The sequence below is a fragment of the Tenrec ecaudatus genome, chromosome 16, assembly GCF_050624435.1.
Source record: "Tenrec ecaudatus isolate mTenEca1 chromosome 16, mTenEca1.hap1, whole genome shotgun sequence".
Classification (NCBI taxonomy): domain Eukaryota; kingdom Metazoa; phylum Chordata; class Mammalia; order Afrosoricida; family Tenrecidae; genus Tenrec; species Tenrec ecaudatus.
Window position 1 is genome coordinate 21,355,269 of NC_134545.1, and position 143,512 is coordinate 21,498,780.

At 50.5% G+C, this 143,512-nt stretch overlaps 2 protein-coding genes and 1 gene segment (V, D, J or C); all 3 read right to left on the minus strand.

Moving 5' to 3' along the window:
* Positions 1 to 5,270: 5,270 nt before the first annotated feature.
* On the minus strand, positions 5,271 to 14,092 carry LOC142429652 (immunoglobulin lambda constant 6-like). The segment is given in 3 exon segments: positions 5,271 to 5,590; positions 7,797 to 7,836; positions 13,820 to 14,092. Coding segments are annotated over 3 exon segments (633 nt in total).
* A 4,529-nt stretch (positions 14,093 to 18,621) lies between these two features.
* LOC142429653 (immunoglobulin lambda-1 light chain-like) lies at positions 18,622 to 27,470 on the minus strand. Its single transcript, XM_075534674.1, has 3 exons — positions 27,182 to 27,470; positions 20,332 to 20,382; positions 18,622 to 18,941 (listed from the first exon to the last, which is right to left on the minus strand). The coding sequence occupies exons 1-3, from the start codon at positions 27,468 to 27,470 to the stop codon at positions 18,622 to 18,624; spliced, it is 660 nt and encodes a 219-aa protein (XP_075390789.1).
* Positions 27,471 to 32,110: 4,640 nt separating this feature from the next.
* Positions 32,111 to 66,624, minus strand: LOC142429654 (immunoglobulin lambda-1 light chain-like). The gene is made up of 4 exons (XM_075534675.1): positions 66,579 to 66,624; positions 66,052 to 66,341; positions 33,832 to 33,877; positions 32,111 to 32,487 (listed from the first exon to the last, which is right to left on the minus strand). Exons 1-4 carry the CDS (start codon positions 66,622 to 66,624, stop codon positions 32,111 to 32,113), a joined length of 759 nt encoding a protein of 252 aa, XP_075390790.1.
* Positions 66,625 to 143,512: the final 76,888 nt, after the last annotated feature.

The window sequence follows — 143,512 nt, forward strand, 5'->3', positions numbered from 1 at the left end:
CACATCCATCATCGCACTCAGCAGTGATGGGCAGGGGACTACTTGTTCATAGGGCCTTCCTGGGATGGATGAGCCCTGGAGGGGCTTGTCATCTTGCATCTTGCTTTCCTATGGCAGGTGGCTTAGGAAGGGGAATATGTCCTTGGATTGTGGGTGTGGGGGTGTGGGTGGGTTGTTCATTACCCGGATGAGAGCAGTCCCTTTCTCTACCAGCCTGGTTATAAGGGAAGCGCTGGTGATAAACACCTAGAGGCACTAGAGGAGGGGTTTTTGAAGGGCTGGGAAGAAGTAGGAATTCCTCAGACCTGTGTCTGCATCAATGTCTAACTCAGATACACACAAAACACAGAAATGGTAAAAAAGCATGAATCTGCTCAAAACATGGGGGAATCAAGGAAAGAAGGTTAGAGGAAGAGACTCACCCACGATGGTATCACCTTGGTTCCTGTGCCAAACACCCAACACTGTGGGAGAGGCTCTTACAAAAACCCTCCCTGTGATGCCTCAGTTTCCCCCTCCCCCAGAGCCTCCTAATTCCACCCCCTTTATTGCCCAGTCCAACTACAGCTGTGAGGGGACAGGTCATGAAGAGGGAGACATCAGGGCTAGTAAATAGAGGGGCTGAGACACAGAACCACCATGTCATCAAGCCCCATGGCCCAGCTAACTCCCCTGTCCTCTCTCCTGCTGCCTCTGTAGCACCAGGAGGATGATTGCAACAAGGAAGCTGCCTTCTGAGGGCAGTGGATCCTTGCTTGCCCTGGGTTTGTAGCCCCATCTCCCGGGTTCCTACCCCAGCCCTGGTCCTCTTACTCTCATCCTGAGACATGGGCATTCTGCATCCCTCCAGAATCTACCTCTCAGCAGTCTCTGTTGCTGTTCCACGTGAGGGCAGAGACCCAAGCAATCTCACTGAGTCAAGGGGACCCCAGGAGCCAAGGGAGGAGCGTTGAAATGGCATCAGTGGTCCTCTTGCCAACCAGGGCATGTGCGGTCAGAGGTGAAGGGTTTATGGTGCCCAGTGAGTCAAGGGAGGAGAAGTGACCAAAGTCCCGTTTGCCTGCTCGCAGGGGAACCAACAGACCACAAGGTGACATGACACCCAGGGTCACCCCCCCGTAACCAGAAGCAGCCAGAGCATAAAATAGCATGGGATGTTTGGAAGTAGGAGCAAAGGAGACTCACCTGTGACGATCACTTTGGTTCCTTTTCCGAAGATGTAGCACTGTGACACAAGCTTATACCCAAACCCTGCCCCTCACACTTCTCCTGTCTCCACCCCCACCCTGTCCCCCAACCATCTGCAGCTGTGATGGGGAAGCCTTGGCCCCTCTCACTGGGGGGCATCTGCTCAGTGATCAGAGCACACATCCATCATCGCACTCAGCTGAGATGGGCAGGGGACTACTTGTTCACAGGGCCTTCCTGGGATGGATGAGCCCTGGAGGGGCTTGTCATCTTGATCTGGCTTCCCTATGGTAGGTGGCTTAGGAAGGGGAATAAGTTCTTGAAGTGGGGGGGGGGTGTTGGGTGGGTTGTACATTACCCGGATGAGAGCAGTCCCAAGCCTGGAACAGGTGTCTCCATCTATGAAGGTGACACACCTGTAGGTATTGACGCAACATGAGGTGGGTTTCGACTGTGTTCACTGAGGCATCTGGTCTACCTAGGGAGGGGAAGACTGTCTTGGAGTTCACTGGCCATGGGAAACATCCATCAATCTCCATCTCACTTTGTCTTTATCTGGGAGTCATCAGCTCTGCAGTCCTTGTGGTCAATGACCTCCTATGTCCTCCTGGGAGATGTGGAATTTCCCTGCCCCTTGTGGTGAAAACAAGTTCCCATTGCTAGGTGCGTGTGGACATTGGAATTCTCACAGAGGGATTGTATTATCTCCAATTGTGCCCTTCCAACTCTCCCTCACTCTGCGTGGAATCCCAGTGCCGTGGAAGATCCGTGGGTACCAGTGTTGAGGGCGGCAGGCAACCTGATACGTGCGCAACATGTTGTCAGTGTAGCAAACCGGAGCCACTGAGATCTAACAGGTTTGAAAAGTGTTCCGCAAAGCCACCCTGTGTCAAGCAAGATGCTTATAAATCATATTAAATGCAACTGATGCCAAATAAATCAAAGGAGACCAAGAGTCAACTCCAGAGTGGATGCTCCAAAAAGGACGCGAGTGGATCATTGCATTTCGTTAGTGTGAGTTCATTGGGCTTTACATTTTGGATATCAAAATGCAGCCAGCTAGCAATGCACTTTTGAATGCCCTTCGGTTGTTTCTTCCACCCCGTATCCTGGTGGTTCGTCCCATTGCTGTGTCCCTGCATCTTCCGTTCCCCCACTTAACCCCCGGTCACCTGATGAGCCAGTCAACAATGCTTGTCTAAAGAGTTAAAGGAGGAGTGGAGAAAGGATAACTTTAGACCAAATGCTGCAGGAGCTGCTGGCCAATCACATGACAACCAACACCTGCCCCAACCCCTCGCCCCAAAGCACACAACACAGGAATGTGTGTATCACACAAACCTTGCACTTCTCTTTACAAAGGTTCCTCCACCTGGGTCGTGGACCTCGATGGTGCAGAGTCCTTCTAGATTAACACCTGAGAATCTGGGTGCCAGTCTATTTGAGAACAAGTGTGATGAATAAATGCACAAAGGGGTACGTCTGATTCCTTTATCATTGAAAATATACTGAGAATTGTTACTATCAAACTAACGTCAAAGTAATTGCTGTGATAGGGAACACATCTTCTCAAACACACATTTCTGATGAAAGATGTGCATGTGAAGCGAAGGAAAACGTGCTTCAACCCCCATATGAAGGAAGCCAACAGTGTAAGAAGCCTGGGTCCTTAACCGAACAGACACCTCGCCAACAGGAGGCGCAGGTGGAAAGTCAGCATGTGGAGGATGCGCACCCCCGGCCATCATTACGGAATTACAATGTCAAAATCGGGCACACTACAAAGCACGTATTACAGTGGATAAGGTCTACAAGAGTGACATCATATACCGGTGCAGCAAATGAAGCAACAGGAATGCTCATTCCCCACAGAGGGGAATAAACATGATACAAGCCCTTTAGATCCAGGATGGCCTTTCCTGCCAAGCGAAACATGGGTTTCTTGCATGATCCAACATTAGCACTCCCAAAGGTTGACCCAAATGATTGGAAAACCCATGGTCACACAACCCTGCACGCTTGTGACAGGTTTATCCCCAAAGGGCTAAGTCTAGAAGAAATCAAGATGTCATCACCATAGGTGAATGGATAAACCAGCTCTCGTGTGAATGGGTTGCTGTGCATTCCTAGCAAAGATTGTTGGAATCCTGAAAGAGACATGATGAGGAAGGACTTGGAGACCATTATGCTGAGTGAAGCCTGTCCATCCCAGTGGACCAATATTGCATGAGTCCACTACTCGCAGAAGGAAAACAACTAAACAAATCCTAGAGTCTAGTTGGAGGCAATAGGCCATCCCCTTACTGAAGGGCCACTGGGAAGCAATGAGTCAGTTAGATTGCATTATAGCACCAATGAATATTACTCTCCTCTAGTTGTTTAGTGCTTCCTGCTGCCCTCTCTAACGACCCCACTTCTACCTTACAAGTCTGGCCAGACCGGAGCCTGTACAGTGGTACAGAGAAGAGCCCAAACCCAGGGATTCCTGGACAGAGAAACCTCCCATATTCATGGAACACTCTGAATGAAATAGAAACATGAAATCAGGCCATCTTGAACAGCAATTACCGTGGGCGAAGGAGGAAGTGTTATTGCTTGGAGAACCTTGAGGATATTTTCATGGTGGTGGCATGACTAGGAAAAGGATACTACTAATGCATGTACACAGAAGCGTATAATCACAGCACTGGATCACACGTGTGCTAGCACTCGGATCGGAGAAAGTTTTGTTTTGTTAATTTGGCCACCAGCATAAACATGATCCCCTGGGTAACAACACTTTCAAGGAAGAAGAAACAATTTTGGGATTGATTGTGGTGACAGTTGTGGAATGGATGGGCATTTTTGAATGGTGGAATTGCATTCTACATGGAAGACGTGTCAATAAAACAATTTAAATGCCCAGCTGGGTTGTATGCACACAATGAATTATAATTTGAGGATTCAAAATAATGGAGTTAAAACTCACAGTGGTACACAGACACACACAAACTTCCATACATACACGCTGAGAGAAAGAATCCCATGTGAAGCCGGTCAATCACTATATATTTCCAACTGTAAGACTCTCTGGAAAAGACGAAATTATTGAGACCATGATGTAGCTGTGTGGTCAAGAGTAGTCCTGGAGAATTCTACAGCAGTGAACGTGTCATGGTGGAGACCTCAGCTCTGTGCTGAGCTGAACTGGTCCTCCACACACCACAAGTTTCAAGCACAGTGGAAACGTGTGTACATCAACCTCACTCTGGCGTCATGTATTTACTGTGCCTGGAAATTCTACGCCTTGCAGAGCATTTGTGGTTCTGTGTAAGGTGGGAGAGTGCATCACCATGATATGCACCGACGTGTGCACCTGTTTCTCTCTTGTAGGTGTTGTCAATGTCTTCATTTAGTTCATATACACCGAGCGCACTCAAGCACACACACAGAAATGGCATGTTCATATATGTGCATCCATCATGGTGAAGGAATACCACACACCTCTCCCAGGTTCATGTGCTTTTGTCTTGGATCTATGACAGGCCCAAGAGAGTGAACCACAGGCTCAGACTATGGTGTTGGCTCAAGAGATCTTTTCCTCCCACGGTGTGTTCCCTGTGTGCACAGCACCCATGGCTTCCTCCTCCTCACTCCCTGAAGTAATTTTCAGAGTCCCCCAATTACTGTCGGCTTCCTCAGTTGATGGCATTCCTGAGTGGACAGGGACTGCTGGTCAGCTCACATAAGTTGTGACAATCTCAGATGTTATGGATCCCCTAGTACATGAAGCATATTCTACGTTCTTGGGTATTGGGGGGGAGATATCACATAGCACTGTCTTCTATCAAGAAACTTCCTCAGAGGCCCTCCCCAGAGATACGCTGAGACACAGATGTGCATTGTATATGTCAGATGATAAACATAAGATCTTTATTGTGCAGAAAAAGACATGGAGTGGGTAGAGGGACACAACTGAGTCTGAACTGGTGCCAGACAAGGACTTGAAGGATACAGCGGAGATTTTGGGAAGGGGTATGTGGTTGGGAGAACTCCAACACATGCAGGTGTTGGGGACTCTACTGGGTGGGGACAAGTGTGTCCTAAGCACACTCTGCGGGAGCCACCTTCTTCTCGTAGGTCTTCTCCTGGTGCGTGACCTGGCAGGTGTACAGCTCATGAGATCTCCACTGGAAGGGCGTGAGGGTCAGGTAGCTGCTGACGGCATACTTGTTGTTGCTCTGCTTGGAGGGCTTGGTGGTCTCCACGCCCTGGGCGATGGGTTGGCCATCCTCCTTCCAGGTGACACTCACGTCACTGGGGTAGAAGTCATTGATGAAACACACCAGCGTGGCCTTGTTGGCTTGGAGCTCCTCAGCGGATGGCGGGAACAGAGACATCCTGGGGGCGGCCGTGGGCCCACCTGCACAGGGTGATGGTTTGGTGGTTGTGAGATCCCGGTCCACAGTAGGTGTGGGCCAGGATCTCCGTGGGAGTGCTCTGGTGGTTTCTTGAGTTATGAGGCCAGGCCACAGGTTGGCCAGGTAACCCCATGCAGCATTTTGAAACCACCTGCTGCTCTACGGGAGAAAGAGGGGACTTTCAACCCATCTGCCCTGTCCTCAGAGTCACTGTGAGTCAGAACGTTCTGTAGGCAGAGAGGATTTTTGCGTTTTTCTTTTGAAATCTCTTGGTGGGTCAAGTCAATTCTCCCACACCAGGTCAGAGAAGAGCCTGGGAGCTTGTTACTTGAACAGAGCCCGAGGGTGAATCAGTGATGTTTTTCCAAGAACTGCCATTCCTCCCTGCAGCCCTGAACCTGGACCCTGTCTTATCTCTTGCACCCAAGCTTGTCCTTGCTCTTTGCCCTGCCTCCTCCTGACATCCTGCCAGGCTCTGTCCTGAGCATGTGATCAGAGCTCTCTGCCTCTGCTGTTGGGTCCACTGAGGGACATTCCTGATGTGACACAGGTTCCCAGGGATACCTGGGGTGTGTCCTGGGGATCAACATCCCTTAACCGTCTTTCCTGAATGGTGTCTCATCAAAGAAAGAATTTGAAGTTTGAAGAAATCTGTGTGGGTGGGATCTCCCTTATCCGCATCCATTTGAAAAGACTGCTGGTCCTATTTGAAGGTTTCATCCCCAAACCTCTGTCAACAAGGACCTCAGGGACTCCTGTGTGTGTGCATGGTGGTGGAGGAGGCTCCATAGGGAAACCTGGGTCCACAGTGTCCTCCTAACTTGTACTAAGGGTTTATCTGTCCTCCCTCCTTCCTGGGTGTTGAAGTCATAGATGGTCAACATTCCATACAGGGCAGCCCCTTGATGGTGGGGAGAGCTCCACAAGGTCACCCTCTTGGATCTGGGCCCAGCACTCCTGTCTCGGGAAGCCCTGTCCAGAGTCTCCCTCTATGGTCCCCGTCTCCCACCTGAGAGCGGCGGGTTCTCTAGAGTCTCCTCAGTGGTCACCCTGAGAGGGGATCTTAGGGCTTTCCCATAGACCAGGGAGGCTGATGGAATATTGTGGAATAGGGGGTAGGATGGGACAGATGCCGTCTGAGGGCCCAGCATGGCCTGTGGGGGGAAGGGGGATTTGTAAGCTCATCCTGTTCACCCTCCAGCAGCCTGGTCACAAGGGAAGCCCTGGTAAGGACCAGTTAGAGGCACAAGGAGGGGTGTTTGACGGGCAGGGAAGAGGCCAGGATTTGCAGAGACCAGTACCCGAGTCAATGTCTAACTCAGAGAAAAAACACAGAAATGGCAACACAGCACGAATTTGCTCAAAACATGGGGAAACAAGTAAAGCGGAGTAGAGGAAGAGACTCACCTACGATGATCAACCTGGTTCCTGAGCCGAACACCCAACACTGTGGTACAGGCTCTTACAAAAACCCTCCCTGCGATGCCCCAGTGTACGCCCGCCCCTTACTTCCCAGCCCACCACAGCTGTGAGGGGACAGGTCATCCAGAAGGAGACATCCCTGAAGAACAGCATCAGGATTCCTAAATAGAGGGTCTGAGACACAGAGCCACCATGTCAACAAGGCACTTGGGCCCAGCTCCCTCCCCTCTCCTGGCTCCTCCTGCCTTTGTAGTACCAGATGGCTGATCACAACTGTGAAGCAGTCCTCTGAGGGCAGTGGGTCTTTCCATGCCCTGGATCTGTAGCCCCATCTCCCCCAGTTCCTAGCCCAGCCTTGTTTCTCTTATTCTCATTGTGAGATAGGAGAATTCTGCATCACTACATGGTCTACCTCTGCTGTCTCTGCCCCCTCTTCCACATAAAGTAGGAGAGCCAAGAAATCTCAGATTTTGGGGGACCCTCCGCAGCTAAGGGAAGAGCATTGAGCAGAGTAATCTTAGGATCCCAACTACCCAGTGGACAGAGAGGCAGCAGGGGTCATGTGGCTTTCCCTGACCTGTGGGGTCAGAGGTGAGGCCTTATGGTCACCTGTCAGAGGAAGCGGAGAGTGAGCACAGGGAGAGGAGACAATTGTCCTCTGTGCCTGCTTCTAGGGGACCAGGAGACCACAGTCAGACACAACCTAGGCCCGTAGCACCACCACCAACACCACGCAGAGCAGAAAAGAGCATTGGATATTTGGAAGGAGGAGGAAAAGAGACTCACCTGTGACGGTCACCTGGGTTCCTCGTCCAAAGATGTACCACTGTGACACAAGCTCATACCAAAACACTGCCTCTCACATTTCTCCTGTCTCTGCCCCCACTCTGTTCCCCAACCACCTGCAGCTGTGATGGGGAATCCTTGGCCCCTGTCACTGGGGGCACCTGCTCAGTGGTCAGAACACACATCCATCATCGCACTCAGCTGTGATGTGCAGGGGACTATTTATTCATAGTGCATTGCTGGGTAGGATGAGCCCTGGAGCGGCTTCATATCTTGTATCTGGTTACCCTGTGGTGGGGGCTCAGAAAGGTGAATGAGTCCTTGGAGTGTGTGTTGGGTGTTGGGTGGGTTGTTCATTACCCGGATGAGAGCCTGGAGCAGTTGTCTATCTCAGTGAAGGTGACACACCTGTAGGCATTGATGCAACATGAAGTGGGATTCGACTGTGTTCACAGAGGCATCTGGTCTACCCAGTGAGGGGAAGACTACCTTGGGGTGTTCTGGCCATGGGAAACATGCCTCAATCTCCTTCTCCCTTTGTCCGTATCTGGGGGTTGGTCATCGGGTGCGTGTTAATGCTGTCACGGACACCCTAACTCCTCCTGGGAGACCTGTGTAGGTGACAATGTGTCCACACTGTTAGGTGCGTCTGGAAATTTGAAATCCGAAGAGATTTCTCTAATGGATCTCCACTATGCTCTTCCAACTCTCCCTCGCTCTACGTGGACTCCCAATGTGGTGGACAATCGGTGTGTTCCCGTGGAAAAGCAGGAAAGACACAAGCTCGGTGTGCAATATGTTGCCATTGTAGCACAAAGGAACTTAATATGATCTTAATAAGTTTGGAAAGTGATCCCGAAAGCCACCCTATGTCAGGAAAGATGCCTAGAAATCATGCAGAATATAACCGAAGGTAAATCAATCAAAGGAGGCCTGGAGTGAGCTCCAGAGTGGATGCTCACACGTGAGCGAGGGGATCATTGTACTCCTTTATTGTGAGTTCCTTGGGCTTTACATTTTGGACATCAAAATGCAGCCATCAGGGAAACACTTTTCCATGCCCTTCCGTTGTTTCTTCCACCCCGGACACTGATGGTTCCTCCCATTGTTGTGTACCTGCATCTTCTTTCCACCCAACTAAACTCTGGTCACCTGTAGACTCAGTCAACAGATCTCCGACAAGAGAATCAAAGCATTTGTGGAGAAATGATAACTTTAGACAAAATCCTGCAGGAGCTACTGGCCTATCACATGACAACAAATACCCAACAGACACACAGAATTCACACAACACAGGAATGTATGTACTGTACAGACCTTGCACCCATTTTTACAAAAGTGAGCTCCAACTGGATCGTTGAATTCCACGGTGCAGTCACCTTCTGATGAACAAGAGAGAATGTCGGGGATGGAGCCTTGGAGAACATGTTTGATGACTAAATGCACAAAAGTTAAGTTTGATGCCTTTGACATAGGAAAGTGTGCTTTGTAATATTACTAATAAACCAATCACCACATAATTTATATAATAGGGAATGTCATTTTTGCAAAACCCATGATAAATTATGTGTACGTCCCGATAAAGAAACATACTTCAAACCCCATATTAAGGAAACCAGCAGTGCAAGAAGCCTGGATCCAGAACTGGATGGACACCTCCCCGTGAAGAGATGCAGGTGGAAAGTTGGCATTGGATTGTGCTGACTCTCCCCCGTCGCAGGGAATTCAATATCAAAACTGGGCCTACTACAAAGCACCTATTACAATGAATTAGATCCACAAGAGGGACCTCACATACTGGTGAACACTATGGAGCAACAGGAATGTGCATTCCCCAGAGAGGGGAATACAAATGACACAAGCCCTTTGGAAGCCAGGATGGCCTATCCTACAAAGCTGAACAGAGGTTTCCTGTACGATCCAACATTAGCACTCCCAAAGGTTGACCCAAATGATTGGAAAACATACAGTCACACAACGCTGCACACTTGTCGCCGCTTTATCTCCAAAGGGCTAAATCTAGAAGAAATCAAGATGTCCTATCCTAGGTGAATGGATAAACCAGCTCTTGTGTGAATGGAAGACTGAGCATGCCTAAGAAACATTGTTGGAATCATGAAAGAGACATGACCTGGAAGGACCTGGACACCATTCTGCTGAGTGAAGTCTGTGCATAACAAACGGACCAATATTGCATGAGTCCAGTACTACCAAGAGAAAAACCAACTAAACAAATCTTAGACACGAGTTGTAGGCAATTGGACATGCCCTTACAAAGGGTCCCAAGGAAGAGATGAGTCTGTCAGAGTGCAGTAGAGCACCGACAACACATTACTTTCTTCTAATTCTTTAATTCTCCCTCCTCCACACTCTCATGACCACAGTTCTCCCTTACAAATCCCACTAGAATAGAGTATGTGCACTAGTACAGAGAAGAGCTTGAAACACAGGGAATCCCAGACAGATAAGTCCCTCAGGACCAATAATGAGAGTAGCCATACCAGGAGGGGAAAGAGAAGGTGGGGGGAGAAAGAAGGAACTGATCACAATGATCAGCAAATACCCCCCACTCAAGGGAAGGACAGTAGAAAAGTGGGTGAAGGGAGACTTTGGTCAGTGTAAGATAGAGAAAAAAATGATAAATTCTCAAGTGTTCATGAATTTGTGAGGGGAAATGGGCTGATACTAATGAATCAAGGAGTAAGCAAATGTTTTGAGAACTGTGAGGGCAATAAATAAAGATACAAGTGTGTTTGACACAATGGAAGAAAATAAAATAAATAATTACTAATAACCACATTAAAAAATAAATGCAAATGACGTTGGCATCATAGGTACAAATGTGCTTTATCCAATGTGTGTATGGATTGTGATAAGAGCTGTAAAAGCCTCCCCAAATGATTAAAAATGAGAGAAAAAGCAATGAAATCAGTCTTAGAGACACGTTCTCTACGCAAAGGGTAAAAAGGCTACTTACTTGTCAGGAACCGTACATCACCCCCGTATCTGCAGTTCATAAGACCATCTCCAAAGAGGAGCTCTCGCTTTATGGCTCAGTGTGCACCCCAGGAAAGGGGATCAGCACCACCATTGATTTAACACCTTCACGCTCGCCGTGATTCATATGACAAATTTTAGTCTGATAGGCAGTGATCTGCCCTTGTAAGAAATGATACAGGTCATGTCCCCTAGCCCCAACCTGCATTATCGGTATCACAATTGTTCAGCCCAGTAAGAAATCCCTCTGTTGAAATCCATAACTCATGGGTTGCAGCTTGCAGGTGGACCGTGGTTGCATAACTCCCCCTTACACAGCACCTTAAATTCCCTGTCACTGGATAAGTTATTGATGTTATCAATGCCTTCACCATATATCCCTGACTGATGGTTGACAATGCTTTCCTGTTCATCCCTTTGGTTTTTGTATTTCTGTTTCTGCTTTCTTTAAATGTCGTTGTTCTTGGTTTTTATTTTTGCCATAAGAGACTGTCAACCCATGGACAAGCAGATGGATTCTGGGTTCCCTCATAATTGTAGGCCCAATCCAAGAAGAGTAAGTTGTTTTCACATGGCCCTGGTGTATACTCACCTTCATGAAGAGGTCACTGAAGATGAGGGTGCCACAGCAAAGTGAGGTGGAGAAAGCAGATGGTGCCCGGCTATCATTTGGAATCGTGTCAGTGGTCTTAAAGACTTGTACCCCAACAAGCAGCCCTCTGAGTGAGGCACCCACTAAGTCCACATCAAAGTAGGGCACCAACTGTGTGCTCCAATGACGTTGACGGCTACATGCAGATATCATGAAAGGACATGAATCAGAGTTTACACTGTGGACACCCAGTGTGTAGAAGGCTAGGGCGGACACTGGGAGCTCCAAATCCATCTGTAGAGCCTCTTAGTCATATCGTCTCTCATAGATTCCATTTAGCCCCAGGTGAGGGACTTGAACAGCTCTTCTTTCAGACGGAGTTGATTGTCAACTCCATTGTGGTGCATTGAACAGTGTTCAGTAGCTCTCCCTTTGACCCAGCCCTGATCATCTCTAGGCTCAGGGTAATCTGTTTCACAGCAGAAATTTGAAGTCTGCAATTTACAATATTGGCGGCGGCCTTTTCTTTCTCATGCTTTATTTGTATCTTTATCATTAGACTACTAATATTTCCTTTGTGACCTCTTTTATGATTTCTGTCGGCTTTCCAACATTGTGAAACACGCTAGTGGACACACAGGGATCATCACTGATGCACTTGTGAATTGGGGTTATAGCATGAAGTGGGGGGTAGGAGAGGGAGGGTATTTGCGGAGCACCCAATGAAGGCAGGGGGTGGTGGTGGAGGGAGCGTCAGAACTGATTGCGATGATGGATGTACGACTCTTTTGTGAAAGCGATTTAACTATAGAAGTGTATGACCTGTGAACACATCACCAAGAAAACTATGAATAAAATAGTAACATGACATCAGACCATCTTGAACAGTAATTACCCTGGGTGAAGAAGGAAGTGTTATTGCTTGGAGGGCCTTGAGCTTGTTTTCCTGGTGGTCACTTAATTACGAACAGGATATTACTAATGGCAGGTCACAGAAGTGTACAATCACAGCACTGAATTCTACGTGTGCTAGCACTTGGATTGCAGAAGGTTTTGTTTCGTTAATTTGACACCACCAGCATAAACATGATCCCCTAGGTAAGAACACTTTCAAGGAAGAAGAAACAACTTGGGGATTGATTATGGTGACAGTTGTGGAATGGATGGGCATTTTTGAATCACGGAATTGCATTCTACGTGGAAGACGTGTCAGTAAAACTGTTAAAAAGCCGAGCTTGGTTGTATGCACACAGTGCACTATAAGTCATGGATTAACAAGAACTGAGTCAAAAGCTCACACCGGTACACACACAAACACACACAAACTTCCATACACACATGCTGAGAGAAAGAAGCCCGGGTGAAGCTGGTCAATCACTATATATTTCCAACTGTAAGATTCTCTGGAAAAGACAAAACTATTGAGACCATGAAGTAGCTGAATGGTCAACAGGCAATCCTGGAGAATCCTCGCAGTGAACGTACCATGGTGGAGACCTCAGCCCTGTGCTGAGCTGACCTGGTCCTCCACAAACCACAAGTTTCAAGCACAGAGGAAACGTGTGTGGGTCAGCCTCACTCTGGTGTCATGTAATTAATATGCCTGTAAGTTCTATGCCTTGCAGAGAATTTTTGGGTCTGGGTAAGGTGGGAGAGTGGGCCACCCTGATATGCACCAAGGTATGCACCTGTTACTCTCCCGAAGATGTTGTCAATGTCTTCATTTAGTTCATACCCACTGTGCGCACGTAAGCATATACACACAAGTGGCATGTTCATACATGTGCATCCATCATGGTGAAGGAATACCACACACCTCTCCCAGGTTCATGTGCCGTTGCCTGGGATCTATGACAGGACCAAGATAGTGAACCACAAGCTCAGACTCTGGTGTTGGCTCAAGAGACTCTTTCCTCCCACGGTCTGTCTTCTGTGTGCCAGGACCCATGGCTTCGTCCTCCTCACTCCCTGATGTAATTTTCACAGTCCCCCACGAACTGTCAGCTTCCTCAGTTGATGGCATTCCTGAGTGGACAGGGGCTGCTGCTCAGCTAACATTAGTAGGGACAATCTCGGATGTCATGGATCCCCCAGTACATGAGGCATATTCTACTATCTTGGGCATGGGGGAAAACCATACGACACTGTCTTCTACCAAGAAACTTCCTCAGAGCCCCTCCCTAGAGATACGCAGAGACACAGATGTGCATTGTATACGTCAGATGATAAACATAAGGTCTTTATTGTGTGGAAAAAGACATGGGGTGGGGCTAGGAACACAGCCGAGTCTGAACTGGTGCCAGACAAGGGCTTGAAGGATACAGTGGAGATTTGGGAAAGGGGTATGTGGTTGGGAGAATTCCAACCTCGGCAGCTCTTGGGGACCCTACTGGGTGGGGGCAAGTGTGTCCTAAGCACACTCTGCGGGGGCCACCTTCTTCTCGTAGGTCTTCTCCTGGTGCGTGACCTGGCAGGTGTATATCTGGCGAGATCTCCACTGGGTGGGCGTGAGGGTCAGGTAGCTGCTGACGGCATACTTGTTGTTGCTCTGCTTGGAGGGCTGGGTGGTCTCCACTCCCTGGGCGATGGGTTGTCCATCTCCCTTCCAGGTGACAATCACGTCACTGGGGTAGAAGTCATTGATGAAACACACCAGCGTGGCCTTGTTGGCTTGGAGCTCCTCAGCGGATGGCGGGAACAGAGACATCCTGGGGGCGGATGTGGGCCCACCTGCACAGGGTGATGGTTCGGTGGTCGTGAGATCCCGGTCCACAGGAGGTGTGGACCAGGATCTCCGTGGGAGTGCTCTGGTGGTTTCTTGAGTTATGAGGCCAGGCCACGGGTTGGCCAGGTAACCCCAGGCAGCATTTTGAAACCACCTGCTGCTCTACGGGAGAAAGAGGGGGCTTTCAACCCTTCTGCCCTGTCCTCAGAGTCACTGTGAGTCAGAACGTTCTGTAGGCAGAGAGGATTTTTGCGTTTTTCTTTCGAAATCTCTTGGTGTGTCAAGTCAATTCTCCCACCCCCAGGTCAGAGAAGGGCCTGGGAGCTTGTTACTTGAACAGAGCCCGAGGGTGAATCAGTGATGTTTTTCCAAGAACTGCCATTCCTCCCTGCAGCCCTGAACCTGGACCCTGTCTTATCTCTTGCACCCAAGCTTGTCCTTGCCCGTTGCTCCTTGCCCTGCCCCCTCCTGACATCCTGCCAGGCTCTGTCCTGAGCATGTGATCAGAGCTCTCTGCCTCTGCTGTTGGGTCCACTGAGGGACATTCCTGATGTGACACAGGTTCCCAGGGACTCTTGAGACGCTTCCTGCGGTCAGCATCCCTCAACTCTCTTTTCTGAATGGAGTCTCATCATAGACAATATTTGAAGTTTGAAGAAATCTGTCTGGGTGGGTTCTCCCTTGTCGGCCTCTATTTGAGAGGACTATTGGTCCTTTTTCACGGTTTCCTCCCCTAAGATCTGTCACGGATGACCTCAGGGACTCCTGTGTGGAGTGTGAGCTTCTTCGGGGACACTGGGTGCACAGTCTCCGCATAGCCTGTTCTACGGGGTTGGAGCTGTCTCATCTGTCCTCCCTCCTTCCTGGGTGTTGAAGTCATAGATGCTGAATGTTCTGTACAGGGAAGCCCCTTGATGGTGGGGAGAGTTCCACCCTGGTCACCCTGTTCAGATAAGGACCCCAACTTTCCTGACCTAGGCAAACTCAGTCCAGGGTCTCTCCTCTACGTTCCCCTTCTCCCAAATGAGAGCACAGGGTTCTCTAGAGGCTCCTAGTGCTGACCCTGAGAGGGGATCTTAGGGCTTCCCATAGACCAGGGAGGCTGATGGGATACTGGGGGTGTGGGGAGGATGGGACAGATGACATCTGAGGGCCCAGCATGGCCTGTAGGGAGAAGGGGGAGTTCTAAGCTCACCCTGTTCATCCTCCAGCAGCCTGGTCACAAGGGAAGCCCTGGTAAGGACCAGCTAGAGGCACAAGGAGGGGTGTATGAAGGGCAGGGAAGTGGCCAGGCTTTGGTATGACCAGTGTCTGGGTCAATGTCTAATCCAGATACAGAGAACACACAGAAATGGCAAAACAGCATGAATTTTCTCAAAACATGGGGGAAACAAGTAAAGCAGGTTAGAGGAAGAGACTCACCTAGGACGGTCAACTTGGTTCCTGTGCCGAAAACCCAACACTGTGGTTCAGGCTCCTACAAAAACCCTCCCTGTGATGCCTCAGTGACCACTCCACCCCCTTACCACCCAGCCCCACTACAGCTGTGAGGAGCGAGGTCTTCAAGAAGGAAACATGCCTGAAGAACAGCTTCAAGATTAGTAAATAGAGGGTCTAAGACACAGAGCCACCATGTAAACAAGGCACATGTGCCCAGCTCCCTCCCCTGTCCTGGCTCCTGCTGCCTCTGTAGTACCTAGATGGCTGATCACAACAAGGAAGCAGCCCTCTGATGGCAGTGGATCCTTCCTTGCCCTGGCTTTTTAGTCCCATCTTCCAAGGTTGCTACATTCAGCCTTGTTTCTCTTATTCTCATCCTGAGATATGGGAAATCTGCATCCCTCCAGAGTCTACCTCCCTACTAAATCCACATCGAAGAAGGACACCAAGCTGTGTGGTACAACCAGGTTGACAACAACATCCAGATATCACGAAAGGACATGGAGCCAAGTTTATCTTGTGAACACGCAGTTAGTAGAAGGCTAGTGTGGACATTCGGAGTCTCAAATCCATCTGTAGAGCCTCCAGTCATCTTAAGCCTCTGGCAGATTCCTTTCAGCCTCAGGCGAGGGACTTGAACAGCCTTACTCTCAGACAGAGATGATTGTCAACTCCAATGTGGTTGATTGAACCCTGTTCAGCAGATCTCCTTCTGACCCAGCCCTGATCATCTCTAGGCTCAGGGTACTTGTTTAATGGCAGAAATTTGAACCCTGGCTTTTACAATATTGGCGGCGGCCTTTTCTTTCTCATGCTTTATTTGTATCTTTATTAATATTATTATTTCTTTGTGACCTTTTGTATGATTTCTGTCGACTTTCCAACATTCTGAAGCACACTAGTGGACACACAGGGATCATCACTGATGCACTTGTGAATTGGGGTTATAGCAGGAAGTGGGGGGTAGGAGAGGGAGGGTATTTGCAGAGCATCCAATGAAGGCAGGGGGTGGTGGTGGAGGGAGCATCAGAACTGATTGCGATGATGGCTGTACAACTCTGTTTTCACAGCGATTTAAGTATAGAAGTGTATGACCTGTGAACACACGATCAAGAAAACTATGAATAAAATAGAAACATGAAATCAGGCCATCTTGAACAATACTTACCATGGGCGAAGGAGGAAGTGTTATTGCTTGGAGGGTCTTGAGGTTTTATTTTCATGGTGGTGGCATGACTAGGAAAAGGATATTACCAATGGTTGATCACAGAAGCGTATAATCACAGCACTGAATTACACGTGTGCTAGCACTTAGATTGGAGAAAGTTTTGTTTTGTTATTTTGTCCACCAGTATAAACAAGATTCCCTGACACAGGGAATCCAGGGCGGATGATGCCTTCAGGACCAGGGGTGTGAGGGGCGATGCTGGGAGAGTGGAGGGTGAGTGGGTTGGAAAGGGAGGACTGATTACAAGGATCACATGTGACCTCCTCCCTGGGAGACAGACAGCAGAGAAGGGGGGGAAGTGAGACTCTGGATAGGGCAAGATATGACAAAATAACAATTTTTAAATTATCAAAGGCTCATGAGGGAGGGGTGAGTGGGGAGGGAGGGAATAAAAAAGAGGACCTGATGCAAAGGGCTTAAGTGGAGAGCAAATGCTTTGAAAATGATTAGGGCAAAGAATGTACGGGTGTGCTTTACACAATTGATGTATGTATGGATGGTGATAAGAGTTGTATGAGCCCCTTATAAAATGTAAAAAAAAAAAAGATTCCCTAGGTAACAACACTTTGAAGCAAGAAGAAACAATTTTGGGATTGATTGTGGTGACAGTTGTGCAATGGATGGGCATTTTTGAATTGTGGAACTGCATTCTCCGTGGAAGACGTGTCAATAAAACAATTAAAATGCCCAGCTTGGTTGTATGGACACAGTGCACTATAAGTCGTGGATTAACAAGAATTGAGTCAAAATCTCACACTGGTACACACACAAACACAGAGAAGCTTCAATACACACATGCTGAGAGAAAGAAGCCCGTGTGAAGCAGGTCAATCACTATATATTTCCAATTGTAAGACTCTCTGGAAAAGACAAAATTATTGAGCCCATGAAGTAGCTGAGTGGTCAAGAGTAGTCCTGGAGAATTCTATAGCAGTGAACGTGTCATGGTGGAGACCTCAGCCCTGTGCTGAGCTGACCTGGTCCTCCACACACCACAAGGTTCATCCATGGAAGACATGTGTGTGACTCAGCCTCATTCTGGTACCATGTAATAACTGTGCCCAGAAATTCTATACCTTGCAGAGCATTTGTGGGTCTGTGTAAGGTGGGAGAGTGGGTCACCCTGATGTGCACCAAGGTATGCACCTGTTTCTCTCCTGAAGGTGTTGTCAATGTCTTCATTTAGTTCATACACACCGTGCGCACTCAAGCACACACACACAAATGGCATGTTCATATAAGGATTACCACACACCTCTCCCAGGTTCATTTGCTGTTGCCTTGGATCTATGACAGGACCAAGATAGTGAACCACAGGCTTCGACTCTGGTGTTGGCTCAAGAGATGCTTTCCTCCCACGGCCTGTCCTCTGTGTGCCCAGGACCCATGACTTCCTCCTCCTCACTCCCGGATGTAATTTTCAGAGTCCCCCATGAACTGTCGGCTCCCTCAGTTGATGGCATTCCTGAGTGGACAGGGACTGCTGCTCAGCTAACATCAGTAGGGACAATCTCGGATGTCATGGATCCCCCAGTCCATGAAGTGTATCCTACCTTCGTGAGTATTGGTGGGAAGCTTAGGGCACTGTCTTGTACCAAGAAACTTCCTCAGAGGCCCTCCCCAGAGACATGCTGAGACACAGATGTGCAATGTACATATCAGATGATAAACATAAGATCTTTATTGTGCAGAAAAAGACATGGGATGGGGCTGAAGGATCCACCAAGTTTGAACTGGTCCCAGACAAGAGCTTGAAAGATACAGTGGAGATTAGGGTGTGGGGTTGGGAGAATTCCAACCCAGGCAGGTGTTGGGGACTCTACCGGGTGGGGGCAAGTGTGTCCTAAGCACACTCTGTGGGGGCCACCTTCTTCTCATAGGTCTTCTCCTGGTGCGTGACCTGGCAGGTGTAGATCTGGCGAGATTTCCACTGGGCGGGCGTGAGGGTCAGGTAGCTGCTGACAGCATACTTGTTGTTGCTCTGCTTGGAGGGCTGGGTGGTCTCCACGCCCTGAGCTATGGGTTGTCCATCTCCCTTCCAGGTGACACTCACGTCACGTGGGTAGAAGTCATTGATGAAACACACCAGCGTGGCCTTGTTGGCTTGGAGCTCCTCAGCGGATGGCGGGAACAGAGACATCCTGGGGGCGGATGTGGGCCCACCTGCACAGGGTGATGGTTCGGTGGTCGTGAGATCCCGGTCCACAGGAGGTGTGGACCGGGATCTCCGTGGGAGTGTTCTGGTGGTTTCTTGAGTTATGAGGCCAGGCCATGGGTTGGCCACTTAAACACAGGCAGCATTTTGAAACCACCTGCTGCTCTATGGGAGAAAGAGGGGGCTTTCGACCCTTCTGCCCTGTCCTCAGAGTTACTGTGCATCAGAACATTCCGTAGGCAGGGAGGAGTTTTGTGTTTTTCTTTTGAAATCTCTTTGTGGGCAAAGTTAAGTCTCACAGACCCAGGTCAGAGCAGGGCCTGGGAGCATGTTACTTGAGAAGCCCGAGGGTCAATTAGTGAAGTTGTTCCAAGAACTGCCATTCTTCCCTGCTTCCCGGAACCTGGACACTCTTCTATCTCTTTGACCCAAGTTTGCCTTTGCTCCTTGCCCTGCCTCTCTCTGACATCCTGCCAGGCTCTGTACTGAGCACGTGATAAGAGCTTTCTGCTCTGCTGTGGGGTGCACTTTGGGCCATTGTTGACCTGACACAGGGTCCCTGGGACTCCTGGGGTGTGTCCTGAGGGTCAACACCCCTTATCTCTCTTTTCCGCTTGGTGTGTCGTCAAAGAAAGCGTTACAAGTTTGAAAAATTCTGTCTCATTGGGTCTCCCTTATCTGCATGCATTTGAAAGGAATATTTGTGTTATCTGACAGTTTCATTCCCAAAGTTCTGTCTCTGATGACCTCAGGGACTCCTGTCTGGAGGGTGTGCCTCTTAGGGAAACCTGGGCTCACAATCTCCTCACAGCCTGTCCTAATGACTGTCAGCTGGTCTTGGCTTAGAGCCATCTCATCTGCCCTCCCTCCTTCCTGGGTGTTGAAGTCATAGATGGTCAACATTCCATACAGGGCAGCCCCTTGATGGTGGGGAGAGATCCACCCGGTCACCTTGTTGGATCTGGCCCCATCACTCCTGTCTTGGGAAGCCCTGTCCAGAGTCTCCCTCTATGGTCCCCGTCTCCCACCTGACAGCAGCAGGTTCACTAGAGGCTCCTAGTGCTCCCCCTGAGAGGGGATCTTAGGGCTTCCCCATAGACCAGGGAGGCTGATGGAATATTGGGGGGTTGGATGGGACAGATGCCATCTGAGGGCCCTGCATGGCCTGTAGAGAAAAGGGGGAGGGCTAAGCTCAATCAGTTTATCCTCCACCAGCCTGGTCACAAGGGAAGCCCTGGTAAGGACCAGCTAGAGGCACAAGAAGGGGTGTATGAAGGGCAGGGAAGAGGCCAGGGTTTGCTGAAACCAGTGTCCGAGAACACACAGAAATGGCAAAACAGCACGAATTTTCTCAAAACATGGGGAATCAAGTAAAGAGGGTTAGAGGAAGAGACTTACCCACGACGATCACCTTGGTTCCTAGGCCGAACACATACACTGTGGCACAGGCTCTTACAAAAACCCTCCTTCTGATGCCCCAGTGTCCGCCCCCTTACTGCCCAGCCCCACTACAGCTGTGAGGGGACAGGTCATCAAGAAGGAGACATCCCTGGAGAACAGCATCAGGATTAGGAAATAGAGGGTCTGAGACACAGAACCACCATGTCAACAAGGCACATGGGCCCAGCTCCCTCCCCTGTCTTCGCTCCTGCTGCCTCTGTAGTACCAGATGGCTGATCACAACATGGAAGCAGTCCTCTGAGGGCAGTGGATCTTTCCATGCCCTGGATCTGTAGCACCATCTCCCACTGTTCCTAGCCCCAGCCTTGTTCCTCTTATTCTTAACCTGTTATATGAGAATTCTCCATCCCTGCAGAGTCTCCCTCTCTGCAGTTTTTGCTTCCTCTTCCCTTTGTAGTCAGAGAACCCAGAAATCTCACTGAGTTAGTGGGACCCCGAGGAGCCAGGGGAGGAACATTGAGAAGAGTAAGTTCAGGACCCCAATTGCCCACGCGACAGAGAAGGCAGCAGGGGTCATCTGGCTATTCACGGCCTGTGGGGTCACAGATGAAGGGTTTATGGTGACCATTGGGGGTAAGAAAGTGTGAGCAAAGGGAGGAGAAGAGACCAAAGTCCCCTCTGCCTGCTCTTCGGGGAACCAACAGACCACAGGTTGCACAAGACACAAAGTCAAACCACCACCACCACCAAAAGCAGACAGAGTAGAAAAGAGGATTGGATGTTTGGAAGTAGGAGCAAAAGAGACTCACCTCTGACGATCACTTGGGTTCCTCCTCCGAAGATGTAACACTGTGATACAAGCTTATACCCAAACCCTCCCTCTCCTACTTCTTCTATCCCTGCCCCCACCCTGTCCCACAACCATCTGCAGCTGTGATGGGGAAGCCTTGGCCCCTGTCACTGGGGGGCACCTGCTCAGTGATCAGAACACACATCCATCATCGCACTTAGTAGAGATGGGCAGGGGACCACTTGTTCATAGTGCATTGCTGGGTAGGATGAGGCCTGGAGAGGTGTGACATCTTGGATCTGGTTTCTCTACGGCAGGGGCCTTAGGAAGGTGAATGGGTCCTTGGAGTGGGGGCAGGGGGCGGTGTTGGGTGGGTTGTTCATTACCCGGATGAGTGCAGCTCCATAGCCTGGAGCAGGTGTCTCTGTCTATGAAGGTGACACACCTATAGGCATTGATGGAACATGAGGTGTGATTCCACTGTGTTCACAGAAGGCATCTGGTCTACTGAGTGAGGGGCAGACTACCTTGGGGTGCCCTGGCCATGGGAAACATCCTTCAATCTCCCTCTCACTTGTCTTTATCTGGGGGTCATTTCAGGTCCGTGTTCCTTGTGATCACTGACACTCTAACTTCCTGGGAGACCTGGAATATCCCATGCCCCTTGTAGGTGAAACCATGTCCACACTGCTAGGTGGGTCTGGAGATTTGAATTCTGAAGAGATGCCCCACTGGCACTCTGATTGTGCTATCTCTCTACATGGCATCCCAACGTGGTGGCCAATTGGTGTGCTCCCATGGTGAAGCCGAAAAGACACAAGATGGGCGTGCATTGTGTCATCACTGTACCAATCAGGAATCCACTGAAATCTTAATAGGATTGAAAAGAGATCTCCAAAGCCACCTCATGTCAGGAAAGATGCTTATAAATATTATAAAATATAACTGATGCAAAATACGTCAATGGAGACCAAGAGTGAGCTACAGAATAGTAGCTGCCAAAGGCAGCCAATGGAGCATTGTATTTATTTATTTTGAGTTCATTGGGCATTTACAATTTGGACATGAATTTCAGCCAACAGGTCCCTACACTTCAATGCCCTTTTGTTATTTCTCCCTCCCCTCCCATGATGGTTGATCATCCTGTTATGTACCCTAATCTTCCTTTTGCCTAGCTAAATGCCTGTCACCTGTCTAGTCAGTCAACAGATTTTTGACAAAAGAATAAAAGGATTAATGGAGAAATGATAACTTAGGCAAAATACTGCGGAGCTACGGCGCAATCACATGAAAATAAATAACCAACATGTGCATGTGCCCAGGTGCGCTCTCACGTGCACGCACACACACACAACACAGAAATGTTTGTAAACACAGACCTTGCGCTTTTTTTTTTTTTACCAGAAATTAGCTCAAAGTGGATCATTGACCTCTGTGGAGTATACACCTTGTAGATTTTCGAAAGAGAAATTAGGTGATGGTGCATTTCTGAACACGTTGAATGAATAAATGTCAAAAGGGTAAGTTTGAGTTCTCTGGCATGAAAATGTGAAGTTTGAAATGTTACTCCTAAATTCATGGAGCCTAAGTTATAGAATAGGCAATAACGACTTTCCAAAACCTATTTCTGACAAATTATGTGTAAATCCAGATACAGAAAGCACCCTTCAAACATAATATTGAAAGCAATAGTCTAACCAAACTGTATCAAGAATGGAACAGACACCTCACCAAAGAAAAGACACAGATGGGAAGTAGGCATGTGGAAGATACTTGCCCTCATATGCCATTAGCGAATTAAAAATGAAAACAATACCATATTCAACATACCTATTAAAATCCATAAAACCGACAAGAGTGACCACATGCTGGTGGGGAATGTGGAGCAACAGGAATGCCCATTCCCGACAGATGGGAGTTCAAAATGGTACACACACTTTGGAAGCCAGGATGGCATTTCCTACAAAGCTAAACATAGGTTTACTGTAGGATCCAGCATTAGCACTCTCAAATGTTCACCCACATGTTTGCCACACAGAAATAGGCCCGCTTGACATAGCTTTACCTCTAAAGGGCTAAATATGGAAGAACCAAATGTCACATCCATAGGTGCATGGATAAACAAGCCTCTGTGTGAACAGATGACTGAGCATGCCTAAAAAACATTGTTGAATGCATGAAACAGACACAACATGGAAGGACCTGGAAGCCATTATACTGAGTGAAGCTTGTCTATCACAAATGGACATCGTGTGAGTCCACCACACTAAGGAGAAATGCCAATTAAACAAATCTTAGAGACTAATTCCCTATCAAAAGGGGAGAAAGACTATCTATTGGTCATCACCCCCTCGCTATGTGCCCTTCATAAAAATCACCTCCCAATAGGAGACCTCACACTGGGTGGGGTCACTCTTTCAAGAAGTGGGAAAAGGTAGAAGACCATCCCCTTGATGCTGTACAACTTCAAGAGAAGGCTGTGATGAATCGCCAGGCCCTCTACAGGAATGAGAGGAGAACCTGACTGGAAAGTCAAGCTGAAACCATCGTAGGGGAGCATGTAGATTTCAGAAAAGGCACTAATATTTCTGTTAGTGGGCAAGGTGGGTTAATGGCGAGTAGCAACTTCCCATCGGAAAGGCATGCTGAAAAACAATTGCAAGGGTAGAACAAACCCAATCTAATGTTCCTGGGTAGGTACTTTGTGTTTAACTTAGATGTCTGACGGAATGAATTGGGCCCTACATCAAAACTTACCCATAACCTTGGACTTAGGACTGAAGCCCTCTAATGAGAAAGGAAGCAAAGAAGGACGATTCCCAGACTGACGGGTGGTCACTGGACCTTGGTTGGGACCCCAGTCTTAGTGGGTGTCCAGTGATAGGGGATTCAGAGACACCATGTATTCAGTACCCCAATGCTCCCCTTGATTAATATGACAAGTTTTAATTTGATAGGCAAGAATCTGCACTCGTAAGAAATGAAACAGGTAATGTCCCCAAGCACTAAGCCACATTCTGAGGGTAACAACTGCTCAATTAAGAAATCAGTCTTTAAAAAAAAAAAAAAAGAAATCAGCCTTTACAAACCAATGGCTCATGGCTTGCAGCTTGCAGTTGGACTGTGGTTGCACAAACTACCCATATCAACAGTCTATGTCATTGGATAAATTAATGATGCTATCAATGTAATCACCTTATATCCCAGGGCGGGGATTGACAAGGTTTTTCCTTTTTGTTCCTTTGTGGTTTTTTTTTGCTTACTGCCTCCTTTTTTTTTGGTTTTTTAATGTTGCTGTTCTTGGTGGGTTGTGCTTTTGCCATAAGAGACTGTCCAAGTAAATCAGAGCTGTTCTTAACCCATGAAAAAGCAGATGGATTCTGGGCTCCCACATACTTCTAACCCAAATCCAAGAACAGTTCAGTTCTTATGACATGGCCCTGCTGGATACTCACCTTCATGAAGGTGAAGACAGGGGTGCTAGAGCAAAGAGTGGCGAAGAAAGCAGATGGTGCCTGGCTATCAATAGTATAGCATCTGGGGTCTTAAAAGCTTTGTGTACAAACAAGCAGCCATCTAAGTGAGGCATCCACTAAGTGCACACCAAAGAAGCACACCACCTGTGTGATTCCAAGATGACTATAGCAACATCCAAATATGGTGAAAGGAAAGTACCAGAGCTTAAACTGTGAACACCCAATTTCTAGAGGTCATTGGAGGATAGTGGAGTCCAAAATCCATCCGCAAAATATATACTCAGAATAAACTCCTGTCAGATCCTCTTAATCCACATGCAAAGGATTTGAACAGCCTTACGATCAGTCAACTCCATTATGGTGGATTGACCCGTGGTCAGTAGACCTCTCCTTTGACCCAACTTGAATTGGCCCTAGGCCATAAAACTTCTCTCTTGCTATATGACAGAAATTGATACCCTGGCTTTTAAAACATAGACCTTTTCTTTCTCATGCGTTATTTGTATTGTTATCTTTATATTATTATTTTCTTCTTGTCATCTGTTTCCGGTTTCTGTTGGCTTTCCAAGTTTGTGAAGCACAGAAGGAGTGGATGCACAGGATAAGTAACTGATGCAATAGTTCCCAGGGATGTAGGAGGTGTTGGGGCTGGGGCTGGGAGGGATTTATGGAGCACACAATGAAGGTGGGAGGGTGGAGGGAGCATTAGAACTGATTGTGATGATGTATATACAATTCTATTTTTGAAAATCACTTTATTAGGAGCTCATACAACTCTTATCACAACATACAGACATCAGTTGTGTAAAGCACATTTGTACATTCATTGACCTCATCATTCTCAAAACATTTGCTTTCCACCTAAGCCCCTGGCATCAGCTCCTCATTTTTCCCCCTCCATAATGTATATACAATTCTTTCAAAAATCTATTTATCTATGGAAGTGTACGACATGTGAACACTTTATCAAGAAAATGATGACTAAAATAAAGATAATAAAATAGAGTGATCTTGACCAAAAGTTACCATGGGTGAAGGAGGAAGAGTTATTGCTTTGAGGGCATTGAGTTGAGTTTATTTTAATGGTGGTGGAATAGTTTGGAAAAAGCTATTAATAATGCTTGTACAACATGAAGACTATAACCACTGGCACCCAATAATACATATAGACATTGTTGAATCAGAGAATGGTTTGCTTTGTATTTTTGGCCACCACCATTAAAAAGATGATTCCGTGAGTAATGATGAGTACAAGGGAGATGAAAATGTTCTGGACTTGATTATGGTGAGAATTGGTATAAATCTGCTGGATATGATTGAATCAGTGAATCATATGACATGTGGAAGACGTGACAGTAAAGCGGTTTTTTAAAAAAACAGCTCTGTTGTGTGCATTCATGGATTACAAAGAATCGAAGCAACAACACACACTGTTACACACACAAACACACTCAAACTTCCATGTATATAGCTGAGAGAAAGAAGCCTATGTGATGTAGGTCAATACTACATGCTTCCAAATGTAAGACCTTCCGGAAAAGACAAAACTATTAAGACCTTGAACTAGACGAGTGGTCAGCAGGCAGTCATGGGAAGGGATACTGAATCAGTGGAGTCAAGGGCCTTTCTATAGCCACGAACCTACCATGGTGGAGACCTCAGCTCTGTGCTGAGCTGACCTGGCCCTCCATACCCCACACCCTTTATCCACAGAGGACATGAGTGTGCATCAACCACACTCTGTGGTCATGTAAATGCTGTGCCCAGAAATTCTTTGCCTTACAGAGCATTTGTGGGTCTCTGTAGGTGGGAGAGTGGGTCACCATGATTTGGGACCTGCGGGCACCACAGTATAAACCTGTTTCTCTATTGTAGGTCTTGTCAAAATCTTCATTTAGTCCATACACATTGTGAACATTTAATCATACAAGCATATGTGACATTTTCATATATGTGCAATGCTCTTGGTGATGGAAAACCATGCACCATTGCTAGGTTCATGTGATATTGCCTTGGATCTATGCAGGACTAAGATATTGAATCTCATGCTCTGACTCTGGTCTTGACTCAGGAGACTCCCTCCTCCTATGGTCTTTTCCCTGTGCACTCAGGGCCCATGGCTTCCTCTGCCTTTCCCCCTGAAGTCCCCCCACTAATTGTCAGTTGCCTCAGTCCATGGCATTCCTGAGTGGACAAGGATTGCTTCTTAGGAACATTAGTAGTGACAATCTCTGATGTCATGTGTTCCCAGCACATGAAGTTTAGTCTACCTTCTTGGGTACTGGGGTGGGGAGAATCACATGGATACTGCCTTCTACCAAGGAACTTCCTCAGAGACCCTCCCCAGAGACACACTGAGACACAGATGTGCAATGTACACATCAGATGATAAACATAAGATCTTTATTGTGCAGAAAAAGACAAGGGTTGGGGCTGAGTGATTCACCCAAGTTTGAACTGGTGTCAGACAGGAGCTTGAAAGATGCAGTGGAGATTTGGGAAAGGGGTGTGTGGCTTGGAGAATTCCAACCTGTGCGGGTGTTGGGGATTCTACTGGGTGGGAGGAAATGTGTCTAAGCACAGTCTGCTCGGGCCACCTTCTTCTCATAGGTCTTCCCCTGGTGGGTGGCCTGGCAGGTGTATTCGGAGTGAGATCTCCACTGGTCGGCCGTGGGGGTCAGGCAGCTGCTAAATGCATACTTGTTGTTGCTCTGCTTGGAGGGCTGGGTGGCCTCCATGCCCTGGGCAATGGGTTGGCTTTCTTCCTTCCAGGTGACTGTCAAGTCACTGGGATATAAGTCATTGATGAAACACACCAGCGTGGCCTTGTTGGCTTGGAGCTCCTCAGAGGATGGCAGGAACAGAGACATCCTTGGGGCAGCCATTCGTCCCACCTGCCCAGGGCGATGGTTAGATGATCATGAGAACTGGATCCACAGGTTGTGGGGGAGGCTGATCGCCTTTGGGAGTGCTGGTGGTTTTGTGAGATATGAGGCCAAGCCACGAGTTGGCCAGGTAAGCACAGGGCAGCATTTTGAAACCACCAGCTGCTCTTTTGGAGAAAGAGGCACCTTTCAACAGTTCTGCCCTGTCCTAAGAGGGCAGAATGTTCTTTAGGCAATGAGGTTTTAAAATTTGTTTTTAATTTCTTGGTGGGCAAAATAAGTTTTTCAAGACCCAGGTTCAGAGCAGGGTTCATGAACTTACTTGAAGAGCCTGAGGGTAAATTAGTGATGTTGTTCTAAGAACTGCCACTTGTCCCCGAGCCCCTGAACCTGGACTCTCTTCTATCTCTTCCACCCAAGCTTGCCCTTGCTCCTTGCCCTGCCTCCTCCTGACATCCTGCCAGGCTCTGTCCTGAGCATGTGATGAGAGCTCTCTGTCTTTGTTGTCTGGTCCACTCAGGGGCATTTCTGACCTGACACAGGTTCCCAGGGACTCCTGCGGTGAGTCCTGAGGGTCAACATCCCTCAAGTCTCTTTTCTGAAGGGTGTCTCCTCAAAGAAAGAGTTTGATGCTTGAAAAAGTCTGTCTACCTGGGGTCTCCAGTATCTGCAAGCATTTCAGAAGAACTGCTGGTCCTCTTTGATGGTTTTATCCCCAAAGTTCTGTCACTGATGATCTCGGGGACTCCTGTGTTGAGGTGTGCCCCATATAGAAACCTGGGCCCACAGTCTCCTCACAGCCTGTCTTAATGTCTGTCAGCTAGTCTGGGCTTAGAGCTGTCTCATCTGACCTCACCTCTTCCTGGGGGTGGGGTGGGGTCATAGATGCTAAAAGGTTTATACAGGGCAGCCACTGGATGGTGAGGAGTCCTACTGTGCTAGGTTCTGAACCCCAGCTCTCCTGGTCTAGGCAAACTCAGTCCAGAGTCTCTCCTCTACAGTTCCTGTCTCCCACCTTAGAGCGGTGGGTTCTCTAGAGTCTCCTCAGTGCTCACCTTGAGAGGGGATCTCAGGGCTTCCCCATAGACCAGGGAGCCTGATGCTCTATTGGGGGTAGGGGTAGGATGGGACAGATGACATCTGAAGGCCCAGCATGGCCTGTAGAGAGAAGGGTGAGGGCTAAGCTCATCCTGTTCACCCTCCACCAGTCAGGTCTCAAGTGAAGTGCTGGTGAGAACCAGCTAGAGGCACAAGGAGGGGTGTTTGAAGGACAGGGAAGAGGCCAAGGTTTGCAGAGAACAGTGCGAGCCAATGTCTAACTCAGATAGAGACAAAACCCAGAAATGACAACACAGCACGAATTTGCTCAAAACGTGGGGGAATCAAGTAAAGAGGGTTAGAGGAAGAGACTCACCCAGGACGGTCAACTTGGTTCCTCCGATGAACAGCCAACAATGTGGCACAGGGTCTTATAAAAACCCTCCGTGTGATGCCTCGGTGCCCCCTTTCCACAAACAGCCCAGCCCACCTGCAGCTGTGATGTTATGGGTCAATAAGGAGGAGCAGTCCCTCGAGACCACATTGTGGTTGGTAAAGTGGAGGGTCGGAGACCCAGAGCCACCATCTCAACAAGGTGGACGGGCACCGTGGCTGCCCACAGCAGATTCAGACCTATCTCTTGTGAGGATGGCAAGGGCTGGGAGGATTCTCCTGTGTGCTGCAGGACGTCTCTGTGGGCTGGAGAGACAGGAAGGCTCCTACGAAGAACACCTGGCTGTGTTTCCAGAGGTGACTGGATGAAGGTACATGGGCTAGGGCAGAGTGCCTCTCTGTTTAGTTGAAGAAATGCTGTGCCCTGATGAGACACAGCATGTGGGTAGAGGGATAATCCCAATAATGTCAGTACGGGCAGGTTGCCCTGGGCTGCACTGGCCACTGGAAGCTTCCGACTATCCAAACCGATTGGGGCTTATCAGTGATAGTTCTGTTGGCGTGTCTCCTCGCTGGGGTAGGGGTGCAGCTGGCCAGGTGTGCTGTTGGAGATCGCACCCTCGCTCCTTCAGGGAGACCTGGGCATATTTCTTTTCACTATACAGGCTCTGGAATGTTTTCATTTCTGGGTTGATATGACACTATCTTGCTCAAAGAGAGATGGGAGCTAGACCCTGATTATGACCTCCACACACCACCCCAGTACGTGCTCTTTGAACAGTGAGGGGAAGTTGTTGGCTCCAGGACCGAAGCAGCCAAGGTCTGAGATGAGTCTGGAGCATCTCATCTTGTCACCCTACGGAGTAGAAAATCACCGAGTTCTTCTGGAGCTTCAGGAGGTCTCAGGAGGACCCAGGAGACATACGAAGAGGCTCCCAGTCTCCAAATGGGAGGGATTCACGTCATTATTAAACTACAACTTTAGGCTAATAAGGAGCCTTGGTGGTGCGGCGGGGTAAGTGTTGGGTTGCTAACTGAAAGGTTGGGGGTTCAAACCCACCAGCTGCTCTGCAGGAGAAAGACGAGGCTGTCCGCTCCCTCAAAGATGGACAGTACTGGTCATCCTGTGGGGGCAGCTCTACCCTGTCCCCTGTTGTTGCGTTGTCAAGCTGGTTCCAACTTATAGCAACAGAACTAAAACCACCCGGTCCTGCTCCATCCTCACAATTGTTCTTATGCTTGAGCCCGGTGTTTGTAGCCACTGTGTCAAATCATCTTGTAGAGCGTCTTCTTGTTTTGCTGTCCCTCTGCTTTACCAAGCTTGATGTCCTTCTGCAGGGACTGGTCTCTCTGGACAACATATGCGAAGCATGCCAGGCAAAGTCTCACCATCTTTGCCTCTCAGGAGCACTCCGGCTGCACTTCTTTCCAGGTAGATTTATTTGTTCTTTTGGCAATCCTCAGTAGTTTCAATATTCCTCACCAGGACCATTGTTGAAATGCATGGACTCTTTTTCGATCGTCTTTATTGAACGTTTAATTTTCACAAGCATAGGAGGCGATTGAAACTACCATGGCTTGGGTCAGGCGCACCTTAGTCCTCAAAATCACATCCTGGAGGGATCCTATGGATCAGAATTTTCTTGACAGCAATGGGTTCATCCAGGTAGGTCAATGAGATAGAGTAGGATGTTTAGAAACGATCCTTGTGCTGGTACGCGTTGCTGAGGTGGTGCTAATGCACAGAGACCTTGTGTACAACTTAACGAAACCCTGCTTGGTCCTGTGCCATCCTCACAATGGGTACCTTTGAGCGCCTTGTGGAAGTTCAGAGAGAGAGCCACACAAATAAAGGAAACTATTCTTTGACAAAGGGGTAAGTGAATTCCATGGAGAAAAGGAGGGCTGCAATAACTGGCCATTCACCCACGCACACCCACCCCCACACACACCCACCCCCCTGAACACAGATCTTAGACACTGAACCAAAAGCAACTCAAACGGTGCCCCACCGGTTAGGTTAGATGAAATCCTATAGACGATATAGGCGATGGTGTAGGGGACGATACAGGTGACGATATAGGTGATGTGGGGGCGATACAGGCGATGATGTAGGGGACGGTATAGGGGACAATTTAGGGGACGATATAGGTGATGCGGCATTTGAGAGGGAGTTTGTGAGGCAATGCCCAAAGCATGGTCATAAACCGGATAACTGTACTTCACGGAAGTGATTCATTTCTACTCTACCAAAGATATGCTGGCGAATGAGAACGGAAACCAGACAACAATCCATAGACCAGGATGAAAGCTTTGCACAGCACATACCTGAGAAATGACTCGTCTCCAAGACATACAGAGACCTTTTAAAACTCAACGAGAAGTAACCAAATGACCGTATTGAAACAACATGCAAGAGATCACTAGTAGAGGAGGTATTTCAGCACAGGAGACGATGGACAGCAAGGTGGCCTACGGAAGGATGCTCAAGAAATCATTTCTGAATTGCAAATCAAAACAACCTTCTTGTACCACGCACGACACAAGGATTACAGTTTCTCTATTGCAGGACTTGTGTGCCTTTACTTAGCTCTGTACTTTCTGAGACTATTGAGAGATTAGTGCGTACTCTCAACTCCAGCTCTTTCCAACATTCCCAGGTGGTGGGGCGCCCACGGCTGTCTTTAGGTCAATGGTGCCCATCCGGGTCTCTTGATGAAACCAATACATAGAATCACCTCTTGTGCTCAGAGCCCAGGCTCCAGGGACTTCTCCCTTTCCTGACCTGAGGCCAGCCCACTTCCGGGGAATGGAACTTCCCCATCTCTCCCCGACAGGGACCCTCGGGGTCTGCCCCATCAGCTGACCTTTGCCTCAGTCCATTTCTTCCTGGATGAACATGGATGGTATTTTAGGGTGGCACCATCGCTAATCAGAGACCATCGCTAATCGCGCTCAACTTCCCCATCTGGTGGGGGAGAACACGGGGTATAGGGCTGCTACTGAGGGACTCCTTGCGGGGACACCCTACCCAGAGATGCAACTAGACACCGACTGGCATGGACATGCCAAATGGTAAATGTCAGATCTTTATTTTAGAGGGATTCCTTTAGGTCTGAGCAGAAGGGGCGGGGCCGCTCAGGGATACAGTGGAGAGTTTGGGGAAGGGGGTGTGTGGTTGAGGGAATCCCTCTTCAGAGGCCAGTCCCTTTGGGCCCTCCTGGGTGGGTGGGTGCGGGGGATATGAGGCCCGAAGTACACTGTGCGGGGGCCACCTTCTTCTCATAGGTCTTCCCCTGGTGCGTGACCTGGCAGGTGTACATCTGGCGAGATTTCCACTGGGCGGGCGTGAGGGTCAGGTAGCTGCTGACGGCATACTTGTTGTTGCTCTGCTTGGAGGGCGGGGTGGTCTCCACGCCCTGGGTGATGGGTTGGCCATCCTCCTTCCAGGCGACTGTCACCTCAGGTGGGTAGAAGTCATGGATGAGACAAACCAGCGTGGCCTTGTTGGTTTGGAGCTCCTCAGAGGATGGCGGGAAGAGAGTCACCCTAGGGACCGCCGTGGGCTGACCTGGTGTACAGAGGCAGCGATGTGAGGCTCAGGTATGATTCTGAGTTTGGGGGTGCACCCGCCACCGCCCCCCCCCATGCTCACAGTGGCACTATGCTCATTTCTCCCATTTCGCTCCCTCCAAGAACCCCTTCTAGTCTAGAAGCCCCCTCTAAGTCCTCTTCCCCCAGGTGTCTGTTGAGGTGCATTTCTCTATTGGCCTGTTTTCCAAGTAATCAGGGAAGCTGTACCCTTCCGTCTGGAGTCTGAGTTTGGGATCTGGTCGCCCTCCTGTACCTTAAGCTCCAGTCCCGGGCCAGGGGACTGCAGCAGCGGCACTGCCCTTTCTACACCTTCCTTGAAAATGGTTGCCTTCCTCGCTGCATTTTTGAGGTGCCCTGCAAAGTAGGCTAGTGGGACCTCTTGAGGGTGTGTGCAGAAACCTCAAGTCTCCATCTGGCGTTTGAGAGGGCTTATGTCTCCCAGGAGGGCTAAGCTCAGCCCCAACCAGGTGGTATACCCAACTATCATGGGGAACAGAGTGAGAGAGTCTAGGCCACCCCCTGCCCACAAAGGGCTCCTCTAGGCTTTGCCCACCCCTCCTCCCCCCACTGGCCTGACCACAGGACCCTTCGCTTGACACCATTTTCAACTTAACCATTTCGTTCCAACTAAACACAAACACCATACCTGAGAAGCCTCTGAAAAAGCCCCGATTTACTAGAGAGCGAGAAATTCATTGGGATCCTCCCTTCTCCCTCTGCCAATTCATTCCAAGGTAGGGACAAACCCACCGTGCAGGAGAGAGCTGGACTCAGGGGCCAAGGGGTTCTAGCACAGGATGACTCTCTGCCAAGCAGCACCCATGATTCTGAGCTACCAGTCCCCATGGACCAGCCAAGGCCCCGAAAGCTTCAGCCTAGAAGGAAGGGGGCCAGTGTCCTTACCCTCTGTCTGCCTCTTCTTGGGCTGACCTCTGGCAGGCCCCAGCTCCCTGTGAGCCTCCTTCCCCCTCAACCCAGATCCAAAGGCTCATCAGAATTGTCTACATGTCACCAAGGGCCTGGCCGGACCAGCCTCAGGTTCCCACGCAGGAGTGGGACAGGAATGCCCATTCCTGGGGCCATGCTGCCCAGCCCAGGCTCTGGGGTGTCCCTGGCTGCCAGACTCTGCAGGAGCTTCTCCTGCTATCAAGGAACCTACTGGAAACCCCGAGAGCAACCCAAACCCCCAGGTTCCCCACAGAAAAGTGAAGGTCAAGGCCCTTAAGGATGGAGAGAGTAGGGCCAAAAATGACCTTGAGAGCAAAAACCTGACTTTCTGGAGAGGGTAGGAGAGGTGGGAAAGGTTGTGAGAATCGCTTACCTTTGACAATGATCTTGGTCCCGCTGCCGAAAACATACCATGGTGACTGAGACTCAGACCAAAAGCTGGGGGGCCAGCATCTGGGGCCTGCCCTCCCGGGGTGGGGCCAGAGTGGGAACCTGCTGAGTATGATGGGTGCAGGCTGCAGGTGGGGCCAGGTGAGGACAAGCCCTCCCCCGACCGTCTGTCCATTCATGATCTTTCCCCCAGCCCAATCTCTGTCCCTTGTGGGTGGTGTCTCTCCCAGTCACCATCACATTTTAGTGTGGATAATGACACGCCACACACCTGATGGGCTGTTTCCCTCAGGTGGCAGCAGGCCGGAGAGTTAGGTCTGAGTTGGCTTGGTCCTACGCCTCTCTTGGCCTCATGTAATGATCAATGAGTCCTTCTCCCCCTGCAAGCTTCCATACCCCAGCCAGGTTGGCTTCCTCTCTGGCCTTGTGGACACCGAATTGTTCCTGAATCATGGAATCCTCATGTGCAGACCCCTCTGCTATTGTCCACTTCAAGACTCAGCTCCATCTCACTTTCCGTCTGTCCATCCGCACATCCACCCATCTAACAATAACTTCTTCTTTTGAAATCATTTTATTGGGGGCTCTTACAACTCTTGTTACAATCCATACACCAATTGTACCCGACATATTCGTGCGTAGATTCCATCGTTCTTTTCTAGACAGTTACTTTCCATTGAGCCCTTGGGATCAGCTCCTTTTTTTCTCTCCCTCCTCCCATCCCCCAACCCTCATGGTCCCTTGATAGATTGTAGATGGTTAATTATTTTCAAATCTCACATGGACCATGGTCTCCCTTCCTCTCTGGTTTCTGCTGTTCTTCCCCCTGGATGAGGGTGTGTGGTCATGTGCCATTTATTGTGATCAGTGAGCACCCATCTATTCCAGGCCCTACTTCACGTGGTGGGGCATGATGGGGCTCCTCCTAACTCTCTCCTCCATTTCCCCCCCTGAAACCTCTTAAGTCAAGTCCGATGAGGCCCTCTTCATGTCCAGCTGAGGCTCCTCCCCGTCCCTGTGTCTCTGACTTTCTGTAGGATGCACCACTGCAGGGAGTCGCTCATTCCACAGCCTCTTCTCCTTGATATCTGAGACCCCCAACTCCTTCTATGTTGACTTCCCTTTCTCTCATCCCATTCTGACCTTTATGCCACCACCATAGACCCTGCTCTCTTGTACCTTTTCTGTCCTCTAAGTATCTGACTTATACCACACAGTGTTAGGAGTTTCCAAGGTGTACTGAGTCCTTAATTCCAACCTGCCCTCCCTATTTGGCTCTGTATGGACGCATCTCTGGTCGACAGCCCCACTGCATTCCAGACCCAACGGGCCCAAACTAAGCTCATCACGTTTCCCTGTCAACTTGGCCTCCACCCCACCATTTGTGTCTTCATGCCACTCCGATTCTGGCGTCATCCTAGAATGCTTCGCCTTCCTCGGGTCACCTTCTGTGGCCTGGACATTCTACTAGAGCACAAAAGACCATAAAATGACTAGAAAGAGAAACACAAATTACATCCCAAGAGTTCATGACATCAACAGCTCTCGCCATTTGCAATCAGATTTCCATCTCCCACTGGAGTTGACGGGCTCAACCATTACGGAGATCACAAAGCTAGTGCAGGATCAGGTGATGCTTTGCTCTGTTACACATAAGCTCACTGGCAGTTGGAATGGAGTCAACATCAGCTAACAACACCACTAACAGCTGCCCCCAAATATAAACAACACTCCAAACGGTGGCTCAGTAGTAGATTTTCCACGTGGGAGATTATCGGTTGGATCCCAGCCAATTCGCCTCAGCCCATCCTCATCTGTCAGTGGAGACTTGCTCGTTGTTTTGATGCTAATCAGGTTCCCATGGAGCTTTAAGACTAAGATGGACTAAGAGGAAAAGCCTGGCAATCTCCTTCCGAAAATCAGCCATTGAAAACCCCATCACCAGCTGATCCTAGGATGATGCTACCATGAGTTGGGGGTTGACTTGATACCATGAGTTGGGAGCTAACAACAGCTCATTCCCATCGGAAGATGACCCATCACATTGAGACCAGCGCTTTCCACAGGACCGTTTGCCCATGCTTGTATTTATGATCAAAGAAGCCCTCATCAAGCAGTGGGTTAAGTATTGGGCTGCTAACCAGAAAGGCAGCAGTCTGAACCTGGCAGTTCTTCCAACGGAGCAAGATAAGACGGTTTGCTTCCATAAAGATGAGCCGCCTTGGTAGCCCTGTGGGCTTTCTCTTGGTTGTACCTTGTGGGATTTCTCTTTGTTGTACCTTGTGGGCTTTCTCTTTGTTGTAGGAAACAATTAGCTTGCGGTGGGCTTGTTGCTTTGGGCATTTATAACACACACATAGGAATTTTGAAACAATATTTAACATGGCTCAACACACTTCTGTATTAAAGGAAGCAAACATCCAGGTATTAAGAAGCTAAAAGTTGAAGGCAATTTCCTTCATAGACGGGGCTTTCTATTCTGGTGAAGAGTTACAGTTTGGGAAACTCACAGGCAGCCGTTCGACCCTGTCCTCTTGGGGTCGCTGTGAGTTGGCGTCAACTCAAAGGCAACCAGTTTGGTTTGGGTTGCTTTTCCTTCATGCAATATGCCCCAGAAACTTACATCAAGCCTTATGTTTAAAAGTCGCACATATAAGGGTCAGAAACACGGCAGAGCTACCCACTCTCCTTTTTAATATGCAACATACGCTGGATATTCTAGTTAGTGAGGTGTGATGAAGAGAAGCAGTTGGGGAAAAAGAGAGAATACTGCTCTTGGTAGATGAAGTGGGAGGGAGCTACCTAAAGAGAGCGACCAAAGAACTATAAGAATTAAAACAAGAATTCAATAACGTGACTAGATACAAAAGCAATATATTCCTTCTGTACTGGTAGCAATCATTTGGAACATGATATTGGGGGTATCCACAACTCACATAAAATTATGTTAAAAAAACTTTAGGAATAATGTAATACCGTGAAAAAGGTGAAGATTTACAATAATAGGCAGTAACCGGACTAATTTGAGGGAGTGGAGGAGTATCGATGTTCCTGGATAGGAATGCTGAGCACAGTAGAGATGTCAGTTCTTGGAGAATTAACTTACCTACCCCGTGCCATCACAAATGCAACACCAAAAATTATCTTTGTAAATGAGTGATGTAAACAAAGTCCAGCAATAATAATAATAACAATAATAATAACAAAATAATAACAGCATGGAATAAACCAGACTACTTTGAAAAAGAGTAATAATCATGTTTTTTTCCGTGCTGACCAGGTGTGAAAACATGCTCCGAAGCTAAAGTAATTAAAACAAGGTGGAACTGACACAGAAATGAATACGGGTATATCAATAGACTCGCAGAGAGGATGAACAATAACTTAGTGTTTTTTTAAAGCTGTATCTATATGCAACAAATGTGCACTTGGGAAATAAATGAAGTTAGACCTTTACCTACACAAAAACAAACTTCAGGAGGATTTTAAAAACAACAACAAATGTAACAGAAAGAAAAACGGTTTCATAATACTGACACAAAGCAAACCATGGGCTTCAATCACCATAAAGAATACATGACACCCAATCTAACACACAGAAATTAAAATAACCCTACGGCAATAGATCCTACAAATAGAAGACATAAAACAGACCAGGGTAAAATATCCACAATGTATTCAATTGCCACGAGCTTAATATCCAAAGTGATTAAAGATTCCTAGAAATCCATTCCAATATACAAGCAACTGAACAGAAAATAGGCAAACTGATGACCAGCCAATTCACGGAAGAAGTAGAATTAGCCAATAAAAATATAAAAGGCAACTAAGACTCACCGAGGATCAGACACTACACGCTGAAGTAACACACATTCTATTTTTGGATCATCAAACGGGCAAAATAAAACCAGGTCAACAAAATCACATTTTTGGTAAGGACGTAGGGGACGCACACTCTTGTTGACTGTAGTGCGTGTGGATTGAAACAGAGTTTTGGACAGGACTCACCTGTGGTACTTTCAAAAGCACACCCCTTTTCACCCAACGAGTCCACGTTTGGGTATCCCTTCTAAGCAATTCATAAGAGCACCCTGCACACCTTCCCCGGACAGAGGGGTTTGCATTGCCGCATCATTCTTTAACTGATATTTTAAAAGTGGAAACGACCCAAGTGTCCATTAACAGGGAAACAGTTAAATCAACCGTGGGCCAGCTGAACTTTGAACTCTTAAAAAGCCATCATGGGAACATGGTAGACTCATATGGATTGACATAGAAAGCATTAATGAAATATTGTTTAAAAAGCTCATTGCGGGGGACTGCATAGAGTAAATTTAAAAAAATTTCAAGTAGTTCAGCACTAGCTGCATGTTGTGTGCATGTATGTTCAGGGACACGCACACACACACACACACACACACACACAGAGTAAAAGGCCTGGCAATATATAGACCAGCTGCCAACAGTCACCAACCCTGAGAAGATTTGACTCAAATGCAAAACTCACGGCCATTGAGTTCATGCTGACTCATAGTGACTCTATAGGACAGGGTACAGCTGCCGCTGCGGTTTCCAAGATTGTAACTTTTTACCGGAGTAGAAAATCTCCTCTTTCTTCCATGGGATGGCTGGTGGTTTTGAACTGCTGACCTGTAGGTTTACCAGCCAACGTGAAACTGCTACACCACCAAAGATCTATGTCCGGATGTTCCCAGTGTCTATTTCCAAGACTGAAAAAGTCTCTTACAAGACCAAACAGAACATACATTCTTGTGGCTATTTTGAAACAGCTAGAAAATTGTATTATCAAGTCCAAATTAAAGTCAGGGAGGATCTCACCAGCCCAAGACACGCCGTTCAGTATTTCCTGACAGGCTTTGAAATATAGCTTTCAGACAAATTTTGGAAGCATCTACAGATTCAATATGGCATCCACTTAAAAAATAGACCTCCTCACAACTATTGTCATTTAAAACGAATTACATCATTAAATGAGGTAGTTGGGACCTTGTAAACTATTAAAATATTAAAAAATAATACTAAATTGCAAAAATAAATTAAAAAATAAATTATTTCTGTCTTTTGAGATGCTTCAGAATCATATGTTTGAAAAGAGGAGGGGGCTGCTGAGGGATCATAGCTGGGGGTGGGGAACATGGTCTCCCCGATGGCCCTGCCTGGGTGCTCTGGTTGGGAGGGTGTGCCCACTAGAAAGCCCTTGCTGAAGCTCTGGCCAGGAGACTCCCAATGGTCAACCAAGTGTAAGCTACCTGTCAATGAGTACCAAAACCCAGCAATCCAGATCAATATTTCAAAACCAAACCTTGCAAGAAATAAATCAGCACGGAACAAAATAGAAACCTTTCAAAAGGAAGACAGGGTCCACTCTCCCTTCCTCCCTGTTTCCCCTTTCCTCCCACCCCTTCCTTGCTGGTCCACCTCCTCAGCTGCCCTCCACTTGGACCCTTTCTCACCCCTTCTCCCCCACGTATGAACAGCCCTTACCTGTTCCACGTGCTCCACAGGTAGGATCGGTCGCTTCCCTTCGGAGGTCTGGGGCTGGGAGCCCCCTTTTGTGAGGTCCCAGTCCGGTGCTGGAGGCTGAGGGTGCCCAGGTCCAGCAGCAGCAGCAGAAGCAGCAGCAGTGGCCAGCACCACCGGCACTCTCTCGGGCTTGGCCAGGGCCTCATCCAGCCTCGTAGTCAGAGGTCCCAGGGGTCAACCTGTTGTACAGATTCTGGCCGGAATGCCAGCGATGCCCCGTACCCTGGCCTGTAGGTAGGCCTTGGTGACAGATCTCTGTCCCCAGGAACTGGTGTCTTCTGGGGCCCATGGCCATTGCCCTGGGGTCTCTCCCAGAGGGATAGCTACCAACTGTTCCATTGTGGTTGGAACCTAGGGCTCAACTGCCTTTCCCTGGTCCTCCTGCCTCCAGCTTCTGGGTCCCTGGAGGACACACCTGCTCCCATCCTCAACCCCCAAGGGTGTCCCAGCTCTTTGGAGCATGCACCGGGTCCCTAGAGGGGCTGTGGAGAGCAGCTGGATGCTGGGCAGAAAAGGGGCGGGATGGGGGGGTGGCACAGCCTGAATTCAGTGGGGGTGGGTTGCAACTGAGGGACTCTGTTCTGACCAGGAAGCCCCCCTATGCTCAACAGGCCTGGCTGGTTGGCCAAGCCTACTGGTTCCCCTCCGATCTGCTTCTCCACCAGGCCAGGCTTCCCGAGAGTGATTGGATGGATTCCTTCATCCCAAGAGTCCTGGAAAGATGATAAAATTTGGCCTTATCGTCAAAAGGATCAGGTATCAGGCATCATCAGAACAAAAATTCTTACCATAGTGAATGAGCAGGGAGTGCGGAGTGGAGACCCAAAGTCCATTTGTAGGCCACTGGAGATCCCCTGGCAGAGGGGTTTCGGGGAGGAGATGAGCCAGACAGGGTGTGACGTAGCAACGATGAAAAACACAACTTTTCTCTAGTTCCTAAATGCTTCCTCCCCGCCCTCCCCCACTATCATGATCTGAATTCTCCCTTGCAAGTCTGGCTTGACCAGCGGATGTACACTGGTACAGATAGTAACTAGAAACACAGGGACTCTAGGACAGATGATCCCCTCAGGACCAGTGGTATGAGTGGCGATATTGGGAGGGTAGAGGGAGGGTGGGTTGGAAAGGGGAAACCTATTACAAGGATCTACATGTGACCTCCTCCCTGGGGGACAGACAATAGAAAAAAAAGTGGGTGAAGGGAGACGTCAGATAGGGCAATATATGACAAAATAATAATTTATAAATTATCAAGGGTACACGAGGGAGGGGGTAGCGGGAAAGGAGGGGAAAAAATAAGGAGCTGATGTCAGGGGCTTAAGTGGAGAGCAAATGTTTTGAGAATGATGAGGGCAATGAATGTACAAATGTGCCTTACATAATTGATGTATGTATGGATTGTGATAAGAGTTGTATGAACTCCTAATAATAATAAAAAAATTAACTTTGAAAAAAATTTGGCCTTGTCTGGACCTCTACTTCCTCATCTATCAAATAGGCAGGTGGTTCCTCGGTGTTAAGGAAATGGGGACTCATGGAAATCAGTGTTTCTGATGCTGTTGACTTGGGCCCAACTCATGACCCACAGTGCACAATGGGATCGGACCGTTTCAACCGTGAGATGTTCATGGACTGGGTTTTAGAAGTCAGTCACTAGATGCCTTTCTTCCCAATCCATTGGTGACTGGAAGCCCCCCTGAAACCTGTTCAGCATCACAGTGGCACACGATAGAGGAGTGCTGGGTGCACATGAGGTGCCCAAACCCAAACCCACTGCCTTGGAGTGAAATCTGACTCATAGCAACCCTGCCTAGAGTTTCTGAGGCTGTAAGTTTGTACAGAAGCATACAGCCTTGACTTTTGCCCACAGAGCAGCTCATGGGTTTGAACTTTGCAGTTAGCTGCCCAATGTGTAACACTGTGGTTGATAAGGGTACATGAGGGACATTGCCTGAGAATCGAACCTGGGTCTCCTTGCATGGAAGACAAGAAATCTGTTACTGGACCATCACCCTCCTTAAGCATCACAGCTACTGGGCTCCCTTTCTGTCCTCCTAGTACTCCAGGCATCAGAACCTTGGTCTGTCCTTGGTCTGTCCAGCCTCTTCTACAGGTGGGGCAATGGTGAAGGTGGATGCAGGGCTTCAGAGTGCATGGGAAGAAGGATGGTGCAAGCTGAGGAGGACATAGGAGCCAGCTCATTCCTGCAGTTCTAGCCCTCTGCACTGGAGATTGCACTTAGTTCCAGGGAGTTTTCCTCATGCTGGATTTGGTCCCTGGCAGGTGGTGGTGGAAGGAACCCTGGTGGAGCTATAGGTTAGGCTTTCAGTTGCTAACCACCAATGAAGGCTGAGCATGATAGTGGGACAAGAGGAAAGTCAAAGGAGATAGAGGAAAGAGCTAGGAGGCAAAGGGCATTTATAGAGGTCTAAATCCAGGCATGTTCACATGTAAATATATTTATAGATGAGGATAGGGAAATAGTTCTATGTGCTTATATTTATAGGTTTAGTATTAAGGTAGCAGATGGACATTGGGCCTCCATTCAAGTACTCCCTCAATGCAGGAACATTTTGTTCTCTTAACTTGGCATTCCATGATGCTCACCTTCCCGACATGATTGTTGAAGACAAACGTGTGCATAAGCAAATGTGGTGAAGAAAGCTGATGGTGCCCAGATATAAAAAGATATAGCATCTGGGGTCTTAAAGGCTTGAAGGTAAACAAGTGGCCATCTAGCTGAGACGCAATAAAGCCCACATGGAAGAAGCACACCAGCCTGTGTGATCACGAGGTGTCGAAGGGATCAGGTATCAAAGAACTAAAAGTCATATCATTGTGAATGATGGGGAGTGTGGAGTGGGGACCCAAAGCCCATCTGTAGGCAACTGGACATCCCCTTACGGAAGGGTCGTGGGGAGAAAATGAGCCAGTCAAGGTGCAGTGTAGCAACGATGAAACATACAACTTTCCTCTAGTTCTTAAATGCTTCCGTCCTCCCACTATCATGATCCCAATTCTATCTTACAAATCCAGCTAGACCAGAGGATGTGCACTGGTACAGATAGGAACTGGAAACACAGGGAATCCAGGACAGATGATCCCTCCAGGACCAGTGGTGTGAGTGGCGATACTGGGAGGGTGGGGTGGAAAGGGGGAACCGATTACAAAGATCTACATAAAACCGCCTCCCTGGGGGATGGGCAACAGAAAAGTGGGTGAAGGGAGACGTCAGACAGTGTAAGATATGACAAAAATAATAATTTATAAATTATCAAGGGTTCGTGAGTGAGGGGGTCGTGGAAGGGGAGGGGAAAAATGAGGAGCTGATACCAAGGGCTCAAGCAGAAAGCAAATGTGTTGAGAATGATAATGGCAACGAATATACACATGTGCTTGACACAATGGATGGATGTATGGATTGTGATAAGAGAGAGTTGTAAGAGGCCCCAATAAAATTATTTTTAAAAAGAAAAAAAAGTTGTTGACCACAACGTCAGCAGTTCAAACCCACCACCCAAGCTGACACATGTCTACCCTCGAACCCCACCACTTGTCTGCCAGTTTGAGTTGCTCTGACGCTGGAAGCTGTGCCACCGGGATCTCCAGTGCCAGCAGCCTCCCCCGACGTGTTCTGTGTCCAGACAAGGCCGAGCAGACAATGCAGAATGACTGTGTCTTGCAGACTTTAGACTTGCTGTCAGGAGAAACCAGACCCCAGAGAAGGACATCGTACTTGGTAAAGTAGAGAGATAGTGAGAAAGAGAAAGGCCCTCCAGGAGACAGATCGCCGCCATGGCTGCCAACATGAGCTCCAGCATAGGAACAGTGGTGAGGGTGGTGTGGGGCTGGCCAGGGCTCTGCTGTTCAGTTGTGCATCAGGAAGATTTGGGTCAGAACTGATTGGATGGCACCTTATAACAACAGCAACCCTCTAACCAGGAGTTTCCCCTCTGTGGTCATTGCGGATCTGGTGCCAACTTGAGACTATTAAGAGTGGAATTTTAGCTTGTCAATCAGGTCGCTGCCTGATGACCTCATTTGGAGGCATTACGGAGATAAGTGGCTCTATGGAGGCGGGGCACACTCTGTTCTTCATATTCCCGATGACAAGACACATGGAGCTACACTATAGAGCCCTGGAGCTGGAGGAGCCACGTGAAGATCCACGCCAGTGCTGAGATGCTTCCACTGCCACTGGATTCACAAGACTTTCCACCCACTGGCTTCTGATCTTCCTGCATTCGGTATCATTGCATGTTTCTTGTGAGTCTGAAGAGGACTTTATAGATTGGTATCAGACATATGGGCTAATATTGGACTTATGGACTTGATCTGGACTGGGTTGGGATGTTTTCTCAATATTCAATTGCTCTTGTATATAAAGCTTTTTCTTATACACATATCAGTGTCTATGAATTTGTTTCTCTGGTCAACTTGGATGAACAAACCCTCCCACCCTGGTACCTATTAAAAGAATCCTATTTCCTTGATTTTTTACAATAGAAGTCTCACACAATATTTGTCCTTTGGTGACCGGTTAATTTCACTCAACATTATGTCTTTGTGGCCCACTCACATGACTAGGTGTTTTGCAGACTCATTATTCTGCAGCGTTGCGCGCTATCCCATTGTGTGTATGTACCAATGTTTATTTACCCATTCTCCCACGGATGAACATTTAGGCAGTTCTCCTTCTTTTGCTGTTGTGGATATTGCTGTGATGAGCATACCCAAAACCCAAACTCACTGCTATTGAGTCGATGCCAGCTCCCGGCAACCCTATTGGGCCTCCTGTGAGTTTCCAAGACTGTAACTCTTTAGGGAGTAGAAAGCCCCTTCTTTCTCCTGAGCAGTGGCTGGTGGTTTTGAACTGCTGACCCTGTGGATTGTAGCCTGACTTGTAACCACTACACCACCAGGGCTCCTTGGTTTGAGCATGGATGTGCATCTATCTATTCCTGTCTCAGCTCTTATTTCTCTAGGATACATACTGAATGGAGGGCTTGCTGGGTTGCATGATATTTCCAACTTTTTATTTTTGCTTCACAGACGGTGATAACACAATTTTAAAAACACAGCGTGGAACACATCGAAGTAAGTTTTCTGTGCCTTATTTCTCACTCTTAAAAATATACCCTGGAAAATGTTCATGACACTGTGTGAATGTACCCTAAAGTTCTAAACCAATGCCCTTTAGTGAAAAATGAGGTGCTCCCCCCGCCCTGCCCCTTACACACACACCCAGGCATTTGCTGTTGCAAACAATTTCAAGGTGAACTTCCTGGGATGCACATATTAAAAAAATCATTTTATTAGGGGCTCGCAAAACTCTTATCACAATCCATACATACATCAATTGTGTAAGGCATATTTGTACATTCATTTCCCTCATCATTCTCAAAACATTTGCTCTCCACTTAAACCCCTGGCATCAGCTCCTCACTTTTCCCCTCCCTCCTTACTCCATCCTTCCCTCATGAACCCTTGATAATTTATAAATTATTATTTTGTTTTATCTTGTACTGTCTGATGTCTCCCTTCACCCATTTATTTGTTGTTCACCCCCCCCCCCCCCACCCAGGAGGCGGTTATATGTAGATCCTTGTAATCGGTTCCCCCTTTCCACCCCACCCTCCCCTCCACCCTCCTGGTATCACCACTCTCACCACTGGTCCTGAAGGGATCATCCGCCCTGGATTCCCTGTGTTTCCAGTTCCTATCTGTACCAGTGTACATCCTCTAGTCTAGCCAGATTTGTAAGGTAGAATTGGGATCATGATAGTGGGAGGAAGGAAGCATTTAAGAAGTAGAGGAAAGTTGTATGTTTCATTGTTGCTACACTGTACCCTGACTGGCTTATCTCCCTGTGACCCTTCTGTAAGGGGATGTCCAATTGCATACAGATCCACTTTGGGTCCCCACTTCACACTCCCCCCATTCACAATGATATGATTTTTGTTCTTTGATGCCTGATAACTGATTCCGTTGGCACCTCGTGACCATACAGGCTGGTGTGCTTCTTCCATGTAGGCTTTGTTGCTTCTGAGCTAGATGGCCGCTTGTTTATCTTCAAGTCTTCAAGACCCCAGACACTATACCTTTTGATAGCCAGGCACCATCAGCTTTCTTCACCACATTTGCTTATGCACCCACTTTGTCTTCAGTGATCGTGTCGAGAAGGTGAGCATCACAGAATGCTGGATTGTTAGAACAAAGTGTTCTTGTGTTGAGGGAGTACTTGAGTTGAAGCCCAATGTTCATCTGTAACCTTAATTCTTAACATACAGATAAGAGTACATAGTTCTATTCCCTTCTCCTTATATATTTACATATGTACATGCCTGTATTTAGACCTCTATAAATGTCCTTTGCCTTCTAGCTCTTTCCTCTATTTCCTTTGACTTCCTTCTTGTCCCACCATCATGTTCAGCCTTCATTACGGTTTCAGTAATTCCTCTCGGTTAGGTATATACATCTTTAAGTACAGACTTGAGGTCACTTGTAGGCCAAATCATTTTATTTTTTGTAATTTTAAAATTGTGCTGCAGGTGAAAGTTTATAGCACAAGTTTGTTTCCTGTTTGCTAGATGTTTCCATCCTGGGCTCCCCATTTCCCTTCAGGAATTTTCTATCCCTTCCTGTCTCCTCATATTTGCTTTTGGGCAGATGCTGTTGTTTTGGTCTCAAACAACTGATTCTGAGGAAAACGGTCATTTTATGGGCCTGCCTATTGGTTGGCTGAGAGGGCATTCTCAAGGATGGCTGCAGTTCCAGGTCAGAATGGGGTCTGAGGGCCATAGTGTCAGGGGCTCCTCCAGTCTCTGTCAGACTGGTAAGTTGGGTCTCTTTGGGGGATTGCATTTTTTGGTTGTTGTTGTGTCATTTTCTTCTGTGCTGCCCAGGAACCTCAGTTGGAGTCCCAGTTAGAGCAGTTGGCAGTAGTCATCAGGTCCCATCTAAGTCTTCTGATCTCAGTGTTGTGTAGATGGTGGCTCACATGACCCTTGAGTCCCTTGCACTAATTGCTGCTCCCTCGAATCTCTGGATTTCTCTACACTTTTTGGTTCTGTAGATGTAGAGACCAAACTGCATCTTAGATGGGTGCTCGCAAGCTTTTAAGACACCAGACACCATGGTCCCTAGGAGGATACAGAGCATTGCTTTGACCAACTATGTTGTGCCAATCAACATAGATGCCCCCTGAGTTGATGGTCCTCTGCCCTTAAGCCTCGGAACTTAGCCCCTTGGGGTGTTTAGCTATGTCTAAGAAGTTGCCACCGCAGTGCCCCACGTGTGATCTATTGTCTGTCAAGGAATATACATGTAGGACTTACAGTTATGCATGTAGAACCATCTCTACTGACATCTATACCTGCCAAGAGGTGTGCTTCCTTACACCCCACCACACCTCTTTAGTATACCTATCTACTATGCATCCATGGATACAGCTGTGCTAGGATGATCCATGCGCCAGTAATGGCTGCAGTTGTAGTTGCCTTTATTCTTGAGCTCCTCAGGGTCTTCCTCTGCCATGGTCATGTTGAACCAACTCCCCCACAATGCAATTCTTTTCTTTTTGCATTACCCAAGGAGGATTAGCATTATTCGGGGAAGAAGCCTGGTACTCTGGCTGCAGCCACTGCTGTGAGGAACAAACTCTCCTTTGTCTCTGACCCAGGACTCTTTATCCCCCCTAAAATAATTTCATTGGGAGCTAATACAGATATCATATCGTTCCCTAGTTCAATCACATCAAGCAGTATGGTACAATTGTTATCACAACCAATTTCAAAACATTCTCTTCCTCCTTGAACTCCTTGATATCAACCCCCTTTTACGCCCCTCCCCTCCACTAGACCTCCGCCAGAAATCTTATTCTACTTGCTGTCTCTATAGGTTCATCAAAAACTGGGTTGCATATATCACGAAACCGAAAAATAAACCAGGGGTTACCTGGCCCCCACCCCCAAAATAAACCAGAAAAAGCTCCACTGGGTGGAGTTTTAGTATTGCACTTTTATTAGGGTAAAAAATTTGAAATACAGGGGCCGGCCCCAATCCCAACTACGTGGACAACTTCCCTTTCCTCTAGAAGAATTCACTTCAGAGGACAGCACTGAAGCTGCAGCTCAGGGAGAGGGACATGTCTGAGCAGAGAGAGTGGAGCACATCCTGGCCCACCAAGCCTTGAGGATGATGTTCTCACTCAGAGCGGCCAATGCACAGAGAAGACCACATGGTCCGCCCCACTATGAGACACAACATTCCCCACTGACCCATATCGCTACAGGGGACAGACAACACTGGAGACACAGTGTGGGAATTGTGCCCAATTTGATCCCACCACATTGAGGCAAAACACTAAGGGCGTGCAACAGAACAGTAGGGGGAACAGGGCAAGGAAGTCCCCAGGGAATACCAAAAATAGACTTTGGGGCAAGGGCTTGGCACCCCATCAGGCTCAACCAGAAAATATTCCTAAAGGCCAACAAACAGTCCTTGAACTAACTACAGACTTTTCTTTTTTGTTGTTGTTGGGTTTTTTTTTTGTCATTGGCATTTGGTTGTTGTTGTTGATGATGATGTTTTGTTTTCTTTTGTTGCTTTGTTTTGCTTTATCTTGTTTTTGTGCATGTTATTATCTCTGCAGGTCTGTCTAAATAAGATAGACTCGATGAACCATCTGGAGGAGAAAACAATGGACCGAGGGTTCTGGGGGAACTTGGGAGGTGGGGGGAAAGGAAGTGGTGTTAACAAACCCAGGAACAAGAGAACAACAAATGATCCAAATTGGTGGTGAGACGGGTGTAGGAGGCCTGGTAGGGTGTGATCAAGAGTAATGTAACCGAGAGGAATTACTGAAACCCAAATGAAGGCTGAGCATGATAGTGGGACAAGAGGAAAGTAAAAGGAAATAGAGGAAAGAACTAGGTGGCAAAGAACATTTTTTAATTTTTTAAAAATGTTTTATTAGGGGCTCATAAAATTCTTATCACAATCCATACATACATCAATTGTGTAAAGCACATCTGTACATTCATTGCCCTCATCATTTTCAAAGCATTTGCTCTACACTTAAACCCTTTGCATCAGGTCCTCTTTCCCCCCCTCTCTCCTTTCTCCCCTCCTCCCTCATGAGCCCTTGATAATTTATAAATCATTATTTTGTCACATCTTGCCCTGTCCGATGTCTCTCTTCACCCTCTTTTCTGTTGTCCATCCCCCAGGGTGGAGGTCACATGTAGATCCTTATAATCAGTTCCCTCTTTCCAACCCCCTCTCACTCTACCCTCACAGTATCACCACTCACACCCCTGGTCCTGAAGGTATCATCCGCCCTGGATTCCCTGTGCCTCCAGCTCCCATCTGCACCAGTGTACATGTTCTGGTCTAGCCAGACTTGCAAGGTAGAATTCGGATCATGATAGTGGGGGAGTGAGGGTGGAGGAAGCATTTAGGAACTGGAGGAAAGCTGTATTCTTCATCGGTGCTACATAGCACCCTGACTGACTCATCTCCTCCCATAGACCCCTCTGCAAGGGGATCTCCTGTGGGTGACAAATGAGCTCTGGGTCTTCACTCTGCACTTCCCCCTTCATTCACTGTGGTAAGATTTTTTTTTTCTGATGATGAGCAGGGCCATGATGAAAGCACTAATTAAATTGGAGCTAGGATTTAGTGTGACCCCCAAACCCATTCTTGGATTTATGTTTTTTAAAATTGTTTTTAATCTGCCTTTGGCTTCTTTTAGAGACCTCTTTGTTAATTTATGGTAAAGAGTCTTATCGATTATCTCCCTGGAGCATAAAGATCTCCAATTAATATTGTCATGGATTAGCCTCTAGTTTTAATTTCTTTAAATTCTAATAAATCATTTTATTGGTGGCTCTTACAACTCTTTTAACAATTCATACAACAATTGTGTTGAGCACATTTGTACATATGCTGCCATCATCATTTCCAACACATCTTTCTACTTGAGCCCTTGGTACCAGCTCCTCTTTCCCTCCCTTCTCCCCCCACCCTCCCATCCTTGTGAACCATTAATGATTTATAAATTATTTAAATTTTCATTTTCATATTTTATACCATAACCTGTCTCCCTTCACTCATGTTTCTGTTGTGTGTCCTCTTGGGCAGGGGTGGGGGGTGGTAGGTCAGTCATTGCTTTTAGTTCCCCCTTTCTCTTCCTTCTTTCCCCTACCCTCATGGTATCACTACTCTCATTATTGGTCCTGAGAGGTTTATCTGTCCTGGACTCTGTGTGTTGAGAGCTCTTATCTGTACTAGTGTACATGCTCTGGTCCAACCAGATTTGTAAGATAGGACTGGGGTCAAGATAGTGGGGGTGGGGTGGCAGGGTGAAGCATTAAAGAACTAGAGGAATGTTGTGTGTTTCATAGGTGCTATACTGCATCCAGCTGGCTTGTCCCTTCCTTGTGACCCTTTTGTGAGGGGATGTCCGATTGTTTACAGGTAGGCTTTGGGTCTCCATTCTGGTCCCCCTCGTTCTCATCAATATGATTAATTGTTTGGAGTCTTCTAATGCCTGATACCTGATCCCGTCAACACCTTGTGATCACACAGGCTGGTGTGCTTCTTCCATGTGGGCTTTGTTGTTTTCCTGCTAGATGGCTGCTTGCTTAATGTCAAGTCTTTAAGACCCCAGATGCTATATCTTCTAATAGCCGGGCACCATCAGCTTTCTTCACCACATTAGCTTATGTTGGAAAGGTGAGCATCACAGAATGCCAGGCTATTAGAACAAAGTGTTCTTACATTGAGGGAGGACTTGAGTAGAGACCCAGTGTTCTTCCATGACCTTAATACTTAACCTATAAATATATGTACATAGACCTATATCCCTATCATTATATATAAATATATTTACATATGGACGTGCCTACATTTATACCTCTATAAATATCTTTTCCCTCCTAGTTATTTTTTTTTCAGGATTGGAGGAAGATTTATTAAGGCAGCACTTAATATGCAGCTGACACCTTGGTTACAGAAACTGAGTAGGACTTGAAACACTTCCTGATGGAGATCAAGGATTGCAGCCTTCAGAAGGGATTACAACGCAATATAAAGAAGACCAAACTCCTCACACTTGGACTAAGAGGCAACGTCGCCATAAACGGAGAAAAGATTGCCGTTGTCAAGGATTTTGTCTTGCTTGGATCCCTCCTAGTTCTTTCCTCTATTTCTTCTTTCCTTTCTTTCTGTTGGTACTAATTTTTTTTAAATATGTTTATTGGGGGAATCTTACATCTCTTATCACAATCCAAACATTCCTCTAATGTGTCAAGCACATTTGCACATGCCGCCATCATCATTTTCAAAGCATTCTCTTCCCACTTGAGCCCCTGATACCAGCTCCCCATTTCTTCCCCCTCCATATCTTACATCTTCCTCCATCTCCCCTCACCCACTTTTCCATTATGCATCCCCCCTGGGAGGGAGTTCTAGTTGATCCTTGTGATCGAGTCTCTCTCCCCCTCTTCTAATCCTCTTGGTATCTCTATTCACCTTGTTGGTCCTGAGGGGTTTATCTATCCTGGATTCCCTGTGTCGCAGGCTCTTACCTGTAGCAGTGTGCATGCTCTGGTCTAATCTGATTTGTAAGGTAGAATTGAGGTCATGGTAGTAGGGTGAAGGAAGCACCAAAGAGCTGGAGGAAAGTTGTGTGTTTCATGGATGCTATACTGCACCCTGACTGGCTCATCTCGTCCCTGTGACCCCTCTGTGAGGGGATGTCCAATTGTCTACAGATGGGCATTGAGTCTCCAATCCATGCCCCCATCCAATTCACCTTGAATATGGTTTTATTCTGGGTCTTAGATGCCTGATACCTGATCCCATCGACACCTTGTGATCACACAGGCTGGTGTGCTTCTTCCATGTGGGCTTTGTTGCTTCTCAGCTAGATGGCCACTTGTTTATCTTCAAGCCTTTATGGCCCAGATGCTATAGCTTTGGCTAACCGGGAACCATCAGTTTTCTTCACTCCATTTGCTTATGCACCCACTTTGTCTTCAGCGATGTTGGTACTAATTTTTTTAAACAATGTTGGGAGAGGGCTATTGGGCAAATGTGGGTGAAGTCCACATTGCAATACTTGAATTATTCCCTTGTACAGAAAAATATTTTCATGGCTGGATGGTATTTAAACAAACAATGGGAGTTGGGTACCAGGGAAAATTTAAATAATATTTACCGAGAATGTCAGTCACCGACTTACTGGAATAATATATATTTTAACACAGCACACAGGGCATTGAAATAGTAAGTCAATGATTGTCTTCCCACCGACAGTTCAGTACTCTTGGTATAGCTGTCTTCTGCTTCTTTAAAAACCATGAATCTTCAGTCTGAAGTTCTCAGGGTACAAGTGTGTTTGAGGTAGATTCCGGTTCACCTAGTGGAGGTTCCGAATTGGATTCAATGCTCCCTGTTCTATGGCATCCCCAGGATGTGCCCAGGAACTTGGGCCAATGTAGCTCATTTGGTGCATATTACCAGGGGTACTCCCCCTTCCCTTAGAGTCCTTAAAATTAGATTGAGTCATTGCCCCCCAACTTAGGGGTCAGTTTTCCCTGTTTTCCTATCAATAGTCCTCCACTTGTGTTCTCTGAGACTTGGCTTTTTCCTTTCCCTGTCCCCACTTCTCTTTATCACCAGTATCCCTCATCTGTTGGCAGAGATGTCTCCCTGTGCGGTGGACCTCGTCACAACTTTGCCTGGCAGCCACTCACCACACCACATCCCCCCACCTCCCCCCTGGACGATGCGATCCCAGCTGACGTGAGGACCGCTCTGCAAGAGTGACCTTCAAGGTGCACACCTTCAGAGGATGGTGTTTGGTTCACTGGCACCAGTCAGGTCCTCCACCAGGCTGCCTGGCCACCCTGGCCAGCTGATTAGATGCCCTGCAAGCCTGAGCTTGTGTCCTTCTGACCCAGGACTCTCATGTCTTCTGCCAGCATCCATGAACCTGTGGCCGGCTACCTTATTAGCTTGCACATAGGATAAAGACCCAGACTTTTCACAGTTCTTGACCGTGATGATAAAAAGGAAGAGGGGGAGGAGGAGGAGGGAGAGGAGGCATAGGTGAGGAAGGCAATGGCATTGATGATGAGGATGACATCTTGATGGTTTGACTCCACTCCTTAGATCACCTTCCCGGGAAATACAGCTGCATAAATATTTACCTACTCTCAATGGCTTGCACAACTCCTGAGTGTTGGCCTGGTGCCGAGAGGCCGTATTACACAGATGCCTGACCTTGGAGGCCTGACAGTGAATGGGAGAGAGACAAGTGGTTGAACAGAAATGGGGTGTGGGAGCCCACACAGTCATCCCACCACGGGGACTTTTGGTTCAGTCCAGCTTCTTCCAGTGGGAGGCTTGGTCCACACCTGCCTCACACTTCAGAGGTTGGGGGAGAGTTCATGGGTGTGTGTGTGTGTTCCAGGTGGAAGGTGGAACCACCCTATGCTTCAGTATGTGCAACCCTCAGCCCACTGACCCGGACTCAGAAGCTGGGGTTCCCCCAAAGACAGTCCCAGGCCATGGGGAGAAGAAGGGGCTGTCCCGGAACTCACCAGCAGCCAGCTGATTCCCCTCCCCTTCCCCCGCTTCCCAACCCGGTGCACCTGGTGTGGTCTCTGTGCAGATGCCACCGCAGAGCATCACTGACCACATCCTTCCGATGGGCTGCGGTCGGAAATCTGGGTCTGGCCGGAGGTTAGGGCCTCAAGGGCTGGCTCATCCCATCTGGTGTACCCACACTCAGACCCAACCAGACCAAGTCGCTCACCACCACCCTTCCTGAGATGTACCCTGGCTGCTTTTAGACTAGACTGGGAGTTTGAGTCCAGCCACCCATTTTGCAGACTCCCTGTTTGGGGAACTGCATCTCAGAGCTCTCTGTCTTAGAGCAGAGGGTTGTGTCCCTGTCCAGTTTGGCCCCTGACCCCTGTGTCAGACTTCCACCTTAGGTCGCCTGAGTCCCCTTCGCCCACATGGCCCTTTCCTGCCTCTGGCCCCGAGGTCCTGCTGGCAGCCACCTTCAACTTCTTTCTCCCAGACCCAGGTCTCAAAACCTTTTCTCCCCACCATCCCCAAACTCAAGCTGGCAAGTCCATCTTGTGTACTGGGACCTGAGAGGTTGGAGCCGGAGGAGATAGCGTCTTGTTAGGGAATATGCCACATATTCCTGGAATTGTTTGGAGTCCAGGTTTGGCTCCATGTGTCTTGATCTCCTCCTTGGAAGCTTGGAAGGGTCCTAGAAATGGACCTTGTCCTGGCGCATCTCCTAGGGATGCTGTGGTAGTTACATAATCTGTTGTTATTTTGAGACTTACGAGTGAAGGGGTGGAGTTTAGCCTGACAATCAGGTCACAGCTTGAGGACCTCATTTGGAGGCACAGAGGAGATAAATAGCTCGCTGGAGGGGAGATACAGATTCGCTTCCTGGGAGACACTGCAGCTGACAAGACACATGGAACTACACTAGTGCCCTGAGCTAAAGGAGCCACGTGGAGACCCCTGCCAGCGCTGAGATGCTTATACCGCCACTGGATCCACAAGACTTCCCACCCACCAGCTTGTGATCTTCCTGCATTCGACATTATTGCATGGCTGCATGAGTTCAAAGAGGAATTTATGGACTAATATCGGACATAGGGGCTAATATCGGACTTATGGACTTGATCTGGACTGGGCTGGGATGTGTTCTCAATATTCAATTGGTCTTGTATAGAAAGCTTTTTCTTATACACGTATGCGTGTCTATGAATTTGTTTCTCTAGTCTATCAGCCTTACACAAATGCTGAGGTTCAGCCCTTTCCCCCCAGTGATCTTCTAGAAAATGAGGAGATGGGCGGGGGGGGGGACAGGGAGGGAGGGAAAAAAAAGAGGACCTGATGCAAAGGGCTTAAGTGGAGAGCAAATGCTTTGAAAATGATTAGGGCAAAGAATGTACAGATGTGCTTTATACAATTGATGTATGTATATGTATGGATTGTGATAAGAGTTGCATGAGCCCCTAATACAATGTTTTAAAAAAGAAAAGAAAATGAGGAGATGGAGCAGACTCAAAGAGCCGGCAGGCCCTGCTAACCCTTTCTACTAACGGGGAAGCTGGAGCACCAAGAGGGAGCCTTTTAGGGTTTGGTTTGGTTTTTGCCCAACATACGTAGAAAGAGCTGGTGGGCAGTTGATTCCATGGATTGGATTGTTTTCTCCCGAAAGTCTGCGCCAACGTGGCTGGGCCATGATTCTCGGAGATTTGGCAGTTTGCTACGATGTTATTATCCTCCTTTCGTGATGAGTGAGAAGCTCAGGCCTCTTTCGAGTGAGGCGCGCTTATGTTATGTGAACGGGGATGAGGTTACTTTCACGCAGGTGGATGAAGTAACACCCGGACTCGGTGAACCCACAGCGTCCACCTCGATGGGAAGTGGGCCACAGCCTGGTGGAGAGTCCAGCATGGGAGCTTCGAGTGCCATGCGAGCAGCAGAGTCTGGTGGCTGACCTCAGTGTCCACCTCACACACCCTCTGGAAGTCTGGTGCCTTCCCATTGGGTTTTCAGAAAACCTCCTGGAGATGACAAACGAAGGGTTGGTTCTCTCTCTGACATCAGTGCAGCCCACCCCCCTCCTCCGAGGGGTCCACACCTGGTCCCTTCTATCACCTGGCTTAGCCACATTCCTAACCCCTCATGTTCCTGCAGATGGTTCACATTCAGGTCCACCTTCACCAATGGAGTTAACACAATCTCTCCCTTCCACTGACATGCTCAGTCCTGCAAAGCTTGTTGGACCTCGGGACTGAGATAAACAGAGCTGGGTTAACAGAACTTCATTGTCTAGGGAAAGGTTCTGATATCATTCCTCACATGGGCAGATAATTGCCTCTCAGAATAAAACCTGTCATACTAATGCAAGGGGGCATTGAGGTACAACTGTATGGTGATTCTGGGTCCCCTTCCTTTGGACAATAAGCCCGGGGTCCACCCGAAGTTCAAACACCACCATTTCCACATATTGGGGTGCCATTCTTTGTTCTATTTCACATCAGGGTATTTCAGTCTCAAGTCCAAGGGCACAGGGGTTTGATGGAGGGTGCGTTCAATCAGTTGCACGTCCACATGGAGCAAGACTCAGAGCTCAACTGAGGGACCAGCATCTTCCCCAGACTTTCTCTCCCGCTCGTGAGGAGCCAGACCCTGCAGACCCAGCTTGTCTCCATCAGGTGTAGGGTATCCAGTCACCGGAGCTCTGTCACACACAACTGATGTTCAATCAAGTCACTATTTTCACTGCGTGTGGCTGCCATTCCTCTCTTTGTGTCTGGGAAACAGCCTCGGCCAGCGTGTGCATATACAGGCTGCCCCTGGTCTCCTATCCTGTACACGTGGAAATGAAACATCCAATCTCTGGAATCCACTGGTCTCTACAACCTGACAAGCGCGACTGGGTCCCACTGTCCCGCTTGTGCCCACCCTGCAGCAGCAGGACTAGACAGCTGAATCACACGGTGCCACTCTGTCCGTCCCAGTGTGCTCTGCTGGAGGGGCAGGCTGGCAGGTTTCTGTGTCACTTCCCCGTGTGCCTGTGTCACTGTGACCAGCACCACTGTCCCACACCTGACAGTAGTAGTCAGCCTCGTCATCAGCCTGGGTCCTGCTGATGGTCAGAGTGGCTGTGTTTCCAGAGTTGGACCCAGAGAATCGGTCCGGGATGCCTGAGGGTCGGTTGCTATCATCATAGATGACCAGCTTGGGAGCCTGGCCCGAGATCTGCTGGTACCAGTGCACACTTTTATCCTCAATGTTGTTTCCCCTGCAGGGGATGCTGGCCGTCTGTCCCAGAGTCACTGACACTGAGGGCGACTGATTCAGCTCATAGGAGACCGCGAAGCCTGCAGGAGACAGAAGGACAGATGAGCTTGTAGCTGAGGGGAATTGCAGCTACACCCCCATTTTCTCAGCTGCCCTCAGTTCCAGGTATCTCTGAACCCCAGAGACCCTCCAGCAACCCTCACCACAGGGTCTGAGGTCTTGGACAGAGTAGAGAACTCTCAAAAAAAAAAAATACAGCCTTGTGCACTGGGCCGGGCCAGAACTTCCAGGATCTCAGTCTTCAGAGCACAGCAGCTGCCTGAGGCTGCTCCCTGCTGAGCTCAGAGTCGCTCCAGACAACTAAAATGAGATAGAGGGGCATTTGGGCAGCACCTGTGCAGTGAGCGAGGAGGGTGAGGAAGAGGGGGCTCCAGTTCATGGTGGTGCTGCTCAGAGTCCTGCTCCCGAAGACGGTGCTGGGCCTGGTATCTAGGGCCTCTGTCACCCGGTGTTGAAGAGGCTCTGGGTATGCAAATCAGCAGAGCAGGCTGCCCTGGGGGAGGAATCCGTGTGTTTCCAGAGAACGAAGCCCACACCCTCAGCTCCGGGGCCTCCTTGCCCCAGTCCCACACCCCCAGGGCTACCCTCTGCACGCCCACAATACATTCTGTCTTCACACACTGAGGACTGAAGGGCCCAGAGACAACATCTGTTCTTACGCTGCAGGGCCTAGTCATCCGTGTCCACAGATCCTATGGGAGAGGGTCCAGAGACACCCAATGCATGTCAGAGATATCTCCCACCCAGGGCTCTGCCTCTGCCTGTCCTGGCTCCACAGGGACCAGAGCAGTCCTGTCCATGAGCATTTGTGGAGTGCCAGGTGCTGCTTCCTGTCCAGCTTTCCCTTTGGAAGCTTTCCATCTGACACCCTTTGTGACCTCAAAGGGCCCATGGCCTTCCTCCCTCACCTGTCCCACAGGTGGTGCTGTGAACCTTTTCCTCCCCAATGTTGTTTCACCCGCAGGGGATGCTGGCCGTCTGTGCAGGGTCCCTCCCAGGTCACACCCTGAGTCAGAGTTCCATGGGCACTGGGGAATGTGGAAGGGGCTGTCCTGGTGTCAGAGTTTGGGTTATGTGGTTGGCTGCTAACTAAAAGGAAGCAATTAGAAGCCACCAGCTACTCGTCATGAGGAAGACATGGCTTTCTACATGTGTAAGGACTTAAAGTTTGAGAAACTAACCCGGGCAGTTAACTCTACTCTTTCCAATGGGGACCCTGAAGAAGATGAAAATAGGGCTCCTCCCCCTGGAGCGAGATTATTTGCGAGTAGGGTACAGGCATTGGAGAATTTTCCAGAGACTTTTAGGAACAGCCATGTGGAGGGACAAGCAGGTATTCAGAGCACTAAGGTGGGAACGGATGTGCGATCCTGGTGAGATCTGGGACCAGGGGCAGAGTTTGCCTGACCGGGCTGGGCTGAGAGAAGAAAGTACATGCTCGGACCTGGGGTCCGAGAGAGGATGGTGTCTGGCAAGGAGGGTGTTGCAGAAAAGTGCCCTTTCTGCCAGGTCTGAGGTCACAGGGAGCACTCTGGGTGCATGGTGGGATCCCTGGAGTGATTGATGGCTTGCTTCCAGGGCTCACTGTTAGTGTCTGCTTGCTGACTCTCTCCTGCCCTCTGGTGGCTCCTCCCCTGTGGTGCTGGAGCTTCGAGGGGCCTTTGGTTCAAATGCCAAAGAGAAGCCCCTTGGGATCCTGGACAAGCCCAATGAAGGGGTGGTGTTCCTGTCTGGGGATAACCTGTCAGCAGGACAAGGTCCCTACCCACTGGGGTTTTGAGTATTTCTGGTGGGGACCATGTAGTGGGTTCACCAGTTTGCAGACCCAGAAGCCATGGCCATCCCCTCCTACCTGTGGGTCATCGCCTTTGTTGACTTCAGACTCAGACCTGGCCTTCTCCCAGGGTCCTGACCCCCCAGAACTGACCTCGAGCCCTTGGTGGGAGCATGGGTCAGTTGGCTGCGGGCCTACGGTTCTTCTTAGAAGTAGAGCCCTCGTCTGCGCGTCCTGGCAGCAGCATCACGTTATCACCATGCGTGGTGCCCGCAATTGCCTTTAGGAACGACCATCCCCTTTGCTAGTCCAGTGACCCTGGTTGCGTAGTGGCTAAAGCCCTCCGTGAGTGAGCCAAAGGTGAGTGGTTTGATCCCACCAGCTTCGCCTTGGGGGGAAGACGAGGCTGTTTGCTCCCGTGAAGACCGGCAGATTTGGACACCCCATGGGGACAGTTCTACTGACTTGCTGTACTTGGAATTTAATGTGACAACGTTGGGTTTGGATTGTCTTCGTGTGCTTGCCAGCCAGCTGGAATGAGCAGTCAGGCACCTCTTTAGTTTTCGGGAGCTCGGGTGCATCTGCAGGGTGTTTTCCAAAAATGGTGAGCAAGAGGAAGATGCGTGGGGAGACCAGCGCATGGGAATCCCTGGAGGTCCCACTGTCTGAGGATTTGTTCTGGGAGAATAAGGTAATGCTGCTACTTCTTCACCGTGTATCTGATCACCCTTGTCCACAGTCCACAGCCCAGAGGCTGCCACGCCATCTCCTCCTTTATCTTGAAAACTCACCAAGTCGGACACCAGGTTCTCTGAAGGACACAGACAGTGTGACACACAACATCAAAGTGCACCTCATGTAGGGAAGCCAAAGGCGGCATGAGATGTGAACCTCCTTCAAAGTCTCGAACATTCCTCGCCCTCGTGAGCCTCGCTGTCCTCAGGTGCATCCAGGTGGGGGTGTGGTGCGCAGTTGAGATGCAATAGGTGAACAGGCCTGACCTGTGTCTTCAGCATTCCATGGCACCAGCAGACTTTGTGCCCTTCCTAAGTCCAAGCATCTTCCCAAAGTAACTTAGTGCTTTACCCGTGGATGGCCTCATTCTGGAATCTTCCACAGCGGAATGTCCTTGCCAGCGGAACCTGGTTCTGCTACACACAATGAACGGGCCTCAAATGGATCCCACCAACCCCTCTGTCTTTTGGGGAGCCGTTTCCCCCCATGCTGAGCTCCAAGGGGTCCTGTGTATGAAATGCGGAACTGGGAGAAGTCACACTGAATTGGGGAGGTCTGCATCTCAGGAGGCTCCCGAGGCCCACTTGGTGGTCTCTGATCAAAGCAGGACCCACAAATAGGTAGCAAGGAAGGGGCAATACTTCACTCACACAGAGACGAGACGGCGCACGGCCAGCCTCTCTGGAAGGCAGGGGTTCCCCATGGGGAGCAGATGGCTTCCTGTAGCGGACACAGGGGGCGTGTTCTGCACACGCTCCCCTCTGTGAGAGAGGAAGACATGCTTCTGTCCTCACCAGGGCCTGGGAGAACAGTGGGCTTGACCCCCTGCCACGTGACCCCACACAGAAGCAGAACAAGAAGCCTCATTAGGCATAGAACAGAGAAGGAATCTGCCCACCGAGATGGGGCAGGGGGTGTGCACGGGCTGTCCATGACTTGGAATCAACCCAAAGCACTTGACACCAACCTCCGTCAGGGAGTGTCCTGGCCTCCTGGTTCTTTATTGGAGGTCATGCTCAGGAGATTGAGGGTCTGTGGTCGGCCATATTCTGCCCTCATTTCAAAATCCAGCAACTGGACTGGATATTCAAGTGCACTTGGTGAGCACATGGCCATGGACCTGCCCAGGGGTCATGGTGAGTAAGCATTCCCGCTCGTGGGCTGAGTCGAGTCACGTGTATAGCTTCATTTTTTAAAAATGTTCTAGTTCCAGTTGTGGTTTTTTATGCAATTATTCACTTTGAATGGATTTTTATTGAGACACGGGGCTGGGGGCTTACATTACAGACTGTATACCCTCACGTTGATGGAGAGAGAGATGAGAGACGGAGAGAGCAAGGAAGCCCAGTGAGCCTGGCCCCGCAGCCCTGGCAATAGGCATCTTTGTGGGGAGGATGTGCCAACACTTGCCCATCCGGGACCTGCTCCTCATACCTGCAGTTGGGAAGGTGGAAAGACAGACGGAATCCGCCCTGGGCCTTGCTGGAGAGCTCAGCCCAAGGCAGCGATCAGATCAAATCACACGACCTGAGCTGGCCCCTTGGGGTGTGGGTCATCTCCTGGGGCACCAAGAGGAGAGGGAGGCCAGGAGGCCTTCCCCAGGTTCCACCCAGGCAGGAGCCGTGCTCACTCCACAACTGCGACACCAGGAAGGGCCCAGGGCTGGGAGGAACCTTTTTAAAAAAATCATTTAAAAAATTCATTATTTATTTATTTATTCGTTTGTTCATTTATTTATTTTTCTGGTGTCCATGTTTTTTTGGATTTATTTACTTTATTAGGGGCTCATACAACTCTTTTCACAATCCGCACATACATCATCCATGTGTCAAGCACATTCGTACATATGTTGCCATCATCATTCTCAAACACCTGCTTTCTACTTGAGACCTTGGTATCAGCTCCTCATTTTCCCCTCCCTCCCCACTCCCTCTTCCCTCCTCTCTCCTCCCCATGAACCCTTGATAATTTATAAATAATTATTATTTTATCACATCTTACACTAAAAATCATTTTATTGTACAACTCTTATCACAATCCATCCATGCATCCATGTGTCGAGCACATTTGTACATTTGCTGCCTTCATCATTCTCAAAACATTTGCTTTCTACTTGAGTCCTTGGTATCAGCTCCTCATTCTTCCCCTCCCTCCCAGCCACTCCCACCCTTCCTCATGAACCCCTGATAATTTATAAATTATTATTATTTTGTCACATCTTACACTGCCCAATGTTTTTTTTTTTGGAGGAGTCTTTTGATACACAGCCGAACAGCAGTCCCCTTAGCTCAATCCAGGCTGTCCAGTCCTCAGAGGGCTAAAAGGAGGCCCTTAGAAGACAGTGGGTTTGCTCAAAGTCTCCTGACTGGGGAGGAGGGTCAACAACGTTGGTCAAGGTTCCAGGAGGGAATGCTCATCATCAGCCAGCAGGGCAGCCTGGCCTGGCTTTTGGCGCCTACCAGTAAGCATATTTATTGCCAACATTCTTTCCAGAGCAGGTGGTTGGTTAGTCTGGGGGGGGGGGTCCCAGGACCACCAATGCTGATGATGATGGTTGAGTCCGCTCCTAGGAGACCACGAAACCTGCAAGAGAAGAGTGTTCCAGGCTGAGGGGCTCCTTCCCAGGAAGTCACCTGGAGGCCGTGTCTTGACTGAGCTCCGGATAAGGGGCAGGCCATCACAGGGGTCCTCAGGAGGCAGTTTACTATTTGAGAGAATCCAGCAGAGACGATAAAGGCCTTCCCTTTTGTGCATACCCTGAGCATCCCCCCACCCACCAGTACCCCCAGTTCTCCTCCTTGGCTCAAGGAGGCCCTGGCACACCCTCAGGTCAAGCACAGAGGGGACTGTAGTCATCACCACTCTCCCAGCCTTCATCCTGACCTCTGACCTCTGGTCCCCCATGGAGGGTTCGCTCTTCCTGCGAACAAGTGTACGTTCAGGAAGGGACCCTAACAGTGAATCATAATGCTCCCCACAGAGGTGCCTTCAATGGTTTCGTCTGGATGAAAGAGCACCCCAAAGAGCTGTTTGTGGATCCTTCCTTGACATGAAGAGCGACACAATTATTGCAATGAATTGGAGACAGGAGGAACTGGGTGGTGCCCGACTGCCACTCCGAACTGCTCTGAAGAGGATCCCATTCGGATCCGAAACACAGAATGGGGCAAACCATCAGAAGAGACCAGACCATTTACTTATCTATTTTAATGAAAAGATCATTTTATTGGGGGCTCCTACAGCTCTTAGAACAACCCAGCCATCAATTGTATTAGGCACATGTGTACATATGTTTCCATCAGCATTTTCTAAACATTGACTTTCTGTTTGAGCCCTTGGGATCAGCTTCTCTTCCCCTCTCCCTCTCCCTCCTCCTGCCCTTGTGAACCTTGGATAAATTATGATTATTTTCATATCTTATACAGACCACTGCTTTCTTTCGCCCACGTTTCTGTTCAGACTTACTTTGAATAGAGAGTTGTGGGAGCCCCCCCCACCCCAGGCCGAGACCCTTATCCTTCAAATCTGTAACTGAGCTCACCTCTGTGCTAGAATAATCGACCATTTAAGGGACAAAGGGGGGCGTTTCCCACAGAGCCAGGTTCATTTGGAGAGAAGAAATCACAGGGAGGAGACAGGCCAAATGAGGCTCCATGGTGGGACTGTAATCGGTGCATGGACACAAGATGTGTGTGAACTGTTGAATGTCAGATGGAGGATCTGCTCTGTAAACCTCCACCTCGTTCACAACAAGATGTCAGCCAACAAAAACAACAGAGTGACAGTTCACCACTGTATGGGGCTTTTGTATTTCACGAGGAAGGAGGTTGCACAATCAACACTGATATTGATGTTGGTAGGTGCCACTGAGCCTATTCCGACTGAGAGCAACCCAATGTACAACAGAATGAAACACTGCCTGGTACTGCTCCATCTCACAAAAGTTATTCTGTGTGAGTCCATTATTGCAGTCACTATGTCTATCTATCGTGTTGAAGGACTGCCTCTTGCTTTACTGCTCCTCTACTGTATCAAGCACGACATCCTTCTCTAGGGACTGGTCTCTCCTGAAAACATGTCCAAAGTGCTTCTGAAGACTCTGATATTACAAGACCTTATTCATGAGAACAAGTACATATGCTTATATCTCTGTGTTAGTCTGGGTTGACTAGAGAAACAAATTCATAGCTACTCATATGTGAATAAGAAAGAGTTTTCTATAAAAGAGCAATTGTATATTGAGAAACCATCCCAGCCCAGTCTACATCAAGTCCATAAGTCTGATATTGCTCCGTATGTCAATAGTAGTCCATAAATTCCTCTTTAGACTCATGCAACCATGCAATGATGCAGAATGCAGGAAGATCACAGGCCAGTGAGTGGAAAGTCTTGTGGATCCAGTGGTGGTGGAAACATCTCAGCACTGGCGTGGGTCTCCATGTGGCTCCTCCAGCTCCAGGGCTCTGGTTGTATCAGTGTAGCAACATGTTTTATCAGCAGGAAGATGAAGCAGAGAGAGTGTGTGTGTATCTGACCTCCGGTGAGCTATTTATCTCTGTGGTGCCTCCAAATGAGGTCATCAAGCTGCGACCTGATTGACAGGCTAGACTCCACCCCTTCACAAGTTGACAGGAGAGTATGTAACTGCCAGAATCTGTAAACCCAAATCCAGTGGGGAATTGAGGCAGAACCCCGCCTTTTTGTAGCTGTTAGCAGCAACAAGGCACGGCTATGTGAAATAGAGCTATTTAGTGAGTATGGCAATTTAACATGTCCATCTTGTGTCTGCTCACATTTTACTAATAATCTTGATAAAGCTAAAGAATGGGAGGGGCAAACCTTAGAACTGTATACTAGCAGCAAGTAAGCACAATTTACACCTTAAATGCTTATACTGTCTTGGAGACAGACAACTTGAGAATGAATAAAAAATTCGGAAGTCTAGGAACATATTCAGCCAACCACAGCTGCCTTTGAATCTACTTTAACCCTCCGTGATCTCACATATTTCAATGGATCCTGCGACCTTGCAGAAAATTCTGAGGGTGGATTCTCATTCTCCAGGGTGGATGCAGACTGCTGGGCTTTTAAGGCCTCATTGTTCATGGCACCCACAAAACCAACCGGCCAACACAACGCATGTCCCCTGCTGTTTAGATGGCTCTGGCTCATGGTGAGCCTACTGAAACGAGCGTAAAGGCTGCTTAGTGAGGGTTGGTGAGACTGTCACGCTTCACGGGAACGGAACCTGGTCATGCTTCTCAAGGTGGCGTCCCTGACCTGCAGTTACAAAGTCAATGCTTAACCAAGGGCATCCCGAGGACTCCTTTGCACCTCTCAGAGAAATGGGCTCACAGAGCTGATAAAACAGACATCAGGGTCGTGGGATGGGGACAGCACCGAAGGGGAAGGGTGAAGTTCCCCAAAGTTAGAAAGGAATTTAAAGACGATGACGGCAACGCACGATGATCTTGATCCTCACAGAGCCTGTGTCTGAGTGATGCGGATGGAGGCCTGGACATGGCTATTTGTCCTCCTAGGAAGGGACAAGACAACAGGGTGCATACCACTTCCACCTTATTGTCCAGGGGCGGTGGGGAGCAAAGGAGTGAGACCCGGACCTTGTCTTCAGCCTCAAGCCCTCCATCACCTACTCCAGGAGACACTTGTCCCTCGAGCAAAGGTGCCCAGACTTTTGCTTGGGTGGAGTGGATGGGGGCGGGGGTGAGGGTTCCAGCCCCCCAGGTTGAATCCCAGAGATCTGGTTTCCTAGCTGGAATTGAACTTGGTAAAGAACTCGGTGGAGGATGGCTGCGTGTCTCTAGAAATCACCCCCTGGTGCTGAGATGGGTGTCCTCAGAACCGGCATCTCATTCTGACCAGGGATTGTCTAGGTGTGGCTGGGGGTCCACACCCAAGAGAACCTCCCTCTGAAGTGCCCCCAGGCTGAGGGGCATCAATCTGGGTTGATTCTATGTATAGAAGTGGTTCTCAACCTTCCTGGTGCTGCAACCCTTTCATACAGCTCCCCATGTGGTGGTGATGCCCCAACCATATAATGATTGTCTTTGTGACTGCATCACTGTCATTTTGCTACTGTGATGAATCGGACGACCCCTGTGAAAGGGTTGTTCGACCCCCAAAGGGGTCGCGACCCGCAGGTTGAGAACCACTGATATAGAGGGACACAGAGAGGGAAGGGGTCTCTGTCTGAGCCTCTACCTGCAGACCTTCCGTGTCCCCTCAGAAAGAGGTAAAGGTCCCTGCCCTTTACCCTGTAGCTCCACAGCTTGTCCTGAAGGAGGGGAGACCAGACATCCATTTCCTACTGGTGCTGATGACCCAAGGGGAGCTTGGTGACAGTGACCCCGTGCCCGGCCCCGCCTCCCTCTCCAACAGATAGGAGGACCTATATCCATAGACTGCCTATGGTGCAGCAAGAAGACTTGTATCATCACCAATAATGGAAGAGTAATCACATGCTCCCCTTTTTTGCTCTACCTATGGAAAGACCAGTTATGTCACTGAAGGACGAGCCATGTGGGCAAACAGCTTGCTTCTCCGATCCAAGTGTACTGTGAACACGTGCTTTTACGAGCTTCCCTCTTGGTGCCCAGCACTGTGTGGTTCTCTGGGGCCCATTTCTGGACATTTCTTTCATGGGAAGTCCTGCCTCATGGAAACCCAGGCAACCCCGGCCCTAGAAACACCCCCACACCTCTCTAATAGCCCACAGTGGCTGGTGGCCTCTCCCTCAGTCCTCACACACGTGGATCTCTGGGTTTCCAGGCACCTGGTGGCTCACTGGATTAAGTCGTGGGCCGCTAATGGCAAAATCAGCAGTAGACACCCACCAGTCACTTCCAGGCTCAGCTGGGCAGTCTGCTTTCTTGAAGGTGGGCAGCCTTGGGGCAGAGGGGGAAGGGCTGTTCTAGGCCGCAGGTTCATGGTGAGTGGAACCCACTAGAAGGCAGACCGTGTGGCCGAGCTTGGGGGGCTTTGGGGAGCAGATGGTGAGACTCAGGACGCCGGCTCGCTCTGCTTGGAGAGAGGTGACACTGGTGATGCAGGAAGGAGTTGGCTTCAGTTAAAGGTGTAAAGACGGATGTGGGACTATGAAGCTCCCCATGATCTGATTCTGTGCAGCTCAGTGTGAGCTGGATGGGAGCCAGGAGCACAGGCTGTGGGGCAGGTTTCTGTCTGACTTCCCCATGCGCCTGTGTCACTGTGCCCAACGTTACTGTCCCACACCTGACAGTAGTAGTCAGCCTCATCGTTGACCTGGGTCCTGCTGATGGTCAGGGTGGCCGTGTTTCCTGAGTTGGAGCCAGAGAATCGGTCCGGGATGCCCGAGGGTCGTTTGCTATCTTCATAGATGACCAGCTTGGGTGCCTGGCCTGAGTTCTGCTGGTACCAGTACACATCTTTCCTCCCAATGTTGTTTCCCCTGCAGGCGATGTTGACCGTCTCTCCCAGGCTCACGGACACTGAGGGCGACTGATTCAGCTCATAGGAGGCCACAGAGCCTGCCGGAAAGAGAAGTCAATGTGAGGTGGTCCCCGAGGGCCCCCATTATAGGACCCCTCCTCCCCCAGATCATCCACAATGGGGCACTCTCTAAAACCTGAGACTTCCTGGGCTGGCTGAGGGAGAGACCAGAGGCAAGGCCAGGCCCCTCTTCTGGGCAGGGCCAGTGCCTCCAGGGTCTCAGACCAGGCCTGTCCCAGATCCAGGGTCTGAGAGGGGACGTCGTGGGGCAGCACCTGTGCAGTGAGCAAGGAGGGTGAGGAAGAGGGGGCTCCAGTTCATGGTGGTGCTGCTCAGAGTCCTGCTCCTGGAGACGGTTCTGGGTCTGGTGTCTAGGACCTCTGTCACCTGGTGTTGAAGAGGCCCTGGGTATGCAAATCAGCAGAACAGGCTGCCTTGGGGGAGGAAGCTGTGTGTGTCCAGAGAAGGGTGAAGTCTCGGGACACAGAGATGGGGGCAGCCTGTGAGTGCTGCAGTCTCCCCACACACTGTGTCCCCGGCTGCAGAGCGGCCATGTCTGTGATGTCCACCACTCTCTCCTTTCCTTGACTCTTAGTACCTGATGCCCGGATGTGATGGCAGGGTCCCTCCTAGACCACAGCCCGAGCTGAGGCTCCCAGATGCCCAGGGAGAGTGTAGAGACCATCAGGAGGTACTCCACCTCTGGCCTGGCCTCTGCCCTCCTGGGCAGGGGACAGGTTCTTTCCCCTCCTGACCTGGGGCCATCTTCAGCAGCAGGGACACAGGAGGAATGAAAGGCAGCGTGTCGTAAGAGAGAATGGGAGCAGCTGGCAGACCTGAGCCTCCCACGATTCCTACTGTTATGAGGGTGCCTGCGGGTGCTGGGCACACCGCTGAGGATCCGGAACATCATGAGACCTTTATCAGAAGCTGCACTGGGCCCTACGTAGGACCAGAAAGCATGGTCTATGTCTCTGGTGTTCAGATTGCTGTTGTCCTCACCCGCGGACAGGGTTGTGTGCGGAGACTCCAGAGGCCTGGGGAGCAGCCAGGAGACTCCCAGCAGGTGCTGAGAGCATGTGGGATGGCAGTGGGTGGTGTCATCTATGGAGACGTGCATTTGGGGACATGACAGAGGTTGTCTGAATGACTGGTCTGGGTGAGAGCAGAGAGGCCACGCTGGGACCTGTGGGCAGAGACAGGGCCAGCACCCCTGAGATCTGCTCTCAGGAGACAGTGGGGGAGGGGCTCAGAGGGAGCCCTAGACCAGGCTCCTTTCCCCTGGGTCTGTGGTCACAGTGAGCTCCCTCCTGCACCTTGGCACCCTGGGAAGATTCTCAAGTTCAATGTCCCAGTGTCTGTTGGCTTCTCTTGCCCTCTGGTGGCTGCCGTGCTCAGATGCTGGTCCCTAGAAGTGGCTTTCATTCAGAAGCGGATCAGAACTCCTTCTGGGACCCCAGTACCAGGGCTGTGTGTCCAGGGAAGGGATTTCTCTTACAGTCTGAGGACGAGCTGTCCACTGGCCACGTCCTCACCCACGGGAGTGTCGTGGACACACTCAGTTTTGGACCCAGTGGACATTGTTACGCCTTCCTCCCTGTGTCTCATATCACATGGTCACTTCAAAGCCAGACTCAGGCTTCTTCCCCTTGGCTCCCGACAACCAGACTGGATCTTGGGTTCAGGGATGGGCATTGACATGTGAGGCCAGGGGACTGATGTCCTTCTTAGGGGCTGATCCTAGACGCTTGAGACATGGCTGCAGTGCCAGGTTCTCACATGAGTGAAGCCCCCTCCTCAGGACACGACCTCCCGATGCTAACCATGCTCCTTCTCCATCGTCCCCGGGGGACCTTGATCTCAGGAGTGTTTCTCTGTGCCCTCTGAGTCCTCAGGAGATGTCTTGGCTGCTCTCAACACTCAAGCAGCTCTGGTGTCCCCGTGGCTGAAGCGCTCCCTGTGGAATGGAAAGGCTGGTGGTTTGACCCCACCAGCTGCTCCTTGGGGGAAAGACGTGGCCCTTGGATGCTGTGTTGACTGACCGCCTTGGAAACCGCGTGCAGTAGTTCTCCTCTGTCCCATGTGCTGCTGTCCTGGAGAGTCAGGAATGAGGTACAGGCACTCTCAAGGGCAGGGCAGAGCCTCCAGGACCTCAGTCCCCTGAGCACAGCTGCTGCCTGCAGGACCATCCTGCTGAGCTCAGAGTCAGACCAGGCCTGTCCCAGGTGTGTACATGGAGAGGGGACATTCAGCAGCACCTGCACAGAGAGTGAGGAGCGTGAGGAAGAGGGGGCTACGTTCATGGTGGTGCCACTCAGCGTCCTGCTTGCTGACAAGTCGTTGGTCCTGGTGTCCCTGGGTCTCTGTCACCACTTGCTCAAGAGGCTCTGGGTATGCAAATCAGTCAGGTCACAGCTGCCCTGGAGGAAGCTGTGTGTCTCCAGAGGAGACTCAGCCCCAGGGATGCAGGGCACGTGCCCCTGCACCCACACTATGCTAGAGTCAGGCTCTGCAGCAGCACCAGGTCCCCAGGGCTGACATCTTCATGTCCATGAGTCCTAGTCTTGATCCTGTGTGTCCTGATACCCCTAGAACCCACCAGTGGCACCGTTCTCATTGTACAGGGCCTGGCGGTCTGTGTCCCCTGGTTATTCCTGAGAATTGTCTTGAAAGACCAAGAATCACAGTGGGATACTCAGATTGTCCTGCACCCCAGACTCCTCCCCTACTCACCCTGCCTCTCTGGGGACGCTTACTCACAGGGCAGGGTCAGCGTGGTCCTGTCCATGCACGTCTGGGAGCAGTCAGACGCTGAATCTTGCCCCAGTCCCAACTCCCAGGCTTGTCTCTGTCCTCTGTCTCCTCTCTGTCCAGCCTGATGTGAACTCAGAGAAGCTGTGCTGAGCACGTGGACAGCGAGTGTGCATTCCAGAAGGGTTTCTGCCCTGATCACAGTGCCCGCACTGGGGTCTCCGTGAGTCCTGCATTGTCCACTGCTCTGACTTTGATGGAGTGGAGGAAACACTAAGCAGTCAATCTAGTGGTTGATGATTCACCTGTATGTGAATGATGGTATTTAAATAGGAAGGGGCTTTCTTGGTTGAATGCATCTCAACGATATTAGAAAACGTTTCTTCACCAGGACAATAAATATGTTCACATCTGTCAAACCAAAAGGCAGAGGAGAATTCAGGCAGAAATCTGTGTTCTTGAAGCTGTGAGTCTCAGCATCTCTGTTGCTCCACGCAGCTGTGACATTCAGTGAGTCTTGATGAGCTATTAGTTCTCAGGTTAGAGTGATGTGATCATGTTTTACTAAAAATCCACACAGTGAAACTAAATGGGGGAGAAATCCCTTGTCATTTTCTGGTCCCAGTAAATAAACACTTTGATGCATTTAAATGTGCATACACGTTGTCATCAGGGAATAGGAGAACAAGACAGTGAATGGAGACGATGAAGTGTAGAATGCATCTAAGCAACAGCTGTTGCCTTCCAGCTGTTCTGGCGCCCAACAACTCCTATGCTTCAGAGCCCTCTTCTCTTCAGAGCTTCCAGTGGATGGCACCGTCCAAGGTGGGTTCCAGGAGTCAGTTCTTCTGAAGGGGCATTGGCCTGATTCAGTGTGGATTCAATTGACCCTATGCTGTGGGCCTCAGTGCTGAGCCACCCAAGAGACAAGGCATCAAGCTGAATACAGACCCTCTGCTCTTCCCTGTGTATGACTCAGAGAGAGCCCAGGAGAGAGCACTGAACTGCTCCTCAGAGTTTCTGGGATGGCCCTGTTTCCGTGAACACGCGGCCTCTTCTTTGAATTTCCCTTGTACTCAGCAGCCCTGTGCTTAACCAACTGCACCACCTGGGTTTCTGCCAGGGCCCTGATCTTCGGTTATATTTCCCTTCATCAAGCCTTATCATACCTACATCCTCCTTTCCACTGATTTTGGATTACTTGTTCCCTTGTTCCTGGGTTTGTTAATATCACTTCCTCTTTCATGACTCCCACTCTGCCATGTCCTCCCGGAACTGTCTTCCCCTTGTTCTCTCTTCTGGGTTGTTTGTCCTGCCTATCCCATCCAGGGACACATGCAATGACAACAATATGCACAAATACAAGTCCGAGCCCAACAAAGCAGCGATGGAAAATAAAACAATCACTGCAAAAACAAGAACAGCCAAAGGCAACGAAAAAAAAGAATTTAAAAAAAGCCTGTAAATAGTTCAAAGTCTATTTGATGTCCCTTACAAGTGTTTTCTAGTCACGTCTGCTGGGGCGTCACGTGCCAGCTCCACAGTCTATTTTTGGGGTTCCGTGGGCACTTCACTGCTCTGCTCCCCTTGCTGCTCTGTTGCACTCCACCAGTGTCTCGCTTCATTGTACAGGAGTCAGTGAAAGAACGATTCCTTTTGTGTGTCTCCAGTATTGGTGGGCCCATGATTTTTAAAAAATTTTTTAAAACATTTTATTAGGGGCTCATACAACTCTTATCACAATCCATGCATATACCTACATCAATTGTATAAAGCACATCCATACATTCTTTGCCCTAATCACTATCAAAGCATTTGCTCTCCATTTAAGCCTTCTGCATCAGGTCCTCTTTTTCCCCCCGTCCCTCCCCTCTCCCCCCTCCCTCATGTGCCCTTGGTGATTTATACATCATTATTTTGTCATATCTTGCCATATCCGGAGTCTCCCTCCCCCCCCCTTCTCTGCCGTCCCTCTCCCAGTGAGGAGGTCACATGTGGATCCTTGTAATCAGTTCCTGTTTTCCAACCCACTCGCCCTCCACTCTCCCAGCATCGCCCCTCACACCCTTGGTCCTGAAGGTATCATCCACCCTGGATTCCCTGTGCCTCCAGTCCTCATATGTACCAGTGTACAACCTCTGCCCTATCCAGCCCTGCAAGGTAGAATTCGGATCATGGTAGTTGGGGGGAGGAAGCGTCCAGGATCTGGGGGAAAGCTGTGTTCTTCATCGGTACTACCTCGCACCCTAATTAACCCATCTCCTCTCCTAAACCCCTCTGTCGGGGATCTCCAGTGGTTGACACTTGAGCCTCGGGTCTCCACTCTGCACTTCCCCTTTCATTCACTATGGTATACACACACACACACACATATGTATATATTCTTTTTTTTGCATGATGCCTTATACCTGGTCCCTTTGGCACCTCGTGATCGCACCGGCTGGTGTGCTTCTTTCATGTGGCCTTTATTGCTTCTGAGCTAGATGGATGCTTGTTCACCTTCAAGCCTTTAAGACCCCAGACACTATCTCTTTCGATAGCCGGGCACCATCTGCTTTCTTCACCACATTTACTTGTTCACCCACTTTGGCTTCCGCAGTTGTGTCGGGAGAGTGAGCATCATAGAGTGCCAATTTAATAAAAGAAAGTATTCATGCATTGAGGGAGTGCCTAAGTAGAGGCCCAAGGTCCGTCCGCCACCTTAATACTAAACCTATAAATGTAGACACTTAGATCTATTTCCCCATCCTCATATATATATATTTGCATGTACATGTCTTTGTCTAGACTTCCATAAATGCCCCTTGACTCCCAGCTCCTTCCTCCATCTCCCTTGACTTTCCTCCTGCCCTACTACCATGCTCCGTCCCCACCTGGGCTACAGCTATACCTCTTCTCTACACAACCTTACCCTTGATCATTCCCCACCAGGCCTGCCACTCCCCCCTCACTACCATTTTGGGTCCCATGTTGTTCCTTTGCCCCTGTGTTTCTTAACACCACTTTCTTACCCCCCTCGCCCTCCCCCACCCCAAGTCCCAATGGAACTGTCGGTTCCATTGTTTTTCCTCCAGATAGTTCATCCAGCCTGTCCTATTCAGACAGACCTGTGGAGACACTAACATGCACGAAAACAAGACAGAAGAAAACAAAGCAACAGTATGCAACCAGACAACAAAACCACAAAAACAAACCACTGAAAAAGAACAAAACAAAACACTTCACAAAAGAAAAGCTTGTAGTTCGTTCAAGGATCGTTTGCTGGCCCTTAGGAGCGTTTTCCAGTCCAGTCTGTTGGGGCACCATGCCCTGGCCCCGAAGTCCACTTTCAGTGTTCCCAGGGGACCTTGCCACTCCATTCCCTTGCTGTTCCGCTGCACTCCCCCAGTGCTTTGCCTCGGTGTGGTGGGATCAGGTCAGGTGCAATTCCCACACTGTCTCCGATGCTGTCCCCTGTATCGCCCTTAGTCACTGAGGGGCATCATTTCTCATAGTAGGGCCAGCCATGTTGTTCTCTCTATGGACTGGCTGCTCTACTCAGGAACATCATCCTCATGGCCTGGTGGGCCATGCTGTGCTCCACTCTCTCCTCCTTCCCCTTCATCTGCTCCCGTGTGCTCTGATCAGATGTCCATCTCCTGGAGATGCAGAATCAATGTCATCCTTTGAAACAAATTCTTTTCGGGGGAGGGGCAGGAATCCACTTAATTTTTGGTGCTGGGGCCAGCCTCCCAGACCTCTCCACTGGTTCCCTACTCCACGCCGGGATATTGCATTCACACCTTGGGGCACTGGGTTGAAGTCTGGTCCCACTTTCCCTGTGGAGATATAAACAATACCCTCCCCTTGGGTGGATTAATGCCCCATGCCCCCACTACCCCTTTCTTCCTTGTATTCATCCTTTTGTTTTCCTTTCCCCACCTCCTCCACCATTGGGACCATGACTTCTAAGAACCGTGTTGGACCCTGTTCCACAAAGTCACTGTGAGTCAGCATCAACTTGATGGCACTGGGTTTGGGGAGGTTGTTAAGGAACCACGTCTTGAAGATGTGGAACCCCCATCGAACATTGATCCGGGAGGGGAGAATATTGACCATGTATAGCAATGCATCCTTGTCCCCCTGGGTGGTGGAGGGAGATGTGCAACACTGTCTCATTCTTGTAGAGTCTGGGCAGTCAAGGAGACTGAGGGCCATGCCTGCAGCCTCCAGGTTCCCCTGCCCCTCTCTGCATGGCCTCGTGTTAGGGTCCAAGACTTCCTGCCCTTGACCCAGCGAGGTCTGCGTTTCCAGCCCCACAGGCCTGAGTGTCTGAGGGAGCATTCCTCAGCTGCCTTTCCAGGGTTCATAAAGGACCTGAGAGTCTTTGTTTGTTTCTAGGAATAATCCTGTGAGGCACAGATGGGGTCTTCAGAGCTGGCCTGTCTCAGAGATGAGCCCTGCTGTAGCCGGGATGGGTTTGCAACTTAAGTTCCATACGCATGTGATTTTCGCACTGAAGAACCCACCAGGCTAAAGGGGTCTGTTTCAAGGTAGCTGAGTTCCAGTGTCCAGGCATTCACTGTCCCCTTATAAGGAGGTCTCTATCTGTTCAAGTGCAGGGTCACACCCTGTCCTGAAGGAGAGGAGTCCAGGCCATGTTCTGTAGGGAGGACACCCAAGGGGACTTGACGTCAACGCTGCCCCTGCAGTCGTGGTGAGTCCCATGGGATGGAGACTGAGGGCAGTGTCTTATGTCATGAAGACAATGAAGAACCTGAACATGAGCTGTGGACCGTTTCCTTTAGCTGCAGGACACTGATGAGCTGGACAACCGTTTCTCCATCCAAGCAAAGAACTCACTTCTCTGATCCAAGTTCATCATGGAAACATCCTGTTGGACGCTCTCCTCTGTTCCTTCAATTCTGAGTCCTTTCCTCCAAGATGTGTCCCATTTCCAGGTGATCCCTTCCTTGGAAGTCTAGCCTCCCACAGTCCACGCTGACGCTGGCCTCTGCCCAAACACCTGTAACCCTGTGAGACCTCACTGACGTCTGTCTTGGCGCTCCCTTCCTTCTTAATACACGGAACCTGGGGAGAAGCCCTGAGGATCGAGGGCCTTAAAGGTTTGTCTGCTAACTGCCATGTCAGCGTTCAACCCCACCAGCCATGCTCAGGAACACGTACTTGCTGTCTCCTTCTCTGAAGAGCGACAGGTTTGGAGGTCTGAGGGGCCACTCCACTGTCCCCACAGGCTGGATATGAGTCCGCATGGACTAGAGGGTCAGATGTTGGGGAGTGTGTGAAGGTCTGTAATGAGCAGGGGATCTGCTGCAGGTACAGTGGGATGTGCTGGGGTCTGCAGGTGCAGGACGACGTTGGCTGCAGTGAACGCATAGGGACTGAGGCAGGACTCGAACGTTCCCCTGCCTGCTGGGAGTCTGTGCTGCCAGTGTGAGCTGGATGGGAGCCAGGAGACCAGGCTGTGGGGCAGGTTTTTGTCTGACTTCCCCATGTGCCCGTGTCACTGTGACCAACACCACTGTTTATTACATGACAGTAGTAGTCAGCCTCATCGTCGGCCTGGGTCCTGCTGATGGTCAGGGTGGCCGTGTTTCCCGAGTTGGAGCCAGAGAATCGGTCCAGGATGCCCGAGGGTCGGTTGCTATTTCTATAGATGACCAGCTTGGGTGCCTGGCCAGAGGTCCGCTGGTACCAGTGCACACGGTTCCACCCAATGTTGTTTCCCCTGCAGGGGATGTTGACCGTCTCTCCCAGGCTCACGGACACTGTGGGCGACTGATACAGCTCATAGGACGCCACAGAGCCTGCATGAGAAAGAAGTCAATGTGAGGCAGTTCCCAAAGACATCCCTCCCAAGACCCCTCCTCCCCCAGATCATCTGCAATGTGGGCACTCTAAATCCTGAGACTTCCTGGGTTGGCTGAGGGAGAGACCAGAGGCAAGGCCAGGCCCCTCTCCTGGGCAGGGCTGGTGCCTCCAGGGTCTCAGACCAGGCCTGTCCCAGATCCAGGGTCTGAGAGGGGACGTTGTGGGGCAGCACCTGCGCAGTGAGCGAGGAGGGTGAGGAAGAGGGGGCTCCAGTTCATGGTGGTGGTGCTCAGAGTCCTGCTCCCAGAGACGGTGCTGGGCTTGGTGTCTAGGGCCTCTGTCTAGGGCCTCTGTCACCCTGTGTTGAAGAGGCCCTGGGTATGCAAATCAGCAGAACAGGCTGCCCTGGGGGAGGAAGCTGTGTGTGTCCAGAGAAGGGTGAAGTCTCGGGACACACAGATGGGGGCAGCCTGTGAGTGCTGCGGTCTCCCCACACACTGTGTCCCTGGCTGCAGAGTGGCCATGTCTGTGACGTCCACCACTCTCTCCTTTCCTTTACTCTTAGTGCCTGATGCCCGGATGTGATGGCAGGGTCCATCCTGGACTGCAGTCCTTAACTCAGACTCCCAGACGCCCAAGGGGAGTGTAGACACCATCAGGAGTTTCTCCACCTCTGCCCAGGCCTCTGCCCTCCTGGGCAGGGGACAGGTTCTTTTCCATTGTGACCTGTGACCATCTTCAGCAGCAGGGACACAGGAGCAGTGTAAGGCAGCGTGTCGTAGGAGAGAATGGGAGCAGCCCCCAGACCTGAGCCTCCCATGATTCCTACTGTCATGAGGGTGCCTTCGGGTGCCAGGCACACCGCCGAGGGTCCGGAACATCATGAGACCTTTATTCAGAGCTGCCCTGGGCCCTACATAGGATCAGAAAGCATGGTCTGTGTCTCTGGTGTTCACAGAGCTGTCGTCCTCGACCAGGGACAGGATTGTGTGGGGAGACTCCAGAGGCCTGGGCAACAGCCACGAGACTCCCAGCAGGTGCTGAGAGCACGCGGAGTGGCAGTGGGTTGTGTCATCTATGGAGACGTGCATTTGGGGACATGACAGAGGCTGTCTGAATGACCGGGCTGGGTGAGAGGAGAATGGCCATGCTGGGACCTGTGGGCAGATACAGGGCCAGCTCCCCTGAGAGCTGCTCCCAGGAGACAGTGGGCGAGGGGCTCATAGGGAGCCCTAGACCAGGCTCCTTTCCCCTGGGTCTGAGGTCACAGTGAGCCCCCTCCTGCACATTGGCACCCTGGGAAGATTCTCAAGTTCAATGTCCCATTTTCTGTGGCTTATCCTGCCCTCTGTTGGCTGCCGGGCTAGGATGTTGGGCCCTAGATGTGGCTTTCATGCAGAAGCAGATCAGAACCCCTTCTGGGACCTCAGTACCCTGGCTGTATGTCCAGGGAAGGTATTGCTCTTACAGTCTGGGGACGAGCTGTCCACAGGCCACATCCTCACCCATGGGAGTGTCGTGGACACACTTGGTTTTGGACGCAGTGGACATTGTTGCACCTTCTTCCTGTGTCTCACATGATGTGGTCACTTCAAAGCTTGACTCAGGCTTCTTCCCCCTGCTCCCGACAGCCAGCCTGGATCTTGGGCTCAAGGCTACACATGGACATGTGAGGTCAGGAGGCTGATGTCCTTCTTAGGGACTGATCCTCAGCGCTTGAGACATGGCTGCAGTGCCCGGTTCTCACATGGGTGTAGGCCCCTCCTCAGGACACGACCTCCCAATGCTAACCATGCTCCTTCTCCATCGTCCCCCGGGGACCTTGATCTCAGGAGTGTCTCTCTGTGCCCTCCGAGTCCTCAGGAGACGGCCTGGCTGCTCTCACCGGTCAAGCAGCTCTGGTGGCCCCGTGGCTGAAGCGCTCTCTGGGGAATGGAAAGGTTTGTGGTTTGACCCCACCAGCTGCTCCTTGGCAGAAAGATGTGGCCCTTGGATCCTGTGTAGACTGACCGCCTTGGAAACCGCGTGGGGCAGTTCTCCTCCGGCCCTTGTGCTGCTGTCCTGGAGAGTCCGGTGCATGGTGGGGAGCTTGGTTGAGGTTGGTTTCGTCATGAAATGTAAGTGACGGGAAGTGTGTCATCCGTTAGTGCGCTGGAACTTTTGCTGCAAGTTGGGGCATTTTCCAAATGACACATGAGGAAGAGGACCTGGGTGTCCGGTTGCTTAGAGGAGACCCCTCCTGAGGCACTGTGCTTTTGAGTCAGCTCCTAGGAGTTATGCAGCCTGGGGAGACGGAGAGAGCAGACACTGTGAGACCCAGAGCTCCTCCCCAAGGTTCCTCACTGAAGTCATGATTGGGCTGGGCTCAGGGTGAGTGGAGGGCTGGTGGGGGTGAACCTGAGGGCGGTGGCGGGAGGCAATACCTGTGCAAGAGTTCAGGGGAGAGACCAGGGCTCCTCGCGATGATGGAGAAGTGCCAGTCTTCCTTCATCTTCCCTGTTGGGCAGAGCCTCAGGCCCCTGGTGTCCCGGTGCGGTAGTTACATAATCTGGTATCAATTTGAGGAATGAGCATGTAGTGGTGGAGTCTAGCCTCTCAATCCTGAGAGAGCCAATGAGACCTCTGTGTCGGCATGGCCTTCTTTTGAGAATTGTGGAAACTGTCGTATATTTTCCTGCTTGGAGGCCGGAGACACAAACTCTCTTTCTCTCTCACTCCTGACAGACATCTCTGAGGGGAAGCCCCATGGACCACCCCTGATGCAGCCAGAGCCCTGGGAGCTGGAGAAGCCATGTGGAGACGCCTGCCAGCACGAGCTGCTTACAATCCCTCTAGATTTAAAGATTTCCCACCCACTGGCCTGCGATTGTCCTGAATTCAGCATCATTGCGTGTGTTTCATGAGTCTGAAGAGGACTTTATGGATTGGTGTCAGACATCTGGGCTAATAGCAGACTTAAGGACTTGATCTGGACAGGGCTGGGATGTTTCCTCAATATTCAACTGCTCTTGTATAGAAACCTTTTTCTTATGCACATATGAGTTTCCAGGGATTTATAGCTCTAGTCTACCCTGGCTAACACACCCGGGGAGGGAGCAGAGCACTTGCAATGGACCTGCTATCACCGGGGGCTCCGTAGATCCTGGAGATATGAGAGAAGGCTGTTCTCATCATCAACACCGACAAGGGGGCCCTCTCTTTGAGGGCACACCCTAATTCCTCAATTCCCCCCACCAAGAACTCCAGGAGACCCTGTCACCCCTTGTGGTCCTGAATCAGTGTCTTCTGATTCTCATGACCCTCTCAACCTTCATTCTGATCTCTGCCCATCATGCTCTGCTTTGCAGCCACCCATGACGGGTATGCTCTGTCTGATCACAACTGTCCATTCTTGAAAGGACCCTGCTGGCCAACCCCAGTGTCCCCACAGAAATCCCTCAGTGTCAGGATGTCGGGTGCTTTGTCTTCAGCTGCACTGAGAGAAGCCTGGATCGGTCTGCTTCCTGGTGGGAATTCCTTAGACGATAAATGATCTGAGCGTCTTGAGTGTCTCTAGAGAGGACACCACGAGGCACAGGTGGCGGACTTCAGAGGCGGCCTGTCTCTGAGGTTCAAGATCCTCCTCTAGGACTGATGCGTGTGAGACTCTATGTCTACAGCCATGAGGCTGTCCCTGTGAAGACCCTGTCCCCTTGTAGTCTGAGGACAGACCTTCTGGCCATCTTCATGAATATGGTAAGGTCAGGGATCCTAATGGAGGTGCCCTGTCCAGCCCCCACTGTCCACTTTTAATAAGGAATCTGTGCCATTCACACTGCAGTGTCACTTGTTTTGAAGGTGCCGAGTCCAGCCTCCCTGTCCTGGACCACTGACCCTCACAGGGACTTTATGACAACCCTGTCCCCTATGTGTGCGTTGACTTCCATACAATGAACAGTAGGAGATGACTCATTTCACAAGGACCCATGTAAAATAGAACCCCAAATTTTGGAGAATTTCTTTTCCTGCTGAAACCTGATGAGCAGACCCTACGTGGTCTGTTCCAGGCAGAGAGGTCATGTCACAGGTTCAAGTTTACCAATGAGTATTCCTCTTAGACCGTTCTCCATGTGTCTTCAATGCTGTGTCATTTTCTGAGAGGTGCCCCCCTTTTCTAGATGATTCCATCCTGAAACACCAGCCTCCTCCAGCCCCATGCAGACCCTGGTCCACCCCAGAGACCCTCCCGCCTCTGAGCTCCAGGAAATCGGTACACCTTTGGACCCCCCTCATGGCACCAGAAGGTCCCATGGGCCACTTGCGGGAGACAGTCAGGAATAAGGGACAGGCCACTCTCAAGGGCAGGGCGGAGTCTCCAGGATCTCAGCCCTCTGAGCACAGCTGCTGCCTGCAGGAGCTGCTCAGCTCAGAGTCAACCAGGCCTGTCCCAGGTGTGCACACGGAGAGGCGGCATTCAGCAGCACCTGCACAGAGAGTGAGGAGGGTCAGGAAGAGGGGGCTCCAGTTCATGGTGGTGCCACTCAGAGTCCTGCTTGCAGACATGTCGCTGGTCCTGCTGTCCCTGGGCCTCTGTCACCACTTGCTCAAGAGGCTCTGGGTATGCAAATCAGCCAGGTCACAGCTGCCCTGGAGGAAGCTGTGTGTCTCCAGAGGAGACTCAGCCCCAGGGATGCAGGGCACGTGCCCCTGCACCCACACTCCCCTGGAGTCAGGCTCTGCAGCAGCACCAGGTCCCCAGGGCTGACATCTCCATGTCCATGAGTCCTAGTCTTGAACCTGTGGACCTGATACCCCAAGAACCCACCAGTGGCGCCGTTCTCATTGTACAGGGCCTGGGGGTCTGTGTCCCCTGGTTGGTTGAGGGATTTGTCCTGGAGCGACCCAAGGACCACAGCACAGTGGGACCCTCAGATTGTCTTGCACCCCAGACTCTCCCTACTCACCCTGCCTCTCTGGGAGACCCTTCCTCACAGGGCAGGATCAGCATGGTCCTGTCCATGCACGTCATGGAGCAGTCAGACGCTGAATCTTGTCCCACTTCCCAGGCTTCTCTCTGTCCTCTGTGTCCCCTCTGTACAGCCTGATGTGAACCCTGAGAAGCTGTGCTTAGCGTGTGGACAGTGAGTGTGCATTACAGAAGGGTCTCTGCCCTGATCACAGTGTCCAAACCGGGGTTTCCTTGAGTTCTGTGTTGTCCACTGCTCTGACTTTGATGGAATAGGGGAAACACTAAGCATTCAATCTCGTGGTTGATGATTCACCTATGTCTGAGTGATGGTATTTAAGTAGCAAGGAGCTTACCTGATTGAATGCATCTCAACGATATTAGAAAATGTCTCTTCACCAGAACAATAAACATGTTGAAGCTGTGAGTCTCAGCATCTGTGCTCCTGCGCGCAGCTGTGACACTCAGTGTGTCTTGATGAACTATTAGTTCTCAGGTTAGAGTGATATGATCTTGTTTTACTAAAAATCCACAGAGTGTAACTAAATGGGAGAGAAATCCCTTGTCATTTTCTGGTCCCAGGAAATAAACACCGAGATGCATTTAAATGTACACACACGTTGTCATCAGGGAATATGAGAACAAGACAGTGAATGGAGACGATGAAATGTAGAATGCATCGAACCAACAGCTGTTTTCTTCCAGCTGTTCTGGCGCCCAGCAACTCCTGTGCTTCAGAGTCCTCTTCTCTTCAGAGCTTCCAGTGGACAGCACCTTCCAAGATGGGGTCCAGGAGTCAGTTCTTCTGAAGGGGCCCCGGCCTGATTCAGTGTGGACTCAAATGACCCTATGCTGTGGGCTTCAATGCTGAGCCACCCATGAGACAAGGCAGCAAGCTGAATACAAAGCCCCGGCTCTTCCCTGTGTATGACTCAGAGAGAGCCCAGGATAGATCACTGAGCTGCTCCTCAGAGTTTCTGGGATGGTCCTGTTTCTGTGAATACCCAGCCTCTTCTTTCTCGCTCTGAGTACAGATTTGAACCATTGCCCTTGAACTCAGCAGCCCAGTGCTTAACCAATTGTGCCACCAGAGAACCTGCTCAGGCCGTGATCTTCATCACTTAGTCTTGTAATTGACAAGATCAACGTCTGTGGAACCAAACCCTGAGGGAGATATTCCTGCTCAGACCAGACAATGCACCGAGAGGACCATAGGCCAGGCCTCACTATGACACACAATGTCCTTCACTGACCCATACCTCTGTAGGGACAACACTGGAAACACAGGGTGGAAATTGTGCCCATTCTGACCCCATCACACTGGGCGAAACATGAAAGGCAGGCAACAGAGCAGCAAGGCGAGCAGAGCAATGAATTGCCAGGGTAACATCATAAATAGACTTTGGGGCCAGGTCATGGCACCCAACCTGACCTGAGTGAGATAAGCTTCTAAAAATTAAAAATACAGACCTGGAACTATTTAAAGGCTTCTCCCTTTTTTTCATTGACTTTCTTTTTGTTGTTGTTGGTTTTGTCTTCCTTTGTTGTTTAATTTGGCTCTGCCTTTTTATCCCCTATTATTAATGTCTGCACGTCTATCTAGATAAGATAGGCAGAATGAACAATTTTGAGAGGAAAACAATGGGACCGCAGGTTAGGGAGGGAAATGGAAAAGGGGATATGGGAGAAAGGAAGGGGGGGGGGTGTCCGTGTCAACCAATCCAGGGACAAGGGAACAACAAGTGACCAAAAAATGATGGAGAGCAGGGTGTAGGAGGCCTAGTGGGGCTTAACCCAGGGCAATGTAAAAGCAGGGGATTACTAAAACCCGAATGAAGGCTGAACATGATAGTGGGACAAAAGGACAGTCAAAGGAAATAGAGGAAAGAACTAGGAGGCAAAGGATATTTCTAGAGGTCTAAATACAGAAATTTTCATATGTAAATATATTTTATATAACTATAGGGAAATAGATCCATGGACTTATATTTATATGTTGAATATTAAGAAGCAGATGGCATTGGTGCTCTACTTCCTCAATGCAAGAACACTTTGTCCTAATAATCCAACATTCTGTGTTGATCCCTTCCCAACAGGATCGCTGAAGACAAATGGGTGCATAAGCAAATGTGGTGAAGAAAGTTGATGGTGCCTGGCTTTCACAAAGTATAGCATCTGGGGTCTTAAAGGCTTCAAGATAAACAAGCAGCCATCTAGCTGAGAGGCAACAAAGCCCACGTGGAAGAAACACATCAGCCTGTATGTTTGTGATGTGTTGATGGGAGCAGGTGTCAGACATTAAACATCCAGAACAAAAAACAAACCAATGTTAATGGGTGGGGGAATCAACGATTGGAGACCCAAAGCCCATCTGTAGACCATTGGAAATCCCTTTTCAGAAGGGCCACAATGAGAAGACGAGCGATCCAGGACACAGTATAACACTGATGAAACACATAGCTTTCCTCTAGTCCTTTAAAGGTTCCTGCCTCCACCATTATGACCCCTATTCTGCCTTACATATCCGGGTAGACAAGAGCATGTACACGGGTACAAATAAGAGCTGGAAACACAGGGAATCCAGGACCTATAAACCCCTCAGGACCCATATTGAGAGTAGCTATAGCAGGAAGGGCAGGGGAAGGTGGGAGGAGAAAGGGGATATCAATCATAAGGATCAATATATAAACCCCTCCCAGGGAGATGAACAACAGAAACGTGGGTGAAGGGAGACAGTTGATGTAAGATTTGAAAATAATAATTTATAAATTATCCAGGTTTCATGAGAGAGGAACGGTGGGGGAGGGAGGGAAAAATGAGGAGCTCATATCAAGAACTTAAGTAGAAAGAAAATGTTGATGGCAGGAAATGTTCAAATGTGCTTGACATAATGGTTGGATGTATGGATTGTGATCAGAGCTGTAAGAAACCCCGATAAAAGTACATTATATATATATATATATATATATATATATATATATATATATATATATATATATATATATATATATATATACCCTGGTGGATGTGAAATGAGAACTGTCTGGAAAGAGAGGTGCACAGTTTCCAACTGGGGTACAATGATTTTTCAAAAAAATCACCTTATTGGGAGCTCATACAACTCTTTTCACAATCCATACATACATACATCGTCTCAAGCACATTTTTGCATGTGTTGTCATCATCGTTTTCAAAGCATTTTCTTTCTACTTCAGCCCTTGGCATCAGCTCCTCCTTTATCCCCTCCCCCCTTATGAACCCCTGATAATTTATAAATTATTATTATTTTGTCATGTGTTGTGCTGCCTGATGTCTCTCTTTACCCCTTGTCTCTTGTCCATCCTCTTGGAGGGGTTATAGGTAGGTCAGTGTGATCGGTTCCTACATTCTCCCCCTACATTCCTGTTCCCCTACTGGTAAGGCTACTCTCAATATTGGTCCCGAGGAGTTTATCTGTCCTGTATTCCCTGTGTTTCCAGCTCTTGTCTGTACCCATGTACATGCTGTGATATAGCCAGATTTTTAAGGTAGAATTAAGGTCATGCTATTGTGGGGAAGAATTAAATCTAGAAGAAAGCTGTATGCTTCATTGGTGCTGTATGTACCATGGCTGGCCTGTCCCCTTCCCATGACACTTCTGTTAGGGGATGTCCAGTTGCTTACAGATTGGCTTTGGGCCTCCGCTCTGTGCTCCCCACCTCATTCACATTATGCCTTTTGTGCTCTGGGTCTTTGATGCCTGATACCTGATTCCACGGACACCTCATGATCACACAGGGCAGTGTGCTTCATCCATGTGGGCTTTGGTGCTTCTGAGCTAGATGGCTGCTAGTTGATCTTCAAGCCTTTAAGACCCCAGACTCTATATCTTTTGATAGCCTGGCATCATCAGCTTTCTTCACCACATTTACTTATGCATCTGCGTTGTCTTCAGCGATCGTGTCCTGAAGGTGAACATCTCACAGTGCTGGATTTTTAGACCAAAGTGTTATTGTGTTGAGGGAGTGCTTGAATAGAGGCCCAATGTCCATCGGCTTCCTTAACACTAAAGCTATAAATATTTGTGCACAGATGTATTTCCCTCTGATCATATATAAGTGTATTTGTATATGTGCATCCTTGTATTTAGATCTCTATAAATGCCCTTTGCCTCTTAGTTCTTCCTCTATTTCCCTTAACTTTCCTCTTGTCCCACTAACATGTTCAGCCTTCATTTGGGTTTCAGTAATTCCTCTCGGTTACATTGCCCTTGATCAAGCCTTATCTGACCTACTACACCCACCTTGCCACTGATTTCGGATCACTTGTTCTTCCCTTGTCCCTGGGTTTGTTAGCACCACTTCCTTTCCCCCGATTCGCACTCTCCCATGTCCTCCTGGAACTGCGGACCCGTTGGTCTCTCTTCTGGCTTGTTTATCCTACCTCTCCCATCCAGGTAGACATACAATGACAACAATATGCACAAATACATGACAGAGCACAACAAAGCAACAATAGGACATAAAACAATTGCTACAAAAACAACAGCAGCAAAATGCAACGACAAAAAAATAAAAGCCTATGAACGGTTCAAGGTCTATTTGTTGTTCTTTACAAGTGTTTTCCAGTCGAGTCTGATGGGGTGCCATGCCTTGACCCCATCGTCTATTTTTGGTGTTCCCTGGGGACTTGACTGCTCTACTCCCCTTGCTGCTCTGTTGCACACCCCAGTGTCTCATCTCATTGTACAGGGCTTATTGCAAGAACAATTCCCACCTTGAACTCCAGTGTTCGGGGGACCTTGAATTTTTAGAACCGTGTGGGACCCTGTACCACAGGGTCACTAGGACTCAGCATCCACTTGATGGCACTGGGTTTGGGGCTGTGTTGGCACTACGTCTTGAAGACGTGGATTGGCCACGAAACATTGATCAGGGTAGGGGAGAACATTGACCATGCATGGCAATGCTTCCTTGTCCCCCTGGGAGGTGAAAGGTGGGAGGGTCTAACACTGTCTCATTCTTGTAGAGGCTGGGCAGCCAAGGAGTCTGAGGGCCATGCTTGCATCCTCCAGGTTTTCCCCTGCTCTCTCTGCAGGGCCTTGTCTTAGGGTCCAAGACCTCCTGCCCTTGACCCAGTGGCATCTCGTGCTCCAGCTCCACAGGCCTGAGTGTCTGAGGTAGCATTGCTCAGCTGCCTTTCCAGAATTGATAAAGGATCTGAGAGTCTTTGGGTGTTTCTAGAAATAATCCTGTGAGGCACAGATGGGAGACTTCAGAGATGACCATGTCTTAGAGAAAGGCCCTGCTATAGCTTGGCTGAGTTACACACTTGAGTTCTACATGCTTGTGGTTTACTGACTGAAGGAACCCCCCAGACTGAAGAGGCCCGTTCCAGCCGAGGTCCAATGTCCAATGATCAGACCTTCCTTGTCCCCTTATAAGGAGGTCTCTGCCTGCCAAATTCAGGGTCACAGATTGTCCTGAAGGAGAGGAGTGCAGGCCATGCCCTGCAGTGCGGGCACCCAAGGGGACTTGACGTCAAGGTTGGCCCTGAAGGCACGGCGATGCCCATAGAATGGAGACTGAGGGCAGTGACATCTCATGAAGACCAGGAACAAGCTGACCCTGAGCTGTAGAACCTTCCCTTCAGGTGCAGGAGACTGAATAGCCGGCCAACCGTTTCCTCATCCAAGCAGAGAACTGGCTTCTCTGATCCAAGTTCACCAGGGAGACATCGTGTTGGATTCTCCCCTCTGGTCCTTCAGCTCTGAGTCCTTTCCTCCAAGATGTTTTCCATTACCAGCTGTTTCCTTCCTTGGAAGACCAGCCTCCTCCAGCCCACACTGACGCTGACCTCTGGCGAACCCCCTGCCACCCTTTGAGACCTCACTGATGCCTATCCGGAATTCTCCCTTCCTTCTCACCCCAAGGAACCTGGGGAGAAGCCCTGAGGATCGAGGGTCTTAAAGGTTTGTCTGCTAACTGCCATGTCAGCGTTCAACCCCACCAGCCACGCTCAGGAACACGTACTTGCTGTTGCCTTCTCTGAAGAGCGACAGGTTTGGAGGTCTGAGGCGTCTCTCCACTGTCCCTACAGGCTGCCTATGAGTCCGCATGGACTAGAGGGTCAGTTGTTGGGGAGTGTGTGAGGGTCTTTAATGAGCAGGGGACCTGTTCCAGGTACAGTGGGATGTGCTGGAGTCTGCAGGTGCAGGACGACGTTGGCTGCAGTGAACGCATAGGGACTGAGGCAGGACTCGAACGTTCCCCTGCCTGCTGGGAGTCAGTGAAGCTCAGTGTGAGCTGGATGGGAGCCAGGAGCCCAGGCTGTGGGGCAGGTTTCTGTGTCACTTCCCCATGTGCCTGTGTCACTGTGACCAACATTATTGTCCCACACATTACAGTAGTAGTCAGCCTCGTCGTCGGCCTGGGTCGTGCTGATGGTCAGGGTGGCTGTGTTTCCTGAGTTGGAGCCAGAGAATCGGTCCGGGATGCCCGAGGGTCGTTTGCTATCTTCATAGATGACCAGCTTGGGTGCCTGACCCGAGTTCTGCTGGTACCACTGCACATATTTGCTCCCAATGTTGTTTCCCCTGCAGGCGATGCTGGCTGTCTCTCCCAGGCTCACGGACACTGAGGGCGACTGATTCAGCTCATAGGAGGCCACGAAGCCTGCATGAGAGAAGTCAATGTGAGGTGGTCCCTGAGGGCCTCCATCCCAGGACCCCTCCTCTCCCAGATCATCTGCAATGGGGAACTGTCTAAAATCTCAGACTTCCTCAGCTGGCTGAGGGAGAGACCAGAGGCAAGGCCAGGCCCCTCTGCTGGGCAGGGCCAGTGCCTCCAGGGTCTCAAACCAGGCCTGTCCAGATCCAGGGGCTGAGAGGGGACATCGTGGGGCAGCACCTGTGCAGTGAGCGAGGAGGGTGAGGAAGAGGGGGCTCCAGTTCATGGTGGTGCTGCTCAGAGTCCTGCTCCTGGAGAAGGTGCTGGGCTTGGTGTCTAGGGCCTCTGTCACCTGGTGTTGAAGAGGCCCTGGGTATGCAAATCAGCAGAGTATGCTGCCCTGGGGTAGGAAGCTGTGTGTGTCCAGAGAGGGTGAAGTCTGGGAACACAGAGATGGTGGCAGCCTGTGAGTGCTGCGGTCTCCCCACACACTGTGTCCCCGCTGCAGAGACGCCATGTCTGTGACGTCCACCACTCTCTCCTTTCCTTGACTCTTAGTGCCTGATGCCCGGATGTAATGGCAGGGTCCCTCGTAGACCACAGCCCGAGCTGAGGCTCCCAGACACCCAGGGGGAGTGTAGACACCATCATGATATTCTCCACATCTGCCTTCACCTCTGCCTCCTGGGCAGTGGACAGGTTCTTTCCCATCATGACCTGGTCCATCTTCAGCAGCAGGGACACAGGAGCAGTGAAAGGCAGTGTGTCTTAGGAGAGAATGGGAGCAGCCGGCAGACCTGAGACTCCCGTGATTCCTACTGTCATGAGGGTGCCTTCGGGTGCCGGGCACAACGCCGAAGGTCCAGAACATCATAAGACCTTTATCCGGAGCAGCACAGGGCCCTACGTAGGACCAGAAAGCATGGTCTGTGTTTCTGGTATTCAGAGAGCTGTTGCCCTCACCTGGGGAAGGGATGTGTGGGGAGACTCCAGAGGCCTGGGGAGCAGCCACAAGACTCCCAGCAGGTGCTGAGAGCATCCGGGGTGGCAGTGGGTGGTGTCATCTAAGGAGACATGCATTTGGGGACATGACAAAGGCTGTCTGAATGACTGGGCTGGGTGAGAGGAGAAGGGCCACGCTTTTACCTGTGGGCAGAGACAGGGCCTGCTCCCCTGAGAGCTGCTCCCAGGAGACAGTGGGGGAAGGGCTCAGAGGGAGCCCTAGACCAGGCTCCTTTCCTCTGGGTCTGAGGTCACAGTGAGCCCCCTCCTGCACATTGGCACCCTGGGAAGATTCTCAAGTTCAATGTGCCAATGTCTGTTGGTTTCTCCTGCCCTCTGGTGGCTGCTGGGCTCGGATGCTGGGCCCTAGAGGTGGCTTCCATGCAGAAGCGGATCAAACTCCTTCAGGGCCCCCAGTACGGGGGCTGTGTGTCCAGGAAAGGGTTTGCTCTTACAAGCTGGGGATGAGCTGTCCACAGGCCACATCCTCACATGGGTGAAGGCCCCTCCTCAGGACACGACCTCCTGATGCTAACCATGCTCCTTCTGCGTCGTCCCCCGGGGACCTTGATCTCAGAAGTGTTTCTCTGTGCCCTCTGAGTCCTCAGGAGACGGGTTGGCTGCTCTCACCACTCAAGCAGCTCTGGTGGCCCCGTGGCTGAAGCGCTCCCTGTGGAATGGAAAGGTTGGTGGTTTGACCCCACCAGCAGCTCCTTGTGGGAAAGACGTGACCTTTTGCTCCTTTGAAGACTGACCGCCTTGGAAACCGCGTGGGGCAGTTCTCCTCTGCCCCCACTGTGCTGCTGTCCTGGAGAGTGCGGTGCATGGTGGGGAGCTTGTTGGGGTGGGTGTCCTCATGCAATGTAAGTGATGCGTAGTGAGTCATTGTCAGCGAGCTGGAGCCTTTGCTGCATGTCTGAGGCGTTTTCCTGATGACCTTCAGGAAGAGGACACAGGAGGCCAGTTGTGTCGAGGGGACCCCTGGTGATGACACTGTGCTGTGAGTCAGCTCCTAGGAAGCTGCACAGCCTGGGGAGAAGGAGAGAGAGGGCACTGTGAGGCCCAGTCCGCTGCCCCAGGATGCCTCACTGAAGCCATGGCTGGATGACTCAGGGTGAGGGCTCATACTGATGCCTAGAACCTGAGGGCAGGTGGTCTGAGGCAGCACCTGTGCAGTAGGTGTTTGGGGGGAGGCCAGGGGTCCAGGCGATGGTGGCGATGCCCCAGTTCTTCCTTCTTCAGCCACAGGTGGGCAGAGTCTCAGGCCCCTGGCGTCCCCCTGTGTGGGTTACATAATCTGGTGCCAGTGTGGTTGTCAAGAGTGCAGGGGTGGTGTAGAGCTTGTCAGTCCTGAGACAGCCAATGAGACCTCTGTGTGAGCATGGCCTTCTTCTGAGAATTCTGGGAACTGCTGTATATTTTCCTACTTGGAGGCCGGAGACACAAACTCTCTTTCTCTCCCACTCCCTGACACTCATCTCTGAGGAGAAGCCACATGGACCACCCCTGATGCAGCCAGAAACTGGATCTGGATCTGCAGAAGCTAAGTGGAGACCCCTGCCACCACTGAGATGCTTACAGTCCCACTAGATCTACAGTCTTCCCATCCACTTTCCCTTGACAATCCTGCATTCAGCATCATGGCAAGTGTTTCATGCTTCTGAAGAGGACTTTATACATTGGTATTGGACATATGGATAATTGCAGGCTTTTGGACTTGGTCTGGACTGGGCTGGGATGTTTCCTCAATTTTCAACTGCTCTTGTAAATAACCCTTTTTCTTACACACATGAGTGTCTGGGGATGTGTTTCACAAGTCGGCTCTTGCAACAATCAGGGAAGGAGGAGAGTATATGCAGAGGGGGCCTGCGTTCACCGGGGGCTCAGGAGACTGGAGATGTGAGAGAAGACTGTTCTCATGATCAGCACTGAGTAGGGCGGCCTCCCCTTGAGCGAACACCCTGAGCCCTCCTCCGCCCCACCCGGAACTTCAGGAGACCCTGTCGCCCCATGCGGTCCTGAAGGCAGGGTTGTCACACTCGCATGGTTCTCTCAAACTTCATTCTGATCTCTGCCCCTTCCTTCTCTGCACTGAGCCACCCAGGCCGGGCAAGCTGTGTCTGTGCACAACTGTCCATTTTTGAAAGGACCCTGCTGGCCAACCCCAGTGTCCCCACAGGAATCCCTCAGAGTCTGGTGTCAGGAGCTTTGCCTTCAGCTGCACTGAGAGAAGCCTGGATAGGTCTGGTTTCCCAGAGGGATTTACTTAGATGATACAAGACCTGAGCGCCTGTGGAGAGGACACAATGAGTAATGAGGGGTGACTTCAGGGGCGGCCTGTCTCTCAGGTTCTCGGTCCTGCTGTAGGACTGCTGAGCGTGAGACTGCATGTCCACAGCCACGAGACTGTCCCTGTGAAGACCCTGTTCCCCATAGACTGAGGCTTGCCTCCTCTCACCATCTTCAGTGACACGGTGAGGGTGGGGATCCTTAAGGAGGTCCCCTGTCCAGTCCCCACTGTCCCTTTCTAATAAGGAGCTCTTAGCCCTTCACGCTGCAGTGTCACAGTTTGTCCTGAAGGACAGGAGTCCAGTCTCCCTGTCCTCGACCGCTGACCCCAGGGAGACTGTAAAACAACGCTGTCCCCTGCAGGCGCGGCGACTTCCATGCAATGAGGAGGGAGGACATGACCCATTTCACCAGGAACCACGCGAAATAGAACGCTGACTTTGGGAGAGTTTCCTTTCCCCACAGAAACGTGAAGGCAGGCCCCTCGTTGGCTCTTCCCGGCAGACAAGTCACGTCTCTGGTTCAAGTTTACCATGGAGACTTCCTCTTAGACCGTTCTCCATGTGTCCCCAATGCTGTGTCATTATCTCAGAGTTGCCCCATTCTAGATGATTCCTTCCTGGAGACATGAGCCTCCCTCAGCCCCATGCAGACCCTGCTCCTGGAAAACGTGCCTGCCTTCCTGGGAGACCTCACCAAACTGTCCCCAGTCTCCTTGCCTTCGCACACATGCGGAGCTGCTGGGTGTGAAGTGCCTGGGGTGTTGAGGGGACCTGGTGGGCCAATGGTTTATAATATTGGCTGCTCCCTGCAAGGTTGGAGGATCAAAGCCACCTGCCACATCCAAGAACCTATATTTGGAAGTCTGCTTCCCTGCATATTGACTGTCCTGCAACCTTGTGGGGCCATTTCAGTCTCAAAATGAGTTGCTGCCAAGGGCTCAGGTAGAAATAAAATGTTTTGAGAATGACGTCGGCAATAAATGTATAAGTGTGCTGGACACAATGGATGAATATATGGATTGTGAAAAGCTTTTTATAAGCCCCCAATAGTATGATTTTTTAGATTGCGCTTGATACAATGGATGTATAGATTCTTATAAGAACTTTAAGGGCCTCCAACAAATTAGTCTTTTAATAAAAATAAAATATATCAGCAAAGTGATCATTGGTGGAGTAATCTCATAAGCCTATAGTTTTGGCAACTAAACACAGTGATCCATTTACATTAATATACATGTTCTTATTACTGACTATGTTGTGGAAATTGCTGGAAAACATAGGCATGCAATGGCTACACATGTTGTATGATTCTTTTAAACAATCATTTTATTGGTGGCTTGTACAACTGTTATCACAATCCATCCATCCATCCAGTGTAAGATATGACAAAATAATAATAATTCATAAATTATCAAGGGCTCATAAGGGAAGGCGACTGGGGAGTAAGGGGAAAATGAGGAGCTGATACCAAGGGCTCAAGCAGAAAGAAAATGTTTTGAGAATGATGAGGGCAGCAGATGTACAATGGATGATGGCTTCTTTCATGGAGGTCATGAAACATCTTATCATGGCTTTTTGATAGACTCCTTTTAATTAAGGAAACCCTACTGCACCCGGTAACCATCTCTCACCCAGCCAGAGAATTCACTCCGCACATCCAGTGACGAGGTTGACTCCCTGGTAGACCTTCCCTGCGTCCTCTGTGCCGTGTCGTCTGCTTCCTCCTGTGCTCCCTTGCTCGGCGATCCCTTCCCTGAAAGAGCAGCCTCCCCTGGCCCCATGCTGACCTGGGTCCCTGTCACATCCTAGGACCTCCCTGTGGGCATTCACTGTGAGCTGTGCTGCGCTCTACCTTCCTTCTCACACATGGGGCACTGCGGGGTGTTCACGTGCCTGTGGTGCTGAGGGGAGGTCCCCCGGTGCATCCGCAGACTGATTAGAAGGTTGGTTCATAGCCTTCCAGTCTGATGATGTAATCCATCAGCCACTGGCAGGGATATGTACCCTGTATATTGACAGGATGCTTCTCTGGGGATGGACAGCCTTCGAGCGCTGTGGGGCAGTTTGCCTCTGTCCCACAGGCTGCTAGGACCCAGGAATGGGAACGATGGCAGTGGATTTGGGGTTTTTGGGTGCTCAGGGAGCAGTCTGACGCTGAGTCTTGTCCCAGTCCCACCTCCCAGGCTTCTCTCTGTCCTCTGTGTGCTCTCCGTCCAGCCTGATGTGAACCCTGAGAAGCTCTGCTGAGCCAGTGGACAGTGAGTGTGCATTCCAGAGAGGTCTCTGTGCCGTCAAAGTGTCCCCTCAGGGGCTGCTTGTAGTCACGTGTTTTTGACTGCTCTGACTTTGATGGAATGGAGGAAACACTAAGCATTCAATCTAATGGCTGATGATTCACCTGTATCTGAGTGATGGTATTTAAATAGGTAGGAGCTGACCTGATTGAATGTGGGACAACGACATTAGAAAACGTTTCTTCACCAGAACAATAAACATGTTCACATCTGTCCAACCCCAAGGCAGAGGAGAATTCAGGAAGAAATCTGTGTTGTTGACGCTGTGAGTCTCAGCATCAGTTTTCCCCCACACAGCTATGACATTCAGTGAGACTTGATGAGCTATTAGTTCTCAGGTTAGAGTGATGGGATCATGTTTTACTAAAAATCTACAGAGTGTATCTAACCGGGGGAGAAAAACCTTGTCATTCTGATTGCAGGAAATAAACCCCTAGATGCATTTAAATGTACACACACATTGTCATCAGGGAATAGGAGAACAAGACAGTGAATGGAGATGATGAAGTGTAGAATGCATCTAAGCAACAGCTGTTGCCTTCCAGCTGTTCTGGCGCCCAGCAGCTCCTGTGCTTCAGAACCCTCTTCTCTTCAGAGCTTCCAGTGGATGGCACCGTCCAAGGTGGGGTCCAGGAGTCAGCTCTTCTGGAGGGGCATTGGCCTGATTCAGTGTGGACTCAAATGACCCTATGCTGTTGGCCTCAATGCTGAGACACCCAAGAGACAAGGCATCAAGCTGAATACAGACCCCCTGCTCTTCCCTGCGTGTGGCTCAGAGAGAGCCCAGGATAGAGCACTGAGCTGCTCCTCAGAGTTTCTGGGTTGGTCCTGTTTCTGTCAACACGCAGCCTCTTCGTTGAACTTCCCTTGAACTCAGCCACCCAGTGCTTAACCAACTGCGCCACCTGGGTTCCTGCCCACTGACTTTTGGTTACATTGCCCTTGATCAAGCCTTATCATACCTACACCCCCCTTTCCACTGATTTTGGTTACTTGTTCCCTTGTACCTGGGTTTGTTAACATCACCTCCTTTCTCCCGACTCCCACTCTGCCATGTCCTCCCGGAACTGTGGTCCCATTGTTCTCTCTTTTGGGTTGTTTGTCCTGCCTATCCCATCCAGGGAGACATGCAATGAGTACAATATGCACAAATACAAGACTGAGCACAACAAAGCAACGATGGAAAAGAAAACAATCACTGCAAAAACAAGAACAACAGCCAAAGGCAACGGCAAAAAAGAATAAAAAGAAAAGCCTGTAAATAGTTCAAAGTCTGTTTGATGTCTTTACAAGTGTTTTCTTGTCACGTCTGATGGGGCGTCACGTGCCAGCCCCATAGTCTATTTTTGGGGGTTCCCTGGTCACTTCACTGCTCTGCTCCCCTTGCTGCTCCGTTGCACTCCACCAGTGTCTCGCTTCATTGTACAGGAGTCAGTGAAAGAATGATTCCCTTCATGTGTCTCCAGTGTTGGTGGAACCAAGATTTTTAAGAACCGTGTTGGACCCTGTTCCACAGGGTCGCTATGAGCCAGCTGGAACTGGGTTTGGGGCACTGGGTTTGGGGAGGTTGTTAAGGAACCACTTCTTGAAGATGTGGAACCACCCCCCCTCCCCAAAATCAAACATTGATCCGGGAGAGGAGAATATTGACCATGGATAGAAATGCATCCTTTTCCCCCTGGGTGGTGGAGGTGGATGTGCAACACTGTGTCATTCTTGTAGAGTCTGGGCAGCCAAGGAGACTGAGGGCCATGGCTGCAGCCTCCAGGTTCCCCTCCAGGTTCCCATGCCTTTTACTTCAGGGCCTCGTGTTAGGGTCCAAGACTTTTTGCCCTTGACCCATTGAAGTCTGGAGTTCCAGCCCCACAGGCCTGAGTGTCTGAGGGAGCATGCCTCAGCTGCCTTCCAGAGTTCATAAAGGATCTGAGAGCCTTTGGGTATTTCTAGGAATAATCCTGTGAGGCACAGATGGGGTCTTCAGAGCTGGCCTGTCTCAGAGATGAGCCCTGCTGTAGCCGGGATTGGTTAGCAACTTAAATTCCAAATGCATGTGATTTTCGCACTGAAGAACCCACCAGGCTGAAGGGGTCTGTTTCAAGGTAGCTGAGTTCCAGTGTCCAGGCATTCACTGCACCCTTATAAGGAGGTCTCTAACTGTTCAAGTGCAGGGTCACACCCTGTCCTGAAGGAGAGGAGTCCAGGCCATGTTCTGTAGGGAGGACACCCAAGGGGACTTGACGTCAACGCTGCCCCTGCAGTTGCGGTGAGTCCCATGGGATGGAGACTGAGGGCAGTGACTTATGTCATGAAGACAATGAAGAATCTGACCATGAGCTGTGGACCGTTTCCTTCAGCTGCAGGACACTGATGAGCTGCACAACCGTTTCTCCATCCAAGCAGAGGACTCACTTCTCTGATCCAAGTTCATCATGGAGACATCCTGTAGGACGCTCTCTTCTGTTCCTTCAGTTCTGAGTCATTTCCTCCAAGATGTGTCCCATTTCCAGGTGATCCCTTCCTTGGAAATCTAGTCTCCCACAGTCCTCGCTGACACTGTCCTTTTCCCAAAACCCTGTCACTCTGGGAGACCCCACTGATGCCTGTCCTTGACTCTCCCGTCCTATCACCACATGGAGCCTGGGAGAAACCCTGAGGATCCAGGGCCTTAAAGGTTTGTCTGCTAACTGCCATGTCAGCATTCAACCCCACCAGCCATTCTCAGGAACACATACGTGCTGTCTCCTTCTCTGAAGAGCGACAGGTTTGGAGGTCTGAGGGGCAAGTCCACTGTCCCTACAGGCTGGCTATGAGTCCACATGGACTAGAGGGTCAGATGTTGGGGAGCGTGTGAGGGTCTGTAATGAGCAGGGGACCTGCTGCAGGTACAGTGGGATGTGCTGGAGTCTGCAGGTGCAGAGCGACGTTGGCTGCAGTGAACGCATAGTGACTGAGGCAGGACTCGAACGTTCCCCTGCCTGCTGGGAGTCTGTGCTGCCAGTGTGAGCTGGATGGGAGCCAGGGGCCCAGGCTGTGGGGCAGGTTTCTGTCTGACTTCCCCATGTGCCTGTGTCACTGTGACCAACATTACTGTCCCACACCTGACAGTAGTAGTCAGCCTCGTCATCGACCTGGGTCCTGCTGATGGTCAGGGTGGCCGTGTTTCCTGAGTTGGAGCCAGAGAATCGATCCGGGATGCCCGAGGGTCGGTTGCTATCACTATAGATGACCAGCTTGGGTGCCTGACCCGAGTTCTGCTGGTACCAGTTTACAACTTCACTCCCAATGTTGTTTCCCCTGCAGGGGATGCTGACCGTTTCTCCCAGGCTCACGGACACTGAGGGCGACTGATTCAACTCATAGGAGGCCACGAAACCTGCCGGAAAGAGAAGTCAATGTGAGGTGGTCCCCATAGACCTCCATCCCAGGACCCCTCCTCCCCCAGATCATTCGCAATGGGGGACTCTGTAAAATCTGAGACTTCCTAGGCTGGCTGAGGGAGAGACCAGAGGCAAGGCCAGGCCCCTCTCCTGAGCAGAGCTTGTGCCTCCAGGGTCTCAGTTCAGGCCTGTCCCAGATCCAGGGGCTGAGAGGGGACATCGTGGGGCAGCACCTGTGCAGTGAGCGAGGAGGGTGAGGAAGAGGGGGCTCCAGTTCATGGTGGCACTGCTCAGAGTCCTGCTCCTGGAGACGGTTCTGGGTCTGGTGTCTAGTGCCTCTGTCTAGGGCCTCTGTCACCTGGTGCTGAAGAGGCCCTGGGTATGCAAATCAGCAGAACAAGGCTGCCCTGGGGGAGGAAGCTGTGTGTGTCCAGAGAAGGGTGAAGTCTCGGGACACAGAGATAGGGGCAGCCTGTGAGTACTGCGGTCTCCCCACACACTGTGTCCCCGCTGCAGAGACGCCATGTCTGTGACGTCCACCACTCTCTCCTTTCCTTGACTCTTAGTGCCTGATGCCCGGATGTGATGGCAGGGTACCTCCTAGACCACACCCCGAGCTGAGGCTCCCAGATTCCCAGGGGGAGTGTAGAGACCATCAGGAGGTTCCCCACCTCTGCCCCGGCCTCTGTCCTCCTGGGCAGGGGACAGGTTCTTTCCCATCATGACCTGGGCCATCTTCAGCAGCAGGGACACAGGAGCAGTGAAAGGCAGCGTGTCGTAGGAGAGAATGGGAGCATTCGGCAGACCTGAGCCTCCCACGATTCCTACTGTCATGAGGGTGCCTTTGGGTAACGGGCACAACGCCGAGGGTCCCGAACATCATGAAAGCTTTATCACGAGCTGCACTGGGCCCTACGTAGGACCAGAAAGCATGGTCTATATCACTGGAGTTCAGAGAGCTGTCGTCCTCGCCCACGGACAGGGATGTGTGGGGAGACTCCAGAGGCCTGGGGAGCCGCCATGAGACTCCCAACAGGTGCTGAGAGCATGCAGGGTGGCAGTGGGTGGTGTCATCTATGGAGAAGTGCATTTGGGGACATGACAGAGTTTGTCTGAATGACTGGGCTGGTGAGAGGAGAATGGCCATGCTGGGACCTGTGGGCAGAGACAGGGCCAGCACCCCTGCAATCTGCTTCCAGGAGACTGTGGGGGAGGAGCTCAGACGGAGCCCTAGACTAGCTCCTTCCCCTGGGCCTGAGGTCACAGTGAGCTCCCTCCTGCACCTTGGCACCCTGGGAAGATTCTCAAGTTCAATGTCCCAGTGTCTGTTGGCTTCTCCTGCCCTCTGGTGGCCGCCGTGCTCAGATGCTGGGCCCTAGAGGTGTTTTTCATGCAGAAGCGGATCAGAACTCGTTCTGGGACCCCAGTACCAGGGCTGTGTGTCCAGGGAAGGGGTTGCTCTTACAGTCTGGGGACGAGCTGTCCACCGGCCACGTCCTCACCCACGGGGGTGTCGTGGACACACTTAGTTTTGGACCCAGTGGACATTGTTACGCCTTCCTCCCTGTGTCTCATATCACATGGTCACTTCAAAGCCAGACTCAGGCTTCTTCCCCTTGGCTCCCGACATCCAGCCTGGACCTTGGGTTCAGGGCTGCACATTGACATGTGTGGTCAGGGGGCTGATGTCCTTCTTAGGGGCTGATCCTCGGCGCTTGAGACATGGTTTCCGTGCCAGGTTCTCACATTAACGAAGCCCCGTCCTCTGGACAAGACCTCTTAATGCTAACTATGCTCCTTCTGCGTCGTCCCCCGGGAGACCTTGATCTCAGAAGTGTCTCTCTGTGCCCTCTGAGTCCTCAGGAGACGTCTTGGCTGCTCTCACCGGTCAAGCAGCTCTGGTGGCCCCGTGGGTGAAGAGCTCCCTGTGGAATGGAAAGGTTGGTGGTTTGACCCCACCAGCTGCTCCTTGGCAGAAAGACGTGGCCCTTGGATCCTGTGTAGACTGATAGCCTTGGAAACTGCGTGGGGCAGTTTTCCCCTGGCCCATATGCTGCTTCCTGGAGAGGCTGGTGCATGGTGGGGAGCTTGTTTGGGTGGGCTTCCTCATGACATGTAAGTGACGGGTAGTGAGTCATCTGTTAGTGTGCTGTAGCTTTGCAGCCACCCATGACGGGTATGCTCTGTCCTATCACAACTGTCCATTCTTGAAAGGGCCCAACTGGCCAACCCCAGTGTCCCCACAGGAATCCCTCAGAGTCAGTGTGTCGGGTGCTTTGTCTTCAGCTGCACTGAGAGAAGCCTGGATAGGTCTGCTTCCCGATGGGCATTCCTTAGATGATACATGATCTGAGCGTCTCGAGTGTCTCTAGAGAGGACACCATGAAGCACAGGTGGCAGACTTCAGAGTTGGCCAGTATCTGAGGTTCAAGGTCCTGCTCTAGGACTGATGCGTGTGAGACTCTATGTCTACAGCCATGAGGCTGTCCCTGTGAAGACCCTGTCCCTCTGTAGTCTGAGGACAGACCTTCTGGCCATCTTCACGAATATGGTAAGGTCAGGGATCCTAATGGAGGTCCCCTGTCCAGCCCCCACTTTCCTCTTCTAATAAGGAATCTGTGCCATTCACACTGCAGTGTCACTTGTTTTGAAGGTGCCGAGTCCAGCCTCCCTGTCCTGAACCGCTGTCCCTGACAGGGACTTTATGACAACCTGTCCCCTCTGCATGCGGTGACTTCCATACAATGAAGAGTAGGAGATGACTCATTTCACAAGAATCCATGTAAAATAGAACCCCCAATTTTGGAGAATTTCTTTTCCTGCCAGAAACCTGATGAGCAGATCCTACATTGTCTCTTCCAGGCAGAGAGGTCACGTCTCAGGTTCAAGTTTACCAATGAGTATTCCTCTTAGACCGTTCTCCATGTGTCTTCAATGCTGTGTCATTTTCTGAGAGGTGCCCCCCTTTTCTAGATGATTCCATCCTGAAACACCAGCCTCCTCCAGCCCCATGCATACCCTGGTCCACCCCAGAGACCCTCCCGCCTCTGAGCTCCAGGAAATCGGTACACCTTTGGACCCCCCTCATGGCACCAGAAGGTCCCATGGTCCACTTGCAGGAGACAGTCAGGAATGAGGGACAGGCCACTTTCAAGGGCAGGGCAGAGCCTCCAGGAGCTCAGCCCCCTGAGCACAGCTGCTGCCTGCAGGACCCTCCTGCTGAGCTCAGAGTCAGACCAGGCCTGTCCCAGGTGTGCACACGGAGAGGGGACATTCAGCAGCACCTGCACCGAGAGTGAGGAGCATGAAGAAGAGGGGGCTATGTTAATGGTGGTGCCGCTTAGTGTCCTGCTTGCTGACAAGTCGTTGGTCCTGGTGTCCCTGGGCCTCTGTTCCCCCTTGCTCAAGAGGCTCTGGGTATGCAAATCAGCCAGGTCACAGCTGCCCTGGAGGAAGCTGTGTGTCTCCAGAGGAGACTCAGCCCCAGGGATGCAGGGCATGTGCCCCTGCACCCACACTCCCCTGGAGTAAGGCTCTGCAGCAGCACCAGGTCCCCAGGGCTGACATCTCCATGTCCATGAGTCCTAGTCTTGATCTTGTGTGACCGGATACCCTAAAACCCACCAGTGGCGCTGTTCTCATTGTACAGGGCCTGGGGGTCTGTGTCCCCTGGTTGTTCCTGAGAATTGTCTTGAAAGACCAAGAATCACAGTGGGATATTCAGATTTCCCTGCACCCCAGACACCTCCACTACTCACCCTGCCTCTCTGGGGACCCTTCCTCATAGGGCAGGGTCAGCGTGGTCCTGTCCATGCACGTCTTGGAGCAGTCAGACGCTGAGTCTTGTCCCACCTCCCAGGTTTGTCTCTGTCCTCTGTCTCCTCTCTGTCCAGCCTGATGTGAACCCAGAGAAGCTGTGCTGAGTGGTGGACAGTGAGGGTGCATTCCAGAAGGGTCTCTGCCCTGATCACAGTGACCGCACCGGGGTCTCCTTGAGTCCTGTGTTGTCCACTGCTCTGACTTTGATGGAATGGAGGAAACACTAAGCATTCAATCTAGTGGTTGATGATTTACCTGTATCTGAGTGATGGTATTTAAGTAGGAAGGGGCTTACCTGATTGAATGCGTCTCAACGATATTATAAAACGTTTCTTCACCAGAACAATACACATGTTGAAGCTGTGAGTCTCAGCATCTGTGCTCCTCCGCGCAGCTTTGACACTCAGTGAGTCTCGATGAGCAATTAGTTCTCAGGTTAGAGTGATGGGATCATGTTTTACTAAAAATTTACAGAGTGTAACTAAATGGGAGAGAAATCCCTTGTCATTTTCTGGTCCCAGGAAATAAACCCCTAGATGCATTTAAATGTACACACACGTTGTCATCAGGGAATATGAGAACAAGACAGTGAATGGAGATGATGAATGTAGAATGCATCTAAGCAACAGCTGTTTTGTTCCAGCTGTTCTGGCGCCCAGCAGCTCCTGTGCTTCAGAGCCCTCTTCTCTTCAGAGCTTCCAGTGGACGGCACCGTCCACGGTGGGTTCCAGGAGTCAGTTCTTCTGAAGGGGCATTGGCCTGATTCAGTGTGGACTCAAATGACCCTATGCTGTGGGCTTCAGTGCTGAGCCACCCAAGAGACAAGGTATCAAGCTGAATACAGACCCCCTGCTCGTCCCTGCGTGTGGCTCAGAGAGAGCCCAGGAGAGAGCACTGAACTGCTCCTCAGAGTTTCTGGGATGGTCCTGTTTCTGTGAATACCCAGCCTCCTCTTTCTCGCTCTGAGTACAGATTTGAACCATTGCCCTTGAACTCAGCAGCCCAGTGCTTAACCAACTGTGCCACCAGGGTTCCTGCTCAGGCCGTGACCTTCATCACTTAGTCTTGTAATTGACAAGATCAACGTCTGTGGTACCAACCCCTGAGGGAGATATTCCTGCTCAGACCAGACAATGCACCGAGAGGACCATAGGCCAGGCCTCACTATGACACACAATGTCCTTCACTGACCCATAGCTTTGTAGGGACAACACTGGAAACACAGGGTGGAAATTGTGCCCATTCTGACCCCATCACACTGGGCGAAACATGAAAGGCAGGCAACAGAGCAGCAAGGCGCGCGGAGCAATGAATTGCCAGGGGAACATCATAAATAGACTTTGGGGCCAGGGCATGGCACCCGACCTGACCTGAGTGAGAAAAACTTCTAAAAATTAAAAATACAGACCTGGATCTATTTAAAGGCTTCTCCCTTTTTTTCATTGACTTTCTTTTTGTTGTTGTTGGTTTTGTCTTCCTTTGTTGTTTAATTTGGCTCTGCCTTTTTATCCCCTATTATTAATGTCTGCACGTCTATCTAGATAAGATAGGCAGAATGAACAATTTTGAGAGGAAAACAACGGGACCGCAGGTTAGGGAGGGAAATGGAAAAGGGGAGATGGGAGAAAGGAAGGGGGGGGGGTGTCCGTGCCAACCAATCCAGGGACAAGGGAACAACAAGTGACCAAAAATTGATGGAGAGCAGGTTGTAGGAGGCCTAGTGAGGCTTAACCCAGGGCAATGTAAAAGCAGGGGATTACTAAAACCCGAATGAAGGCTGAACATGATAGTGGGACAAAAGGACAGTCAAAGGAAATAGAGGAAAGAACTAGGAGGCAAAGGATATTTCTAGAGGTCTAAATACAGAAATTTTCATATGTAAATTTATTTTATATAACTATAGGGAAATAGATCCATGGACTTATATTTATATGTTGAGTATTAAGAAGCAGATGTCATTGGGGCTCTACTTCCTCAATGCAAGAACACTTTGTTCTAATAATCCAACATTCTGTGTTGATCCCTTCCCAACAGGATCGCTGAAGACAAATGGGTGCATAAGCAAATGTGGTGAAGAAAGTTGATGGTGCCTGGCTATCACAAAGTATAGCATCTGGGGTCTTAAAGGCTTCAAGATAAACAAGCAGCCATCTAGCTGAGAGGCAACAAAGTCCACGTGGAAGACACACATCAGCCTGTATGTTTGTGATGTGTTGATGGGAGCAGGTGTCAGACATTAAACATCCAGAACAAAAAACAAACCAATGTTAATGGGGGGAGGGTGGAGAATCAACGATTGGAGACCCAAAGCCCATCTGTAGACCATTGGACATCCCTTTTCAGAAGGGCCACAATGAGAAGACGAGCGATCCAGGACACAGTATAACACTGATGAAACACATAGCTTTCCTCTAGTCCTTTAAAGGTTCCTGCCTCCACCATTATGACCCCTATTCTGCCTTACATATCCGGGTAGACAAGAGCATGTACACGGGTACAAATAAGAGCTGGAAACACAGGGAATCCAGGACCTATAAACCCCTCAGGACCCATATTGAGAGTAGCTATAGCAGGAAGGGCAGGGGAAGGTGGGAGGAGAAAGGGGATATCAATCATAAGGATCAACATATAAACCCCTCCCAGGGAGATGAACAACAGAAACGTGGGTGAAGGGAGACAGTTGATGATGTAAGATTTGAAAATAATAATTTATAAATTATCCAGGTTTCATGAGAGAGGAACGGTGGGGGAGGGAGGGAAAAATGAGGAGCTGATATCAAGGACTTAAGTAGAAAGAAAATGCTTTCAAAATGTTGATGGCAGGAAATGTTCAAATGTGCTTGACATAATGGTTGGATGTATGGATTGTGATAAGAGCTGTAAGAAACCCCAATATAAGTACATTATATATATATAAAAGCCCTGGTGGATGTGAAATGAGAACTGTCTGGAAAGAGAGGTGCACAGTTTCCAACTGGGGTACAATGATTTTTCAAAAAAATCACCTTATTGGGAGCTCATACAACTCTTTTCACAATCCATACATACATACATCGTCTCAAGCACATTTTTGCATGTGTTGTCATCATCGTTTTCAAAGCATTTTCTTTCTACTTCAGCCCTTGGCATCAGCTCCTCCTTTATCCCCTCCCCCCTTATGAACCCCTGATAATTTATAAATTATTATTATTTTATCATGTGTTGTGCTGCCTGATGTCTCTCTTTACCCCTTGTCTCTTGTCCATCCTCTTGGAGGGGTTCTAGGTAGGTCAGTGTGATCGGTTCCTACATTCTCCCCCTACATTCCTGTTCCCCTCCTGGTATGGCTACTCTCAATATTGGTCCCGAGGAGTTTATCTGTCCTGTATTCCCTGTGTTTCCAGCTCTTGTCTGTACCCATGTACATGCTGTGATATAGCCAAATTTTTAAGGTAGAATTAAGGTCATGCTATTGTGGGGAAGAATTAAAGATCTCGAAGAAAGCTGTATGCTTCATTGGTGCTGTATGTACCATGGCTGGCCTGTCCCCTTCCCATGACACTTCTGTTAGGGGATGTCCAGTTGCTTACAGATTGGCTTTGGGCCTCCACTCTGTGCTCCCCACCTCATTCACATTATGCCTTTTGTGCTCTGGGTCTTTGATGCCTGATACCTGATTCCACGGACACCTCATGATCACACAGGGCAGTGTGCTTCATCCATGTGGGCTTTGGTGCTTCTGAGCTAGATGGTTGCTAGTTGATCTTCAAGCCTTTAAGACCCCAGACTCTATATCTTTTGATAGCCTGGCATCATCAGCTTTCTTCACCACATTTACTTATGCATCCGCGTTGTCTTCAGTGATCGTGTCCTGAAGGTGAACATCTCACAGTGCTGGATTTTTAGACCAAAGTGTTATTGTGTTGAGGGAGTGCTTGAATAGAGGCCCAATGTCCATCGGCTTCCTTAACACTAAAGCTATAAATATTTGTGCACAGATGTATTTCCCTCTGATCATATATAAGTGTATTTGTATATGTGCATCCTTGTATTTAGATCTCTATAAATGCCCTTTGCCTCTTAGTTCTTCCTCTATTTCCCTTAACTTTCCTCTTGTCCCACTAACATGTTCAGCCTTCATTTGGGTTTCAGTAATTCCTCTCGGTTACATTGCCCTTGATCAAGCCTTATCTGACCTACTACACCCACCTTGCCACTGATTTCGGATCACTTGTTCTTCCCTTGTCCCTGGGTTTGTTAGCACCACTTCCTTTCCCCCGATTCGCACTCTCCCATGTCCTCCTGGAACTGCGGACCCGTTGGTCTCTCTTCTGGCTTGTTTATCCTACCTCTCCCATCCAGGTAGACATACAATGACAACAATATGCACAAATACATGACAGAGCACAACAAAGCAACAATAGGACATAAAACAATTGCTACAAAAACAACAGCAGCAAAATGCAACGACAAAAAAATAAAAGCCTATGAACGGTTCAAGGTCTATTTGTTGTTCTTTACAAGTGTTTTCCAGTCGAGTCTGATGGGCTGCCATGCCTTGACCTCATCGTCTATTTTTGGTGTTCCCTGGGGACTTGACTGCTCTACTCCCCTTGCTGCTCTGTTGCACACCCCAGTGTCTCATCTCATTGTACAGGGCTTATTGCAAGAACAATTCCCACCTTGAACTCCAGTGTTCGGGGGACCTTGAATTTTTAGAACCATGTGGGACCCTGTACCACAGGGTCACTAGGACTCAGCATCCACTTGACGGCACTGGGTGTGGGGCTGTGTTGGCACTACGTCTTGAAGACGTGGATTGGCCATGGAACATTGATCAGGGTAGGGGAGAACATTGACCATGCATGGAAATGCTTCCTTGTCCCCCTGGGAGGTGAAAGGTGGGAGGGTCTAACACTGTCTCATTCTTGTAGACGCTGGGCAGCCAAGGAGTCTGAGGGCCATGCTTGCAGCCTCCAGGTTCCCCTGCTCTCTCTGCAGGGCCTTGTCTTAGGGTCCAAGACCTCCTGCCCTTGTCCCAGTGGCATCTCGTGCTCCAGCTCCACAGGCCTGAGTGTCTGAGGTAGCATTGCTCAGCTGCCTTTCCAGAATTGATAAAGGATCTGAGAGTCTTTGGGTGTTTCTAGAAATAATCCTGTGAGGCACAGATGGGAGACTTCAGAGATGACCATGTCTTAGAGAAAGGCCCTGCTATAGCTTGGCTGAGTTACACACTTGAGTTCTACACGCTTGTGGTTTACTGACTGAAGGAACCCCCCAGACTGAAGAGGCCCGTTCCAGCTGAGGTCCAATGTCCAATGATCAGACCTTCCTTGTCCCCTTATAAGGAGGTCTCTGCCTGCCAAATTCAGGGTCACAGATTGTCCTGAAGGAGAGGAGTGCAGGCCATGCCCTGCAGTGCGGGCACCCAAGGGGACTTGACGTCAAGGTTGGCCCTGAAGGCAGGGCGACGCCCATAGAATGGAGAATGAGGGCAGTGACATCTCATGAAGACCAGGAACAAGCTGACCCTGAGCTGTAGAACCTTCCCTTCAGGTGCAGGAGACTGAATAGCCGGCCAACCGTTTCCTCATCCAAGCAGAGAACTGGCTTCTCTGATCCAAGTTCACCAGGGAGACATCGTGTTGGATTCTCCCCTCTGGTCCTTCAGCTCTGAGTCCTTTCCTCCAAGATGTGTTCCATTACCAGCTGTTTCCTTCCTTGGAAGACCAGCCTCCTCCAACCCACACTGACGCTGACCTCTGGCCAACCCCCTGCCACCCTTTGAGACCTCACTGATGCCTATCCGGAACTCTCCCTTCCTTCTCACCCCAAGGAACCTGGGGAGAAGCCCTGAGGATCGAGGGCCTTAAAGGTTTGTCTGCTAACTGCCATGTCAGCGTTCAACCCCACCAGCCACGCTCAGGAACACGTACTTGCTGTCGCCTTCTCTGAAGAGCGACAGGTTTGGAGGTCTGAGGGGTCTCTCCACTGTCCCTACAGGCTGCCTATGAGTCCGCATGGACTAGAGGGTCAGATGTTGGGGAGTGTGTGAGGGTCTTTAATGAGCAGGGGACCTGCTCCAGGTACAGTGGGATGTGCTGGAGTCTGCAGGTGCAGGATGACGTTGGCTGCAGTGAACGCATAGGAACTGAGGCAGGACTCGAACGTTCCCCTGCCTGCTGGGAGTCTTTGCAGCTCAGTGTGAGCTGGATGGGAGCCAGGAGCCCAGGCTGTGGGGCAGGTTTCTGTGTCACTTCCCCATGTGCCTGTGTCACTGTGACCAGCACCACTGTCCCACACCTGACAGTAGTAGTCAGCCTCGTCGTCGGCCTGGGTCCTGCTGATGGTCAGGGTGGCTGTGTTTCCTGAGTTGGAGCCAGAGAATCGGTCCGGGATGCCCGAGGGTCGTTTGCTACCTTCATAGATGACCAGCTTGGGTGCCTGGCCCGAGTTCTGCTGGTACCACTGCACATATTTGCTCCCAATGTTGTTTCCCCTGCAGGCGATGCTGGCTGTCTCTCCCAGGCTCACGGACACTGAGGGCGACTGATTCAGCTCATAGGAGACCACGAAGCCTGCATGAGAGAAGTCAATGTGAGGTGGTCCCTGAGGGCCTCCATCCCAGGACCCCTCCTCTCCCAGATCATCCGCAATGGGGAACTCTCTAAAATCTCAGACATCCTCAGCTGGCTGAGGGAGAGACCAGAGGCAAGGCCAGGCCCCTCTGCTGGGCAGGGCCAGTGCCTCCAGGGTCTCAGACCAGGCCTGTCCCAGATCCAGGGGCTGAGAGGGGTCGTCGTGGGGCAGCACCTGTGCAGTGAGCGAGGAGGGTGAGGAAGAGGGGGCTCCAGTTCATGGTGGTGCTGCTCAGAGTCCTACTCCCGGAGACGGTGCTGGGCTTGGTGTCTAGTGCCTCTGTCAGGGCCTCTGTCACCTGGTGTTGAAGAGGCCCTGGGTATGCAAATCAGCAGAGCAGGCTGCCCTGGAGGAGGAAGCTGTGTGTGTCCAGAGAAGGGTGAAGTCTGTGGACACAGACATGGTGGCAGCCTGTGAGTGCTGCGTTCTCCCCACACACTGTGTCCCCGCTGCAGAGACGCCATGTCTGTGACGTCCACCACTCTCTCCTTTCCTTGACTCTTAGTGTCTGATGCCCGGATGTAATGGCAGGGTCCCTCGTAGACCACAGCCCGAGCTGAGACTCCCAGACCCCCAGGGGGAGTGTAGACACCATCATGATGTTCTCCACATCTGCCTTCGCCTCTGCCCTCCTGGGCAGGGGACAGGTTCTTTCCCATCATGACCTAGGCCATCTTCAGCAGCAGGGACACAGAGGCAGTGAAAGGCAGTGTGTCGTAGGAGAGAATGGGAGCAGCCGGCAGACCTGAGCCTCCCGTGATTCCTACTGTCATGAGGGTGCCTTCAGGTGCCGGGCACAACGCCAAAGGTCCGGAACATCATAAGACCTTTATCCGGAGCTACACTGGGCCCTATGTAGGACCAGAAAGCATGGTCTGTGTTTCTGGTATTCAGAGAGCTGTTGCCCTCACCCGGGGAAGGGATGTGTGGGGAGACTCCAGAGGCCTGGGGAGCAGCCACAAGACTCCCAGCAGGTGCTGAGAGCATCCGGGGTGGCAGTGGGTGGTGTCATCTAAGGAGACGTGCATTTGGGGACATGACAGAGGCTGTCTGAATGACTGGGTTGGGTGAGAGGAGAAGGGCCACACTTCGACCTGTGGGCAGAGACAGGGCCAGCTCCATTGAGAGCTGCTCCCAGGAGACAGTGGGGGAAGGGCTCAGAGGGAGCCCTAGACCAGGCTCCTTTCCTCTGGGTATGAGGTCACAGTGAGCCCCCTCCTGCACATTGGCACCCTGGGAAGATTCTCAAGTTCAATGTGCCAATGTCTGTTGGTTTCTCCCGCCCTCTGGTGGCCGCCGGGCTCCGATGCTGGGCCCTAGAGGTGGCTTCCATGCAGAAGCGGATCAAACTCCTTCAGGGACCCTAGTACCAGGGCTGTGTGTTCAGGAAAGGGATTGCTCTTACAAGCTGGGGATGAGCTGTCCACAGGCCACATCCTCACATGGGTGAAGGCCCCTCCTCAGGACACGACCTCCCAATGCTAACCATGCTCCTTCTGCGTCGTCCCCAGGAGGACCTTGATCTCAGAAGCGTCTCTCTGTGCCCTCTGAGTCCTCAGGAGACGGGTGGGCTGCTCTCACCACTCAAGCAGCTCTGGTGGCCCCGTGGCTGAAGCGCTCCCTGTGGAATGGAAAGGTTGGTGGTTTGACCCCACCAGCAGCTCCTTGTGGGAAAGACGTGACCTTTTGCTCCTTTGAAGACTGACCGCCTTGGAAACCGCGTGGGGCACTTCTCCTCTGCCCAATGTGCTGCTGTCCTGGAGAGTGCGGTGCATGGTGGGGAGCTTGTTGGGGTGGGTTTCCTCATGCAATGTAAGTGACGGGTAGTGAGTCATCGTCAGCGAGCTGGAGCCTTTGCTGCATGTCTGAGGCATTTTCCTAATGACGTTCAGGAAGAGGACCCAGGAGGCCGGTTGTGGCGAGGGGACCCCTGGTGATGACACTGTGCTGTGGAGTCAGCTCCTAGGAAGCTGCACAGCCTGGGGAGAAGGAGAGAGAGGGCACTGTGCGGTCCAGTCCGCTGCCCCAGGATGCCTCACTGAAGCCATGACTGGCCTCACTCAGGGTGAGCACCCGAACTGTGGACAAGAACCTGAGGGCAGGTGGTGGGAGGCAGCAGCTGTGCAGGAGGTGGCGGGGGGCAGGCAGGGGTCCAGGCTAACTTGGAGATGCATCAGTTCTTCCTTCTTCATTCACTGTTGGGCAGAGCCTGAAGTCCTAGGAGTCCCCCAGAATGGGTTACATAGGCTGATACCAGTTTGAGTGTGAAGAGTGCAGGGGTGGAGTGGAGCTTGTCAGTCCAGAGACTTCCAATGAGACCTCTATGTGGGCATGACCTTCTTTTGAGAATTCTGGAAACTTGTATATTTTCCTGTTTGGAGTCCGGAGACACAAACTCTTTCTCTCTCACTCCCTTACAGACATCTCTGAGGGGAAGCCACATGGACCACCCCTGATGCAGACAGAGCTTTGGACCTACAGAAGCTAAGTGGAACCCCCTGCCAGCACTGAGATGCTTACCATGCCACTAGATCTACAGTCTTCCCATCCACTATCCCGTGACAATCCTGCATTCGGCGTCATGGCAAGTGTTTCATGCTTCTGAAGAGGATTTATAGATTGGCATTGGACTTATGGGATAATTGCAGGCTTATGGACTTGGTCTGGACTGGCTGGGATGTTTCCTCAATTTTCAACTGCTCTTGTAAGTAACCCTTTTCTTACACACATGAGTGTCTGGGGATGTGTTTCGCAAGTCGGCCCTGACAACAACCATGGAAGTAGGAGAGTATATGCAGTGGGGCCTGCGTTCACCGGGGGCTCAGGAGACGCTGGAGATGTGAGAGAAGACTGTTCTCATGATCAGCACTGAGTAGGGCGGCCTCCCCTTGAGCGAACACCCTGAGCCCTCCTCCGCCCCACCTGGAGCTTCAGGAGACCCTGTGGCCCCATGCGGTCCTGAATGCAGGGTTGTCAGACTCGCATGGTTCTCTCAACCTTCATTCTGATCTCTGCCCCTTCCTTCTCTGCACTGAGCCACCCAGGCCGGGCAAGCTGTGTCCGTGCACATCTGTCCATTTTTGGAAGGATCCTGCTGGCCAACCCCAGTGTCCCCACAGGAATCCCTCAGAGTCTGGTGTCAGGAGCTTTGCCTTCAGCTGCACCGAGAGAAGCCTGGATAGGTCTGGTTTCCCAGAGGGATTTCCTTACATGATACAAGACCTGAGCGCCTGTGGAGCGGACACAATGAGTAATGAGGGGTGACTTCAAAGGCGGCCTGTCTCTCAGGTTCTCGGTCCTGCTGCAGGACTGCTGAGCGTGAGACTGCATGTCCACAGCCACGAGACTGTCCCTGTGAAGACCCTGTCCCCCATAGACTGAGGATTGCCTCCTCTCACCATCTGCAGTGAAACGGTGAGGGTGGGGATCCTTAAGGAGGTCCCCTGTCCAGTCCCCACTGTCCCGTTCTAATAAGGAGTTCTGAGTCATTCATGCTGCAGTGTCACAGCTTGTCCTGAAGGACAGCAGTCCAGTCTCCCTGTCCTCGACCGCTGACCCCAGGGAGACTGTAAAACAACGCTGTCCCCTGCAGGCGTGGCGACTTCCATGCAATGAGGAGGGAGGACATGACCCATTTCACCAGGAACCACGCGAAATAGAACGCTGACTTTGGGAGAGTTTCCTTTCCCCACAGAAACCTGAAGGCAGGCCCCTCGTTTGCTCTTCCAGGCAGACAAGTCACGTCTCTGGTTCAAGTTTACCATGGAGACTTCCTCTTAGACCGTTCTCCATGTGTCCCCAATGCTGTGTCATTATCTCAGAGATGCCCCATTCTAGATGATTCCTTCCTGGAGACACGAGCCTCCCTCAGCCCCATGCAGACCCTGTTCTTTGAAAACGTGCCTGCCTTCCTGGGAGCCCTCACCAAACTGTCCCCAGTTTCCTTGCCTTCGCACACATGTGGAGCTGCTGGGTGTGAGGTGCCTGGGGTGTTGAGGGGACCTGGCGTGTCAATGGGATATAATATTGGCTGCTCCCTGAAAGGTTGGAGGATCAAACCCACCTGCCACTTCCAAGAACCTATATTTGGAAGTCTGCTTCCCTGCATATTGACTGTCCTGCAAACTTGTGGTGGCAATTTCAGTCTCAAAATGAGCGGCTACCAAGGGCTCAGGTAGAAAGAAACTGTTTTGAGAATGATGTCGGCAATAAATGTATAGCTGTGCTGGACACAATGGATGGATATATGGATTGTGAAAAGTTTTTTATGAGCCCCCAATCGTATGATTTTTTAGAATGCGCTTTATACAATGGATGTATGGATTCTTATAAGAACTTTATGGGCTTCCAACAAATCAATCTTTTAATAAAAATAAAATATATCAGCAAAGTGATCATTGGTGGAGTAATCTCATAAGCCTATAGTTTTGGCAACTAAACACAGTGATCCATTTACATTAATATACATGTTCTTATTACTGACTACGTTGTGGAAATTGCTGTAAAAACATAGGCGTGCAATGTCTCCACATGTTGTATTATTCTTTTACACAATCATTTTATTGGGGGCTTGTACAACTGTTATCACAATCCATCCATCCATCCAGTGTAAGATATGACAAAATAATAATAATTCATAAATTATCAAGGGCTCATAAGGGACGGGGAAAATGAGGAGCTGATACCAAGGGCTCAAGCAGAAAGAAAATGTTTTGAGAATGATGATGGCAGCAGATGTACAATGGATGATGGCTTCACTCATGGAGGTCACGAAACATCTTATCATGGCTTTTTGATAGACTCCTTTTAATTAAGGAAACCCTACTGCACCCGGTAACCATCTCTCACCCAGCCAGAGAATTCACTCCGCACATCCAGTGACGAGGTTGATTCCCTGGTAGACCTTCCCTGCGTCCTCTGTGCCGTGTCGTCTGCTTCCTCCTGTGGTCCCTTGCTTGGGGATCCCTTCCCTGAAAGGGCAGCGTCCCCTGGCCCCATGCTGACCCGGGTCCCTGTCACAGCCGAGGACCTCCCTGTGGGCGTTCACTGTCAGCTGTCAGGGCTCTGCCTTCCTTCTCACACACAGTGCGCTGTGGGGTGTCCACCTGCCTGTGGTGCTGAGGAGAGGTCCCCCAGTGCATCCGCAGACTGATTAGAGGGTTGGTTCATAGCCTTCCTGTCTGAGGATGGAATCCACCAGCCACTGGCAGGGTTATGTACCCTGTATGTTGACAGGACGCTTCTCTGCGCATGGATAGACTTTGAGCCCTGTGGGGCAGTTTGCCTCTGTCCCACAGGCTGCTAGGGCCCAGGAATGGGAACGAAGGCAGTGGATTTGGGGGTTTTGGGTGCTCAGGGAGCAGTCTGACGCTGAGTCTTGTCCCAGTCCCACCTCCCAGGCTTTCTCTGTCCTCTGTGTCCTCTCTGTCCGGCCTGATGTGAACCCAGAGAAACTGTGCTCAGCCCGTGGACAGTGAGTGTGCATTCCAGAATGGTCTCTTCCCCGATCACCATGTCCCCTCAGGGGCTGCTTGAAGTCATGTTTTTGACTGCTCTGACTTTGATGGAATGGAGGAAACACTAAGCAGTCAATCTAGTGGTTGATGATTCACCTGTATTTGAGTGATAGTATTTAAATAGGTAGGAGCTGACCTGATTGAATGTGCGACAACGACATTAGAAAACGTTTCCTCACCAGAACAATAAACATGTTCACATCTGTCCAACCCAAAGGCAGAGGAGAATTCTTGAGCTTCTGGAAGCTGTGAGTCTCGGCATCTGTTTTCCTCCACGCAGCTGAGACATTCAGTGAGTCTGGATGAGCAATGAGTTCTCAGGTTAGAGTGATGGGATCCTGTTTTACCAAAAATCCACAGATTGTAACTAACCGGGGGAGAAAATTCTTGTCATTTTCTGGTCCCAGGAAATAACCCCCTAGATGCATTTAAATGTGCATACACGTTGTCATCAGGGAATAGGAGAACAAGACAGTGAATGGAGACGATGAAGTGTAGAATGCATCTAAGCAACAGCTGTTGCCCTCCAGCTGTCCTGGCGCCCAGCAGCTCCTGTGGTTCATAGCCCTCTTCTCTTCAGAGCTTCCAGTGGACGGCACCGTCCAAGGTGGGGTCCAGGAGTCAGCTCTTCTGAAGGGGCATTGGCCTGATTCAGTGTGGATTCAATTGACCCTATGCTGTGGGCCTCAATGCTGAGCCACACAAGAAACAAGGCATCAAGCTGAATACAGACCCCCTGCTCTTCCCTGTGTATGACTCAGAGATAGCCCAGGATAGAGCACTGAGCTGCTCCTCAGAGTTTCTGGGATGGCCCTGTTTCCTTGAACACGCCGCCTCTTCTTTGAATTTCCCTTGTACTCAGCAGCCCTGTGCTTAACCAACTGCACCACCTGGGTTCCTGCCAGGGCCCTGATCTTCGGTTATATTTCCCTTCATCAAGCCTTATCATACGTACATCCTTTCCACTGATTTTGGATTACTTGTTCCCTTGTTCCTGGGTTTGTTAATATCACTTCCTCTCTCATGACTCCCACTCTGCCATGTCCTCCCGGAACTGTCGTCCCCTTGTTCTCTCTTCTGGGTTGTTTGTCCTGCCTATCCCATCCAGGGAGACATGCAATGACTACAATATGCACAAATACAAGACCTAGCACAACAAAGCAACGATGGAAAATAAAACAATCACTGCAAAAACAAGAACAACAGCCAAAGGCAACGGCAAAAAAGAATAAAAAGAAAAGCCTGTAAATAGTTCACAGTCTATTTGGTGTCCTTTACAAGCCGTCACGTGCCAGCTCCACAGTTTTTTTTTGGGGTTCCGGGGGCACTTCACTGCTCTGCTCGCCTTGCTGCTCTGTTGCACTCCACCGTGTTTCGCTTCATTGTACAGGAGTCAGTGAAAGAACGATGCCCTTCTTGTGTCTCCAGTGTGGGTGGGACCATGATTTTTTAATTTTTTAAAAAACATTTTATTAGGGGCTCATACAACTTTTATCACAATCCATGCATATACCTACATCAATTGTATAAAGCACATCTGTACATTCTTTGCCCTGATCATTTTCTTTCCTTACATTTTATTAGGGGCTCATACCACTCTTATCTCAATCCACACATATACATACGTCAATTTTATAAAGCACATCCATACATTCTTTGCCCTAATCACTATCAAAGCATTTGCTCTCCACTTAAGCCCTCTGCATCAGGTCCTCTTTTTTTTCCCCCTTCCCTCCCCGCTCTCCCCTCCCTCATGAGCCCTTGATAATCCACAGATTGTTATTTTGTCATATCTTGCCCTATCCAGAGTCTCCCTTCCCCCCCTTCTCTGCCATCCATCTCCCAGGGAGGAGGTTATATGTGGAACCTTTTATCAGTTCTCCCTTTCCAACCCACTCACCCTCCACTCTCCCAGCCTCGCCCCTCACACCCCTGGTCCTGAAGGTATCATCCACCCTGGATTCCCTGTGCCTCCAGCTCCCATATGCACCAGTGTACAATCTATGCCCTATTCAGTCCTGCAAGGTAGAGTTCGGATCATGGTAATTGGGAGGAGGAAGCATCCAGGATGTGGGGGAAAGCTGTGTTCTTCATCGGTAGTACATCGCACCCTGACTGACCCACCTCCTCTCCTAAACCCCTCTGTGAGGGGATCTCCAGTGGTCAACACTTGGGCCTCGGGTCTCCACTCTGCACTTCCTCGTTCATTCACTATGGTAAATACACACACACACACACACACACACACACACACATATATATTCTTTTTTTTTTTTGCATGATGCCTTATACCTGGTCCCTTTGGCACCTGGTGATCGCACCGGCTGGTGTGCTTCTTCCATGTGGGCTTTATTGCTTCTGAGCTAGATGGCTGCTTGTTCACCTTCAAGCCTTTAAGACCCCAGACACTATCTCTTTCGATAGCCGGGCACCATCCGCTTTCTTCACCACATTTACTTGTTCACCCTTTTTGGCTTCAGCAGTGGTGTCGGGAAAGTGAGCATCCTAGAGTGCCAATTTAATAAAATAAATTATTCATGCATTGAAGGAGTGCTTGAGTAGAGGCCCAAGGTCCTTCTGCCACCTTAATACTAAACCTATAAATGTAGACACTTAGACCTATTTCCCCATCCTCATATATATATTTGCATGTACATGTCTTTGTCTAGACCTCCATAAATGCCCCTTGACTCCAAGCTCCTTCCTCCACCTCCCTTGACTTTCCTCCTGCCCTACTATCATGCTCTGTCCCCACCTGGGCTAGAGTATACCTCTTCTCTACGCAACCTTACCCTTGATCATTTCCCACCAGGCCTGCCACTCCCCCCTCTCTACCATTTGGGGTCCCATGTTTTTCCCTTGTCCCTGGGTTTGTTAACACCACTTCCTTACCCCCTCCACCCCACGTCCCCCCGGAACTGTCGGTCCCGTTGTTTTTCCTCCAGATAGTTCATCCAGCCTGTCCTATTCAGACAGACCTGTGGAGACACTAACATGCCCGAAAACAAGACAGAGGAAAACAAAGCAACAGTATACAACCAGACAACAAAACAACAACAACAAACCACTTAGAAAGAACAGAACAAAACACTTCACAAAAGAAAAGCTTGTAGTTCATTCAAGGATCATTTGCTGGCCCTTAGGAGCGTTTTCCAGTCCAGTCTATTGGGCACCACGCCCTGTCCCCGAAGTCCACTTTCAGCGTTCCCTGGGGACCTTGCCACTGCATTCCCCTGCTGTTCCACTGCACTTCTCCAGTGCTCTGCCTCGGTGTGGTGGGATCAGGTCGGGTGCAATTCCCACCCTGTGTCTCCGGTGCTGTCCCGTGTATCGCCCTTAGCCACTGAGGGGCATCATTTCTCATAGTGGGGCCAGCCATGTTGTTCTCTCTGTGGACTGGCTGCTCCACTCAGGAACATCATCCTCACGGCCTGGTGGGCCAGGCTGTGCTCCACTCTCTCATCTTGCCCCTTCATCTGCTCCCATGGTCTCTGATCAGATATGTTCATCTCCCGGAGCTGCAGAGTCAATGTCGTCTTTTGAAACAAATTCTTTTTGGGTGAGGGGCAGGAATCCACTTAAGTTTTGGGGTTGGGGCTATCCTCCCAGACCTCACTTCTTTGATCCAAGTTCATCATGGAGACATCCTCTTGGTCTCCTCCGTTCCTTCAGTTCTGAGTCATTTCCTCCAAGATGTGTCTCATTTCCAGGTCCTTTCCTTGGACGTCTAGCCTCCCACAGTCCACGCTGACACTGTCCTTTCCCAAAAACCCTGTCACTCTGTGAGACCCACAGATGCCTGTCCTTGACTCTCCCTTCCTATCACCACACGGAGCCTGGGGAGAAGCCCTGAGGATCCAGGGTCTTAAAGATTTGTCTGCTAACTGCCATGTCAGCGTTCAACCGCACAAGCCATGCTCAGGAACACATATGTGCTGTCTCCTTCTCTGAAGATCAACAGGTTTGGAACCCCAAGAGGAAAGTCCACTGTCCCTACAGGCTGGCTATGAGTCCGCATGGACTAGAGGGTCAGATGTTGGGGAGTGTGTGAGGATCTGTGGTGAGCAGGGGCCCTGCTGAAGGTACAGTGGGATGTGCTGGGGTGTGCAGGTGCAGGACGACGTTGGCTGCCGTGAACGCATAGGGACTGAGGCAGGACTCGAACGTTCCCTGCCTGCTGGCAGTCTGTGCAGCTCAGTGTGAGCTGGATGGGAGCCAGGAGCCCAGGCTGTGGGGCAGGTTTTTGTCTGACTTCCTCAAGCGCCTGTGTCACTGTGACCAACATTACTGTCATACACCTGACAGTAGTAGTCAGCCTCGTCGTCGGCCTGGGTCCTGCTGATGGTCAGGGTGGCCGTGTTTCCCGAGTTGGAGCCAGAGAATCTATCCGGGATGCCCGAGGGTCGTTTGTTATCATTATACATGACCAGCTTGGGAGCCTGGTCGGAGGTCTGCTGGTACCATTGCACATTTTTCCTCCCAATGTTGTTTCCCCTGCAAGGGATGTTGACCGTCTCTCCCAGGCTCACAGACACTGAGGGCGACTGATTCAGCTCATAGGAGGCCACGAAGCCTGCATGAGAAAGAAGTCAATTTGAGGTGGTCGCCGAGGACCCCCATCCCAGGACCCCTCCTCTCCCAGTTCATCTGCAATGGGGCCACTCAAAGCCTCAGACTTCCCAGGCTGGCTGAGGGAGAGACCAGAGGAAGGCCAGGCCCTTCTACTGGGCAGGGCTTGTGCCTCCAGGGTCTCAGACCAGGTCTGGCCCATATCCAGGGGCTGAGAGGGGATGTCGTGGGGCAGCACCTGTGCAGTGAGCGAGGAGGGTGAGGAAGAGGGGGCTCCAGTTCATGGTGGTGCTGCTCAGAGTCCTGCTCCCGTAGAAGGTGCTGGGCCTGGTGTCCAGGACCTCTGTCACCTGGTGTTGAAGAGGCCCTGGGTATGCAAATCAGCAGAGCCAGGCTGCACTGGGGAGGAAGCTGTGTGTGTTCAGAGAAGGGTGAAGTCTCAGGACACAAAGATGGGGGAAGCTTGTGAGTGCTGCGGTCTCCCCACACACTGTGTCCCCGCTGCAGAGTGGCCATGTCTGTGACATCCACCACTCTTTCCTTTCCTTGACTCTTAGTGTCTGATGCCCGGATGTGATGGCAGGGTCCCTCCTAGACTACAGCCTGAACTGAGGCTCCCAGACACCCAGGGGGAGTATAGACACCATCATGATGTTCTCCACCACTGACTTGGCCTCGGCCCTCCTGGGCAGGGGACAGGTTCTTTCCCATCATGTCCTGGGCCATCTTCAGCAGCAGGGACACAGGAGCAGTGAAAGGCAGCGTGTCATAGGAGACAATGGGAGCAGCCGGCAGACCTGAGACTCCTGGGATTCCTACTGTCATGAGGGTGCCCTCGGGTGCCAGGCACCCGCCGAAGATCTGGAACATCATGAGACCTTTATCAGGAGCAGCACTGGGCCCTAATAGGACCAGAAAGCATGGTCTGTGTCTCTGGTATTCAGAGAGCTGGTGCCCTCACCCGGGGAAGGGATGTGTGGGGGACTCCAGAGGCATGGGGAGAAGCCATGAGATTCCCAGCAGGTGCTGAGAGCAAGCAGGGTGACAGTGGGTGGTGTCATCTAAGGAGCCATTCATTTGGGGACATGACAGAGGCTGTCTGAATGACTGGGTTGGGTGAGAGGAGAATGGCCATGCTGGGACCTGTGGGCAGAGACAGGGCCAGCTTCCCTGAGAGCTGCTCCCAGGAGACAGCGGGGAAGGGCTCAGAGGGAGCCCTAGACCAGGCTCCTTTCCCCTGGGTCTGAGGTCACAGTAAGCCCCCTCCTGCACATTGGCACCCTGGGAAGATTCTCAACTTCAATGTCCCAGTGTCTGTTGGCTTCTCCTGCCCTCTGGTGGCCTCTGGGCTCGGATGCTGGGCCCTAGAGGTGGCTTTCATGCAGAAGCGGATCAGTACTCCTTCAGGGACCCCAGTACCGGGGCTGTGTGTCCAGGAATGGGATTGCTCTTACAAGCTAAGTATGAGCTGTCCACCGGCCACATCCTCACATGGGTGAAGGCCCCTCCTCAGGACACGACCTCCCAATGGTAACCATGCTCCTTCTGCGTCGTCCCCCGGGGACCTTGATCTCAGAAGACTTTCTCTGTGCCCTCTGAGTCCTCAGGAGACGGCTTGGCTGCTCTCACCACTCAAGCAGCTCTGGTGGCCCCGTGGCTGAAGCGCTCCCTGTGGAATGGAAAGGTTGGTGGTTTGACCCCACCAGCAGCTCCTTGTGGGAAAGACGTGACCTTTTGCTCCTTTGAAGACTGACCGCCTTGGAAACCGCGTGGGGCACTTCTCCTCTGCCCCCACTGTGCTGCTGTCCTGGAGAGTGCGGTGCATGGTGGGGAGCTTGTTGGGGTGGGTTTCCTCATGCAATGTAAGTGACGGGTAGTGAGTCATCGTCAGCGAGCTGGAGCCTTTGCTGCATGTCTGAGGCGTTTTCTTAATGACCTTCAGGAAGAGGACCCAGGAGGCCGGTTTTGTCCAGGGGACCCCTGGTGATGACACTGTGCTGTGAGTCAGCTCCTAGGAAGCTGCACAGCCTGGGGAGAAGGAGAGAGAGGGCACTGTGAGGTCCAGTCCGCTGCCCCAGGATGCCTCACTGAAGCCATGGCTGGATGACTCAGGGTGAGGGCTCAGACTGATGCCAAGAACCTGAGGGCAGGTGGTCTGAGGCAGCACCTGTGCAGTAGGTGTTTGGGGGGAGCCAGGGGTCCAGGCGATGGTGGCGATGCCCCAGTTCTTCCTTCTTCAGCCACTGGTGGGCAGAGTCTCAGGCCCCTGGCGTCCCCCTGTCTTGGTTACATAATCTGGTGCCAGTGTGGTTGTCAAGAGTGCAGGGGTGGTGTAGAGCTTGTCAGTCCTGAGACAGCCAATGAGACCTCTGTGTGAGCATGGCCTTCTTCTGAGAATTCTGGGAACTGCTGTATATTTTCCTACTTGGAGGCCAGAGACACAAACTCTCTTTCTCTCCCACTCCCTGACACTGATCTCTGAGGATAAGCCACATGGACCACCCCTGATGCAGCCAGAAACTGGATCTGGATCTGCAGAAGCTAAGTGGAGACCCCTGGCACCACTGAGATGCTTACAGTCCCACTAGATCTACAGTCTTCCCATCCACTTTCCCGTGACAATCCTGCATTCAGCATCATGGCAAGTGTTTCATGCTTCTGAAGAGGACTTTATAGATTGGTATTGGACATATGGATAATTGCAGGCTTTTGGACTTGGTCTGGACTGGGCTGGGATGTTTCCTCAATTTTCAACTGCTCTTGTAAATAACCCTTTTTCTTACACACATGAGTGTCTGGGGATGTGTTTCGCAAGTCGGCTCTGGCAACAACCAGGGAAGGAGGAGAGTATATGCAGAGGGGGCCTGCGTTCACCGGGGGCTCAGGAGACTGGAGATGTGAGAGAAGACTGTTCTCATGATCAGCACTGAGTAGGGCGGCCTCCCCTTGACCGAACACCCTGAGCCCTCCTCCGCCCTACCCGGAACTTCAGGAGACCCTGTCGCCCCATGCGGTCCTGAATGCAGGGTTGTCACACTCGCATGGTTCTCTCAAACTTCATTCTGATCTCTGCCCCTTCCTTCTGTGCACTGAGCCACCCAGGCCGGGCAAGCTGTGTCCGTGCACAACTGTCCATTTTTGAAAGGACCCTGCTGGCCAACCCCAGTGTCCCCACAGGAATCCCTCAGAGTCTGGTGTCAGGAGCTTTGCCTTCAGCTGCACTGAGAGAAGCCTGGATAGGTCTTGTTTCCCTGTGGGATTTCCTTAGATGATACACGACCTGAGCGCCTGTGGAGAGGACACAATGAGTAATGAGGGGTGACTTCAGGGGCGGCCTGTCTCTCAGGTTCTCGGTCCTGCTGCAAGACTGCTGAGCGTGAGACTGCATGTCCACAGCCACGAGACTGTCCCTGTGAAGACCCTGTTCCCCATAGACTGAGGCTTGCCTCCTCTCACCATCTTCAGTGACACGGTGAGGGTGGGGATCCTTAAGGAGGTCCCCTGTCCAGTCGCCACTGTCCCGTTCTAATAAGGAGTTCTGAGTCATTCATGCTGCAGTGTCACAGCTTGACCTGAAGGACAGGAGTCCAGTCTCCCTGTCCTCGACCGCTGACCCCAGGGAGACTGTAAAACAACGCTGTCCCCTGCAGGCGCGGCGACTTCCATGCAATGAGGAGGGAGGACATGACCCATTTCACCAGGAACCACGCGAAATAGAACGCTGACTTTGGGAGAGTTTCCTTTCCCCACAGAAACCTGAAGGGAGGCCCCTCGTTTGCTCTTCCAGGCAGACAACTCACGTGTCTGGTTCAAGTTTACCATGGAGACTTCCTCTTAGACCGTTCTCCATGTGTCCCCAATGCTGTGTCATTATCTCAGAGATGCCCCATTCTAGATGATTCCTTCCTGGAGACATGAGCCTCCCTCAGCCCCATGCAGACCCTGCTCCTGGAAAACGTGCCTGCCTTCCTGGGAGCCCTCACCAAACTGTCCCCAGTCTCCTTGCCTTCGCACACATGTGGAGCTGCTGGGTGTGAGGTGCCTGGGGTGTTGAGGGGACCTGGTGGGCCAATGGTTTATAATATTGGCTGCTCCCTGCAAGGTTGGAGGATCAAAGCCACCTGCCACATCCAAGAACCTATATTTGGAAGTCTGCTTCCCTGCATATTGACTGTCCTGCAAACTTGTCGGGCCATTTCAGTCTCAAAATGAGTTGCTGCCAAGGGCTCAGGTAGAAATAAAATGTTTTGGGAATGACGTCGGCAATAAATGTATAAGTGTGCTGGACACAATGGATGAAATATGGATTGTGAAAAGCTTTTTATGAGCCCCCAATAGTATGATTTTTTAGATTGCGCTTGATACAATGGATGTATGGATTCTTATAAGAACTTTAAGGGCCTCCAACAAATTAGTCTTTTAATAAAAATAAAATATATCAGCAAAGTGATCATTGGTGGAGTAATCTCATAAGCCTATAGTTTTGGCAACTAAACACAGTGATCCCTTTACATTAATATACATGTTCTTATTACTGACTATGTTGTGGAAATTGCTGGAAAACATAGGCATGCAATGGCTATACATGGTGTATTATTCTTTTAAACAATCATTTTATTGGTGGCTTGTACAACTGTTATCACAATCCATCCATCCATCCAGTGTAAGATATGACAAAATAATAATAATTCATAAATTATCAAGGGCTCATAAGGGAAGGCGACTGGGGAGTAAGGGGAAAATGAGGAGCTGATACCAAGGGCTCAAGCAGAAAGAAAATGTTTTGAGAATGATGAGGGCAGCAGATGTACAATGGATGATGGCTTCTTTCATGGAGGTCATGAAACATCTTATCATGGCTTTTTGATAGACTCCTTTTAATTAAGGAAACCCTACTGCACCCGGTAACCATCTCTCACCCAGCCAGAGAATTCACTCCGACATCCAGTGACGAGGTTGACTCCCTGGTAGACCTTCCCTGCGTCCTCTCTGCCATGTCGTCTGCTTCCTCCTGCGCTCCCTTGCTCGGCGATCCCTTCCCTGAAAGAGCAGCCTCCCCTGGCCCCATGCTGACCCGGGTCCCTGTCACAGCCTAGGACCTCCCTGTGGGCATTCACTGTGAGCTGTGCTGGGCTCTACCTTCCTTCTCACACACAGGGCGCTGCGGGGTGTCCACGTGCCTGTGGTGCTGAGGGGAGGTCCCCCGGTGCATCCGCAGACTGATTAGAAGGTTGGTTCATAGCCTTCCAGTCTGATGATGTAATCCATCAGCCACTGGCAGGGATATGTACCCTGTATATTGACAGGATGCTTCTCTGGGGATGGACAGCCTGCGAGCGCTGTGGGGCAGTTTGCCTCTGTCCCACAGGCTGCTAGGACCCAGGAATGGGAACGATGGCAGTGGATTTGGGGTTTTTGGGTGCTCAGGGAGCAGTCTGACGCTGAGTCTTGTCCCAGTCCCACCTCCCAGGCTTCTCTCTGTCCTCTGTGTGCTCTCCGTCCAGCCTGATGTGAACCCTGAGAAGCTCTGCTGAGCCAGTGGACAGTGAGTGTGCATTCCAGAGAGGTCTCTGTGCCGTCAAAGTGTCCCCCCAGGGGCTGCTTGTAGTCACGCGTTTTTGACTGCTCTGACTTTGATGGAATGGAGGAAACACTAAGCATTCAATCTAATGGCTGATGATTCACCTGTATTTGAGTGATAGTATTTAAATAGGTAGGAGCTGACCTGATTGAATGTGGGACAACGACATTAGAAAACGTTTCTTCACCAGAACAATAAACATGTTCACATCTGTCCAACCCCAAGGCAGAGGAGAATTCAGGAAGAAATCTGTGTTGTTGACGCTGTGAGTCTCAGCATCAGTTTTCCCCCACACAGCTATGACATTCAGTGAGACTTGATGAGCTATTAGTTCTCAGGTTAGAGTGATGGGATCATGTTTTACTAAAAATCTACAGAGTGTATCTAACCGGGGGAGAAAAACCTTGTCATTCTGATTGCAGGAAATAAACCCCTAGATGCATTTAAATGTACACACACATTGTCATCAGGGAATAGGAGAACAAGACAGTGAATGGAGACGATGAAGTGTAGAATGCATCTAAGCAACAGCTGTTGCCTTCCAGCTGTTCTGGCGCCCAGCAGCTCCTGTGCTTCAGAGCCCTCTTCTCTTCAGAGCTTCCAGTGGACGGCACCGTCCAAGGTGGGGTCCAGGAGTCAGCTCTTCTGGAGGGGCATTGGCCTGATTCAGTGTGGACTCAAATGGCCCTATGCTGTCGGCCTCAATGCTGAGACACCCAAGAGACAAGGCATCAAGCTGAATACAGACCCCCTGCTCTTCCCTGCGTGTGGCTCAGAGAGAGCCCAGGATAGAGCACTGAGCTGCTCCTCAGAGTTTCTGGGTTGGTCCTGTTTCTGTCAACACGCAGCCTCTTCGTTGAACTTCCCTTGAACTCAGCCACCCAGTGCTTAACCAACTGCGCCACCTGGGTTCCTGCCCACTGACTTTTGGTTACATTGCCCTTGATCAAGCCTTATCATACCTACACCCCCCTTTCCACTGATTTTGGTTACTTGTTCCCTTGTACCTGGGTTTGTTAACATCACCTCCTTTCTCCCGACTCCCACTCTGCCATGTCCTCCCGGAACTGTCGTCCCATTGTTCTCTCTTCTGGGTTGTTTGTCCTGCCTATCCCATCCAGGGAGACATGCAATGAGTACAATATGCACAAATACAAGACTGAGCACAACAAAGCAACGATGGAAAAGAAAACAATCACTGCAAAAACAAGAACAACAGTCAAAGGCAACGGCAAAAAAGAATAAAAAGAAAAGCCTGTAAATAGTTCAAAGTCTGTTTGATGTCCTTTACAAGTGTTTTCTTGTCACGTCTGATGGGGCGTCACGTGCCAGCCCCATAGTCTATTTTTGGGGTTCCCTGGTCACTTCACTGCTCTGCTCCCCTTGCTGCTCCGTTGCACTCCACCAGTGTCTCGCTTCATTGTACAGTAGTCAGTGAAAGAATGATTCCCTTCATGTGTCTCCAGTGTTGGTGGAACCATGATTTTTAAGAACCGTGTTGGACCCTGTTCCACAGGGTCGCTATGAGCCAGCTGGAACTGGGTTTGGGGCACTGGGTTTGGGGAGGTTGTTAAGGAACCACTTCTTGAAGATGTGGAACCACCCCCCCTCCCCAAAATCAAACATTGATCCGGGAGAGGAGAATATTGACCATGGATAGAAATGCATCCTTGTCCCCCTGGGTGGTGGAGGTGGATGTGCAACACTGTGTCATTCTTGTAGAGTCTGGGCAGCCAAGGAGACTGAGGGCCATGGCTGCAGCCTCCAGGTTCCCCTCCAGGTTCCCATGCCTTTTACTTCAGGGCCTCGTGTTAGGGTCCAAGACTTTTTGCCCTTGACCCATTGAAGTCTGGAGTTCCAGCCCCACAGGCCTGAGTGTCTGAGGGAGCATGCCTCAGCTGCCTTCCAGAGTTCATAAAGGATCTGAGAGCCTTTGGGTGTTTCTAGGAATAATCCTGTGAGGCACAGATGGGGTCTTCAGAGCTGGCCTGTCTCAGAGATGAGCCCTGCTGTAGCCGGGATTGGTTAGCAACTTAAATTCCAAATGCATGTGATTTTCGCACTGAAGAACCCACCAGGCTGAAGGGGTCTGTTTCAAGGTAGCTGAGTTCCAGTGTCCAGGCATTCACTGCACCCTTATAAGGAGGTCTCTAACTGTTCAAGTGCAGGGTCACACCCTGTCCTGAAGGAGAGGAGTCCAGGCCATGTTCTGTAGGGAGGACACCCAAGGGGACTTGACGTCAACGCTGCCCCTGCAGTTGCGGTGAGTCCCATGGGATGGAGACTGAGGGCAGTGACTTATGTCATGAAGACAATGAAGAATCTGACCATGAGCTGTGGACCGTTTCCTTCAGCTGCAGGACACTGATGAGCTGCACAACCGTTTCTCCATCCAAGCAGAGGACTCACTTCTCTGATCCAAGTTCATCATGGAGACATCCTGTAGGACGCTCTCTTCTGTTCCTTCAGTTCTGAGTCATTTCCTCCAAGATGTGTCCCATTTCCAGGTGATCCCTTCCTTGGAAATCTAGTCTCCCACAGTCCTCGCTGACACTGTCCTTTTCCCAAAACCCTGTCACTCTGGGAGACCCCACTGATGCCTGTCCTTGACTCTCCCGTCCTATCACCACATGGAGCCTGGGAGAAACCCTGAGGATCCAGGGCCTTAAAGGTTTGTCTGCTAACTGCCATGTCAGCATTCAACCCCACCAGCCATTCTCAGGAACACATACGTGCTGTCTCCTTCTCTGAAGAGCGACAGGTTTGGAGGTCTGAGGGGCAAGTCCACTGTCCCTACAGGCTGGCTATGAGTCCACATGGACTAGAGGGTCAGATGTTGGGGAGCGTGTGAGGGTCTGTAATGAGCAGGGGACCTGCTGCAGGTACAGTGGGATGTGCTGGAGTCTGCAGGTGCAGAGCGACGTTGGCTGCAGTGAACGCATAGTGACTGAGGCAGGACTCGAACGTTCCCCTGCCTGCTGGGAGTCTGTGCTGCCAGTGTGAGCTGGATGGGAGCCAGGGGCCCAGGCTGTGGGGCAGGTTTCTGTCTGACTTCCCCATGTGCCTGTGTCACTGTGACCAACATTACTGTCCCACACCTGACAGTAGTAGTCAGCCTCGTCATCGACCTGGGTCCTGCTGATGGTCAGGGTGGCCGTGTTTCCTGAGTTGGAGCCAGAGAATCGATCCGGGATGCCCGAGGGTCGGTTGCTATCACTATAGATGACCAGCTTGGGTGCCTGACCCGAGTTCTGCTGGTACCAGTTTACAACTTCACTCCCAATGTTGTTTCCCCTGCAGGGGATGCTGACCGTTTCTCCCAGGCTCACGGACACTGAGGGCGACTGATTCAACTCATAGGAGGCCACGAAACCTGCCGGAAAGAGAAGTCAATGTGAGGTGGTCCCCATAGACCTCCATCCCAGGACCCCTCCTCCCCCAGATCATTCGCAATGGGGGACTCTGTAAAATCTGAGACTTCCTAGGCTGGCTGAGGGAGAGACCAGAGGCAAGGCCAGGCCCCTCTCCTGAGCAGAGCTTGTGCCTCCAGGGTCTCAGTTCAGGCCTGTCCCAGATCCAGGGGCTGAGAGGGGACATCGTGGGGCAGCACCTGTGCAGTGAGCGAGGAGGGTGAGGAAGAGGGGGCTCCAGTTCATGGTGGCACTGCTCAGAGTCCTGCTCCCGGAGACGGTTCTGGGTCTGGTGTCTAGTGCCTCTGTCTAGGGCCTCTGTCACCTGGTGCTGAAGAGGCCCTGGGTATGCAAATCAGCAGAACAAGACTGCCCTGGGGGAGGAAGCTGTGTGTGTCCAGAGAAGGGTGAAGTCTCGGGACACAGAGATAGGGGCAGCCTGTGAGTACTGCGGTCTCCCCACACACTGTGTCCCCGCTGCAGAGACGCCATGTCTGTGACGTCCACCACTCTCTCCTTTCCTTGACTCTTAGTGCCTGATGCCTGGATGTGATGGCAGGGTACCTCCTAGACCACACCCCGAGCTGAGGCTCCCAGATTCCCAGGGGGAGTGTAGAGACCATCAGGAGGTTCCCCACCTCTGCCCCGGCCTCTGTCCTCCTGGGCAGGGGACAGGTTCTTTCCCATCATGACCTGGGCCATCTTCAGCAGCAGGGACACAGGAGCAGTGAAAGGCAGCGTGTCGTAGGAGAGAATGGGAGCATTCGGCAGACCTGAGCCTCCCACGATTCCTACTGTCATGAGGGTGCCTTTGGGTAACGGGCACAACGCCGAGGGTCCCGAACATCATGAAAGCTTTATCACGAGCTGCACTGGGCCCTACGTAGGACCAGAAAGCATGGTCTATATCACTGGAGTTCAGAGAGCTGTCGTCCTCGCCCACGGACAGGGATGTGTGGGGAGACTCCAGAGGCCTGGGGAGCCGCCATGAGACTCCCAACAGGTGCTGAGAGCATGCAGGGTGGCAGTGGGTGGTGTCATCTATGGAGAAGTGCATTTGGGGACATGACAGAGTTTGTCTGAATGACTGGGCTGGTGAGAGGAGAATGGCCATGCTGGGACCTGTGGGCAGAGACAGGGCCAGCACCCCTGCAATCTGCTTCCAGGAGACTGTGGGGGAGGAGCTCAGACGGAGCCCTAGACTAGCTCCTTCCCCTGGGCCTGAGGTCACAGTGAGCTCCCTCCTGCACCTTGGCACCCTGGGAAGATTCTCAAGTTCAATGTCCCAGTGTCTGTTGGCTTCTCCTGCCCTCTGGTGGCCGCCGTGCTCAGATGCTGGGCCCTAGAGGTGTTTTTCATGCAGAAGCGGATCAGAACTCGTTCTGGGACCCCAGTACCAGGGCTGTGTGTCCAGGGAAGGGGTTGCTCTTACAGTCTGGGGACGAGCTGTCCACCGGCCACGTCCTCACCCACGGGGGTGTCGTGGACACACTTAGTTTTGGACCCAGTGGACATTGTTACGCCTTCCTCCCTGTGTCTCATATCACATGGTCACTTCAAAGCCAGACTCAGGCTTCTTCCCCTTGGCTCCCGACATCCAGCCTGGACCTTGGGTTCAGGGCTGCACATTGACATGTGTGGTCAGGGGGCTGATGTCCTTCTTAGGGGCTGATCCTCGGCGCTTGAGACATGGTTTCCGTGCCAGGTTCTCACATTAACGAAGCCCCGTCCTCTGGACAAGACCTCTTAATGCTAACTATGCTCCTTCTGCGTCGTCCCCCGGGAGACCTTGATCTCAGAAGTGTCTCTCTGTGCCCTCTGAGTCCTCAGGAGACGTCTTGGCTGCTCTCACCGGTCAAGCAGCTCTGGTGGCCCCGTGGGTGAAGAGCTCCCTGTGGAATGGAAAGGTTGGTGGTTTGACCCCACCAGCTGCTCCTTGGCAGAAAGACGTGGCCCTTGGATCCTGTGTAGACTGATAGCCTTGGAAACTGCGTGGGGCAGTTTTCCCCTGGCCCATATGCTGCTTCCTGGAGAGGCTGGTGCATGGTGGGGAGCTTGTTTGGGTGGGCTTCCTCATGACATGTAAGTGACGGGTAGTGAGTCATCTGTTAGTGTGCTGTAGCTTTGCAGCCACCCATGACGGGTATGCTCTGTCCTATCACAACTGTCCATTCTTGAAAGGGCCCAACTGGCCAACCCCAGTGTCCCCACAGGAATCCCTCAGAGTCAGTGTGTCGGGTGCTTTGTCTTCAGCTGCACTGAGAGAAGCCTGGATAGGTCTGCTTCCCGATGGGCATTCCTTAGATGATACATGATCTGAGCGTCTCGAGTGTCTCTAGAGAGGACACCATGAAGCACAGGTGGCAGACTTCAGAGTTGGCCAGTATCTGAGGTTCAAGGTCCTGCTCTAGGACTGATGCGTGTGAGACTCTATGTCTACAGCCATGAGGCTGTCCCTGTGAAGACCCTGTCCCTCTGTAGTCTGAGGACAGAACTTCTGGCCATCTTCACGAATATGGTAAGGTCAGGGATCCTAATGGAGGTCCCCTGTCCAGCCCCCACTTTCCTCTTCTAATAAGGAATCTGTGCCATTCACACTGCAGTGTCACTTGTTTTGAAGGTGCCGAGTCCAGCCTCCCTGTCCTGAACCGCTGTCCCTGACAGGGACTTTATGACAACCTGTCCCCTCTGCGTGCGGTGACTTCCATACAATGAAGAGTAGGAGATGACTCATTTCACAAGAATCCATGTAAAATAGAACCCCCAATTTTGGAGAATTTCTTTTCCTGCCAGAAACCTGATGAGCAGATCCTACATTGTCTCTTCCAGGCAGAGAGGTCACGTCTCAGGTTCAAGTTTACCAATGAGTATTCCTCTTAGACCGTTCTCCATGTGTTTTCAATGCTGTGTCATTTTCTGAGAGGTGCCCCCCTTTTCTAGATGATTCCATCCTGAAACACCAGCCTCCTCCAGCCCCATGCAGACCCTGGTCCACCCCAGAGACCCTCCCGCCTCTGAGCTCCAGGAAATCGGTACACCTTTGGACCCCCCTCATGGCACCAGAAGGTCCCATGGTCCACTTGCAGGAGACAGCCAGGAATGAGGGACAGGCCACTTTCAAGGGCAGGGCAGAGCCTCCAGGAGCTCAGCCCCCTGAGCACAGCTGCTGCCTGCAGGACCCTCCTGCTGAGCTCAGAGTCAGACCAGGCCTGTCCCAGGTGTGCACACGGAGAGGGGACATTCAGCAGCACCTGCACCGAGAGTGAGGAGCATGAAGAAGAGGGGGCTATGTTAATGGTGGTGCCGCTTAGTGTCCTGCTTGCTGACAAGTCGTTGGTCCTGGTGTCCCTGGGCCTCTGTTCCCCCTTGCTCAAGAGGCTCTGGGTATGCAAATCAGCCAGGTCACAGCTGCCCTGGAGGAAGCTGTGTGTCTCCAGAGGAGACTCAGCCCCAGGGATGCAGGGCATGTGCCCCTGCACCCACACTCCCCTGGAGTAAGGCTCTGCAGCAGCACCAGGTCCCCAGGGCTGACATCTCCATGTCCATGAGTCCTAGTCTTGATCTTGTGTGACCGGATACCCTAAAACCCACCAGTGGCGCCGTTCTCATTGTACAGGGCCTGGGGGTCTGTGTCCCCTGGTTGTTCCTGAGAATTGTCTTGAAAGACCAAGAATCACAGTGGGATATTCAGATTTTCCTGCACCCCAGACACCTCCACTACTCACCCTGCCTCTCTGGGGACCCTTCCTCATAGGGCAGGATCAGCGTGGTCCTGTCCATGCACGTCTTGGAGCAGTCAGACGCTGAGTCTTGTCCCACCTCCCAGGTTTGTCTCTGTCCTCTGTCTCCTCTCTGTCCAGCCTGATGTGAACCCAGAGAAGCTGTGCTGAGTGGTGGACAGTGAGGGTGCATTCCAGAAGGGTCTCTGCCCTGATCACAGTGACCGCACCGGGGTCTCCTTGAGTCCTGTGTTGTCCACTGCTCTGACTTTGATGGAATGGAGGAAACACTAAGCATTCAATCTCGTGGTTGATGATTTACCTGTATCTGAGTGATGGTATTTAAGTAGGAAGGGGCTTACCTGATTGAATGCGTCTCAACGATATTAGAAAACGTTTCTTCACCAGAACAATACACATGTTGAAGCTGCGAGTCTCAGCATCTGTGCTCCTCCGCGCAGCTTTGACACTCAGTGAGTCTCGATGAGCAATTAGTTCTCAGGTTAGAGTGATGGGATCATGTTTTACTAAAAATTTACAGAGTGTAACTAAATGGGAGAGAAATCCCTTGTCATTTTCTGGTCCCAGGAAATAAACCCCTAGATGCATTTAAATGTACACACACGTTGTCATCAGAGAATATGAGAACAAGACAGTGAATGGAGACGATGAATGTAGAATGCATCTAAGCAACAGCTGTTTTCTTCCAGCTGTTCTGGCGCCCAGCAGCTCCTGTGCTTCAGAGCCCTCTTCTCTTCAGAGCTTCCAGTAGATGGCACCGTCCACGGTGGGTTCCAGGAGTCAGTTCTTCTGAAGGGGCATTGGCCTGATTCAGTGTGGACTCAAATGACCCTATGCTGTGGGCTTCAATGCTGAGCCACCCAAGAGACAAGGTATCAAGCTGAATACAGACCCCCTGCTCTTCCCTGCGTGTGGCTCAGAGAGAGCCCAGGAGAGAGCACTGAACTGCTCCTCAGAGTTTCTGGGATGGTCCTGTTTCTGTGAATACCCAGCCTCCTCTTTCTCGCTCAAGTACAGATTTGAACCATTGCCCTTGAACTCAGCAGCCCGGTGCTTAACCAACTGTGCCACCAGGGTTCCTGCTCAGGCCGTGACCTTCATCACTTAGTCTTGTAATTGACAAGATCAACGTCTGTGGAACCAACACCTGAGGGAGATATTCCTGCTCAGACCAGACAATGCACCGAGAGGACCATAGGCCAGGCCTCACTATGACACACAATGTCCTTCACTGACCCATAGCTTTGTAGGGACAACACTGGAAACACAGGGTGGAAATTGTGCCCATTCTGACCCCATCACACTGGGCGAAACATGAAAGGCAGGCAACAGAGCAGAAAGGCGCGCGGAGCAATGAATTGCCAGGGGAACATCATAAATAGACTTTGGGGCCAGGGCATGGCACCCCACCTGACCTGAGTGAGAAAAACTTCTAAAAATTAAAAATACAGACCTGGATCTATTTAAAGGCTTCTCCCTTTTTTTCATTGACTTTCTTTTTGTTGTTGTTGGTTTGTTGTTGTTGGTTTTGTCTTCCTTTGTTGTTTAATTTGGCTCTGCCTTTTTATCCCCTATTATTAATGTCTGCACGTCTATCTAGATAAGATAGGCAGAATGAACAATTTTGAGAGGAAAACAACGGGACCGCAGGTTAGGGAGGGAAATGGAAAAGGGGAGATGGGAGAAAGGAAGGGGGGGGTGTCCGTGCCAACCAATCCAGGGACAAGGGAACAACAAGTGACCAAAAATTGATGGAGAGCAGGTTGTAGGAGGCCTAGTGGGGCTTAACCCAGGGCAATGTAAAAGCAGGGGATTACTAAAACCCGAATGAAGGCTGAACATGATAGTGGGACAAAAGGACAGTCAAAGGAAATAGAGGAAAGAACTAGGAGGCAAAGGATATTTCTAGAGGTCTAAATACAGAAATTTTCATATGTAAATTTATTTTATATAACTATAGGGAAATAGATCCATGGACTTATATTTATATGTTGAGTATTAAGAAGCAGATGTCATTGGGGCTCTACTTCCTCAATGCAAGAACACTTTGTTCTAATAATCCAACATTCTGTGTTGATCCCTTCCCAACAGGATCGCTGAAGACAAATGGGTGCATAAGCAAATGTGGTGAAGAAAGTTGATGGTGCCTGGCTATCACAAAGTATAGCATCTGGGGTCTTAAAGGCTTCAAGATAAACAAGCAGCCATCTAGCTGAGAGGCAACAAAGCCCACGTGAAAGACACACATCAGCCTGTATGTTTGTGATGTGTTGATGGGAGCAGGTGTCAGACATTAAACATCCAGAACAAAAAACAAACCAATGTTAATGGGGGGAGGGTGGAGAATCAACGATTGGAGACCCAAAGCCCATCTGTAGACCACTGGACATCCCTTTTCAGAAGGGCCACAATGAGAAGACGAGCGATCCAGGACACAGTATAACACTGATGAAACACATAGCTTTCCTCTAGTCCTTTAAAGGTTCCTGCCTCCAACATTATGACCCCTATTCTGCCTTACATATCCGGGTAGACAAGAGCATGTACACGGGTACAAATAAGAGCTGGAAACACAGGGAATCCAGGACCTATAAACCCCTCAGGACCCATATTGAGAGTAGCTATAGCAGTAAGGGCAGGGGAAGGTGGGAGGAGAAAGGGGATATCAATCATAAGGATCAATATATAAACCCCTCCCAGGGAGATGAACAACAGAAACGTGGGTGAAGGGAGACAGTTGATGATGTAAGATTTGAAAATAATAATTTATAAATTATCCAGATTTCATGAGAGAGGAACGGTGGGGGAGGGAGGGAAAAATGAGGAGCTCATATCAAGAACTTAAGTAGAAAGAAAATGCTTTGAAAATGTTGATGGCAGGAAATGTTCAAATGTGCTTGACATAATGGTTGGATGTATGGATTGTGATCAGAGCTGTAAGAAACCCCAATATAAGTACATTTTATATATATAAAAGCCCTGGTGGATGTGAAATGAGAACTGTCTGGAAAGAGAGGTGCACAGTTTCCAACTGGGGTACAATGATTTTTCAAAAAAATCACCTTATTGGGAGCTCATACAACTCTTTTCACAATCCATACATACATACATCGTCTCAAGCACATTTTTGCATGTGTTGTCATCATCGTTTTCAAAGCATTTTCTTTCTACTTCAGCCCTTGGCATCAGCTCCTCCTTTATCCCCTCCCCCCTTATGAACCCCTGATAATTTATAAATTATTATTATTTTATCATGTGTTGTGCTGCCTGATGTCTCTCTTTACCCCTTGTCTCTTGTCCATCCTCTTGGAGGGGTTCTAGGTAGGTCAGTGTGATCGGTTCCTACATTCTCCCCCTACATTCCTGTTCCCCTCCTGGTATGGCTACTCTCAATATTGGTCCCGAGGAGTTTATCTGTCCTGTATTCCCTGCGTTTCCAGCTCTTGTCTGTACCCATGTACATGCTGTGATATAGCCAGATTTTTAAGGTAGAATTAAGGTCATGCTATTGTGGGGAAGAATTAAAGATCTAGAAGAAAGCTGTATGCTTCATTGGTGCTGTATGTACCATGACTGGCCTGTCCCCTTCCCATGACACTTCTGTTAGGGGATGTCCAGTTCCTTACAGATTGGCTTTGGGCCTCCACTCTGTGCTCCCCACCTCATTCACATTATGCCTTTTGTGCTCTGGGTCTTTGATGCCTGATACCTGATTCCACGGACACCTCATGATCACACAGGGCAGTGTGCTTCATCCATGTGGGCTTTGGTGCTTCTGAGCTAGATGGCTGCTAGTTGATCTTCAAGCCTTTAAGACCCCAGACTCTATATCTTTTGATAGCCTGGCATCATCAGCTTTCTTCACCACATTTACTTATGCATCCGCGTTGTCTTCAGCAATCGTGTCCTGAAGGTGAACATCTCACAGTGCTGGATTTTTAGACCAAAGTGTTCTTGTGTTGAGGGAGTGCTTGAATAGAGGCCCAATGTCCATCGGCTTCCTTAACACTAAAGCTATAAATACTTGTGCACAGATGTATTTCCCTCTGATCATATATAAGTGTATTTGTATATGTGCATCCTTGTATTTAGATCTCTATAAATGCCCTTTGCCTCTTAGTTCTTCCTCTATTTCCCTTAACTTTCCTCTTGTCCCACTAACATGTTCAGCCTTCATTTGGGTTTCAGTAATTCCTCTCGGTTACATTGCCCTTGATCAAGCCTTATCTGACCTACTACACCCACCTTGCCACTGATTTCGGATCACTTGTTCTTCCCTTGTCCCTGGGTTTGTTAGCACCACTTCCTTTCCCCCGATTCGCACTCTCCCATGTCCTCCTGGAACTGCGGACCCGTTGGTCTCTCTTCTGGCTTGTTTATCCTACCTCTCCCATCCAGGTAGACATACAATGACAACAATATGCACAAATACATGACAGAGCACAATAAAGCAACAATAGGACATAAAACAATTGCTACAAAAACAACAGCAGCAAAATGCAACGACAAAAAAATAAAAGCCTATGAACAGTTCAAGGTCTATTTGTTGTTCTTTACAAGTGTTTTCCAGTCGAGTCTGATGGGGTGCCATGCCTTGACCCCATCGTCTATTTTTGGTGTTCCCTGGGGACTTGACTGCTCTACTCCCCTTGCTGCTCTGTTGCACACCCCAGTGTCTCATCTCATTGTACAGGGCTTATTGCAAGAACAATTCCCACCTTGTACTCCAGTGTTCGGGGGACCTTGAATTTTTAGAACCATGTGGGACCCTGTACCACAGGGTCACTAGGACTCAGCATCCACTTGACGGCACTGGGTTTGGGGCTGTGTTGGCACTACGACTTGAAGACGTGGATTGGCCACGAAATATTGATCAGGGTAGGGGAGAACATTGACCATGCATGGCAATGCTTCCTTGTCCCCCTGGGAGGTGAAAGGTGGGAGGGTCTAACACTGTCTCATTCTTGTAGACGCTGGGCAGCCAAGGAGTCTGAGGGCCATGCTTGCAGCCTACAGGTTCCCCTGCTCTCTCTGCAGGGCCTTGTCTTAGGGTCCAAGACCTCCTGCCCTTGACCCAGTGCCATCTCGTGCTCCAGCTCCACAGGCCTGAGTGTCTGAGGTAGCATTGCTCAGCTGCCTTTCCAAAATTGATAAAGGATCTGAGAGTCTTTGGGTGTTTCTAGAAATAATCCTGTGAGGCACAGATGGGAGACTTCAGAGATGACCATGTCTTAGAGAAAGGCCCTGCTATAGCTTGGCTGAGTTACACACTTGAGTTCTACACGCTTGTGGTTTACTGACTGAAGGAACCCCCCAGACTGAAGAGGCCCATTCCAGCCGAGGTCCAATGTCCAATGATCAGACCTTCCTTGTCCCCTTATAAGGAGGTCTCTGCCTGCCAAATTCAGGGTCACAGATTGTCCTGAAGGAGAGGAGTGCAGGCCATGCCCTGCAGTGCGGGCACCCAAGGGGACTTGACGTCAAGGTTGGCCCTGAAGGCAGGGCGACGCCCATAGAATGGAGACTGAGGGCAGGGACATCTCATGAAGACCAGGAACAAGCTGACCCTGAGCTGTAGAACCTTCCCTTCAGGTGCAGGAGACTGAATAGCCGGCCAACCGTTTCCTCATCCAAGCAGAGAACTGGCTTCTCTGATCCAAGTTCACCAGGGAGACATCGTGTTGGATTCTCCCCTCTGGTCCTTCAGCTCTGAGTCCTTTCCTCCAAGATGTGTTCCATTACCAGCTGTTTCCTTCCTTGGAAGACCAGCCTCCTCCAGCCCACACTGACGCTGACCTCTGGCCAACCCCCTGTCACCCTTTGAGACCTCACTGATGCCTATCCGGAATTCTCCCTTCCTTCTCACCCCAAGGAACCTGGGGAGAAGCCCTGAGGATCAAGGGCCTTAAAGGTTTGTCTGCTAACTGCCATGTCAGCGTTCAACCCCACCAGCCACGCTCAGGAACACGTACTTGCTGTTGCCTTCTCTGAAGAGCGACAGGTTTGGAGGTCTGAGGCGTCTCTCCACTGTCCCTACAGGCTGCCTATGAGTCCGCATGGATTAGAGGGTCAGATGTTGGGGAGTGTGTGAGGGTCTTTAATGAGCAGGGGACCTGCTCCAGGTACAGTGGGATGTGCTGGAGTCTGCAGGTGCAGAGCGACGTTGGCTGCAGTGAACGCATAGGGACTGAGGCAGGACTCGAACGTTCCCCTGCCTGCTGGGAGTCTGTGAAGCTCAGTGTGAGCTGGATGGGAGCCAGGAGCCCAGGCTGTGGGGCAGGTTTCTGTGTCACTTCCCCATGTGCCTGTGTCACTGTGACCAACATTATTGTCCCACACATTACAGTAGTAGTCAGCCTCGTCGTCGGCCTGGGTCGTGCTGATGGTCAGGGTGGCTGTGTTTCCTGAGTTGGAGCCAGAGAATCGGTCCGGGATGCCCGAGGGTCGTTTGCTATCTTCATAGATGACCAGCTTGGGTGCCTGGCCCGAGTTCTGCTGGTACCACTGCACATATTTGCTCCCAATGTTGTTTCCCCTGCAGGCGATGCTGGCTGTCTCTCCCAGGCTCACGGACACTGAGGGCGACTGATTCAGCTCATAGGAGACCACGAAGCCTGCATGAGAGAAGTCAATGTGAGGTGGTCCCTGAGGGCCTCCATCCCAGGACCCCTCCTCTCCCAGATCATCTGCAATGGGGAACTGTCTAAAATCTCAGACTTCCTCAGCTGGCTGAGGGAGAGACCAGAGGCAAGGCCAGGCCCCTCTGCTGGGCAGGGCCAGTGCCTCCAGGGTCTCAAACCAGGCCTGTCCAGATCCAGGGGCTGAGAGGGGACATCGTGGGGCAGCACCTGTGCAGTGAGCGAGGAGGGTGAGGAAGAGGGGGCTCCAGTTCATGGTGGTGCTGCTCAGAGTCCTGCTCCTGGAGACGGTGCTGGGCTTGGTGTCTAGGGCCTCTGTCACCTGGTGTTGAAGAGGCCCTGGGTATGCAAATCAGCAGAGCATGCTGCCCTGGGGGAGGAAGCTGTGTGTGTCCAGAGAGGGTGAAGTCTGGGAACACAGAGATGGTGGCAGCCTGTGAGTGCTGCGGTCTCCCCACACACTGTGTCCCCACTGCAGAGTGGCCATGTCTGTGACGTCCACCACTCTCTCCTTTCCTTGACTCTTAGTGCCTGATGCCCGGATGTAATGGCAGGGTCCCTCGTAGACCACAGCCTGAGCTGAGGCTCCCAGACACCCAGGGGGAGTGTAGACACCATCATGATATTCTCCACATCTGCCTTCACCTCTGCCTCCTGGGCAGTGGACAGGTTCTTTCCCCTCCTGACCTGGGGCCATCTTCAGCAGCAGGGACACAGGAGCAGTGAAAGGCAGTATGTCATAGGAGAGAATGGGAGCAGCCGGCAGACCTGAGCCTCCCGTGATTCCTACTGTCATGAGGGTGCCTTCGGGTGCCGGGCACAACGCCGAAGGTCCGGAACATCATAAGACCTTTATCCGGAGCAGCACAGGGCCCTACGTAGGACCAGAAAGCATGGTCTGTGTTTCTGGTATTCAGAGAGCTGTTGCCCTCACCTGGGGAAGGGATGTGTGGGGAGACTCCAGAGGCATGGGGAGCAGCCACAAGACTCCCAGCAGGTGCTGAGAGCATCCGGGGTGACAGTGGGTGGTGTCATCTAAGGAGACGTGCATTTGGGGACATGCCAAAGGCTGTCTGAATGACTGGGCTGGGTGAGAGGAGAAGGGCCACGCTTTGACCTGTGGGCAGAGACAGGGCCAGCTCCCCTGAGAGCTGTTCCCAGGAGACAGTGGGGGAAGGGCTCAGAGGGAGCCCTAGACCAGGCTCCTTTCCCCTGGGTCTGAGGTCACAGTGAGCCCCCTCCTGCACATTGGCACCCTGGGAAGATTCTCAAGTTCAATGTGCCAATGTCTGTTGGTTTCTCCCGCCCTCTGGTGGCCGCTGGGCTCCGATGATGGGCCCTAGAGGTGGCTTTCATGCAGAAGCGGATCAGGACTCCTTCAGGGACCCCAGTACAGGGGCTGTGTGTCCAGGAAAGGGATTGCTCTTACAAGCTGGGGATGAGCTGTCCACAGGCCACATCCTCACATGGATGAAGGCCCCTCCTCAGCACACGACCTCCCAATGCTAACCATGCTCCTTCTGCATCGTCCCCCGGGGACCTTGATCTCAGAAGCGTCTCTCTGTGCCCTCTGAGTCCTCAGGAGATGGCTTGGCTGCTCTCACCAGTCAAGCAGCTTTGGTGGCTCCGTGGCTGAAGCGCTCCCTGTGGAATGGAAAGGTTGGCGGTTTGACCCCACCAGCTGCTCCTTGTGGGAAAGACGTGACCTTTTGCTCCTTTGAAGACTGACCGCCTTGGAAACCGCGTGGGGCAGTTCTCCTCTGCCCCCACTGTGCTGCTGTCCTGGAGAGTGCGGTGCATGGTGGGGAGCTTGTTGGGGTGGGTTTCCTCATGCAATGTAAGTGACAGGTAGTGAGTCATCGTCAGCGAGCTGGAGCCTTTGCTGCATGTCTGAGGCGTTTTCCTAATGACCTTCAGGAAGAGGACACAGGAGGCCAGTTTTGTCGAGGGGACCCCTGGTGATGACACTGTGCTGTGGAGTCAGCTCCTAGGAAGCTACACAGCCTGGGGAGAAGGAGAGAGAGGGCACTGTGCGTTCCAGTCCGCTGCCCCAGGATGCCTCACTGAAGCCATGACTCAGCTGACTCTGGGTGAAGGCCCGGAGTGTGGGCATGATCCGGAGGGCAGGTGGTGGGAGGCAACACCTGTGCAGGAAGTGGCGGGGGGCAGGCAGGGGTCCAGGCTAACTTGGAGATGCATCAGTTCTTCCTTCTTCTTCCACTGTTGGGCGGAGCCTCAAGCCCTAGGAGTCCCCCAGAATGGGTTACATAAACTGGTACCAGTTTGAGTGTGAAGAGTGCAGGGGTGGAGTGGAGCCTGTCAGTCCTGAGACTTCCAATGAGACCTCCGTGTGACCATGGCCTTCTTCTGAGAATGCTGGGAATTGCTGTATATTTTCCTGCTTGGAGGCCGGAGACACAAACTCTCTTTCTCTGATCACTCCCTTACAGACATCTCTGAGGAGAAGCCACATGGACCACCCCTGATGCAGCCAGAACCCTGGACCTGCAGAATCTAAGTGGAGCCCCCTGCCACCACTGAGATGCTTACCATGCCACTAGATCTACAGTCTTCCCATCCACTGTCCCGTGACAATCCTGCATTCAGCATCATGGCAAGTGTTTCATGCTTCTGAAGAGGATTTATAGATTAGCGTTGGACTTCTGGGATAATTGCAGGCTTATGGACTTGGTCTGGACTGGCTGGGATGTTTCCTCAATTTTCAACTGCTCTTGTAAATAACCCTTTTTCTTACACACAGATGAGTGTCTGGGGATGTGTTTTGCTAGGCGGCCCTGGCAACACCCCCAGGGAAGGAGGAGAGCATATGCAGTGGGGGCCTGTGCTAACTGGGGCTCAGGAGATGCTGGAAATATGAGAGAAGACTGTTCTCATGATCAGCACTGAGTAGGGCGGACTCCCCTTGAGCGAACACCCTGAGCCCTCCTCCGCCCCACCCGGAGCTTCAGGAGACCCTGTGGCCCCATGCGGTCCTGAATGCAGGGTTGTCAGACTCGCATGGTTCTCTCAACCTTCATTCTGATCTCTGCCCCTTCATTCTCTGCACTGAGCCACCCAGGCCGGGCAAGCTGTGTCCGTGCACAACTGTCTATTTTTGAAAGGACCCTGCTGGCCAACCCCAGTGTCCCCACAGGAATCCCTCAGGGTCTGGTGTCAGGAGCTTTGCCTTCAGCTGCACCGAGAGAAGCCTGGATAGGTCTGGTTTCCCAGTGGGATTTCCTTAGAAGATGCATGATCTGATCGTCTCTGAATGTCTCTAAAGAGGACACGACGAGGAAAGGTGGTGACTTCAAGGTGGGCTGTCTCTCCGGTTCTAGGTCCTGCTTTATGACTGCTGAGCCGGAGATTGCATGTCCACAGCCACGAGACTGTCCCTGTGAAGACTCTGTCCCTCCATAGACTGAGGCTTGCCCCTTCTCACCATCTTCAGCGACATGGTAAGGGCAGGGATCCTGAAGGTGGTCCCCTGTTCAGCATCCACTGTCCCTTTTCTAAAAATGAGCTCTGTTCCATTCACTCTTCAGTGTCCCAGGTTGTCTTGAAGAACAGGAGTCCAGCCTCCCCGTCCTCGACTGCTGACCCCAGGGAGACTGTAAAACAATGCTGTGCCCTGCAGGCGCGGCGACTTCCATGCAATGAGGAGGGAGGACATGACCCATTTCACCAGGAACCACGCGAAATAGAACGCTGACTTTGGGAGAGTTTCCTTTCTCCACAGAAACCTGAGGGGCAGGCCCCTCCTTTGCTCTTCCAGGTTAAGTCACATCTCTCTGCCTGGTCCCTCTGGTTCAAGTTTACCATGGAGGCTTCCTCTTAGACCGTTCTCCATGTGTCCACAATGCTGTGTCCTATTCTCGAAGGTGCCCCTTTTCCAAATGATTCCTTCTCGGAAACACTAGCCTCTTCCAGCCCCATGCAGACCCTGCTCCTTGTAAACGTGTCTGCCTTCCTGGGAGACCTCCCTGAACTGTCCCGAGTCTCCTTGCCTTCGCACACATGCGGAGCTGCTGGTTGTCCAGGAGGCTAGGGTGTTGAGGGGACCTGGTGGGCCACTGGGTTATAATATTGGCTGTTCCATGCAAGGTTGGAGGATCAAACCCACCTGCCACTTCCAAGACCCTATATTTGGAAGTCTGCTTCCCTGCATATTGACTGTCCTGCAAACTTGTGGGGCCATTTCTGTGTCAAAATGAGTTGCTGCCAAGGGCTCAGAGAGAATGAAAATGTTTTGAGAATGATGTCCGCAACAAATGTATAAGTGTGCTTGACACAACGGATGAATGTATGGATTGTGAAATGATATTATGAACCCCTAATAATATGATTTTTTAGAATGCGCTTGATACAATGGATGTATGGATTCTTAAAAGAAGTTTAAGGGTCTCCAACAAATTAATCTTTTAAATAAAAAGAAAAATATCAGCATAGTGATAAATGGGGGAGCAATCTCATAAGCCTATAGTTTGGCAACTAAACACAGTGATCCATTCAAATTAATATACATGTTCTTATTACTGACTACATTGTGGAAATACTGTTAAAACATAGCCATGCTTATGTCTGCACATGGTGTATTATTCTTTTAAACAATCATTTTAATGGAGGCTCGTACAACTGTTATCACAGGCCATTCATCCACCCAATGTAAGATATGACAAAATAATAATAGTTCATAAATTATCAAGGGATCATAAGGGAAGGCGACTGGGGAGTAAGGGGAAAATGAGGAGCTGATACCAAGGGCTCAAGCAGAAAGAAAATGTTTTGAGAATGATGAGGGCAGCAGATGTACAATGGATGATGGTTTCTTTCATGGAGGTCATGAAACATCTTATCATGGCTTTTTGATAGACTCCTTTTAATTAAGGAAACCCTACTGCACCCGGTAAACATCTTTCACCCAGCCAGAGAATTCACTCCGCACATCCAGTGACGAGCTTGACCCCCTGGTAGACCTTCCCTGCGTTCTCTGTGCCGTGTCTTCTGCTCCCTCATGTGCTCCCTTCCTCGGGGATCCCTTCCCTGAAAGAGCAGCCTCTCCTGGCCCCAAGCTGACCCATGTCCCTGTCACAGCCGAGGACCTCCCTGTGGGCATTCACTGTGAACTGTGCTGGGCTCTGCCTTCCTTCTCACACACGGGGCGCTGCTGGGTGTCCATGTGCCTGTGGTGCTGAGGGGAGGTCCCCTGGTGCGTCCACAGACTGAGTAGAGAGTTGGTTCATAACCTTCCTGTCTGAGGATGGAATCCACCAGCCACTTGCAGGGATATGTACCCTGTATATTGACAGAACGCTACTCTGGGGATGGGCAGGCTTAGAGCCCTATGGGGCATTTTGGCTCTGTCACACAGGCTGAAGGACCCAGGAATGGGAAAGAAGGCAGTGGATTTGGGGGGGTTTGGGTGCTCAGGGAGCAGTCTGACGCTGAGTCTTGTTCCAGTCCCACCTTCCAGTCTTCTCTCTGTCCTCTGTGTCCTCTCTGTCCAGCCTGATGTGAACCCGGAAAAGCTCTGCTGAGCCCCTGGACAGTAAGTGTTCATTCAAGAGAGGTCTCTGCGCCATGAAAGTGTCCCCTCACGGGCTGCTTGAAGTCGTGCTTTTTGACTGCTCTGACTTTGATGGAATGGAGGAAACACTAAGCAGTCAATCTAGTGGTTGATGATTCACCTGTATTTGAGTGATAGTATTTAAATAGGTAGGAGCCGACCTGATTGAATGTGGGACAACGACATTAGAAAACGTTTCCTCACCAGAACAATAAACATGTTCACATCTGTCCAACCCAAAGGCAGAGGAGAATTCTTGAGCTTCTGGAAGCTGTGAGTCTCAGCATCTGTTTTCCTCCAGGCAGCTGAGACATTCAGTGAGTCTGGATGAGCAATGAGTTCTCAGGTTAGAGTGATGGGATCCTGTTTTACTAAAAATCCACAGATTGTAACTAAACGGGGGAGAAAACCCTTGTCATTGTCTGGTCCCAGCAAATAACCCCCTAGATGCATTTAAATGTACACACACGTTGTCATCAGAGAATAGGAGAACAAGAGAGTGAATGGAGACGATGAAGTGTAGAATGCATCTAAGCAACAGCTGTTGCCTTCCAGCTGTTCTGGCGCCCAGCAGCTCCTGTGCTTCAGAGCCCTCTTCTCTTCAGAGCTTCCAGTGGACGGCACCGTCCAAGGTGGGTTCCAGGAGTCAGCTCTTCTGAAGGGGCATTGGCCTGATTCAGTGTGGACTCAAATGGCCCTATGCTGTGGGCTTCAGTGCTGAGCCACCCAAGAGACAAGGCATCAACTGAATACAGACCCTCTGCTCTTCCCTGCATGTGGCTCAGAGAGAGCCCAGGAGAGAGCACTGAACTGCTCCTCAGAGTTTCTGGGATGGCCCTGTTTCTGTGAACACGCAGCCTCTTCTTTGAACTTCCCTTGAACTCAGCAGCCCAGTGCTTAACCAACTGTGCCACCTGGGTTCCTGCCAGGGCCCTGACCTGCGATTACATTTCCCTTGACGAAGCCTTATCATACCTACACCCTCCTTTACACTGATTTTGGATTACTTGTTCTCTTGTCCCTGGGTTTGTTAACATCACTCCCTCTCTCCTGACTCCTACTCTGCTATGTCCTCCCGGAACTGTCGTCCCCTTGTTCTCTCTTCTGGGTTGTTTGTCCTGCCTATCCCATCCAGGGAGACATGCAATGAGTACAATATGCACAAATACAAGACCGAGCACAACAAAGCAACGATGGAAAAGAAAACAATCACTGCAAAAACAAGAACAACAGCCAAAGGCAACGGCAAAAAAGAATAAAAAGAAAAGCCTGTAAATAGTTCACAGTCTATTTGGTGTCCTTTACCAGTGTTTTCTAGTCAAGTCTGATGGGGCGTCACGTGCCAGCCACACAGTCTATTTTTGGGGTTCCGGGGGCACTTCACTGCTCTGCTCCCCTTGCTGCTCTGTTGCACTCCACCAGTGTCTCGCTTCATTGTACAGGAGTCAGTGAAAGAACGATGCCCTTCGTGTGTCTCCAGTGTTGGTGGGACCATGATTTTTTAAAACTTTTAAAAAACATTTTATTAGGGGCTCATACAACTCTTATCACAATCCATGCATATACCTACATCAATTGTATAAAGCACATCTGTACATTCTTTGCCCTGATCATTTTCTTTCTTTACATTTTATTAGGGGCTCATACCACTCTTATCTCAATCCACACATATACATACGTCAATTTTATAAAGCACATCCATACATTCTTTGCCCTAATCACTATCAAAGCATTTGCTCTCCACTTAAGCCCTCTGCATCAGGTCCTCTTTTTTCCCCCCTTCCCTCCCCGGTACCTCCCCACCCTCATGAGCCCTTGATAATCCACAGATTGTTATTTTGTCATATCTTGCCCTATCCAGAGTCTCCCTTCCCCCCCTTCTCTGCCATCCATCTCCCAGGGAGGAGGTCACATGTGGATTCTTTTATCAGTTCTCCCTTTCCAACACACTCACCCTCCATTCTGCCAGCCTCGCCCCTCACACCCCTGTTACTGAAGGTATCGTCCACCCTGGATTCCCTGTGCTCCAGCTCCCATATGCACCAGTGTTCAATCTCTGCCCTATTCAGTCCTGCAGGGTAGATTTCGGATTATGGTAATTGGGAGGAGGAAGAATCCAGGATGTGGGGGAAAGCTGTGTTCTTCATCGGTAGTACATCGCACCCTGACGGACCCTTCTCTCCTAAACCCCTCTGTGAGGGGATCTCCAGTGGTCAACACTTGGGCCTCGGGTGTCCACTCTGCACTTCCCCTTTCATTCACTATGGTATATATACATATATATATATATATATATATATATATACACACACACACACACACACATATATATATATTCTTTTTTTTTTGCATGATGCCTTATACCTGGTCCATTTGGCATCTCGTGATCGCACCGGCAGGTGTGCTTCTTCCATGTGGGCTTTATTGCTTCTGAGCTAGATGGCTGCTTGTTCATCTTCAAGCTTTTAAGACCCCAGACACTATCTCTTTCGATAGCCGGGCACCATCGGCTTTCTTCACCACATTTACTTGTTCACCCTTTTTGGCTTCAGCAGTTGTGTCGGGAAAGTGAGCATCCTAGAGTGCCAATTTAATAAAGAAATTATTCATGCATTGAGGGAGTGCTTGAGTAGA

Excerpts from the sequence above, each read along its gene's own strand:
- LOC142429653 (XM_075534674.1), bottom strand. The coding sequence starts at position 27,470 with ATGTCTCTGTTCCTGCCATCCTCTGAGGAGCTCCAAGCCAACAAGGCC. Across the intron at positions 20,383-27,181 it reads GAAGGTGGCCCGAGCAGACT|CCTGTGCCACAGTGTATGTG; the intron begins GTGCTTAGACAC and ends TTTTTGTAAGAG. Across the intron at positions 18,942-20,331 it reads AACCAAGGTGATCGTCGTGG|GTGGGCCCACATCCGCCCCC; the intron begins GTAAGTCTCTTC and ends CACCCTGTGCAG.
- LOC142429654 (XM_075534675.1), bottom strand. The coding sequence starts at position 66,624 with ATGAACTGGAGCCCCCTCTTCCTCACCCTCCTTGCTCACTGCACAG. Across the intron at positions 66,342-66,578 it reads CCTCCTTGCTCACTGCACAG|GCTCTGTGGCCTCCTATGAG; the intron begins GTGCTGCCCCAC and ends TCTTTCCGGCAG. Across the intron at positions 33,878-66,051 it reads GTCAGGTGTGGGACAGTAAC|TCACCATGGTATGTTTTCGG; the intron begins GTTGGGCACAGT and ends TCTGAGTCTCAG.